Source organism: Cavia porcellus, unplaced genomic scaffold (genome assembly GCF_034190915.1).
Source record: "Cavia porcellus strain 051 isolate PalLab524CR breed Dunkin Hartley unplaced genomic scaffold, mCavPor4.1 scaffold_16, whole genome shotgun sequence".
Classification (NCBI taxonomy): domain Eukaryota; kingdom Metazoa; phylum Chordata; class Mammalia; order Rodentia; family Caviidae; genus Cavia; species Cavia porcellus.
In genome coordinates this window covers 39,118,633-39,228,093 of record NW_026947499.1, presented here as the reverse complement: position 1 = coordinate 39,228,093, position 109,461 = coordinate 39,118,633, and the positions used below count along the sequence as shown (strand labels likewise).

Genomic DNA, 109,461 nt, shown 5'->3' with positions numbered 1-109,461 from the left:
TGTTTGTGGGGGGAAACTGTTACGCAAATAAATGTAGTTAATTATAGATGGTGACAAATGAAAAGTTCAGATGGGCTGAGGCAGGATGACATGGGGAATGTGGGAAAGGCATGCCAGGCCCTGCTGGAGGGTTACTTAAGCCGGCACCTGAGACCTGAGCAGAAGGTGACATCAAGGGAACTGCAAGCCAGTGCTTCTGCACTGGGCAACTGGTTTGTTGCTAAGGGGCGGAGCCTGAATTTTATCCTCCTCACTGTGGGAAGCCTTAGAAAATTAGAGAAAAGCAAGAGAACAGTGAAGGAAAGTTTGAGAGGTTTTCAGGACCAAGAGGAAACAACTTTTAATTTTTATTCACTTTTGGTTGATGTAATGAGAGAATAGAGTAAGATTTGTTTTATTGGTACAGTTCCCACTGCATGTTAATTCCTGGCAGCGGGAGGTTTTCTGGGGAGTGTGACTGTCCCTCAGATGTTTGGAGATCCTGGGCATCCACAGTGCAAGTATGGCTGTGGTTCTCCTAGGCTGAGGGACTGGGATACAGGGGCATATTCTGGCAAAAACTGATTTTGTAGGTGTACCCCAGAGCCTGGTAGTGGCCCATCAGGACTGGAGGGCCTCAAGCCATTCAGAAGTGCCGGCTCTTCAAGGTGTAAATGGTTTGTGGTTCCACTGACTTAAAATTTTATACTCCCAAAACATCAGCCAAGCCTGTAACCAGGCCCTTTATTTGCAGGGTTCTCCGGGGGATTCTGGTGTGCAGGTTGTCCATCTCCCTTGAAGGGTCACTACACGGGTAAGCCTGCAAAGGGATTGTCCTTGAGGGTGACAGCAGCTGCTCCCCCGCGTGGCCTTCTGCATGTAATCTGCTCACGCGGTGCCAGTAGAGGGCACACAGCGAGAGAGCACCATTCTATCCCATTATTCCTGAGCTCAAACCAGTTCTCCCCACAGCAATGTGAAATGGGGTAGGACCTCTGTAACACCCTAGTAGGGCAGTACCTGGGCCTGTTCAAAAATCCAAAATCAGCAACAGAAATTACCTATACTCAACCCTTGTGGAGTCTGGTGAAAGAAACTTGGGCATCTGTGTTTTATGCTTCCCAGATAATTCAAGATAGCCCAGTTTGAGACTCACCAGTAGCCATACCACGGACAGTAAAGCAGTGTCTCTAAAAAATGGAAGTGGTTTTCATATTCTGGTAGTGGATATATTTGTGGTTCCTTTAACAATTTCAAAATAATAATTGTCTTAGTTCCTTTGGGTTGCTACAAAAATATAAACAACAAACATTTCTGAGTTCTGGAGGCAGGTTCTGTGTCTGGTAGAGGCCCATTTTCTGCTCAGGTGCTGTTTGTGTTGTCACACAGGGCACGTGTGAGGGACTTTCTGGGGTCTAATACTATTCAAGAGGGCCCACGTTCATGACTTAATCACTTCCCAAATTGGGAGGGACACAAATAGCAATAGTCTATAGCAATAATCTAATGGAAATACCCAGGCAAACATATGAGGATGGTCATTTAAATATTTCCAATAGCAAAAATAAATAGAAAAGGAAGCTTCTATTAGTAAACCACAGTTACATAAATTTTGGTAGATCCATACTGTGGAATAACACAGCTCTTAAGAATAATCAGGTCAACCTATATTTGCTGAAGTGGAAAGATGACCATGAGTTACTGTTAAGTAAACAAACGCAGATTACAAAAAAACATATATATATATATAGCATACTTTGCAAACTGTTAACAGTGGTTACCCCCTGGGTAGAGGACTGGGGATGGGTGGGCCGTGTGAGTGAAACAGTTAAGTTTTCCACTTTGAACTTTAGACCCTTCTGATAATGCTTACAATTTTTCTTTCTTTTTTGGTACCGGGAATTAAACACATGAACTCATACTTGCCAGGCAGGCTCTGTGCTGCTGAACTATATTGCTGGCCTGCTTACAGTTTACCTAATAAGCATGTTACTTGTCTTCATGAATGAAGGAAAATCAGAATCTCTTCTCCCATCCCTCTTTGAAGCTTCATGCTAACTTTCTAACCAGAGAAAAGTTTCCTAACCTTCAATTCCTATTCTGAACCGGGTAGACAGCATAGGAAATCAGCAATTGTGATGGAACTGTGTCTGTCTCTGTGCAGTGGCTTTCCTTCCTATCTTCCCACTAACTGTCCCCCTCCCACATGCTGTAGCCATGTGTCATTTAGATGCAGGCGATGGGTTAGCCGGTGGTGTGCCAGTTTCCACATGGTCATCACCCAAGCCTTGTTGAGATCTGTTCTTGGCTCACACACCATGTTGCTCACAGAACACGCAGCCCTGTATTAGCTGTTTTCCTTTCTCCTGTCACCAAAATGAGACTTTGTCATAGGACAAGGTATCGCTCACTTCTCCAGTCCATCGTCAGATCACTGTTCTATGCTCCCTCTTCCAGCAGGTTTGTTGAGCAGAACTGTTTGTTGGGGACCACCTAGGGCAAAGTGCCCAAATAACTCAGGGTGCACTTTTCTTTAGTTGCCATTTGATGACTTAAGGATGCATGACTTCCAAATGGAAAGCATCAAGGTTCCTCTGAGTCCCAGGCAAGGTCCAAGTTTTATGGTCTTGTTTTGATCCTGCAGCATTTTAACTATAAAATCCTGCCTGATTAGAGTTAATTGGGCAGGGCCAACCCCATCTGGTTGTGTTTGTACTATCCCCAGGGACAAAACATCCACTTACTGATTAACAATTAAAATAGTCTGCTATCAGTCGTATCTTTTCTGGGAAATATTTAATATTTACAGGTAGGAACTTATCTTTGACAGAAACATAATGTCGTTAGAATTATACGTGAGCTACACGTTGCCAGTCACAGAGCATCAAAAGGAATTACAAGATATTAAATACCTACTACATGCCACCTACTAAGTATAATCAGTACATGATTTATTTAATTCTGCTGGCAACCGTCTGAGTCAGAGAACTCCAGGCAAGCAGGAGAAAGGAGGGAAGCACATGGCTTCTGAAGCAAGATCTGTCTGCCTGAATCTCGGGCTGCTGCATCCCGGGTGGAACTTTCTCTGTCTTTGGATGTGAGGAAATTGTAACAGAACCCACTGTGGGGAGGACTGAGCAACCAACTGCATGAAGAGTTCTTTTTCTGGGGAAGCACTCTGTGTTTGCTATAATCACTTACATTTGCCAGATGGAGCTTAAGAGTGATGAAGTCACCCAGCTAAAGACTGGCAAAGCTGGGGCATTCTACAGCTGTGCCCCGACCACCAGGACAGTATACGGAAAACAGTGACTTGGAGAGTGACCTTGCAGTTCTGGGGACTTCATTCTAGCTGCTTTAGAAATGTGCGTTTCAGAGCTCACACAGATGCCAGCCAGTTCATTTCAACTTTCCAAGACTGATGGCTAGACTGACTGAAAATTCCTTGACTGTTTGACTGTCCCTGCCTTCAACCAATCATGTGTCAGTTGCATGTAATATACACACAAGTCCATCTTGTTGTTTTTTGTGTAACAGGATCTTGTGATATATTCCAGACTGGCCTTGAACTCACTGTGTAGCCCAGGCTGGCCTTGAACTCACAGTAGTCCTCCTGCCTTAGTCTTCTGAGGGCTGGGATTACAGGTGTGTACCACCATGCCCAACCATATGCTCATATTTGTCTAACCCTGATACATCTTTTATGATTTATCTTTTATGAATATCAAATTCTGGCTTACAAGCTATATAATTTGGGGCAGGTACTCCTGTTTCCTGTTTCAGCTTCCACATACAAAGATAGTACATATCTATAACCCAATACTCTGGGAGGCTGAAGCAGGAGGGCTGCAAGTTTAAGCCCTGACTGGGCAACTTAGCAAGTTAGCAAGGCCTTGATTCCAAACAAAACATCAAAAGAAATGAACCGAGGATATAGCTTAGTGTGATAGCCCTGCATGCAATCCCTGGTACCACACACACACACACACACGACCAGACAGAGCCGAGGATGTAGCCCAGTGAAAGAACTCTTACCCAGCATTTGTAAAGCCCTGGTTCCTTCCCCAGGACTTCCAATACAAACAAACAAACAGACAAAAAACCAAAAGTAAGCATACAAAATTGCACAGCATGTAGATTTGTTGTGAAAATTACAAAGCACCAATAAAACATTCTCGATACAATACAGATTCAAAATCATTTTCAGCTGGGCATAGTGGCATATGCCTATAATCCCAGCATGTGGGAGGTTGAGGCAGGATTTTGCTGTGACTTTGAGGTCAGCCTGGACTACATGGTGGGTTCAGGGCCACCCTGAACTACAGAGAGATCTGCTTCAAAACAATGTTTTTTCATTATTTATGTGTGATTATTTTAATAAATACATTTGTGCTGGGCATGGTGAGCACACCTATAACCGCAGTACTTGGGAGCATAAGACAGCAGGATTTCTCTCTCTCTCTCTCTCTCTCTCTCTCTCTCTCTCTCTTTCTCTCTCTCTCTCTCTCTCTCTCTCTCTCTCTCTTTCTCTCTCTCTCTCTGGTCTTGTCTTTTTGACACAAGGTCACACTAACGCAGTTCAGGCCAGTCTTGAACTCACTTTGTAGCCCATGTTGGTCTTGAACTTGCAATGAACTTTCTGCCTCAGTCTTCTAAGTGCTGGGATTACAGGCATGTGCCATCATGCCCAGCTAGGCAAGAGGATTTTAAGTTCAAGGCCAGCCTAGTTTACATAGGGATTTCAAGGTCACTGAACTGCATAGCAAGGCCCCTGTCTCACACACACACACACACATGCCTGCATGCACAAAAGGAATGGCAAATATTTCCTTCTAAGTCAGTTGTTTTTAAGATGTTGGTCTGAGCTGGAAGGAGCCTTACAAATATGTGTCCGAATTGTACATTTCATCAATGAGAAAAATAAGGATCCAGAGGGCTACTGCAACATCTGGGAACAGGCGGTTGCCACTCAGGCCCGAAGGGCCAGAAGGGTGGCTGATTTACACAGCTGCCCACTGAGTGTGTCTGCCTTCTCTGCATTGTTTTTGCCTCCTGGTTCATTCCCATAGGTCGTCAGCTTAGCATCTCTATGGGCAACAGGGAAAATCCGATTTGATTGCTTGGGGGTAAGGCCCAAGTATAGATTTTTATAAAAAGCTCTTTCGGGTGGTTGCTAAGTGCATCCTGTGTTGAGAATTTCTTCCCTGTGCACTGAATTTTGTGTTTTTCTTTTCTCACCACCCCGGTTATCACTTCCCTTGTCCAGGCCACAGACCCATTACTGTAATAGATTCCTGGTACTCTTCCAGCCTCCCTGATTTTTGTGGTGAGCTCTTGGTGAATATAGTGAGCATTCCTAACGTGTTCAGGGAAGACTCCCCTGCTGCACACATGTGCGGCTATGTCACCACCATGGAGGGCCCTGGAGGATCCAAGCCCTGCCTCCTTCTCTGACTTTGTCTCCAGCCTCATCTGGTCTTCTTTCCTCCAGACCTAGCAACACGAACTCAGGATCTGTGTGCCTTTATGCCTTTGTCTGCCTATGTTCTTACTCCTCTGTCTGCTGCTCAGTCAGCAGCCAGTTTCTGCTCAGCCTTGCAGGTGAACCTGGAAGGTCTGACCTGCACCCTGCCTGGCCTTTTGCATCGGCAGCACCCATACATGTCTGTTTCTTACACTGGGTGGTTGGGACTGTTTCTCTGCTGGAATGTGAGCTGAGGGTCAGGACCACACTGTGTCCATCATGGCATCTGTGTCACATGGTACATCCTTGATGAGCTTGATGAAATACCTGATTTTTAAGCCGGAGGCAATACATACAGGCAGAACGTTCCCCCAAGACATCCAGTAAGAGGGGTGTAAGAAGCTGGGCATGGTGGTGCACACTTATAATCCCAACACTCTGGGAGGCTGAGGCAGGAAAATTGAAAGTTCAAGCCCAGCCTGGGTAACCTAGCAATTTAGACTCTGTCATAAAGAAGAAAGAGGTAGGAATGTAGCTTAGTGGGAAGGTTCTAGGTTCAATAATCCCTTGTACAAAAAAAAAAAAGAAAAGAAAAAAATTATAGGGGCTAGGGATATAACTCAATGGCACAATGCCTACCTGGCAAGTATGAGGTCCTGAATTCGATTTCCAATACAAACAAAATAAAATATAATGCATGCTTAATAAATAATTGTCAAACAGTTATTTAACAAAGTAATTTCCAACCCAAAAAGTCCACTTCACTCTGACATTTCCATTATAAATAATTTTTTAATTTAAGAATACTGATTAACACAGGAAACATTTAATTCATGGAATTGTGCATATGGTCATCAGTTACATTGTGACATGTTAATTTCCTTATTGTTTATTGGCACTGTCAACAGAATACTGTAAACAAGATCACTTTGTGTGCATTAAGTCTGCAATGCTCCCTAGCTACGGTTTTCTACCATGAGCTTACAGATATAGATACAGATATAGGTAGGTATAGGTATATAGACATACTAATGTGCACAATTTTGCATGATTACTGAGTGCCAGTAAAAATTATAAAAAAACACCCATTTATAATAAAAGGGAGGATGTGCTAAGACTTGCTAGTGTTGGACCTTGTTTTCTATAAAAGTGACGACTTGCTAGAGACAGTTACTAACCTCTATGGTACTAATGGATGATGGGTTTACGTCCCGCAGAAGTTGTTGGCCACAGAAGCCCTTCCTCATGGGCTCTGCCCTAGACAGCAACCTGTCCACTGGGCTTCTTCCAGTGTCTTCTAAGTTGCTACAGTCTTGAGCTCTGCCAAAGTCCTTACCTTGAAATTCTTCTAGCTAAACCTCTAGCCCCCTAAAGAAGATGGCTCAGGGACTCACCATGCCTTAAGTACACAAGAGCGTGTTGTCAAATGGCTTAAAAAATTATGTTTCTTTTACAAGAAATAACTTCCCTTCTTAAGGAGTGAATAATCTAGAAATGATTTTCCAGATAAAATTATTTCATTCCTCTGTCATTGACCCAAGAGGAAAGAACAAAATATTGGAGCCACTCCCTCTACCGTTTCCAGCTGTGCCCTAGTTTAAAACCCTTTATGATGATCTGCATTTTTCGTGTTTGTTAAATAAGGTGTTGAACCTTGGGATATTGCCTGTGGAATCTGGCCCCCCAGTGTGAGGTACATGTCTTTGCTGTACTGTTCCCTTTCTGTAGTATTCTTCCTTGTCTTGGCTGCTTGGTGAACTCTTATTTGTTCTGCAAACCCTGCTCAAACATCATCTCCTCCTTGAAAGCTCCTCTGACCCTTAAGTGGATTGGGGTTCTCTCTCACTTACCTACTCTAACTGTTACTGTACTTGGCACTCTGATTTAATTATTGGTTTGAGAGTCTGTTGTTCCCAAAGGAATATGAGTCCCTCTTATTTCATAATGGGGCAGGTATTTCATGAAAGTTTGATGAGTGAGGGAAGACAGAATATAAATAGAGATGAGTGAAACCTTGCAGAGAAGGAGGTGTGGATCCTCACTTAGTCGGCAGTGCAGATGACCTCGAACATGGTAGAAATCCTTAGGAAAAGTGGCAGATGAGCTGCTGACCACAGGAATGCAAATCGAACCAGAATGCCTGTATCTGTCGTGTCTGTTAAACATGTCAATGTCTTCCATTTCTCAACCAAAAGAGGTTGGTGACTGAGTCTGAGTAACAGTGGAATCTAAGTCCTTGAATGATTAGTTATTAAAAGAGCGAAGTGCTGAATCAGGAATCTTGACATGCCCATTTTCCACAACATTCAGTCAAGGTACCAGGAGGCAAAGTGGCTTCCTTCTGGACAGAGAGCCAAGTCTGCCTACTAAATAATATCTTACAGCTGTAGGGCTGTCAACTGCTCTGTGTGGGAACATTTGAGGTCAGGTCAGTTCCAAGAACATCTCACCTCCAGCAGAGACACTGGACCCTCCATCACAGCATCTTTAAGCATTTTATTGTCATCCTGCTAATTCCCAGGCTCAGGCATCTTAAGAAAAATTCAGATTTCAGGGGCAAAGACAAGGAAACCACTTTAAACTGACAAGCTACCTTTCCATGTGCGGAGCTTTGGTGCCTTTAATTCATGGCACTTCCCTCAAGAGAAACTGAGTCCAGCAGTGGCCCCTTTAATGGAACGGTTCTTTTGAGAAGCAGAACCAAGATGATGAGCAAAAGCTGAAGTGAGCCTCCTAGGGTGGGGGACCAAAGTCAGACCCTGAGAGGATCTGGGGGACAGGATATAGTGGCTCTGCTGCCTGTGACCTTGGGCCTATGCTTCTGGGGTGACAGGCTTGTGCTACTGACCCTTTGGCTCAAGTGTGTCCCCTGGGCACTCAGCCTGCAGGTTCCTCCCACACTGATGTAGGCTGACATGTGTTGGAGGAGTGGAGGATGCTGAATAGGAGCCATACATGATGCCACCCAGAGCTCCTCCCAGGGCAGAGGCCCTCCAGGACAGAATTCACAGCTTAGAGAGACCTCCAGTTGGTCTGAGGGGTGGTCTTCCTCATCAGGAGGCCAGATGCCCCCTCCATTGCCCCAACCTCTTCATGTCCCCACATCGCTGTCTTCCTATGAGCCATTCAATCTCTCACTGAACCCTAGATAGGGGACTCGAAGCTTGGGGACTGGGTGACAAGGTGGGTGTGAAGTTGCTTCTATAGGGTGAGGGGAAGCCAGCATCTCTGATCACCAAACAGGGAATCTGGGATAAACTGGAACCCAAGAGTAATGGCCACCAGTCCTAGGAGTGGGTGAAACTCCTTTGACTGGCTCCCAAAGAGAATTGTTGGAGTTGGTCATGGGTGGGCAGAAATGTGTCCAGGACCCCTAGGGCCCTTCCCAAGACTATGTCCAGGGCTCAAGCAGACTTTCTGAGCTTCACCCAATGTATACCACTGGCTCTACAGGCAGAAAATTCAAAACCAGCCCTTCCTTTTCCCTCCCCCATAGCCACCAAAAAATCCCCTCCCCACAAATAACCTTTCCGTTTGTGCATTCACCTCTGATACTTTTAAGTGAAAACATGAATTAGGCAAACTAATCAATTTGACAACTGTTGAGATTCTCAAAGTACAGTGGAAATGGTTTCTTTACTTGAAGTCTGCTAAGATGTCATTGAAGATATTGAGAAACAGGTGAGCATGGTGATCCCTGAAGACCAATGTGGGACGGAAACGGATGGATTTGTCGCCACAGCCTCCCAATACCACACCTGGGGGAAAAGGCAGGAAGTATATGGCATGATCAGAAAACAGTGAATGTTTAAATTTTAATGAGCTGATTACAATAAAAGGTGCCATTAATACACCTCAAAATACCCCTCCTCACTTTAGACACACTTACTCTTGTTCTCTTTCTTTCTTTCTTTTGTCTTTTTGAGACAGGGTCTCACTATGCAATTCAGGCTGGCCTTGGGCTCACTTTGTAGCTCAGGCTAGTCTTGAACTTGCAATGATCCTCCTGCCTCAGCCTCTCAAGTGCTGGGATCATAGGTATGTGCCACCACACCCGGCAATTCTTGCCACTTTCTGAAGCAGTTCTGGAAGTCCTCTTTTGTAAATGTCCTTGGTTGTTTGTGCTGTCCTGGTTGCCTTGATGTCTTGAATCAATTTGAATCATTGACCTTTCTTGGTCATTTTGACTTTGGAGAAGAGTCAGAAGTTGCACAGTACCAGATCTGGTGAATAAGGTGGATAAGGATGCTTCATAATATTTTCATTTGACAGAAATTTCTATAAGCATGAACCGAATCAGGACATCAATGCAGACATGAAAGACATTTAGGAAAGAGGACTTCCAGACCTGCTTCAGAAAGTGGCAAGAATGATGGGAGAAGTGTGTTCTAAGGTAGAGGGGTAATTTTGAGGGGGATTGGTAGTAGTATGTCTTTCATTGAAATAATTTTAAAAATTTGAACACTCACTGTATTTTGTGATCATACAGTGTGTTGGGTGTTTGAGTTCCTAGGGCTGGCAGGGAGCGACACACACTGGCCACCTCCACCAACTGTCTTTCCACCAGGCTCCCACCTGACCTTCCTCCCATGCACCCATCTTTCACTTCTTTTCTCTCTCCCTTAGCCATCTCACGCAGCCTTCTCTTTTCCTCCCTCCCTCCTGACTTTGGATGCTCCCTCTTCTTCTCATGCACTAGGATGGATGATAGAGAAATCCTGAGGGAGTTGGGAGGACAAACAAGTGAGAAGTAGTAGGAAGTGGTGCTGAACTGTCACTCAGAGGGATAAATGCCACTATCCCCCCAGTATAGGGATTGAACCCAGGGCCTCTGCACTGCGCCACATTCCCAGCCCTTTCTTTTTATCTTGAGACAAGGTCTTACTGAGTCACTAAGGTGCCCAAGATGGGCTCGAAATTCCTCTTGGCTTAGCCTCCCAGAGTACTGCAATTACATGCATGCACCACCGTGCCTGGCTGATGTTGCTAATTTTTTTTTTTAATCCATATCGGGGATTGAACTCATGACCGGCTGCTTGCAAGGCAGGTGCTTATGCCACTGAGCTAAATCCCCAGCCCGATGTTGCTTATTTTAAAGGGAGACATTACCATCTGCAGCTTGGCCTATTTGTCTGGGTAGTTTAGCATCTTTGGGAGTTGGATCTCTCTCTCTCTCTCTCTCTCTCTCTCTCCCTTTCTCTCTCTCTCTTTTAAGATGGAACCCAGGGCCTCACCCATGTTAGAAAGTTATGCTTCTGAGTTGCACCCTGGCACTAATTTTTCTCATCTTAAAAAAAGAGCCTACTTATCCATGCCTTCAGGGCTGCTACAGGGACTGAAAAGAAGAAAAGATCTGCCTGATACAGAGCAGGAGCTCTGATCTCACCACAATATGCCCCATTTAAAACTCTTCGAGGGCCTCCTGTAGCTCTTGGGGTAAAGTCCAGAGACTTGGACCTGATGTGATCTAGGCCTAGAATCCCTCCCCAGCCTCACGCCCTCACTTGTGTCTATCCCTGGCTCCACTGGTCCAGTTCTCCCCCTTGGTTAGCTCCATCCTGCCTCAGAGGATTGCCCGTGCCCTTCCCTCTACCTCAGAATGCTTCTCTTCAACTAGTTGCTGTCCCAGCACCTGTCACGCCTTCAGGTCAAGTGCCACTTCCTCATGGAATCCTGCCCAGGCCTCCACATTTCCCCAGCTGTTCAGCTCTCTTTGCTTTTCTTCTTTCTGCTGAAATGCTTATTCATTGTTCCCTTCCTGCTGGCCTGGACTCCCTGCAGGTCTTCAGTGTGACCACTGGCAGTGCAGCTCACCTTCTCGGTGGATGCCTGCTGTGTGGTTTGAGTGGAGACAGAAATCCCCCAGGGGGTGGGCTGGAGCTCACTGGCAGAGCACTTGCCTAGGACATGCCAGGCCCTGGCTTCCATCCCAGCACCGCAAAAAAAAACCAAAAAGGAATCCCTCAGTAACTCCTTTCAAAAAAGAACAGTCAGCCTACGACTATAGGTATCTCATGGTTCCCCCAGTACCTAGCGATATTTTCTATCCACATCTACCTATGTTGGACATTGACAAGGCTTAGCTGGACACTCCCAGGTCCCCTTACCTTTGTTTCTGGCGATTAAGATGAGTTTATTCCGTATGGAATCATCTGGAGTATCGAAGGAACAAAAGGTGCCTCGTCCTCTTACCCTGCTGATGAACTGAGGGTACCGGGCCTGAAGCGGGAGAGACAAGGCTGGTGTCAAAGTCTGCCACCCAGGTTCAGCTGGGCTTGGTGACTGTCCTTCCTCAGATATGCCTGTGGTCCTGCTCAGGGGCTCTGCCCAAATCGGCAGGACCACGGTTGGGTTAAGAGCTCAGCTCCCTCTCCTGTAAATTGAAGCTCTAAGTGCTGTCACACAAATGAGCTGTCATGAGAGTCTGGTGGGACAAGGTTTCTGTGTAAAGCCTAAGCCCAGGGCCTAGCACTGGCAGGTGGTCCATAAACTTGAGCCATCTGTGTTATTCACTCTTCTAGGAAGGAGGTGGTGGTTCTGGAGGAAACGTTCTTGCCTTCACCCAAGGACGATGACTGGGAGATAGATCAGGTTGATTAGTCCTTTGCTACTCACTTCATTGGTTCAGCTGGAACCTTCCTTGAGTGTGGCCTTATTTGGAAATAGAAATTTTGTAGATCCAATGAGTTGGGTTGAGGACGAGGTATTACAGGGTGACTCTGGGCCCAGATCCAATGGCTGGTATCAGTGGATGGAAATTTAGACACAGAAACAATATGCACAGAGGGAAGAAGGACAAGTGATGGTAAAGGCAGAGACTGAACTGATGCTGCCACAAGCCAAAGAGTGTCCAGCAGGACCAGCAGCCACCAGGAGCTGGGAGAGATACACAGAACAGATTTTCCCCAGGAGCCTCCAGGAAACAGCCGTGCTGACACCTTGTGTTAGGCTTCTGGCCTCTGTAACTGTGAGAATGAGCTCTTGTTGAGAGTCACACTGTGGTTGTTACAGCAGCCCTAGGAGACTCATCAAGGCACCTGGACTAGAAGATGATGGTTTCTTCCCTGTCTCCCCTCCACTGTCCAGACCAGCGCTTGGGTTACCTTAAACTGTCTCAGGGTTCTGGGTGCAGGATCAGGGAGCAAGCCTTGTCTCGTGATAGTGCCTTGACCGAAACTGAAGACAAAGTTGTGTTCTGGTGGAGGCGGAGCCAGGCACTGGTTCTGATTAGGATTTGCTGTCCAAGCCCAAATCCTCACCCCGCAGGTGAAGAAGGGCCCATTTTAGTTTCTGCCTCAACCTCCCAGTGTGTTGAGATACTAGTGTGAGCCATCACACCAGGGTTACTTTCCTAATTTCAAGCTATTCTGATTGGAGGCTGTCAGGTAAAGTACAGGATGCCTATTTAAATGTGAATTCCAGATAAAAAATATTTTTAAAAAGTGTCTCTTAAGTGTTGCATGGAATATACTTACATTTTTAAAAAGTTAGTTGCTATTTCTTAAATTTAATTGCGCATTCTCTCTTGTCATTTGCTAAGTCTGAAAACCCTATTGGTGGTTCAGTGAAGACCCTGACTCTCCTCTGGAACCAACCTTGCACCTGTCTCCTGGATCTGGGACTTTTGAAATTTAAACTTAACTGTGGCTCTTGCCTCTTCTCCCTAATTGTGATAACTCTACAAGGATTAAAAGAGATAAGGCATTAATCCAATGTTTGAAATATAGCAAGTTCTCAGGCAATTTCAATTAATGGAAATTATTATTACTGTTATTTTCATCGTTAGATTCTTGACCATGTCAGAGAGGTGAACACTGGCAAAGGACACAGATTTTGAAGTCCACCAGATCCAGGTTTAAACTCATGTAGTGTGATGCACAAGCTGGCTAACTTTGGACATGCCTCCATGCCTCAGTTTCCTTATTTGCAAAAGAAGGGTAACGATAGTGGCTAGACCTGCAGCCTTACTGTTGGACTTAGTGGGAAAGTATATGGAGGTTCCTAGATAGGATTTGGCTCTCAGTTAATGAAGATGTTACCATTATTATCTGTCTTCCCTTCTCTGTCACCATCCTCATCACTATCCATGACCACTGTCATCGCCAGCAGCATCCTCACCCCTCAGTGGGGTTGTGCCCATGCCATTGTTGACAGGATGCTTCAAAATCCTAGGGGATAGGTACTTTAAGACCAGCCACCCAGAGAAAGTAATTTGTTTCCTGAAACTCCTAGGCTTTGCTGGCCAGTCTTAGAAATGCTGGTTCCCCGACAAACCAGCCAACAACTGGGGTTGGCCTCCCCCAGTTTAGGAGACCAGTATCTGTGTGTGTTAGACCCAAAGCTGTAATGCAGACCTACATCATCCAATGTGCTGGCCACATGTGGCTGCTGAAATGTGAAGTCAAAATCAAGAGTGCAGGGCTATGGATGTAGCTCAGCAGCATAAGCACCTGCTTTGCAAGCGTGTGGTCATGAGTTCGATCCCCGGTGCCAAAACAAAACAAAACAAAACAAAAACAAACAAACAAAAAAAACCAAAGTGCCCCATATGTATGAAATACATGTCCCCTAAAAGTGTCATATGCTTGGGGGAGGGTGCTTTTGGAAGGTGATTGGATCATGAGCATGCCATATTCATCAGTGGATTTGCATGTGGTTAGAAGGTGGGGCCTTGTTGGAAGTGGTGAGTCACTGGGGAACGTGCCTTTGGAGCGTGTATCTCCTTTCCCAGTGCTTCCCTGCTCTCTCCCTCTCTGCATCCTGGCGGCCATGAGACGAGCAGCTTTGCTTCACCACATCCTGCCATCATGATGTTTCTGCCTTAGGACCAGTGGCCATGAACTGATTCCTCATCCACTGGGAACCAAATTAAATTTCTCTTTCTATAAACTGTGGTTGTCAGATATTGTCTCTCAGAGAGAGGAAAGTGGATAATACACTGAATTTCAAAAGTTTGGTGTAAAAAATGAATACACAATATATCACTTATTTTCTGTGTTGATGTTATGGATTAAGAACTGGTGGTCGGGGCTGAGGATTTAGCTCAGTGGCATAAGCACCTGCCTTGCAAGCAGGCGGTCGTGAGTTCGATCCCTGGTACCAATAAAAATGAAAAAGACAAAAAAAAAAAAAAAAAGGAACTGGTGGTCAACTTAACGCCAGCTGGATTACATCAGCATGGCACTGAGCGAAGATGCTCCACCTGAGGAAGTTGCCAGCATAAATAGGTGGATAAGGAGAAGGAGGGTGTTAAGGCATTGAGGCGTTAATGCATTGTTGCACTGAGGCATTGTGGGTTCTCCTACAAGTTGCTGTTTGAGCCATTGGTTCTCCTGGAGAAGCTTTGGTCCTCACATTGAGCATTACTTCCTGGCTCCAGAGGGGAAGATGTGTGCCTCTTGGTCTCCAGGATGAACTCATCATGCTGGCTTCCTGGCATGTACCCACCTGTGCTTGTTAGAGGAGGAGCTTAGGGCCTCCTTGTCGTTGAGGATGGCTGTGGTGCCTTTCAGGACAGCCCTGGTCTTGTCAGGCTCGAGTGTAGAACCCTCATCCCACCAGCACAACTTCTTCACCCCTCTGGCATGGACTTTCTGACTTCTACCACTGACCTTTGGGTCTTCCCAGCACGGATCCGTAAAAGAGATTGGCGTGAGTCCTTCTTATGGGCACTGGACCTCCAGTGGGAGGCATTGTCATGAGCTCTGGGTTTTTATTTGGACTCCTGTGGGACTTTGCTGTGGAATTTAGGCCCTTGACTAAATATTCTATGTCTTTGGTGTTGTGGATAGATTTCCTGCATTTTCTTGTGTTAACTCCTCATGACCATTATAAAAATAATATTACAAACTCCATGTCCTGATTCTAATTGTTCTCTGTACAACCACTAACTACAACAGTTGACCTGTTGAAATTATATTTTGGACAAAATGGGCTAAGTAAAATATGTTATCAAAGCTAATTTTATCTCATTGCATTGGTTCTTCTGTCTGGCTACTAGAACATTTACAATGACATCTGTGGCCTGCAGGAGAACTTCAGAGTGGAATGGAGAAGGCAGCACACAGGAGGGAACTGCGGACCTGGGTTGGGGTACTGGCAGGGAGAGTCTCTGGGATGTTTCTCCAAGGAGGGTTGTCTGAACATGGTGTCAAAGACAAGTTTAAATATCACATGGCTTCTCTTGCACAAGCAGCTCAAGGTGTAAGTAAATTAGAGCAAAGTGAAAGACGATAGAAAACAGGGAGATCTTTTGCAAATGGGAAGGGAACCAAGAGATGGAAGGAGGAGGGGAAGGAAAAAGAATTAAGATGTGTTATAAACGTGTCCCAGCTCCTCATGCTGAATGTAATGTCTACTGCAAATGTGTACTAATAAAAATTAAACATTTTTGGGGATTTCGGGGAGAACATGGCAGATAGATAACAGCAGCTACAGAGGCTCTCTGAGACAGCCAGCTTAGATTGCAGGAATGGTGTGGAGAGTCCTAAGCAGGGGGAGATACACCCTGCTGATCCAGGAATGAACTGAGAGAAACCATAAGAAATAAGAAATAAGCTGAGAGAAACCAACTGGAAATGCAATCCCGGTGCTACGACTGGAACAGCTAATGTCTCAGTGTCAAAGCTAGAACCCGCGCCTCTGGAAACTGCGGCTTGAATTTCCTGCCACTGCTGCTACATCTGAATTGGCATGGCAGGGATAGAGACATGAAAGCTCTGAGAGGGGGAATTGGCAAACCGAATTGAGAGCAGAGCTGGCAGGGAGCCCTGCATTGACATGCAGTGAGTGAGAGGAATGGGGACCCTCCCATAGACTAGGAGGCTACAACAGAGGACATTCTGGGACCAGGCAGACTAGCCGGAACAGGACACTGCAGTGACTTTATTCACATATTCCCCTCTCAAGCGGGATTGGTGGGGAGCACTTGACCTGGGTGACACCAAGGACTAAGACCCAGTAGGCTAGCCCAAACCAGGTCCCTGCACCTGGCAGTGCACCCCAATGCAGTGAAGCCTTCAGCAGGCTGACTGACCTGAAGGGGCGGGCCCAGCATAGGCTGCCCAGGTCTGTGTCTCCCTAGTACACTGCAGTGGGCAGAAACACCTAGCTGGCGCAATTCAAACAAACTGTAACTAACAAAGAAAGAAACTGGGCCTCCTATATACACTTGTATGGAAGGAACAAAAAATATGAGAAGGGGAGGCAATAAGAAAGGGTCCTCAGTCCCCAATCCTGAGAACACTGATCCAAGAAAGGTAAATGCAAAGGAGAATGAGGACAGAAAACATGCAATATCAGGCATGACACCAATAGACATAAAGCAGTATCTCTGGGACCTCATAGATGAGTTCAAAAGCAAAGTACTTAACCAAGTAAAGCAAGATAAAAGTAGAAATGCTAAGTGCCTCCCAAGAAGAAACAGATGGTGGAATGGAAGAACAGAAAAAAGGGGAGAATTGTTTGATGGAGAAAATAGAGAAAACGTAGAATACATGAAGCAGGTTCAAAGAGATTACCAGGAAACTAAAAACTCTATTGAAAGCTGGCATAACAACTTGAAAGAAACTAAGGATAGATTATCTGAACTGGAGGACAGATTTGTAATGTGGGAGCATGAAAGGAAAAACTTCTTAAAAATAACAAGGAAACAAGCAGTAACAATACAAAGGCTAGAAGATAAGAGGATCTATAACTTAAGAATTAAGAATGTAAAGGAAGAAGCAGGGATACAAACAAATGAACTGCAAAGGCTATTCACAGAAATAATCAAGGAGAACTTTCCTAATATGGGAAAAGGTAAAGATACTCAGATCTATGAGGCATACAGGACCCCAGCCACCTACAACCCAAACAGAGCTACACCCAGACATATAATAATCAAAATTCCAGAAATCCAATATAAGAACAGAATATTAAAAGCTGTTAGAGACAAGAAACAGATCACTTACAAGGGAACACCCTTCAGAATTACAGCAGACTTCTTGGCACAAACCATCAAATCATGAAGAGTGTGGGGCAAAATAATTCAAACTTTAAAAGACAATAACCTCCAGCCAAGATTGATATATCCTGCACAACTGTCCCTAGAAATTAATGGAGAAACAAGGTGCTTCTAGGATAAAGAGGAACTAGGGGAATTTGCAACCACCAATTCAACTCTACAGAGAATACTGCAGGATAGTCTAAAAAAGGAAAATACCAAGATTCCAGAAATAGTGGCAGAGAGGCCACAATGAATGGAGCAGAAAGTGAAATGAAGAAGACAAACTGACAACTAATGACAGAAAAAGAGCTCAACAGAAATGAGGCAGAGAAGATCGGATGGTAGGAACAGCTATTTTGGAGAAAACAAGACATCATAATAGCTAGTGTTGATTTAATATCATCTTGTTTTGAAGTCCCATCAAGCTTTTGTCCTTCTGTCTCCATCAATCTTAACATGTTGTATCTTATTGGATTTTATTATATGTGATAATATAAATAAAAACTTTTATAGACAAGGAGATAATAAGAAACCATTGTTCATTTTCTGTTAGTTGGTTCTAAATACCTTGTAATACTGTCATTCTCTTGAATGGTTTTACATTGTCTTAATATGTTTGATGCTACAGTATATGAAGTTATACTCAAAGATTTCAAGGAAAGAAACACTATGGTAACTACTTTTATGTCGGGATATCTTGTAGTGAAACACAATTTTGCTTAAATGGTTATGTTCTGACCTGTGCTGTTTTTTTGTTATGTCCTCTTTTATCTCAACCTCCTTTTTTAATTATTTATTTTTTATTTTTATCTTTTTAATTAAGGGAAAAAATAAATAAAAATAGCAGGATATATTATAGTAACCCATTTTGATTTCCTATTAACTTGATTTGAAACCCTGTATTGCTCTCACCATCTTGTTTTGACTGATTTTCCTCTATTCTGTTTTGCTTGATAGTACCAAGTTCGAGAGTATAGGCAACAACTGTGAAGACAATAAGATTCACTATGATGCCCATTCTGGTTCGACTATTATCTTCTTTTGAAGATAAGTCCTGTAATGTCTCCAATGTTTTGGTTTGATTGGTATTGTTCCTTACTGTTTTGTTCAATTTTATTATAACTGATGATATAGGCAGTTCTTTTTAAGATAGCAAGAGGCATTATGGTAACCACTGTTGATCACCTTGTATTCTGTTTTTACATTATGTACTATGTCCATCCTTTTGATTTTACTGACTCTGTTTTGTTATGTCACATTTCGTTTTATTCTCTTCAAAAAAAAGTAATAAGAGCTGTGGGAGTAATAAAACCCAAAATGTGTAATTGTCATTGTAAAAAAGAGAGGAAAAGAAAGTGCTCTAAAGGATATAACTGCATGTATATTTAAGCCTATAAGATAGATAACCATATTACTGAGTTTTTGTTGGATCATTGAACAGAACTGTTTGCAGTCTCACTGTTTGAGTGTCTATTTTATATGCTTTAATTTTGTAACTTGAACAACTATTTCTAAGATGACAATATGTGATCTATTAACTAGTGATTTCCTACTGTTTATTTTTTTTTGAAATTCTGTATAACTTGTACCCTTTTTCTGTTTTTTTTCTTTTTCTCCTTAAATAAAATTAAAAAAAAAAAGAAAAAAACCCTAAACATTTGTTTTTAAAAAGCAAGGAGTGAAAACTGGGCCTTTGGCTGGGAGGGAGAAATGGGGAGGCTCTGCCTACAGAGGGCACAGCCTATGCCTGGAATCTGGGGACAGCACAGCCAATTCAGAATTTCGGGAACAGCAGGTGTAGGGCCTTGCTGAAACAAGTAGACACTGCCATGGGGGAGCTCTGAGGGACTGTGGGGTGTTCCTGGGGCCAGGGTGGGAGGCAGGAGGAGGGTACCTGGAGGTCCAGCAATCCTGTGAGCAGGACCTTCCCTGCATGGGCTGCGTTGTTCAGCAGGTCCTCACGTTTGATGACATTGATGACCTCAGCCAGCAGCAAGTTCTTTGATGGGTCCCCCAGCCAGGTGTTGAAGATTCGATAAGGCTGGAAGAGGCAGACAGTCGACAGGCTCACATGTTGTACCCCCTGGTGAATCCCCCTTCTCTCACTTGGAAATCTGAGAAATTAACGAGGGATCACCTGCTGAGAGGAAGGCAACATATATTATCTCTCTGATTTCTTCCAAGACAACCCAGTGAGTACATGCTACTGTGGGAAAGCAAATCACCACAGGGATCTGGGAAATCATGGCAACTGATCCCTGAACCTCAGTCAGGCATTGTCTAATGACAGGGCTGCGTTTCAGAGATGCATCCCTAGGCGATCTGTTACCCTGAAAACATCATAGCTTGTACAAACAGAGACTAAAGTGGTTAAGATGTTACGAGGCAATATAATCTCACAGAACCACCAGGATGCATACAGTCCCTTATTGACTGCAACCTCGATCTGCAGCATAGAGCTGCCCTATAATCCTCATCAAATAGAGCAGGAAGCTGAGGCTTAGACTGAATCACTGCAAACATGGCTCCTAGGTGATGGAGCTGGGCTTGGATTGCTGGGCGTTTGACTCTGAAATGAATTATTTACCCACCCATGAGTTATGAAGGGTGGTAATGTGGCCTACTAATGTACATGTCCCAACCTCCACCCTAGGGACACATGACTAGGAATTACTCAGATGTTAGGAAAGAGCATTTGTTTCTGGGAAGGCTGTTAAAGATAAGGGTTCACTTTGTCTTTCACACCTTTTGTCTTCCTCCTGCCTACAATTGTGTTGTAATGGCTGGTCATTCCAATAGCCATTCTTCGCTGTGAGATAATCCTGAAGGTAGAAACTACAAGTGGTGATCCATATGGTATGTTTAATGTTTAAGTTTTAAAAATGTATTACAGTGAAAGACACATCATCACTGCTGCTCCTCAAAATACACCCCCTCTCTTCCAGCACACACACCCTACTGTTACTGCTGCTTCCTGAAGCGGTTCTGAAGCCTTACAAATGTGAGTGACTTTACAAGGTATAATGCTTCTGGCAGGTGCCATCTGACAGAGAGGCAGGCTTGTAAAAATGTTACTGTGTGTCTTTGTCCACCTTTGTTCTCTTCTTTTCTTTTTAAATTTAAAAACCAAAGAAAGAAAAAAAATGATGATACAGAATTTCAAAACACAACCATCCACTTTTTTCACTGGACCTAGCAGCACCATGTGACTTCTGGCTCTTCCCAAAGTCAAAATGACCATAAAAGGTGAAGATTTTGAAGTGACTCAGAATACTGAGACAACCACAACATCACAACTAAAGACATTCATAAAAGAATTCCAGAACTGCTTCAGAAATGGCAAGGACGATGGGATAATTCTGTGCAAACTGAGGGGAAAGGTTTTGAGAGGGATTCCTTTTACTGTAATAGATTTTTAAAATTTTAAACATTCACTGTATATGCTGATCACTCCTTGTACCCGTGGGAATGATGAAAGGATTCTGGGCTGTGTGTGTGTGTGTGTGTGTACACAAATGGGGTCTTCACGTACACAAGTGGCACAGTGTAATAGTTAAGAACATGGGCTCTGGGCTTGAATGTTGGCTTTGTCAGTTACGGGCTGTGTGGCCTTAGACTAATTAGCTACTCTGTGCCTGATTCCCCATTAGTAGTAACGTGAAGTAAAAATAATACCTATCCTTCAGTCTGCAGGAGGAACTGCTACCTTAGTCTACACAGAGAGTGAACTCAAGAGGAGATTGACAGTGAGTAGCTATGAAGATGGACTTGGAGAGCGCTACAGTCATAAACATTGATTAAATCCGTAAGGACTGAGCTGTGCTAGGTGGCTGCTGGCTCTTCTTGTTGGGAACGGGCAGGGGGGAAGGACTCTGCCATAACTGTGGTCCACTCACAGCGTTGGGCCGGAACTCCTCCTTGTGGAAGAAGCCCCCTGTCATCATCTTCTTGCTGAAGCTCATCACGTCAGCTGGGTCGTCCAAGCCCCAGTGCTCGTGAGCCCAGAACTTGCCTGTGCACCCCCCGCCTGTCTGGACCTCATCCACCAGGAAGGCGCAGCCATGCTGGCAGAGAAGAGATGGAAGAGGAAGAGATAAACATCTATCAGAGGCCCGTGACCCATGGCCCCACTGCAACCAATACCAAATGCTAAGTTCAGCCTCCTCATTGCCATCTCCTGACAGTCAAACCTGTGTTCCTGGGCTATGCAAAAAACAGAAGGCACTTAAAGTAGAGCGGTTCCCACCAGAGCTGCATCCGAATGTGTCCTTAAACTGCTGAGCTGGAACATAACCACGTGGCTAATACTCTTAGCACCAAAGTGGAGCTTGGCTGCCCTGGGCACCAGCTGCCCAGCTCAACCTCTTCAGAATGAAACGGCCCAGCAGTGAAGAGGATCCTCATTTCCTTAACTTCAGCTTCTATCTTCTCTGTCTCACTGGGATATTAGTAACCCAAGTCCTGCAACCTATATTTGTGAACGTGCTGGTTTTAATGAGCTGATTGGATACACGTCCAACCCATACAAAGAGAAAAAATAAGGCTTTCCCAGAAACCTTTTAATTGAGAAAGTTCTGAACTAAAATAGGCATATTGGAAGCTGGTTTGTAAGAAGTTACAGGGGATTAAACCAGGGCCTTTGCGCTGAGTTATATCCCCAGCTCTATTTGTTTGTTTGTTCGCTTATTTTGAAACAGTCTTTCTAAGTCATTGTGTTGCTTAAATTAGGCTGGAATATGCAATCCTCCTGCCTCACCCTCCCAGAGTACTGGGATTACAGGTGTGTGCCACAACACACAGCCGCAATAAGGGATTAAAAATGAATTGCTGATATTGTCTCCACCTGAGCTTCTCTACCCTCTGTACACCTAGATGTTTGTGTGGGCCCCAAAGCAGAGCAGGGCTAATGTTTTGCTCTGGGAAACTAGCCCAGGAAGTCCTACCCCCATCCAGCCTTGCCCCATCCTCTAACCTTCCGGGCAATGTCTCTTAGCTTCCGGAAGAAGTCGTCTGATGCATGGTTGTCTCCGCCCTCAGACTGGATGGGCTCCACGACGATCCCAGCCACAGTCTTCTTCTTTTTCCGGTATTTTACAATCAGATCCTCCACCTGGATCCCAAAGGGGATATGACAATGGCTCACGGAGGCTCCTGAGTAGAGCCCATGAATGAGTATCTGGGGCTCCATGCTCTCCTTGAAACTATGTTGAAGCTGTGTGTTTGTGGCAGTTCCTATGGTGAGTGTGGCCCTCATTAGGAGCCCACGTGTGGCAGGGGTGCATCCTCCTTGAGACCAGTGCTAGCAGGAGGCTAGTCACTCGGCCTCCCAGAGACTCACTCTCCTGGTCAGTGGAGTAGGAATGCAGGAAGGTATCACTAGCTTTCCCAGCATGGAGCACTTAAGGCACAGGCCTCCCTGTCCCTTCCTCCTCCCAGGGAGCACTACCCATGTGCCCAGATACAGGTTTTCTCTGTCCTCTGGGCTCAGGCTCTGGCTGGTGAGGACAGGAGCAGGAATAGAGGTGGCGAGGTCAGTTACCTCCTCCAGGCAGCGGGCCTCCTCCTGCTGGTTGTCTTTCTCAAACTCCTCCAGCGGGTACTTCAGCCGTGGAAATGGTGCAATAGGCCAGTCGAAGGAAGGGATGTCGATCTTGTGAATTGCTTTGGAGTGCGTGGTCGCTAAGCAACCTGAATCCAGTAAGAGAAAAGCAGAGCTTGGCATGGGGCAGTGTTATGGATGGTCTTTGAAGAGGATGTGATGGGTATTTTAGCCACAGGCAGGCAATGCGCAGGAAGGCCTATGTTTGCAGGTTGCAAGCTCTTGCACCATCCTGAAGCTGAAGTAGAACCTGTGAACTGTGGAACGTGTGCTTATGTGTACATGTGTGTGAATATGTGTATGTAAATGTGCATGCTTTGTGACTTACCACAGGCTCTGAGGAAGAGAGGGGAGGGTTTGAATTCTGGCTTGGTCACTGAAAGGCCTTGAAAGTTCTTCCCCCTGCTGACCCTCAATCTCCATGTCTACAAAGTGAGGACAGTAGTCCCCCTGTGCAGGGAATTGTGTGGAATCGGTGGGACAATAGGTGTAAGTACCAACACCAGGCCCAGTGCAGGTGCTGCTACTGTTTCTGTGGTTATTACTCTAAATGCCACTGTGAACGTGTTGATCCCTCCTTACCCATGGTCCTTCCATGGAAAGCACCCATAAAGGAGAGGATGCTGTAGTCAGGGCATCCAGGGGCCTAGAACCAAGAAACATGAGCATCAGTGAGCATTGAGAGAACTGGGGGCACCTGGGGGAAGGCAGAAGAAGTCTATGAGAAGGACTGAGTCTTTCTTGGGCATAAGTTGCAATCTGAACCCCTGATGTCTGTATGTGGTCCATAGATATTTTGTTTTGGTCACACACTTAAAATTTTAAAAATTGTCACATTTAAAATCAAGGCATTGCATATAAATATGGGAGCTTCTGGCTTCCCATGGGTGCTACCCCATGTGGGCCGTGTTTCTCCTGTGGCAGCAGCAGGTAGCCTGGTGTTCACAAGGTGACTCTCCTCCCGGCTAGGCCTCTGTATATTCAGAACCTGCTCTGCAGCTTCTCCCAGAACCCTTACACTTAAGCTGCAGGGTGGCTCTGGTGTCCACAGCTCACAGGTGGACCCATCCTCAGGTGTGCACCCACCTCCCAGGTATCCAGAGCTAGGGGACTCAGCTGGGCACCTACCAGGAATGCCTGAGGAGTTTGGAAGAGACCTGCTGAGCCAGGTAGCAGAGGAAGGGAGGATACATCTTTCTCCCTTAGTTCAGGAAGGGCATGAGCCCAGCACACAGACCTTAACCACTTCCCAGCCAAAGAAAATGGCACAGCTGCCACTCCTTGTACTGCTTCTTGACCCTCCACCCAGCACAGTAATCCAAAAGTGCTTCCAGATCACTCAGGAGGCACTGCTCTGGGAGCTTCAGAGGCCTCCTCAGGCCAGGCTCTGGGAGCTGATGGTCAGGGATGTGGCAGGACAGTTTCTAGGCTGGCTTATCTCCACCGGATCCTTGAGATTGCTGGGGAAAACTTCAAGACCTCCTACCACAAGTTCCAGAATACCCTCTTATCTGTGTGTTGCCCACCTTCTGAGTAGTGGGGATGGAACCCAGGACCTTGTGCATGCTAGGCAAGTGCTCTACCGCTGAAGTAAAGCCCTCACTCCTATCACCTCTCCCTCCTTTCCCCTTTTCCTCTCTCTTTATTTCTTTCCTTCCTTCCTTCTTCTTTTTCTTCTCTCTCTCTCTCATTTGTCTGACTCCCAAGAAGAGTTTAATTAAAGAATAGCTTGGGAATTACAAGATCCCGGTAAGCATAGCATTGGTTTTAAAATACACACAGGAAACTGAAGTGTCTTTTGCTCTCTCTCCGGAGGCCTCACAGCTCAGATTCTTCAGCAGTTGCTGCTCCTGTTTCCCACCTGTTTTTCAGACCTCTCCTCTTAGCTCCTCATCCTCTCTGCCTCCCTGGCAAGCCTGTCTGCCCTTAAGGCCTCAGCCAGTCTCTTCCTGGCTTTCTTCACTTTATGAATCTGTCCCTGGACGTCTGTAAATTTGAAAAGCTCGTATAGGATCATCTCTTTCCAAATTGGAGACTGGCTGGACAAGTGTGCAAAGTCTGTGTACCAGGTTGGCCCAGGGATCTACTTTGATTTCCTAAATTCGTTATTTTAAAGGGATTCGCAAAAATCCAATTGGCTTAAAATTCTCCTTCCCTGCCTTAGGGCAGGAGTCCCTGCAGTCTCCAACTTGCACTGAGTTGCTTGGCTTTTCCTGCTTCTCGTCTTGTGGACCACACCTGCCAGGATGGGCAGTGCTCTGGTCTCTGGCCTCAGGAAGAGGCCACTGGTGAGTTTCACAGGGAGTACAGAGCCCGCATCAGCTCTCCACTACCTTGGAGGCATGGACTTGTCATTTCTTCTGTAAATTCTGAGGTGTCATACTTGTTTTGAACTTTTCCACCAAAGGCTGACTTGGAAATGAGTTTGCTGCCCATTCCCCATGGTCACTGCATTTGTCTTGCTGGCTCTGCTCCTAGGAGGCAGGTCGGCTGTGGCTTGCTAGAAAAGGCCTTGTTTCTTCATTACAAATGTAACATAGATACATATCACCATGCATATTTGGACAAAATGAAGAATTAGATGTAAAAATGTTGACGGACTTGGCTGTACATGAATATCAAGTAAGTAAAGACAAGGAAAGAGGTAGAATTAGGTCCACTTAAAAAAAAAAGCCAAGAAAAAGGAGTAAAAGCTTTTCTGGGTTATTCAAATATGGAGAGAAGTATGGATATATTTGCAAGCAGAAAGTGGGGTTAGGAAAATGTGTATTTTAAGAAAACATGAGAAAAACCAAGCCAAAACAACCAGTTTCACCACCCAGGGTCATGCCATTGTAAATGTGTTAGCAAGATTTCTTCTGGTAATTTCCTGTATATTTACTTACATGTTTGAGGGCATATCATCCATACAATTTACATTGCACTTTTTTTAAACCAAATTATAGTATGTATGTTCCAGTCAAGAGAAAACTTTTGCTATTATTTTTGCTGAAGAGCACTGTGCATGTCAGCAGTGGGTAATCAGGTGCAGTGTGCCTTGATATTCCTATGTGTGTTTCTTTTTTTCCTAAAGTTTCAGATGCTTCTGTCTAAACTGTCACGGGATTCCATGCACAAAGAAAAGCCTGCTCTGCTAAGCTGAGTGGGAGCCAGTGATTCTACTCACTCCGATTCCTGGCAGCCCCACCAGCCACCTCTGAGCCCCAACAGTGGCCTCCTTGGTGTCTCTGGGTACTGCCTGGGTTTCATTTGGAATTCCTACATTTAATTCATCTTTCTTTATTTCTGGATAGGGATATAGGTGGCATACCTTCTAGTTGATTTGGGTTATTCTGTATAGTAAGTCCCCGATTTATGAACACTTGAGTTGTAAACATTCACAGGAATGCTGCTTTGTTGGAATTGAACAAGACTCCTTCATAACCTAGGACTCACTGTAGATCTCATTAATACTCTCCTTAAACCTGTCCAAGTCATGCCTTTGTTCTGGGAAATTGCTGAAGGCGATCAGGAAGTGCTGTGCTCAGCCGCACCTTCATGGGGTGGAAATGCTTGAGGACCCCTCCTAACTGAGAAAGTCAGGGTTAGTCAACCACAGTCAGCTGCAGGAGGCCGCAGCTTCCCCAAATGAACAAGGTAAGAGGCCCAGCTCACCTTACCTGGTTAACCATGCAGGTCTCCAGCTCTTCTTTTGAGAACCCTCTTTGCCCTCTTTCTTTGCTCTGGCAAAACAGAACAGAACAAAATCTGAGAGGCTGGGGGTAGATGGGATGTTGACTTTCTAACCAAACCTGTTTGGTTTAGTGGGGATACTTAGTGCTTTCTCAAGAGGTGATCTCATGTCTGCATGGAAGTATAAAACTGTTCACTGTGCTTTCAACAACAACAAAAACAATAACTAAATAGATGAATAATACACTGCATTTTGATGCATTAAGATTCTATCAGGGGGGCTGGGAATTTAGCTCAGCAGCATAAGCACCTGCCTTGCAAGCAGGTGGTCGTGAGTTCGATTCCTGGTACTGATAAAAAAAAAAAAGATTCTATCAGCAACAACTAAGCTCTGTTGAGATGGTACTTGTTTTGCTGGTAAGTACTTTGGGTAAGTTTGATGTCAACCTTGCACTGCCCTCTGTACCATATTACTACTACTAGATGCTGGGGAAGCTGCAGTCAGGTCCTTGTTGGATTTGACCGTGGGCACTAAGTCTAATGCTCCAGCCTGTCGCCATGAACTGTCAGATGGGTGCACCTGTAGCCAAATGAGACCATGTACTCTGTACCACAAGCCTTACCCGGTACCACATGAAGATGGTCTTGAAGGCATTTTCATTGGAGCAGGAGCCACAGGCCATAGTGACAAGCTGGGACATCCCTTTGGGGGCCACCTGCCATGAAGGAGCCAGGAGTGAGCCCAGGCCCATTTGACCCCCACTTTTCCTCCTGGAAGTTATGCTCCCAGGGTCCTCCCATCCCCCATCTAGGAGCCACAGTCAAGGGAAGGAGGGAGCCAAGGAAATCCTGGAAACAGCCAGATGCAAAGGGTGGCTTTAAGCTAGTGTAGTGCTGGAAGAGAAGCCCAGGGAGGCCTCGAGGCCAGCAGAGAGCAAAGAGAGGCAAAAACCCACATTTGCACACAAAATCTCCTTTTCTGCAAGAGGAAAATGAAAAATATTCTTTATGAAAAAATAAAATAAAGCCCAGCTGTGTTACTACATATCTCGATAACATCTCTTCAAACATTCCGGAAGGCTGAGGCATTTTCAAGCCCAGGCTGGGCAACTCAGTGACTTCGTGAGATTCTGTCTCAAAATAAGGGCTGGGTATGTAGGTCAGTGTAAAGGCCTTGGGTTCAATCTCCAGTTTAAAAAACAAACAAACAAACAAACAAGCCAAAAAAAAAGTTAAAGAAAAACAAACTAGTCCAGAGAGCAAGATTTGAGCAGCAGTACCTTCTCGTTCATGGCCACAGAATGCAATCCTTTGCTTCCCTGGCTGCCCACCTCTGAGGACAGTGCAGCTGGAAAGTGGAAGCAGGCCTGCAACAGGACAGGGCTGTCCCCGGACTCACCGACAGCAAGGACTCCCGGAGCTTGTCCACGAAGTTCTCTGGAGGCAGGATCCCCAGGGCCGGTCTGTTGATGAAGGTGCTCTGCAAAAGGCCAGCAGAAAAACAGTGACTCCCCCTGCTGCCCCCAGGTCCCCGTTCACCTTGCGCCTCTTCACAGATGACAAGCTCTGAGTGGCACTGCAGACTGAGGGTGTTCCATTGGTGTTAAGAATGAGATTTTTCCTCTCTAGCAGAGAAATTCACTAGGATTGTTCTGGAGTTAGAGAAAGTGTCAACAATCTTAGCTGCAAAATTGTACAGTGCTTAATGTAAAATGCTTCCATTGAGGGAAACTGCGAAGGGTATGAGAGACCTCTTTTTGTATATTTCTTGCATCTTATTGCAAATTTATAATTTAGAAAACCCCATCAGAATAGCCAAAATATGAATACTGACAGATATTACCCAGGATGTGGAGAATTTGTAACTCTCATTCTGGACCATTCTCTGGTGGGAAGGTAAAATGGGGTAGCTACTCTAGAAGGCAGAGTGCCAGCTCCTATAATGCTGAGTATGCACCCATCCTGTTACCTGGCAACTTACTCCAAGGTGTTCTCACAAGTGAAACAAAGGCATAGTCCACACAGGGCTGTGTACATAAACATTTATGGTGGTTTTGATTCTCATTTGCCAAAAACTGGAAATAGCTCAATGTCCCTTCTACTGTGGGTGGGGTGAACAACCTATGGTCCATTCACACAGTGAAATATGACTCTGCAATGTAAAAGAACAATCCACCAATATACAGGATTACATGGAAGAATTTTGCAGTCAGGATGTGAGCAAAAGAAGTCAGAAGCCAACAGTGATAGTGTGTATGGTTCCTTCGATATGGTCTTCCATGGAACAGGCAAAACTGAGAACAAAAAACAGGTCATGGTTGCCTGGGCTAAAGCACAGCTGACTACAAGGGCACAAGAGGAATGTATGGAGCAATGAGCTATTCTGTATGGATTTAAAAAACTGAGATGAAATCACCTAACATAAAATGCATCCTTCTAAGTTTCTCAGTGTACAGTAAGGGCATCCACACTGTGGTGCAGCCATCCCCACCATCCATTGCCAGGACGCTTCTATCCTCCAAAACCATAATTCCTCCCATTGAACTTCGATTCCCTGTCTCCCTTCTCCCTTAACCATTATTGTTTTGTTTTATGAATACAAGGGACCTACATGGAATCCCTCACTATTTGTTCTGTTCAACTGGCTTATTTCAAGCACAAAATCCTGAAAGTTCATCTGTATGGTAGCCTGAGTCCGAACTTCCTTCTTCTGGATGGCTGATAGCTGTCATGTGGGTGGACCACATTCGTATATCCATTCTTCACCCTTTGTGTATCCATTCACCAACTGATGGACCGTGAGCTGCTGGCACTGATTGGCTGTTGCAAAGATGCTGCTGTAGACATGCACATGCAGATCCATCTGGGTGTTGAGGGTGATTGTACAAAACAGCATTTGTATACTGTACACTGAATTGTACCTTAGCTTTTTAAACAATGAAGGAAAAAAAAAGAAGCATTATGAGGCTGGATAGCTTAGAAATTTTTAAGTAGAATAGGGAATGGTCATGGAGCTGGCTAAATTATCAGACAGGACTGAGTGTGAAAAAAAAGCCATACTAGAAAATGTTAAGCTTGAGTCAGGATGGTGGTAACCTGTAACTCCGGCACTTGGGAGGCTCAGGCAATAGGATCGTGATTTTGAGAACATTGATGAAGGTGCTCTGCAAAAGGCCAGCAGAAAAAGAACTTGTCCCAAAATTTTTTTGTAAAAAAGAAGAGAGAAATACAGAGGTGTATAAACTTTAAAATTCTAGCCCCAAAATATATTAAAACAAGTTCTGGCTGGAGGACAGTCCTACATCCCAGATGCTGCATTCTTCACCTGCTGTCTCTAATAGCCAGGTTTGGTTGCTAGCTGTCCACCTGACAAGATGAGGCACCTGGAAGGGCTGCTGTCCCACTTGTCACCATAGAAGGTTGCTGCCGTGTCATCTGGTACTTCCCTTAAAAGTGTGGAAGAAGAAATATAGGCTAGCAATGACCAACCCTGGAAGGCCACCAACTGCAGAAGTTTCCACCAGGTGGGTCGTTTGTGTGTGTTAAGAGGCATAGTTTATGCTCTGATCCGGCTGTCTTGTCACCCTGCTCCAAGTCTGTCCTGCCTAATTGATCTAGCTGAATTTCTACCCAGCCTCAATCCTGCTCATCTTTGAAAATGGCATTCCTGCAGGCCAGAAAGTGTCCCTCTCCAGGTAGGCTGGATTGAGCATGGCCACCAGAGAGACCACCACACAACCTCTACTTTCATTATATAATTCACATTCAGTGGGTAGGTTCTGTTGACTTTATGGGAAAATTTGATTTGGTTCTCATCCAATTCTGTTTGCTGTGAGAATCATGGAAAGAATTAAATTCGTGAACCAAGGTACCCACTGTACTCCCACCTGTGTGCTAAATAACACCCCTGTCCTCTCTAGCACCAGGGCAGTTGGTGATGACAACTAGAAAGAACCATGAAAAAGCAGAGAGAGGTACAAAGCAAATCCCAGGAAAAGATACAATTCCTCCCTTTCTTAGTCTATTCCTCCTCTCATTTCTTTTGCTCTATGCCTATAATCCTCTGACCCTCACAGAGTTGAGAGGTTGATTTGCAAGCTTATCTCCCACTTCACTTCTCCTATTCTTGGCCAGGAATTAGTATCTGGGTTCAATCATCGCTTGGGCTTGCTAATGGCTCCGCAATTCCAAGAGAGAAAAAAGCCCATTTTGGAACAAGGAACTGACAACAATCTCATGCTGGGATTTCTCTAAAGAAATGATTTCAAATGTAGGCGAAAGTGGTGTATTTACTCTTCAGGCAGCACTGTTTATAACACCCAGAAGGAGGAACAGTGTCAACCTAGCATCAGGTTAGTGCACATTGACTCGAGGTGCTGGTACATGGCTGGTCACATTTAGGAAAAGTTATAGTCACATGGGATGATTTAGATTACAGAGATATGTCCTTGAACTCTTTATTGAATCCCCTTATGCAAGCACTGTGTCGTATTTCTGGACAGCAGAGCATGTTCATTCACAGGATTTGGGTTCCCATTCCAGAGCCCATTTTGGGTGTGCAAAGGGCTAGATTAGGAGTTACAGCTGTTAAGTCCCTTAAAATTAATGAACCTCAACTACTTTACCTTTAAATTGAGCAGATTGTGGCCTGTCCTTCTGACTCACAGGGGTGCCAGGAGTGCCCCAGGAGGTAGCGTTTTTCTATGTAGGGACCTCAGATCAGTCAGGGATTGGCATTCCTCCAGACTCAGAGAGGGAACAGACAGCCAGACTATCTTGGGAATCCACTATCTGACCAACTGTGGCCAGGGGCTTTACAAATCCTTAGGACAGCTTGGTCACACTCACTGATCAGAAAACTAGCGTATTGTGTTCGAGGACAGAGATGTATCAGATTTAGTGGCAAAATGTGTCAAGCCAGTGAATTCAGAATAGTTTAGTTACACAAGAAAGAAGAGGTTAGGGCTGCACAGGGGCAGGGGTCACTCTTGGGACCCAAGAAGGGAGGTGAACCAGGGACACAGCCAGAAGTTGACCAGAAGCCGGAGGACCCATTTGGGCTGGTGGTGGGAGCTGCTTGGATGCTAAGGGCAGACATCTGCCAGTGTAGGATGAGCAGCTAGTCCTGAGGGTTGCCACAGGGAGGGCTGCACCAGGATGAACAGTGAGGTCATGAAGAAGTGGGTTTGGGTTATAAAAATGGATCATATCTTCAAGGCAGTGTGGTACCTTGGGTCAGATCCTACAACACAACTCAAAAGACAATACTGGGAAGACAGTAAAATCCAAATAAAAATCTGCCTATGTCGCTAACCAGTGTAATTTGTAAATCCAGTTCTGACAAATGTACCTTGGTGGGGTGAGATGTAACCAGCATGGGAGCTGGGAAAGACAGATAGGAACTAGCTTAAAATCTAATAAAAGTATTCCAAAGCCAGACGTTTGGTTATACAAAGGGAGGGTAGTGCTGTGATATGTATACTTCTTGGGTCTCTCTCTCTCTCTCTCTCTCTCTCTCTCTCTCTCTCTCTCTCTCCTTTCTCTCTCCTTCTCTGACACTGTAAGAAGCTCAGTGGGTATCTAAAGAGCAGCATCACCATTTGGCAGAGTCTCAAGGACATGCAGGTCCCAGAGGTAATTCTCTTAGTGGCTTTGGGTCTTGGCTTGGGCCTCTAGAAATTGGGGTAGATTTGCCTCTCTGCTGCTTTTTCTCCTCTGTGACCACTCAAGTGTATCTAGGAGAAGTGATGAGGGAAATGAACCCCCTTCCATTGTAGAGTTGGAAAAGTGAGGAGCATGTGACAGGAAAGAGCAGATCCAGGCTGGGTTCAGATGCCACTCCGTCACACCCTCCCAGCAGGTTCCCCTAGAAAGATGAATGCCAACAACCCTGGAGACCTGGGCTGGCCAGCTGGGGCCTTTGAGGAGCATCCTCACTCTAAGCTGACCATGGGACTCCTAAGAAACAGGATGCACCACCAGAACAGGGTGGAGGCAAACTGCCACTCTGGGCTGCAGGGAAGAGGCTTCCAAAGGAGGACAGGCAGGCTGGTAGCTTGACTGCCTATCTGGGCCTGGGAAAGATGTGGGGGTGGTGTTCTTGTTCAACAAAGCATGACACCAGAAACAGAAGCTATCTAGGACATCGGGTCACAGAATCAAATGAGGACAGATTTCTAGAAACTTCACTGTCAGCCCATTAGTCTTAAAATACAGCATGAAGAGAATGGGCTTGGTTTAAGTGGTTATGCAATTTTGGGCTAATTACCTAACCTCTCTGAACTTCAAGGTCATCGTCTGCCAAAATGGGGACGTCCCTGGCTTGTAAGGAGGTAGGAGATGAGATGGATACAGAGAAGGCCTAGAAGTCACAGGTGGGTATCTATCTTACCTGGTCAGGCCTTTATCCTATGTCCATTCTAGAGGCAAGAAAGTCAGATTGCAGCTGTCATACACTGCAATGTGACCTTGCATACATGGTGCCACATAATTTTTTCTAAGAGTAGGAAAATTTATTGGAGAATAGGAATAGGGAATAGGAATAGCTCCTGGGAGACAGGAGGTCCTGAATGGGTTGCCTGGTGCCTGTAATTCTTGCACAGCTGGTGGACAATTAACAGCATGGCCTGGTAATAGAAGAAATACCAGTTGGAAACCCGGTATTCGATTTGGGGGACCTGATTTCATTTGTGCAGTCACATGAAGTCATTATGGTGAATTTTCACAGTGGTGCTGTGACAGGTTCCTTCTCAGGACTTACAGCCTGGCGGGAAACTGCCCTCGAGGGGTGGAGCACCAGAACCCCCACCTGAGGGTGTCTCCAGCCAAGGAGTGTCAGCCGGCAGCACGCAGCCTGATGCTCAGTGTGCCTGTGTTTTAACACTTTTCTAACACAAGGTTAGGGTCTCTTCTCACCAAGCCCCAAAGCAGTCTTCTGCAGAACAGCTCACACTTACCATGGAGGCTGTGATCTCACCACCACAGCCCTAGCCAAGAACCATGCCCAGTGCACAGCCAGTATTCAGCCAATTACTAGTAATAGAACAAGTGTCAAGAAATGAGGCTGGTAGCTCAGCAGCACAGCGCCTGCCTGGCAAGCTTGAGGTCTTAAATCCAGTTCCTGGTTCAAAAAAGAAAAGACGGAAAGCAAGAAAGAAAGGCTGGGGCTGGCGTGTGGCTCAGAGACAGAGCATTTTCCTAGCATGTGGGAAGTCCTGGATTCCACCACCAGTGAAAAACCGAAGCAAAACAAAATGACTGAAGAAGAAAGCAGAAGGCAGATTAGTAAAGGCTTTGCAGTGAAGCAGAAGAGCTTCCTAAAGGCAGTGGACTTGGGTTCCATGCACTGTGGGGAGGCTTGGGGGACAGCTGGGCTGGGAGGAGACCACCAGGTGAGTCAGGAGCTGCAGGGGGCTGCAGAGAGGCTGCTACCAGAGACTCAAGAGGGAGAGGTGAGGAGCAGGACCAGCCCTCAGCTGGGTGAGGGGTGGAATGTGGCTGGGCCTGCAGCAGCCTGTGGCAGGACCTTCCTGAAATCAGAATCCCTAGGCCTCCACGTCATGTGTTACTGGGAAGATTCTGCCTCTGCAGGCAGTTGACACTGCAAATTTGTTTGACATGTTTGTTGACACAGTTTTTCAGCACCAACTGCCAAGGCATCTGGGATTCTTATGATGTTTCTGAACAAAGCTTGACTTTGAATGTAAACATCTATGGAGCCTCTGGGGAAAAGCCCTCATCAGACCCCTTTCAGAGGCCCCAATTTCCTCTCCAGTGACCCAGCACCTGTCAACTAATTGGAGGCAAGAATGTTCCCCAGGCCCCCTGGGAAGAGCACGCTGTTTTATAAGGAGGAAACAGTGGTTCTTTCTAGTGATCTTCAATTCTGTCGATTAAAAGGAAGACTATTTTGAGGATGAGGACTTGTTTCCTTTCCAGGACTGGATGCTTGATCCCTTTTGCCTTTCTTAGACCTGTTTTTGGAAATCAGGCTCCTTGTCCTGTGTGCACTAGGATGCCCCTCTCTGAGTCAATTAAAGGCCCACAAAGACACCCATTGAGGATTTGGAGCAACTGGACCACCCTCCCTCCTGTCCCTGCACTGCTGGTGGGAGCGGAAATCAAGATCGGCTTGGAGAATCAGCAGGGTTTGCTGAAGCTCAGCAGGGACACATGCCAAGGCCCGCGATCTGCGCTTAGCTTTGTGTCCTGCACACACATTCACATACTCCCCAGGAGACACATGCTTGATCATGGCAGCCGTTTTTGTAAAAGCCCCAAAGAGGAAACCACCCACGTGCCCATCAGCAGCAGGAAAGATGCACTGATTGCAGTACATTCACACAACGGGACCCCGTAAAGCCACCAGTTAGTGGGCCACACGAGACTGTGAGGATGAATCACACAGCTGTGACTTGTTTTGTTTCTCTTCTTCTATTGGAATGCTAGGGACTGAACCAGGTACCTTGTGCATGCTAGACAATCGCTGTATTGCTGGAACTACACCACAGCCCTTTTTATCTTATTTTGAAATAGGGTCCTGCTAAGTTGCTAAGTTACTTGGGCTGGGCTCAAATCTGTGATTCTCCTGCCTCAGCCTCCTGAGCAGCTACCAACAGAAATGTGTACCACTATTCCTGATTTCAGACGTGAAATAAGCCAGCTAAGACAGAATACACACTGTGTATTCCATTTATGCAGAGACAAACAGCAGGAGAAACCCACCCATCAGGTAGCTATCTAATTGGGAGCTACTTCTTTGTGCCTCAGTTGTCCCACTGGTAAAATAGGGTTAACAATAGCACTTGCTTCACAGATAATATTACAGCTATAAGGAGCTGAACAGTGTTTAGTACATATGTTTTTCTTCATAAGCTTTACTAATTATTATCACTACTGTACGCCTATACAATGCCTGCCTTACTCTGTAGCACTTAGTATGGCTGCATTCTTGGCTTATGTGTGTGGTTAACTGACTGCCCCCATGGGAACAGGGAGCACTGTTTGGTCCCTAAGGCATTCCAAATGTCTAGAGCATAGTATGAGCTTGATACCTTTTGTGGAATGATGAATGAATGAATGAACGAATGAGTTATTTCTACGGGCTGCTCAGTGATTCCATGAATGACCGAGAAACATTGGTCTTTGTGTAATGGGGAGACATACCACATTCTGAGGCTGCTGGACCAGTTTTGCCAGGGCAGGATGGCTATAACCTGGGGAGAAGAGGGTGCATTAGAGAGAGCATCACAGTCAGGGGTTCCTCACATCCCCTTCCTTCCCTGCCCTATCCCTCCCAACTCTGAAATTCTCTCCTTTTATACTTTGTGGACACAAAGAGATTCCTGGGTCCTGACCCTGTCTTACAATCTCTCCGCAGACAGCCCAGAAATCTGCAGCCAGTGCCTTAGGGGATCTGGTGCTTGTTCAGGCTGAACCTGCCAGACTAGACAAACACAAGAGGAGGTGAAGGTGAAGTCAAAGCATATTTCAAGACAGAGCTAGCAGTGGATCAACAGGTCAGTCTGAAGAGCTATGGATTTCCTCCTGCTTTCCTGCCAGGACTCATTGGCTGGGGCAGAGCTCAATGAATGTTTGCTGTTTATCTGGGGACTATATAATGCTACCTGCATCTGTCAACAGCGTGTCTCATCCTATGTTTATTCCTAGGGTCCCACTGCATTTACTGTCCAGACAAGGCTGACATCACATGTCAAAGCTTAGCATATGCTTTGATCCAGCAATTCCTCTTCTGCGAGTTTGTCCCACAGATGTGTCTAAAGACCTACATACACAGATCTTAGCTGTGACGCTGTAATAGTCTAGACTTGAAAGCAACCTAACATCCATCAATAGCAGATCAGGGAAATAAACTATGATTCATCCCTATGACGCATGCCTTCTAATGTGACTATGCAGCTGTGACAAAGAATGAGAGATTTATCTATGCTGAGTTAGAATGATCTCTAGAATCTACGGCTATGTGAAAACGGAAAGAGATGAGATACAGAAGTGCTTATATATACACTGACTATCTTGCTACAAGAAAACAACAATAATGCTTGCTTTGGGAAAAGAATGGGAGTAGGGATCAGACTTGGGAAAAAGACTAACCCCCTTTAATTAAAATTTAAAAACAAAATTTTCCAACCTGAGGACTGAGGCCAGATGCAACTTTATCCCTGAGTTATGCCTCTAGCCCTTTATGGTCTTTTATTTTGAGACAAAGTCTTGCCAAGTTGCCCAGGCTGACCTTGAACTTGAAGTTCTCCTGCCTCAGCATCCTAGAATACTAATATTAGAGGAGTATGCCACCATGCCTAATTTAAAAACAAGATTTAGAAAAAGTTAATCCATATGGGTTACTCTGTGGTCATGTTGGGTTCAAGCAAGTTAATTTCAATCTTCCAGAACATTCTGAAGATGTGTTCTATGATTCTACTGCATGGTGACTTCCCAGGAGTCAAGCTGCTCTGTATCTTGGAAAGCTGCTTCATAAGCTGCTGAATGTTTTTCAGGGACCTGTGGCCCTTGCCAAGAAGCCCAGCAAAAGGGAGTCTCAGGGAGCCTTAGGTTCACCGTACTTATGGAGGTCTTGCTGGACTCTTCTTAGAGCTGCATCAGAATGGATGGTGACTCTGGAAGGAGGAGGAGGGAGGTACCCAGACCTGGTCCTGACAGCTATGGGACTTTGGTGCCTATTTTGGATGCTGAGCAGGCCAAAGAGGACAAGAAAACGGAAGCTGTGCTCCCTGGTCTGGCTCTCTGTTCCATCCAGGGCGTGGCTTTGTGCTCTGTGAACACACCTGTCTGCATGTCTAACTTTCACCACATTGCTAGTCTCAGGTGCCCTTTCTTGCCTTTCTGAGTATCTGGATTTTTCTCTTGCCAAAATGCCCTGAGGAGGCCCCTATTTCAGAGAAGCCTTTTACCAAGATCCACAGCCTCCCTCCCTCTCTTCCCCCACCCTGCCATGTCTGCCTCTTCCCTGCTTCCCTTCTACCATGCATGGCCTGAATGTGACACATCGTATCAATAGAATCAAAGACAAAATCATGTGATCATCTCACCAGATGCACAAAAGGCATTTGATAAGACCCAATATAATTTCATGATAAAAACCCAAAACCAAACCAAACAGAAAACGAGTCCCAAACCCCACAGTAAACTAGGAATTGAAAAGCACTCTCGAAGCCTGCTTAAAACCTTACAGCTAACTTAGTGCTTGGTGGAAGACCAATGCTTTCTCCCCAAGATCAAAAACAAGGCAAGGACATCCTCTCCTGTAACTTCTGTTCCTCATCATATTAGAGGTTCCAGTCAGGCAGATTAGATAAAAAACAGAAACACAAAGTATTTAGATTGGAAAGAAAGAAGCAAAGCTATCTCTGCTTATAGATCTTACAAAGAGGAAATCCTAAGGAATTCACTAAGAAACAATCATTGCATACAAAGGAGGTTAGTAAGTGTGTGGGATGCAAGATCAGTGCACAAAAATCAATTGTACTTCTATAAAATTGTAATGAGTGACCCCAAAACAAAATGAAGATGTCCCGCCTGGCCTTGTAATTTAACTTGTCTGCCCCTTCCCTCGGAGTGGTGCTTCTTTAGTGCTGGATGAATGACATAAACTATAGCTTCGTCTGGTTCAGTCATTTTGAGAAACATTCTCAGCAACTTCAGTCTTTACATAGTTAAACTTCCAGATACAGGAAGAGAAGCAAAACACGTATAACTAATGAGATTATAACTCCTATTTATTGAGCACTAGGTGCCGGGCTCTGTCAAATGCTTAGTATGCTTGCTTTTATTTCATCTTCCCAGCATCCCAGCGGCAGGTTTCACTAGCTCAAAGGGCTGATGAAAATGAGGAGACACAGAGCAGAGAGGTGACGTACAGGCCGGGCTTCTCTGTCTCAGAGACAGGCTCTGGGCCCAGGACACTGTGGCTCCAGTGTATGCAGCGGCCTCTCAGTCCTCCCTCTTTATGACAGAACCCGTTTATCAAGCATCTAGGATGTACAGGGGTTTCTGTTCCTTACTGCCAATCCTTAGAGTAGTCCTACCGGAAGCCATGTTTTTAGGAGGAGGGAGGCACTGAGGCTGGAGATGAGATCGTAAGACTCCCCACATGTTCAGCCTCATGCATTTTTGTTGAATGAGTGATGTAGAGATCCAGTGAGGAGGGCAAGAACTCAAAACTATCACATGTGAGAAAAGACTCATGGATGAATCGTGGAGCAGGAAGTAGACTTTGGAGGAAAAGAATCACTCCTGCCTGAAAGTATCAGTGTTTTAATCACACATGCCTCTATGGTCTGAATCTTTTTACCCCCTAGACTCCTGTGCTGACATCCTAGCTCCCAGGGTGAGGGTTAGGATGGTACTAGGAGGTACAACCTTTGGGAGGTGATTAGATCAGAGGAGTGATGCCTTCCAGGGGGGCCCCAGCTTGCCACTGTGTTAGGGCACATCGAGGAAGCATCATTTATGAACCAGAAATCCAGACCTTGCCAGACACTGGATCTACTGGATCTGCTGGTGCCTTGACCTGGAATCTCCAGCTTCCAAAATGGTGGCAAATAGATCTTGGTGTTTAAAAGGTACCAATCTATGTCATTTTGGCATAGCATCCCCAGAGGACCAAGACCTTGTACCTGTTTGCTCTCACCCTGTTTACTTTCTAAGTAGAATACAAGTTCTTTGAAAGGAGACTTTGTATCACTGTAACCTTCATAGCTTTGTAGCTCCTGTCCAAGGATCTGAGGCTCAGGCCTGTTCTCTGTCATAACCGAAGACTAGCAAGTTAGACAGTTCAGACTCAGTATGACCCAGGAGAGGCTTTCTCCCAGGTAGAGTCTAGAAAAGAGACAGGGAAGCTTTGAGAGTTCGTTCTGCTGCAGAGGATGGGCAGTGGGGATGTTGGAGGAGAGTCCACTTCCTCCAGCTCCTTCCCTGCACTTCAACTAGACTTGCTTACCACTGGAGGATGGAACACTCTCTGGGTTTTTTCCAACTGTTTTTGGCCAGAGAGCTTCGTGTTCTGTCGCCTTATCAGGCTGCCTGGGTGTTTATGGCTTTTCTGCCTCAGCAGATAAGGTAAATCTCATTAAGCCACAAACGGGGCTTGTTTTAGTGGCTCCTCAAGGAGCAAGAGAGGACAGTAGAGCCAGTCCCTCTGGTGGAGGAAATCCCACCATGGGTTCCATGCTGCAGGTTGCCTCCTCCCCCTCAACGCCCCAACCGCAGGGCAGAAGTTCAAGAGGCTGCTCGATAGAAATGAGCTGAGTGGACAGAGTCATGGATTCATGTCCCTAGGCTCTCTGTGCCCATTCAGCTGCACTTTTCACTTTTCACCTGAAACCTGGCAAAGACATACACAGCGAGGATGTTGAAAGACCGTTATAGGGCTGTTATGGTCATTGAATGCAGAAACATCAAGATACTTAGCACCATTCCAGGTATACAAGAAGCTGTTTGTTAGCTAAAAATATTTCAAGCTAGGCATGCACATGTCGTCTCGGTTGCTAGGGAAACTGAGGCAGGAAGACTACAAGCTTCAGGGTAGCTCAGGCAACTTAACAAGACCTTGTCTAAAGAAAAAATGTGTGAAATAAAAAGGTCTAAGGAGAGGCTCAGTGAGAGGCCATGGGTTCAATGCCCAGTACCCATCTCCCTGACAGAAAAATGAAAAACCAAAACCCAAACATTCCCAAGATCACAGATATGGGATAAAAAGCAGCATGAAAGAAGATTCTAAGAACTTTAGCCCAAAGGAACTGTAGTCTTTTACCAAATGCTGCAAGTCTGATCCTCTTCTCCACCCACATGATGGCTGGGACTGAACTGAAGGAGCCCTGGTGTGGTCCCAGTGCCACAACTAAGAGATGGAGCCAGGATTTGAACCCAGGAAACTTCCATCCCTTCCACTGTAGCATGAAGGGGAGATGAGGATTTCTAACTCTTTGTTTCTAAAGTGCCTGCAAAGACCGAGCCACCTTTGAATGATGAACCTCCTTAAAGAATGAGTCACCTGCTTAGTCTCTGATCACATCTTAATGACAAATAAATAGCTTTGAGGAAATGGGCTGGGAGGCAAAGGAGAGGGGCACCTCTGAGGCTGGGTCTCAGGGAAACTGCCCTACACTGCTGAGAAGCAGGGGGCTGCTGCACATGCAAAGTGCAGGACGTCCCCTCTCCTCCGTGGCAGACAAGCAGCCCCATCTGCAAAAGGACCTGCTTTGCCATGCACAGGCCAAAGCCAGTAAACACAGCCGGGAGTCCATCAACCATCTAAGCAGCAAACAACAGCTCCTGCATTTCCAAATTAGCCCTGTCTATCCCATCATCTGCACTGCATCGCTTTCTGTGGCTGGGAGTGAGCCTGGGAGGCAGATGCTGTTGGCATTCCACTGAGGTCACTTCTGCCGGGCAGGTTACCCATCTCCCAGCTGCTGTGTGTGTTGGCCAGTAACGGCTCCAGCTGCCTCCTCTTCCAGAAAATTGCCCTTCCTGCATGGAAGCCACTTTGCCAGTAGATGACACTGGCCCTTCCCTCTGGCATCTGATGGGTAATGGTGGCCTAGTACACGGGCACCACAAGGCCCTTGCTGCAGTTCAATTCTCCAGAGTCCTTGTGGGATCAAGCTGGGGACAGTCTCCAGCAGAACCCTCATTCTTTCTGGTTGTCATCCTACCCTTTCTCTTCCCTCCTTTCTCCTGACTGTTCCTCTTCAATCGACAATTTGTACAAGAATCCTGCTGCAGGCTTTTCTTCTGGAAACCCAGCCTCATACACTACATTGTGGACATTGTGATCACATGGACCTGGGTTCAAAATGAACTGTGATTCCTCTACATGCTACTCAACCTCTCGGGGCTCTCTTTACCTACCTGCAACATTGGGGTACAATCATATACCCACCCTGTAAGGAGCAAATGAAAAGATGTGTCCTATGACTAATAATACACTCTAGCCATCATGGTACCAGGGATCAGTTATAGATGACAATGTTTCCACAGATGGGGGAAGTGGTGGTGCTGGACAGTTTTTACATTATTTCTCAAAAGGAGCAGACAAGCAAGATCCCTTGCTTATGCAGTTCATAGTTGTATTGCTCCTGTGAGACTCTCATGCCACTGCTGATCTGACAGGAGGTGAACTCAGGTGGTAAAGTGATGCAGGAATGGCTGTAGACACAGATGAAGCTTCGTTCACCTCCTACTGTGTGGTCCATGGCCCAGGGGGTGGAGGCTCCTGCTCTATACCATATTGCTCTGTCTTGTGACTTTGAGGGAGATGTGTGGCAACATATAGGGATGTGCTATTTCGGGGGGTGTCTAAAGCCTGATGGGAGGGAGAAAGGGGGAGGGAGAGAAAGAAAGAGAGAATATGACTCTGGAACCAGCTTTCCAGCTCTTACCTATGGGGACAGAGGAGATCTGGGAGTAAAGATCCAGCATTCGGTTACCGTCCACATCGACTAGGTAGTTGCCTCGGCTCTCTTCATAGTTGCAGAAAAAATGTACCGCTTCTGCATTCTTAGGGAAAGAAAGACTGACTCAGGTTCACTGCGACTCTGGCTGCTCGGTCCATTAGGAATAAGCTCTAGTTGGTGGAGCAAACCATGCCCTGCCCTTGCAGCGGACTCGTGGGAGTCACTGTAGGTGCTAGCAACATGATAGTTCTCGCTCTGGGAATAACTCTACAGGTAGCTCACTATACGGCAGTCCATTAAGGTGTGGTTTTGTATTTTATAAGCTTTTTTGTATATGCTACATACATTGCAAAGCTTGAGATGTAAGTAAGTAGATTCTGGTAAGTTGAGAGATATGTTGCAAGTCTTTGAGCTAAGGAAACCAGAAAAAATAGTAATTATTAAAGAAATGAAGATGCTACCTTAGAAAATATTCACTTAATGCACAAAAATCCTAACAAAGAAAACCCAAAATAGAGGAGCAAAAAATATATGACAGGGAGAATAAAAAATAAAACTGGAGACATAAATTCAATTGTATCAATAATAGTATTAGTGGAACCAATGAAACAAACTATTAAAAAGCCAGAGATTGGGGGCTGGGGATTTAGCTCAGCGGCATAAGCACCTGCCTTGCAAGCAGGCACTTGTGAGTTCGATCCCTGGTACAATAAAAAAATAAAAAAACAAAAAAACCCCAGAGATTGATAAACTGAATAAAAATAATCAAGTATATAGTATTTATAAGGAGACACACCACTTTAGATTCAATAACACAAATAGGTCAAAAGTAAAATGATGGGGAAAAGGTATGGTAGTGGACATCTGTAATCTCAGCTCTCAAATCTCAGGCATTTGAGTCTGGCCTGCCATTGGGGGAGAAATAAAGAAAGAAAGAAAGAAATAAGGAAAGAATAAAAGAAAGAAAGAGGATAGAAAAAGGTATTTGATACACACATCTTCATAGGAAAGCTAGAAGGGCTTATTCTAGTACCAGAATAAACTAAACAGCAGCAACAACAACAACAAAATAAAAAGAAACACTTTGTAATGATAAAGTATAATCCACTAAGAAGATATAATAATTATAAACATATTTCTTTCTTTCCCTTGGAATCAGGAGTCAAACTCAGGATCTTGCGCTTGCCTGGCAGGCGTTGAACTGCTGAGCTATATTACTGGTCCCTAAACATATTTCCAACTAATGAATGAGCATCTAATGAGGAAAAAATGGAATCGAAGGGGGAAAAAGCTGTACCTTAATAGTCTGTGACTTTGGTACTGATATGCAGTAATGGACAGGAAAGTAAGCAAAAGATTAGTGAGGAAATAGAAGATTGAACAGCACTTCAAATGCAACGATCTAACAAGCACCTGCAGAATACTCCACCCAACAACAGCAGGTCTCACACTCTTCTGAAGTACAGACAGAACGTTTCCCAGGGTGGCCCGGATGGCAGATCATAAACGAGGGCTCAATAAATTAGAGAGGATTGAAGCCACACAAAATGTTTTCCAATCACAATGCAATGAAACTAGAAGCAGTTACAGAGAGAAACTTGGGAAATTCACAAAACCATGGAAATTGAACAACACATAGGCTAGTGCTAGGCCAAAGAAGAAATCACGGGAAATTACCGAAGAGATTTCGAACAAAATTAAACTGTGTGTTTTTTAAAGGGTCAGCATGGTGACTTTCCTTCAGCTAAAATGTAATAAAGAAGCGACAGAATAAGTGTTCTCATCCCACTCACCTGAATCACATTCAGCTGTTTCATTAATTCCTGCAGGCAAGAAAAGCAAAACCATTATGGCTGTGACACACTCTGGCCAAAACAGCTAGAAGATCTTCCATGCTTCCCCAGCTCTTTGAACTTTTCTTTCTCTCTTGCTAATACTTTGATAATTTGCTAGTCAATAATAATTTAAATATTTTAAAATTACTTAATATAAATAATTGGCAGTAAAATATCACATGGTTAAATTACAACAGACACACTGAAGATTTAGATACTTGGAAGATAATACACACACACACACACACACACACACACACATATATTGAAACAGGGTCTTGCTATGTAGTTCAGGATAGCCTTGAACTCACAGCGACCCTCCTGCCTCAGCCTCCTGAGTGCTGGGATTATAGGAGAATCCCACCATGCCCTGCCAGATATATATTTAATAAAAGAAATCAAGATGAAAGTGTTTATCTAGTGTGTATTAAAAATATGGGTTCACTTTTTATTTTTAAAAGAGGATTTTTAGCTGGGTGTGGTAGTTTACCCCTGCCAACCCAACACTCAGGAGGCTGAAGCAGGAGGATCACCATGAGTTTGAGGTAAGGAACTCATAGTGAGTTCAAGGCCAGCCTTGACTGTACTATGAGATCCTGTCTCAAAAAATAAAACGAAACAAAAAAAGGCTTTCACTCCTCATTAGAAGTAGAAAGTACAATCAACTGAAAATATAATTTGCATATCAAAGAACCATTTTAAATTGCAATCCAAACATTCTATAAACTGTAATTCTATACAATAACTGAGAATTAGGCACTCTTTGGTTTGTTATCATAAAAAATTCCACTCCAAAAATAACTCAACATAAAATACACCTTAGTGATTAGTGTTATAAGATTATATATTTCCACACAAAAATATAAAATGCTGTTAATGACAAGGGTATGAAAAGTTCTTTCAGTGTTTCACTGCTATTAAATTATGACCTATCTGTACATAGAAATGTGCAGGAAATGTGCAGGAAACAAGTCTTTTTGTTAGAAAAATGCTATCTAAAGCACCTCATCATTTACAGTAGTGTAATGGTTACTGAATTTACAAACTAGTTACAATGACAAAAGGAGTAGCTTTTTAAAATTTAATTTCATTGGTATAATGATCAAATTCACCATAGAGAATTTGTACCTGTACATGCTATAACTTGTTAAAAAAAAAAAAGAAACTGAATAAAATCTGCAAAATGAAGCAGGTCTGGTGGTATACATCGGTAATCCCAGTTACTCAGGAGGCTGAGATAGAAAGATCACAGATTCAAGGTCAACCTGGGCCACTGAAAAATAAAAAGGGGTCAGGGATATAACTCAGTAGTAGAGTATCCCTGGGTTTGACTCCCAGTACCAGGAAAAAAAAAAAAAAAAAACTGCAAAAACTAAAACAAAACAATTTGAATTAAGAAGGTTTGTATTATCCTTTTGTCGGGAACAGAATGGCCTCCTTTATCAGATTCATCCCTTTACCCTTCAAGATCAAAGTCAAGCCATCTGATATCCAGGCCCTGTTTTGCAGAGTCCTGTTCTTCCATGCTGGGAGGATGTTCTGCCCCAGCACTGGCTGTGCACTTGCACTGGCTGGCAGAGTGAGGTGGAGGTGTGGGAGCCAGTGTGGAGCCCAGGCCTCCAAGAACCTATGGCATGGTGAGAAAGAGCCATTCTGCCTGCTGGAGGCCAAGAGACCGATGCAGAACAGCCAGGTCACTGCAGTGATCCGAAGCAGTGACAGCCAGCTGTTCCCAAGGCGTGCAGATGAATCCAGCAGGGCTGCCCCAGCCCCTAGCGAGCCCTAAATGCAGGGCAAGCGGGAGGATGAGTGCTGGGAAGCTCTGGGATGCAACATTATTGTGACAACAGATAAGGACACAACCCTTGAAGCCTTCCCTCCCTCTTCTGCAGAATGGCCTAGTTGGTTTTAGTACTTCATCTCTAGTAGCAAACCCTTGGAAAGTAGCTCACAACACCAGTTCCTGAGCTCGGCGGTGACCATACAGGTATGCTCAACTTACCCGAGACCTAGGACCTGGGACTTCTGTCTTCATCAGAGGCCCGTCATAGTCAAAGTCTACATCGACTTTGGCAGCAGCTTGACTGATGTGTCTGGAGCCTGTGGTAAATGAAGACTGTGAGAAGCCCTAGAACAGGCACAATTCTAGCAGACACCCTAACAGATACCCTAAGTCCCTAACGAGGAGGTACAGGACCTCAGTCTTGTTCTGGCCAAATGGCCCTAGAGCCCTGAATCTGGGCAGATCTGGATGCTACAATGATCTGACAGATTTTTTTTTTTTTTTGGTACCGGGAATCAAACTCATGACCGCGTGCTTGCAAGGCAGGTACTTATGCTGCTGAGCTAACTCCCTGGCCCAACACTACAGATTTGCCTAATAAGGAAAGCTAGTGTCATGAAGTTACAGACAGACAGCATGCTCCTCTGCCAGTGGAATGAGGAAAAGTCAATGCTGGCCGCCCGGTCCTTCCAACTGAGTGCTTTTTATTTCTAAGGATTCATTTTAAGAAAACAATGGGGCCGACATACAGAGATGTAGGTAACAAAAATTCATCAAGGTATTGTCCATAACAACAAAGGGAAACAACCTACATGTCTAATGTTGGAGGGAAGTTAAGCAAAACATGACATAGCCAACTGTTTCATGCATGTTATTTGCCCATTTAGGACGGATAACAGCATCTTTAGACTCTGTCAGGTGTCAGTGTACCTGTCCCTGCTAGAATCCCAACCTTGACAATTGAAATCAGCTAGGAAGGTTGCCAGGCCTGGTGGTGTATGCCTGTAATCCTAGCTCCTCAGGAGGGTGAGGCGGGAAAATCACTTTGAGGCCAGGAGTTCAAGACCAGCCTCAGCAACATAGTGAGATGCTGCCTCAAAAACAAAAACTCTATGACTCCACTAATTTATAGGTGAGAACCACTGATTTATAGAACAAGGTTCAATGTGATTTTGATTTTTGCAGTACTGGGAATTGAACCAAGGGTCTTTGCCCTGAGGTACATCCCTGCCTCCCTCCAATGTTATTTTGAGACAGGATCTTGGTAAGTCACTAAGTTTCCCAGGCTGGCTCCAACTTTTGTTTCTCCATCCTCAGCCTCCCACAATGCTGGGATTATAGATGTTTGCCACAATACCCAGCTCATGTTTTTGATATAAACATTCTGAAACTAAGAAACATGTCTGTATTTCTTTAGGTACCAAGATGACCAGGGGGCAGGTGATGGAACAGAGAACCTTTTGGGGCTGACCAGTCGATTCCAAAGAGTCCTGCATAAAATAGGGATGTATATCTGATATCCATAGCTCTTCATGGGTGCAGATCTCTCTCCTTTCCAATACAAACCGGAAGTCAGGACTTTGAAATTAGCTAGAAGCCACCTAGCTCTCACTGCTTCCTGGTTCAAGATGTGACTATCTTCACAGACCAAGCTCCTGAGTCTTCTCTAAAGCCTGTGCCGTGTTTGGATTCTCAGTGTCCAAAACTGTGAGTCAAGTAATCCCTTTCACTTCATGAGTAGCCTGTGTCTCACTAACACACGTGACATTTAAGTACAATGTAGGAATGTGGACCAGGTGCTGGGGTTTTATTTAGGGAAACACTGGAGAAATCTCAGTAGAAGTCTGGAGTTTGGGGAACTGCCATTGACTAAGTCAGGATCTTGTTTTTGTTATTTTTTGAGACAGGGTCTCACTATGTAGTTAAGGCTGGATTTGAACTCACTATATAGGCTGAACTAGAACTCACAGTGATCCTCCTGTCTCAGCCTCTGCAGGGCTGGGATTACAGGCATGCACCACCACACCCAGCTCAGATTCTCGTTTTGATGGACACATCCATGAGATATATGATGTTAACAATTGTAAATTGTGCTAGCCTGGGGTTTAGCTGCATCTTCCCAACTTGGTACCAGGTCTAGAGAAACACCTTATCTCTCCAATAGTAACTTCTACTGTTCTCCTTTTCATTCCAGAGATAAACCTCCCACTCCCTTTTTGCAGTGGGCTGAGCCATTTCCAATCCCAAGATTCCACAACCACCCAAGCATCCACCCCCATCCCCAAGTAAATCTTTCTATCTCTTGTTTTATGCGAGCAAATGCTTCTTCAAATTAGCAGTTAATGTCATTTTGCCCACCTCCCAAACTCCTCCCCCAGCCAAAACTGAAAAAGTAGCCCTACTTCTTTGTTCTCCTTTGAGAGCCTCTGTGTCCCCTGCCCTGTGAAGTTCTCCAATGCCCACATTAAAAGTCTCCTTCCTATCTCTCTCATTTTCTCTGCACCGCTTCAGATTGTGTGCCAAAAATACCCAATCAAACACCAGGGGAGACTGGAAGAGGGCCATGCAGGGTCTCTCAGTACCATATTTGCAACTTCTCTAAACATTGAAATTATTTCAAAATATTCTAAAATAAAGCCTGCCAATCCTCTCACTCCTGCTCTTTACCTTACACAGGATATAAACTCTGGTGTTCAGCACACAGGGCAGGGACACAGGAACAGCTTGTCTTCAGAAGACGGGCTGGACCAGAAGAGGACACCACAAGGAGCACCGGGAAGAGACTGGTGCCCACTGGTCTTTCTGAACCTACTTCATGGCCAGCCAGTGTGAAGGCTGTTTCTGCCTCTGTAGGAGGCCAGTCTCTGTGTGTCCAAAGGGAGGCTCCTATTGGTGGCTGGCTGTCTTTCCCATGACAGGCAGAGAAGAATGGAAGCATCTGAGAGAGGCAATGGAGAAAAAGGAGCTGGTGGCTAGGTAGGCAGGAAGGGGAGGGCAAGGGAGCGAGGGTGGCACATTGCTAGGACGATGCCTCCTGACCCATGCCTTTAAAGCACATGTGGGCTGTAGGTCAGTTACAGATGCTCCTTGAATTATGATGGGGTCACATCTCAACAAACTTATCATGAACCAAAAGCATTGGAGGTGGAAAGTGCACTTAACTTACCTAATTTGCCTGCTAAGATGTGGATGCGCATCCCCCAAAGGCCCGTGTGGTAAAGGTGGGGACTCCAGGGTGGTGGCACTGGGAGGTGGTAGAAACTTAAAAGGTAAGGCTTTATGGGAGATCTTAGGTTATTGGGGGTCTAAAAGGGACTGTGTGACCCCCTCTCGGTCTTGTCTCCTCTCCTCTCCTTTCTTCCCTTTCATCCCTCCTTCCTGGCTTGAGAAGTGACCACTGACCTCTCCTACCCTTCATGGATCCCACAGAAGTCAGATCAGTGTTCTTCCCCTGCCATCTCGGACCGGGAACCTCCAAAGTTGTGAGCTAAATAAAGCTGTCTTTGCTTCTTAAGTTGCCTATTTCAGGTATTTTGTTGTAGTAATGCAGAGCTGACTAATACACTACCAACCATTATAGCATTCCTTACCTATCTTCAATGTGCTCAGAACACTGAACTCAGCCTGCATTTGGGTAACATTCCCTAACACAAAGTTGACTTTTTGACCAGGTGTTGACTGTCTCCTATAATTTATTGAACCTGGTCCTGACGGTGATGGCTGAATGCTACTCTCTATGCACACACACAGCCGAGCTCTGAACACCATCGAAGCTCTGAACACACGATTGAAGCTCTGAACTGAAATTAATGGCTGGATGATGGGGTTGTCATGGAAACTGGTCATCACTTGCTGTCCAGGAACTGTGGCTTGCTGCTGCCCCTGCCTAGCATTATATCAGTATTGTGCCATGCTAAGCCAAAAAGCACATGAAGGTTTGAAATTCAAAGTACAGTTTCTACTGAATGTGTAGTGCTTTGACTCCATCAGAAAATCAACAAAATCACAAGCCAAAGCATGCACTTTTCTTTTTCTTTGGTAGCACCCCAGTTAGGTGCTCCTCACCCCATGGCCTGAGCCCTTCTGGGTGTGGAGAGGGGCTCCTGCTTGCATCATTTCCTTTCTTGCTCGGGAATTGTCTTCCTGTGGACAGGAGCTAATGGCAGAGATGGGAGATGGAAAGGGGTCGATGGAAATGGTTTTATTGAGGGTCAGGAAGTAGCATCCAGAAGCCCTGGCTGCTATGTCCCTTTATCCCCAACAACTCTCCAGCCCAGGAGTCTCTGATCTGTACCGTATCTCCATTAGAACCAGGTCTGGCCAAGAATTCTTGCCTAGGGCTTACCAGACACAAGCAGGAGGTGGGGGTGCCAGGAGGAGCAGGCCAGTCGCCGGGGGAGCAACAGGAAAGCCATGATCCCTCACTTGCTGCCACCCTAAAAGAGAACACAAACCCAGAGTTAGCTCACCTCTGTGGATCATGTACTTCACCCCAGTGTCTCCTCCCTCATGGAGAAGTTCTTCCCACATCAAATCTTTTGTTCTTGCAGTTACTTCTTTGTTTCTGAGACAGGGTCTTACCATGTAGTCCACATTGACTGTGAACTTGCTGTACAGCTCAGGTTGCCTTTCAACTTACAACCTCATGCTTCAGCCTCTCAAGTATTGGTATTATTAGTGTGCACCATCTGGCTGAATATTTTACTCCTTTTTTTGGCCTAGCTTGAGATTGAATCTCGGGACCTTGCCTTGACTGCCCCTTGTTATTTATTTATTTATATTTTGAGAAAGGGTCTCACTAAGTTGCCAAGTTGCTCAGGATGGGATCGAACAATCTTCTCGCTTCGGCTTCCTAGAGGGTTGGTATTATAGGTGTGCACAAACATGCCCAACTCTACTCACTTTGCTCAAAGTGAATGTTGCACTGAATGTACACTTAAAGTCACATGCTTTCTCATTTGATCTTTATCACACTCCTAAGTAAGATGATTCTAGATGGGCAAACAGACAGAGTGGGTGGATTTGGCTTGAGATTGTTCTCTAGGGAAGAAAATGCCCAGGAGGATGAATATATGAGGGCCAGTGAATTTACTAAAATCAGAATAAGAAAAGACAAGAGTTTATTCAGATCAGAATACCCTGTAAGAGAGTGGGAAAAGGGCTGAGTTAGTATGTGCAACTGTCTCAGAGGTGCATTTTCTAGGATATCTTGTTCCTTGTTAATCTCCCAGGAACACCTACATTGTGCTCAAAGTTATATTAAAGTTACAATTTGTCAAGCTCATTTACTCCTGATTCATAGAAAAGGCTCTTTCTCGCTGAGTGGAATGAATGGGTTTTATATCAAAGATTTATTTTTATCTTATCCTGGTTTTGATCAGTGTTAGTACCTTATGACTCCTCAGTACACTCAGGGCTCGACTGTCCAGGGGCGGTTTTGCTGGTGAAGGTTTTAACCCTTCGGTGCCAATGGATAAACACCACATTGACAAGGCTGTGCTTTGCCAGCTGAGAAGATCCAGACAGGGAAAACTTCACAGCAAACATCCTGATGATCATTTGATACAGCAAGCTGGGAGTTCCCTCTGGTCACTGGGCTGTCTGGGGTCCTGGGCATTCAAGGGAGCACTTGGGAACCCATTTTGGGGAAGGCATGGCTTCAGCATAACCAACCATCCAGTCTGCCTGGGATGAAGAGGTTCTTTGGATGCGAGACTTTTCATTTTAAAACCAAGACAGTCATGGGCAAATTGGGATGGTCACCCTATTCCAGATATTACTAGGGCATAGCTTAGTTATGGCTACTCCCCAGTGGCACTGCTGAACCTGCTGGGGCAAACCCAACTCCCTTCTGGGAATGCAGAGCCTTTGTAAGAAAGTCCAGAGACTCCTTAACTTGTTCGTACCAGATGGAGTGAATTTCTGTTGCTTCCAAAGTTCCAGCTAATGCCATGGTGAGAATATCTGATCAGCCCCCAATCTTGGCCACATATGGGGAGTAACAAAGTCTGTTCCACTCTGCACTGTAGACTGAGCAAAGCTCTGCAGGAAAACTGAAGATAAAGACTTCTGGGACAGCAGATGTTTCCACTACAATGTCTCCTCTCCCTCTCCCAGTGGAGGATCGGATCGCAGAACCAGCTGTGCAGTGTACTAGAGAGACCTCATCTACCTGCTTTCTCTTGGGGAGAAGGGGGCTGTAGGATGACGTTGCTGGGGAGATGCTCTGAAGGGTGTGTTATCTTCCTCAGGCTGCCCAGGTGTCCAGCAGGCAGGGAATCTCCCCATCTCTGATGAAGGACAAGGATGTCCAGAAGAGGGATGCAGTGGGCTTGGTCATAGGATTGCTGGGGACTCTCACCTCAAAGACCTTTACTTGTTGTACTACATCAGTCAATCAGTTAATCTAGATGTACACACAGGGTTTAAGGAGTAAAAATGATGTAGCACAGAGAACAACTTTTATTGCTTTTCTCCAGAAAGATTTCTTTTTGGGAAAGGATGGGCTAAGAAAATGTGAACATGAATTAACCCAAAAAATCATACTCCTTTCTTCACAAGTCAATGGATTTAAAAAATCTATTCTGGCATATCTCACTCAATGGCAGCCTTTAATCTAGTGCAGAGTACGCAGGAAGAGCAGTCACTGCCTCTGATTTAAAACGATTTGTCTCAAACAGACTCAATTTCCATTAGGTGTGTCTGAAAACTCAAAAGTCGTGGAGAGTTTGGACATTAGTGCTTGAATATTCTGCATATTCTGCAGAAGTGAAACCATTCCTACACACTGGTTTTTTTTTTGGGGGGGGGTTGAGACAGGGACTCACTATCAAGTTCAGGCTGGCACTTGCTACGATCCTCCTGCCTCACCCTCCTGAGTGCTGGGAATATAAGCAAGAGGCACCATGCCCAGCCCCTCACGTTTTCAATTACACAGTGTTGCCTCAGAATCTCAGTGACATTGAAAGTTTGGTGACCTGCAGTTGAAATCAGCCTTATAACAAAACATTATCCCCACCAAACATGAATTCTTCACATAATGTATCTCAAATCATTAGAAGAGTTAATGGCGTTCATTTACTTTCTCCTGCTAATTCAATCAACAAAAGTTAATCAGACATCTGTGATAGGCAAGGCAGGGTATCACTTAGATACAGGAGAAAGGAAGACAGATAAAACACTGCTGTCTTTCTGAAGTTCACAATTCAATAGCAGAGGATTATGATGGGAGGAAAATGGGAGAATTTAATGTACTAGGCTGCTTTATCCACCCTGTCATTAAATTCTTAAAATAACCCTGCAAGATAAGTATATATAAAAGTCCCCAGTTCACTGTCAACAATGACTTCTTTTGAAGACAGAATAGAACCATGTCTATTCGGCTGGCAGGGGCAAGGTGCTAAGGAGAGAGATTTATTCTAGTCAGACTTGTAATGCCAGGGAGCTGTCATCTGAAACCACACTGTCCAAGTTCAAGAGATGACGGATCTCAAAGAAGGAGAGGCCCGGCACGAGTGAATGCTCAGAATAAGATGATGTGGGGCGGTTAATTAAGATCCTGGTGCAGTGAAGTGTTGAGGACACAAGGTCATAAGGGGCCGCAGGGAAGAGTGATCCCCCAGTGATAATGCCCAGTCTGACCTCTGCGGGGGACCCCTCTGAGGCCTCTCAAGGGCATGTCTTTGAGATGCCAACTGTACTGAAAGCTCCTGAGACAGGCTTGTTGGAGAGCACTGGCTATAGGGAGAGCTGATGGGGAGGAAGAAACAGGCATGAGCTTCTCAACCCTCAGTGGTGGCACAGCCTTTGAGGGTGATGGGTTCCCTAAAACATGAAACACAAAATTGTCCTGTAACACAGTACTTGCCCCAAAGACCTGAGAGCAGGGACTCAAACAAATACATGGACCACACATTCACAGCAACACTACTCACAGCCACCAAACAGTGAATAGACATGATCTAAATGTCCACTAGAGGAGGAACGGGTATACACACACATCCAGCATCACCACCCACAGAGAGGGATGGAGTGCCAGCACGCGTGGCACTGTGGACGGTCACCATGCTAAGAGAAGGAATGTGCACGTAAAAGGCCACATGTTACATGATTTCATTGATATGAAACTTCAAGAGAGGTAAATCCAAAGAGAGGGTTTAGGAGGAGAAGAGAAAGAGGGGAGGAGAAAGAGGGCAGGGAAGGGAGGGAGAGGGAGACAGAGGAGAATAAGGAGAAGGAGGAGAAGGAGAAAAAGGGGAGAGGGAGAGAAAGAAAAAGAGAGACAGAGAGAGAGAGACAGAGATTATATGCTGGCAGCAGCTGGAGGAAGCTGAAATAGGGAATGATAACTTAATGGGTGTGGGGTCTCTGGGGTGAGGAAAAGTTTCAGAACTAGATAGTGGTGATGGCTGCAAAGATTGTGACTGTACTAAAAGGTATTCAACCATCCTCTTAAAATTGTTGATGGTTGGGTTGGGGATTTAGCTCAGTGGCATAAACACATAATCGTCTGCCTTGTAAGCGCACCATTGTGAATTTGATCCCTGGTACCGATAAAAAAAAATTGTTGATGGTTAATTTTGCTATACTTACTTCAATAAAAATAAAAAGGGGATTTATGGAGTCAGCCTCTGCTTTTATAGAAGAGAGAGAGGACTGAGAAGGGCATATAGAGTAAACACTTCTGGTCATACAGGTCTGTGACCGTGGGCAAGTTCTACCACGGCCCTCGTTTGTCTCAGAAATCAAAGATGCACACCTGCGCTTCATAGGAAAGCTTCCTCATGGTGAGATGTGGGTGATGGACCAGACGGCTCTGCAGGCCTTCTGAAGCACCTGCCAAGTGGGCCGAGAACTGGTAACACGTTACGGGTGCCTGCTCCCATCCAGTGGTGGCATTTGTGTCGCTCTGTTAGTTCCACCAGGTCCTGTGCAAGTTACTCCACCTTGGATTTGTACATCTGGAGAAAAGGAGTGTGGGTAACCAGCAGGAGATGGGGTTTTGGCATTGCTTTCAGAGCACTGTGGCCAAGAAAAGCCTGGAGAAATCTCAAAAACTGAAAGAAAAGCAGGGTGTGGTAAACACTCTTTTTTTTTTTTTTTTTTTTTTATCAGTACCAGGGATTGAACTCACGACTGCCTGCTTACAAGGCAGGCACGTATGCCGCTGAGCTAAATTCCCAGCCCCTGACCTCTAAAACCCTAGCTCTCTTTCCATACCTCAGTTCCTAACACAGAACCTCTGTCTGTAATTTTTCTTCTCATTTTTGTGAAGTAAATTTTATTTTTTAAATAAATTTGCTTTTTAAACTTCACAGTATGTGCAGCGGTGGTGGCGCCTATTTGTAACCTCAGCACTTGGAGGTAGAGACAGGAGGATTGCTGTAAGTTCAAGGTCAGCCTGAACTACGCAGTGAGACCCTGTTTCAAAAAAACTAAACAAACAAAACAACCCCCTCAAACTCAAAACAAAACCACCCCCAAAGCCAACTTAAGAGTACTTTCTTAAAACTCTTTCTAAATGCTGACCCCTCTTTTATTTGTTGCAATAAGGGTGACTGGGAAAAGAATATAAAACTCAAACTGGACATTCAGGTGAAAGCAGGACACTGCTGACCACCCACACCCTGGGCCTCAGGCCTGGCCCACGGGACATACAGATACAGGACAGATGTTACAGGCAGACTGGCCTCAACTAGAGACTCTTGCTGTGACGTGACCAGAACCAAAAGAAAAATTGAAATCAGTTAATACATTAAACAGAGTAAGGATAATCAATGGACATGACGAACCAAGGTAGGTTTTGTTTCAGGCATCTGGTGGGTCTATTTCTCACTGTGTGTCTCTAACAAGACAAATCACGAACCTGGTCTAACCAGATAGTGAGTTTTTCAGTTGCCTCCACCTCTCCCGATTCCTTTCTCTTTAATTAAAATGCTAATTAGTTCTCTTGCTTCCTCTTATCTGCCTTGTACTTTGGGAGACAGGGGTGGGGTGGGAGGGCCAAGAGGCGGAGTTCAATGTTTAAATCAATAGAGAGGAATTCAGGTGAAAGGGGAAGAGAACCCTTCGGCTGTTCACCAGAGGGAGGGTAAACGCAGCAGAGGTATCCGCTGCCTGCCGTCTATTGCTTCTCTACTACATGCAAGGCTCCTTCCACATGTGAGTTCAGTCACTTGCAGGATCCATCCTGGATGCCCGGCTCAGCAACTTAACAGGGTCTGAGAGTCCACAGACCAGGGGTCTGCTGCCCTGGCCACCCCGACCACTGCCCCTTCCCCAGTTTACACCTGGGCCAGCACCCCCCGCCCCCAGACCAATAAACCCGTGTCTTAACGGTCTGATTTGGGGATTGCAGTGGCTTTGGAGGTGAATAGAGAACTACTCTTAACTGCCATAAGGAATGGTGGTAGAGCTGGCACATGACCACAAGTCTGCATGACTGACCCACAAGTCTCCTGAAGTGGGGGTTTCCAACCTTGAAAATCAAACATCTTAGATATGTGAGGAGGGACATTACGGTATCTACTTGGAGAGGTGGTATCCAGGGTCTGGATATCAAACCAGCCTCTTTCTTCTTCTGTTCCATTGCTTCCATCCAGCACCTTCCAAATCCTTGCATCATTCCAAAGACCACTCCCTCAGACTAGCCATCCTTGACCTTTTCATCTTTCTGCTGTGTGACTTCAGGCATGCTAAAGAACTTCTCTGTGATTGTTTCCTCCTCTATAAAATGGAGATAATAACAGATAACCTGCTTTACAGACTAGAGGATGAAGTGAGACCTGGGATTTGGGTTTCTCCTGTATTCCCAGCCCCAGAACAATGCTTGGCTGCAAACAATCACTGAATAAACAGTGACAAAGGCTTGACAAATGTCTTACGAGGATGGCGTCTGACTCGTGTTTCTATTGTGTTGATTCTGTGAGCATGAAATCTTTGCATGCACTATTGGTTAGAAATGGACTCCTAAACTCTTTGGGGCCCCAAGCATGCTATCTGTTATTCTCCTATCTAGGCCTGAGACAAACTACTGGCAGGGTCTCAGGACATTCCTTTCTCGTGGGCAGCCCCAGCTGCCAGCTTTTGTGTAGACTCAGTGGAACACAATGGCATACTCAGCCAAGTGCACCTCCATTGTTAAGGCCAGGAGTTGCCATGGCAACCAATAACCCGGAGCCCTTGGCCTTTGCTGATGGCTAACAGAGGCCCATTCATGCGACTGTGACAGATGGCTTTGGACCAGTGGCTTTATCTCAGATTTGGCTTTCTTCCAACCAGATCCAACAACCTTTCCTGGCTTTCTCCACAATACCAGTCTCAGGCCACCCTCCCTGCACACATGATGACTTCTCATGCCCTTTTTTTGGGGTGGGGGAGTCACACAGTCATCAGTGACTGGTGTAAGGAGAGAGAATTCTCTTCCTGGAAATGGATATGTGTGGGCACACAAGAAACACTGAAAGACGCAACTAAGAAAGTAACAGGATCCAGAAATTGGGCCCAAACTACAGCCAGACAATAAATTACATGGTGACCCATGGCAAACTGCCTTTTTGCTCAGGGTCTTAGTTTCCTCATCTGCAAGATGGGAAGAATGCAAAGTACCAGTGAGATAATGAGGCACTCAATTTGGGAAGGGCCAACTGGACATGGTCCACTGCAGGCCATTTCTCAGGTTCTAAGGGCTCTTTGGCCTCAGGGGAAGGCACTTTCTCAAAGGCTCATAGGCCTGGGGAGGTTGGTTTGCACATGCAGTGGCCTTGTGTTGAGCCTGAATGTTCAGGCTCCATAGAAATTCGAAGTCGGATTGCCTCAGCCTCTCTTATCCACATGATCCTGTCTCCTAGTTTTCCTGGCCAAGATTTCCATCAGCAAGACTCATATAAATCAAAATCAGGTGTTCAGCTAGCATTAGCATATTGCTACCTATAGGCAGGTAGTTATCCAGCCTGCCCAAACAGCAAAGAGAAAACAGACCAGGTGAGGCATCAAATGTAAGCCTTCGGAATGTGAGAGACACAGAGCCTTTGTGCCGGGCTAGGATGGATGCAGGAGGAAACACCCACAGATGAATGATCTAGTTTTGGATTTTGTACCCTACAAAGAAGCAGTGAAGAAATAGAGTCTGGATTAGAAAGGGTGCTTGTGCTAATGGTAAAGAAGCTTCCCTGGCCAAAGTCACAGAAGGTTCTGCTTCAGTTCCTTAAAAAACGTTCACCGAGCACCTATGCTGAATGCCAGCAAGCCCAGGGTGAGAAGGGACAGGCCCTGCTCTGTTCTCTGGGCCTTGTGTTCAGTGGAGAGGATCACAAACAAAGAAGGTCAACGTGATTGGAGCAGACACAGTTTTCATGCAGAGAGGAAGGATGCCAAGAACTGCTAGATATGCACATATCACAAATACAGATACATACAACAAAGGAAACACTGATTTCCTTCAAGGACTGCATGGCTTGTGACTTGGATATACTTTGTTAGTGCCTGGAGTCATAATTTCTGCCCAAGAGTACTTCCACATACCCCTAGGAATACCTTTTTTTTTTATGGTGCTAGGGATGGAACCCAAGGCCTTGCACATTCAAGGCAAGAATTCTACCAGAGACACATTCCCAGTCCTTCCCCTGGGCTATCTTAACTCTGTAACTCAAACAATCTTTCATGAAAGTGCATGGATATCTGCTAAGGTTTTACAGATAGATGTGTAGGCACCAAGGATTCATAACCATCCAGTCTTATCCCAGAAGACAGACGCTCTTATTCCCATTTTTCAGGTGAGGAGATAGGCTTAGAGAGATTTTGCTGCTCACACAAGATCACAGCTGGAAATAGAGGAGCTGGGACAGACGGAAGGATGTCTGAGTCTCAAGCATGAGCTGGGTATATTATCAGGTTGGCAAGTCCAGTCCTCATCCAAAAACATCACCAGACAACTCAGACCAGCAAGGTCTGAGAAGTGGCTGGATCTGCAGTGCGTGGTGCTGGAATTAAAGGTGTGTGATTACTAAATCAGTCTACTGACTGGTTTGGCATAGTTCAGGCTAGCATTAAAGGTGGGAACGCTACATGCCCTAGGACAGGTAGTCTTCATAAAGATAAGGGACAGAAAGAAGGCTAATGTGTTCTCCACTGCCTGTCTGCCATGGTCTCTTTCCTATGTGATGCCCCTTTGCCATGGCACACTGCCTTGGAGCCAGCTAACCATGGCCTGAAACCTCTACAAACTGAGCCAAATAAAACTTTCCTCCTTTAACTGTGGGTGTTGGGTATTTTTTTCAGCACTGAGAGAAGTAACTAAGCCTGGTCCTATGCAATGACTGGATAACTACCTCCTTCCTCCAAGTGAACAGTGACTCTGTGCTGTGCTGTGGTCATGGGAAGGAGGCCTAGGCAGACCTGTGGTCACAGTGCTGCAGTGCTTGGCTGCACCCCGAGTCCACAGCCTGCTAAGACCGGTGCAGCCTCGGAACAGGATAAGACCCATGCTGCTCTAGCATGTCTGCTGCAGAGGCCTCTCCATGGCCTGAGACCACTGCAGCTATCTGGAAGTGATGAGGGCTAGAATAGAAGCTCATTCCCTGGGGCCAAGCTTTTCCCCTGGGGTCAGAGAGAATCCACAGGCTCTGTCCATGGACACTTGCCTGGAGACAAAGGTTGTAGGGTTTCACATTGGTAGGCCCAGCACTGAGTCCCCAGGCAAAGTCAGATGTTTACCCTCATGCCCTAACTGCAACGGGTGGAGTCTTTCTTCACACTGTGCTGACCTTGGGGAAGGGGTGATCGAGGTCATTCCCTACCTGTCAAGTAGGTCCCAAGACTTAGTCCAAGGGCACCTTCCAGGAGGTTGGGATAATGGAACTCCAATCAGCACTGGGTGTCACCAGGATGGGACAGTCACTGGGTCCCAAGTCTAACACTTGGACTTAGTTCCCTCTTCTTCCTCCCCCAAGTTGGAGGGCCTTCTCTCCATGCTGTGTTGTTTAGAGCTGAGAAAGGGCTGACATGAGTGATCTCTCCTGCCTTCCTTCTTCCATGCATCTCTTCTTATTACTGTGTTTTAACCACAGCCACATGCTGTGGTTGCTGGTTTGGTTTCCTTAGCTTATGAAAAGGTAGTTTCTCGTGTGAGTAGCTGTTACATTGATGTTTCTGTATGTGTGTGTGGGGATGATTGCTGGAGAATCTTATTCTTCTGGCATACCAGTCTGCTTCTCCCTACCCCTTTGCTTCTGGTGTGGCCATCAGAGCAGTCAATCAAATGTCACTGGCCAAACATTCAGGCTTTCTGGATGGTACTCATGTATTGGTTTAGAAGATTTTCATGCCTGGATTTGCCTCCCCATCTGGCAGTTTATTTTTATGAGACGTAAGACAATCAATCCACTTATAGAGTGCTTGGAGCCTTCCCATATGATGCCAGAGGGCAGATGGCTAGAGCTGCTAAGAGTGTGACCCACAGGCCTTGTAACCTGTTTAGCTCTGGCTGGTTTAGTGAAAGGAGTGGAGCCTGAAGGGGTAAAAAGGCACCAAAACAGTCACTGAGACATGAAGCTGTCTGGAGAAGAAGGCTGGGCACAGGATGCTTCTGATATCCGTGTCCAAGGCCAAAAGAGTGTTCCTTTTGCCCTCCTCCTTTACAAATGCTTCTCTCATGCTGTGTTCATAGAGAGCTGGACATCCAGAACAAAGGAAATCGGGGCAGAATTTATGCTGGCTGGCATCTTCCGTGGGAAGGGGTCAACCCATCAATGTGTCCCAACCTACCCCAGTTCCTTGGCGCTCAGCAGGAAGCCTTCTCCACCTTCATTTTGAGAAAAATGTCTCCATCTTAAGACTTAGGGATACTTCTATGAGAAAATAAGCAATCTCTAAAATGAGATATATACAAAATCCTTAGCCATCTACTAGGTGGACAGAAGGTTGCGGGACCAGCTTGAGGCCCTTCATTACATCACATTATTGTTTTGTACAGCAACACTATCATAGCTATTGTCTTGCTTGGACATCTTTTGGCTCGCAGAAACCCCTGGGATAAAGCCCAGGCCTTGGTTGGTCACATAGTACCCCCTACTCTCTCAGCTTCATCTCCTGCCTGAACAGCATATTCTCTTCCTTTTTCTTGCTTGTGTGATCTGTTTAGATATCCTTTTTGCCCCTAAAACTGTTGACTTGCCTTGTACCTTTTCCTGGGGAACCTCTAGTCATCTTCCCCAGAAAGCCCTTCTAGCTCTCAATTCAGAGCTAGATACGACTCATTTATATTTCTCTAGTAAGCTATTATTTTAATTTTTTGCTACAAAAACTTTCCTACACATAGGGTTGTTGAATGATCTTGGCTATGCTTGGCTTCAATAATTATTAATATTTGGCACATGTAGGTTGTCTATAAGCTTATACACCACAGTTTGCCTGTAATGTGTTCTCATCGCTACCTCTTCCTATAGCCTGGGAACTCCATTCATTCATTCATTGGTTCATTTATTCATTCATTGTTAGGCCCTAACACTTGTTGACCACCTACTGCCTGAAGAGATAACATGAAGTCCTAAGGATATAAGTAGACTGGTAGATAGCAAAACCCCTAATTCCATTCTGCTCCATTCCTTTCCATTCTAGTCCATTCTATTCCATTCCAGAGACAGATCACAAATAAGTAAGCACACGAGGTAATTCCACAACAGGATGACAGTTGTCAGCATGTGACAGTGAGGGACTGATCCATCTCAGCACCCCTGGAATCCAGCACCACATCACACTCACGAGAAGGCTCAATAAATGTCAGTCTGTGGAACTGAGGGCTCAGACCACAGTTCCACCACAGTGGTCTTGGTGTTGTGGTCATGTGGCAGGCAGGAGTCCTTTCCTTTCCAGTCCCTTGGAGGGGGTCAAGATGATTGCTGAGGATCTCCCCCTCTGCCTGCCTGCACAGGATGGCTGACACCGCTCCCTTCCACGCTCTGCTCTCAGCTTGAGAATGTGTGAACATCTGGCCGGGGTGAATTTATGAATACCTAGTATCTGGGTTCTTCCTTGATAGCTCGAAGAAGCTAATAATGTCAAGGAAAGAAAAGAAAATCAAACATAATGTGCTGGGTTTCAGCCCTCTGGGGGAGATGCTAATACACTTGTGCATTTATACAACTGCTAAATATGTGTGTGTTTTCTTGGAGGTGTTCCTAGAACACCTGGGGTGGTTCTCAATCCTGGAGGCTGAATAGAAGCTCTGGGGAGAAGTTGTACCTTGGGGCAGGGGAGGGAGGTGCTCAGCTTGGGTGCATGGTGTTGCACCCAGTGAGGTTGCCCTTTCAGAGGCTGGTTCAGGAAACCCAAGGCCAGCTCTGGAAAGCACATGGCTGACCTGGGTGTGGTGACACATCTCTGTAATCGCAGCACTCTGGGAAGTAGAGGCAGAAGGATCAGATGAGAGGCTACTCTGAGCAACCTCTGTTTCAAAATAAAAATATTTATTAAAAAAGTGCTAGAGATGGAGCTCACCATGAAAGCCTTGGGTTCACTCTCCAGTGCAGCATAATAAACAAGGAAGGAAGGAGGAAGGAGAGAAGGAAGGAAGGAAGGAAGGAAGGAAGGAAGGAAGGAAGAGCATGTATGCCTGGAGGGCACTGATTGCTCCAACCCATGTTCCCCGGGACTATTAGAAAGGTGCCTGACAATAGTAGGTGCTCAATAAATACTTGTTGGATTCCATAGCACAGTTCTAGCCTACATTTTGTTAGTCACAGAAATTAGAACCAAAGTGCTGTCTTTAAATCATGCCCATCAGATTAGCATGGGGTTTCTCATCCTTTTTCTCATTATCACTTCTCTCTGGATTCTTCTTTAGTCAAATCCTTCCATGAACTTTTAATTCCACAATACACTTCCTGTGTATTGGTCTGCGTATTATATATCACTTGATACATGAAGAGTCTGACTTCTGTGCTTCCCCAGAAGTCTGATCCCACTGCAAACAGAGGGATTCAGGGTTCATTTGCCAGTGGCTACTTCAAGCATTGGCTCAGTTTCATCTTGTTCCATCTTATATGGTAGGTGCATCCTCATTGCACAGATGAGACTGGGGTTCAGAGAGGGTAAATGACTTCTCCTAGGTCACTCAGCTTGTCCGTGGAAGAGACAGACTAAATGTCTAGTCTTTGAGACTCTAAAGCTAGCACTGTTCTGCTTCTCTGCACAGAGGTTAAGTAACATGCCTGGAAAGAGGTGGCTGGGGACTTTGAAGTCCTAATTTAGTCCTAAAAATGCTGCCTGGTAAGCATTTTTAATCCACCAGACACACCTTCTGCATGTGCAAATAAGTCAGTGTTTCAGCGCATCTCAAGATGCGTGCACTCATGTAATCCAAGCACTTTGGGGAGCTGGTGTATAAGAATTGGAAGTTCAGGCCCTGGTTGAGTGACTTAGCAGGTCTCTGTCTCCAAATAAAAACTTTTAAAAAGGGCTGGGGTTGTGTCAAAGCTCTGGGTTCAGTCTCAGTTCTGCAAAAGGAAAGGATGGGAAACATGGCACCAGGAAGAGTTGCCTGGTGGATTGTTTGGGAAACTCAGGACAGACCAGAGCCCCAGGGCTGGAGTGCAACCAACCTCACCCAGAAACTAACCCTCCAGGTTATTACCTACAGGCCTGGTTGGGGTCATGTTGAAGTCACAGAGATTAGTAGGTCCAAGGCAGGAATGCCCAACAGAAATAATGCAAGCCACATTGTAATTTTACATTAGAAAAGTAAAAACAGTCACAATCAATTTTAATAATGTATGTGATTTAACCTAATGCTTTTAAAAATAGAATAATTTCAACACATAGTAAACATAATAAAATTATATATTGCATTCTTCTCATACTATTTATTCAAGATCACATAGCACATCTCTGTTAGAACCCACCCTATCTCAAGGGGTCTACCCACCACAATGAGGGCTACTGCACCAGACCAGGCAAACTGATATATCATATTGGGGTTGGCACATGGAACACTCTATTTGATCTGCTGGGTTGCATGGGCCTGCTTAGATCCATCGAAGCAATACTGTGGCAACAAACAGTTCCATCTAAGTGGGCCCAGCATACAGCGAATACAAGAGGACTGGCTGCAAGATTGGTGGTACCCAGTATGAAAAGTGGATACCCCAGGTCCCTTGCCAAAGATGACTAAGACTGTTTAACACTCGGGGAGGTGAGGCAGGAGGATTGTAAGTTTGCATTCAGCCTGGACTACATTATGAGTTCAAGCTTGGCCTGGACTACATGATGAGACTCTGTCCCAAGCAAGCAAGCAACCAACCAACCAACCAAGACAACAAGCAAAGAAACAAAGAATTTCAAGTCAGTGACAGTGGATCAATAAACCAAATTTGAGGGTTTTCTGAATTTGGGGTCCCATGTGATCACACAGGTTGCAAACCCATGAAGCTGCCCTTGGGGACAGAAGATTCACTAGGTTTACCCATTACTGGCCAAGCAGGGGCGCTGTGGTTATAATAACAGCAGTAAGTATAGTAAGGGTCACAAAGCCATAGCAGCAACAACACAGTTATGGGCACTTACTTTGGACCAAACTCTGTTCTGAATCCTTTACCTAAAAAGTACCATGCTTAAATTTTCAGAACTCTTCAAAGTTGACACAGTTTTTATCCACTCTTACAAGAGAGAGAGAGAGAGGAGAGAGAGAGAGAGAGAGAGAGAGAGAGAGAGAGAGAGAGAGAGAGAGACAGACAGACAGAGAGAGAATCGGAAGAAAGCAGAGAGAAAGAGGTGATGTCACATAGCCAATAGGTTGCTATACCATGAAACAAACCCAGACCATCTCTCATCCAGTGCTATTAAACTCTACAATGTGGCACTGAGCCAAAGTCAGGGACACTCAGACTTGAGTGCTTCTCGTGGCAGTGTAAGACTGTTCATTTCAATAATTTCTCAAAAGCAGACATGGAGGAAAACAATGAATTTTGCCTTGGGCTTGAGTCTAGCTCTACCTCTTTGTTCTCTCAGCTGGAAAATGGGTGTTACCAGGCTCTCCTGGCTGCACAGAGCACGAACAGAAACAAAGTGTATAAGGACAAAGAGCACCCTGCGCATGTAGCCGGCACTCAAGCCTACAGAAAAGTCCCAAGCATGGTTCAGCAGCCACTGCCATCCCAGAACCACCAGGCAGCACAGTTGCAAGTACTCAGTTTTTCTGTCTGTCTGTCTGTGCCCTGCACTATTTGAGAGTTAGGCAGAGCCATTACAATGTTTCACTCCAGCACCATGTATGAATAAAGACATTTTCCTATACAACTTCAGCATACAAAGTAGTTCACTTTTATGAAATGTATCATTGATAAAACACTACTAGAGACAGCTTTGTAGCACATAATGCCAGTACTAGGGAGGCTGAGGTAGGAAGATCAAGAACTGAGGAACAATCTGAGCTACCGAGTGAGACTCTGAAAAAAAAAAAAAAATAAAGGCCAAGCTAACAAAGACACTATTATTTAGTGTATAGCCTATATTCAAATTTCTTCACTTGTTCCCCGAATGACATTTGTTGTTAATTTGTGTGAGTGTAGCTGTGTCCCAGCCCATGCAGACTTTTGCCTCAGTATCACACATTGCACTTGGGTCTCTGGCTCTTACAAACTTGCTTAACCCTGAACCATTCATTTCTCAGCCGCTTGTCTTTGAGGACATTTTAGAATCTAGGCCAGTGGCTTCGCATGTATTTTGTCTCTAATACATCCCTTGAAGTTCCTGAAAATAAGCGGAGGCTCATGGGTAAATGTGGGGAAAGAGGTCTGTAGGATGCACAGTGCCAGAGGTCCGTGGTGTTTGGTATTAGTTGAATGTGGACGGAGGTTAACGATTTCCTGGAAGCAACAAGGGCAAATGTTTAAAGAAGGACAGACCTCAGCCAGGTGCTTGTCATTCCAGCACTCTGGGAGATCAAGGCAGGAGAATTGAGTTTGAGTTCACATTGGGCAATTTAGAGATGAGAGCCTATCTTAAAAAAAAAAAAAAAAGCCTGGTGATGTAGCTTAGTATGTAGGTCCTGGGTTTAATCCCCATATCCCACCCCCAAGATGGACCTCTGCACAGGTGCCATGATAGACAGAGGCCAGGGCAGAAGTAAGATGGCATTCTGAAGGGAAGGCAAGTGGCAGCAATGGCCCTGAGGGTGGCTGCTCCCACTGGACTGGGCTGCTCCAGTCGGAGATGCTTCCTGACTCCAGTAACCATGTAGGCTCTGCCCTCTGCTCCAGCGTGTCTGGGGCAGTGCCCATGCCAGTCAGCATTCACCCACAGTGACTGGCTGCCAAGTGTCCCCAGAACACAGAGGCAGACCAAACACGATGCCTTTCTTTCCAGGGGTGACCTGGCTGCCAGCTCACACATACCCCTAGCAGGATTTAAAAGAGCAAGCTGCCTGGATTCTCACATCTTGCCTGCAAATGAAATTCCATTTACTAAAGTTGTTTTCTTGTGGTTACCTCTTGGGGTATGGGCTGCTTCTCAAAATGAACTTCTAATAGATCATAAGATTTGGGGGAGCTGCTCTCCAAAGCTGCCTCCGACCCTTTCTTCGCAACAGCCTGCCAGGTTGTCAATTGAGATTCTCCTGCAAACTCCTCCTGAAATGCCCGCAGACAGCCCCCCTGCCCCCAGTTTCAAGGAGAAAGGAATGTGTGTGCAGTTTCAACCCTGAGAATGAAAGGGAAGGATTTATTTTGGGGCTTGAGTAAAAATGCCTTCTCAAGGTGACCCTCACTTCATTTCTGGGGACCAGAAAGGTATAGATAGCATTTTTATAAACCATCTGGTAAAAGCAAATTCCTTTATCTATCATTTTTATATCCATCTTTATTTTGTTCCCATTTTAAAGGGCTCAGCTTGCTGGGCTCTCTACACAGCATCCTTGAAATATCTGTCTTGCATGTTTGTGTGCTCTTTATGCAAAAATTCATGCATAAATGTGCTTGCACAAAGTATATGGGCACGTGCTTATACACATAGTTGCACACACCAATATCACACTGAGACACACCTCCCTATACCAGTGGACACACACACACACACACACACACACACACACACAGGTGTACACTCACTTGCCTGTAGCCAGGGTCCTGCAGCCAGCCCAGCTCTCCTGCTTAACACGCGTCCTCTATGCCATCCTGCAGAGCCCCAGGGATGCAGCTGGCTGGGCTCATCCTCAAAGATGCTGCCGTGCACCAGCTCCTGCCTCAAGAGGCTGGTCCTGACTTCCAAGCGGGCCCCAGAACATGGGCTCAGGTATAGGAGAAAAAATAGGGCCCCTCACAAGCAAAGCAGGTTTGGGAAAAGGCCGGGGCTCAGCTGGTGCTCAGCAAGTTAGTGAGGGAAAGGGATGGACAGGCACCGTGGAGGAGGAGGGAAGAGAGCGAGAGACTGAAGATGGCTTCAGAAAGAGGGCTTTCCACACAGAAATGGAAAGATACACCCAGAGACAAAGAGGAACAGAGACCTCAAAAGGAGACAAAAGAGGGAAAACAGAACACAGTTTAAATTATTTTTTTTTTTTTAAAGATACTTTAAGCCCACTTGGGCTTAAACCACAGTGATAGGTCACATGAACTTAGACCTCCTGGATAGCCTCCCCCCCACCCTCTCTGCTTCCAGGGGTCTCCTCCTAGATTTTCCTTTAACAGATTTAGGAAGCCCTGGAGGAACACGCAGCAGCAAGCCTGAATGGTTTCCTCAGGACTCAGCCAGGCAGGGGCTCTGAAGGATGCCCAGTCATCTTCAAGACCTCTGGGGCAAAAGGGTTGCTCTGCTCTAAGATCCCCCGTAACCCCCTTTCAGGGGTACGGAGTGACCTTGGGGACCAATTATTTTCCTACTTACAGCCTAAGCTTGGGGTCAATGCCTGTGCTGGAGGAACCCACAAGAGGAAGTGGAAATGCTCACAGGATAGAGGGGAGGGGGTGGCGCAGAGCTTTTGGTCACGTGCTGCTCATCAGTTGCCATGACGACAACAAAAGGGGTGGAGGCATCCAGACTCGAGTCTGCAGGAGAGATGTGTTGGTTCTAAATCACAGCCCTGACAGTGCTTCAGTTGAGCCATTACGCTGTTGCCTGGGCAACCAATGAGATCAAATCGCGGAGGAAATCTATAATTATTACAAGGCAGATACTGGCATATTCAGCTCAGTAATTGGCACAGTAGGGCTGTTTAACCTGAACTCTGGCAGGGGAATACATTGACCCCTGGCCCCCAAATCTGGGGAGGATAGTCCAAAGGAGACTTTTCAGGTGTGTCTGTTGATGTTACCTGATGTTACCTAAATATTAGGTGGGACCACATGAAATTGCCCATAATTACCACTGAAAATATCCCACACGAATTTCTTATGAAAATTTCTGCTGTATAGTAAAGCTGAGAGAATTTTACTGTGAACGTGTGTACCTACCACATAGCTTTTACCACATTATTATACTTACTTTACTGCATATTCACGCCTGCTTTTTTACTCATTAAAAATCCTCTCTACTTCTGATACATTTCAAAGTAAACTGCAGGCATTAGCGTTCTTCCCCTAAAATACTGTAGCCTGCGTGAAATCAAGGATTTTTATCATTTTAAATAACAAAATGGAAATTTTATATGGTTTAATATAAATAGAATAAAATCTAGTTTTCTGTCTGTGAGTCTCTCTGTGCATTCATCCATCCATCTTTTTCTGCTTCCACTCACCCATCTATCTTCTCATTTATTTATTCTTTTATCCACCTACCAATTCACAAATCTTTCCATCTATCCCTCCACCCATCCACTCATCCACCATTTCTGCAAGAGCTCGTGCATACTCATGGTTTCCACAAATGATTCAACATCCTCCAGTTTTTCTCTCTGGTCCAGGAGATAGTTCTATCAGGATAGAATATATCCAGCTCAATAATGTTCCAAGCTAAAGTCACTGCCTGTCTTTTACTATCACTATTGCCCATTTTAGTTCAGTCTCTCATGAAACACAACCACTGTGTACCCAACTGTTCACACCAGAACCTGGGGGAGTCCTTGATTCTTCCTTCCCATCCTTTTCTCTCCCCAACATGGCTTGAGATTTACCTCCACATTAGCTCTGGGTTCCATCCTCTCTTTTCTTTCTCTTGCACCAGTTCAGGTATCCCTCATCTCGTCCCTGGACAGCTCCCTAGTCTCTTGACTGGTTTCTCAGCTCCCTTCCAACCCTCTCTCCACACTGACTTCTTACCATGAGATACCTGGCCATGATGATGGCATGGGGAAACTTCACTTGCCACTTCATACACTCCCGATGGGAAGGCTAAACTGATACATGTATCTTAGAGAGCAATTTATCAAAATCTATTCAATCCCAATGGACAAACCATTTTTCTCCAGCATAATTCTACTTGAAGGAATAGCCAATGTCCATCAGTAGGAAGTGGCTTAGTAAGTACTGGTACACTCATGATATCAAATAATGCACATAATAAATATAAAGAATGAGCACTTAGTAAGCAACGGTTGAATAATACAGCAAAATTTTAAATTAAAACATTTATTACAGTAAAAGACCCACTGGCATCGTGGCTGCTTGATGTCCTCAGTCAATTCAAAACATTAACCTTTCGTTGTCATTTTGACTTTGGGGAAGAGCCAGAAGTTGCACAGTGTTAGAGCCAATGAATGTTTTCACAAGCTACCTTCCTACTGGATGGCAGTCAACAGCAGCATTCAAAGCCACTGCAAAAGAAGACTTTCAGAACTGCTGCAGAAAGTGGTAAGAACGATGGGACAAGTTATATTTAAAATGAGGGGGATCATTTTGAGGGAGTTAATGGCAATATGTCTTTTATTGTAATATGTTTTAAAAATTTAAACATTTACCGTGTAGTCTGAGGATGTTATATATGTACTGATATGGGAAGGTCTGTAACATATTAATTTAAAGCAAATTGCAAATGTGGGATGAAATGTCTCCCATGACCCTAGCTTCTCCTTATATTCAGGTGTTACACTGGTTTGGAATGTAAGCAGATGCTAATGTGTCCAGGGGAGATGCTTAGGAATCCTCTTCCTGCCCTTCAGGTCTTCTTGGTGCATGTGTGAAGGGGTAACATCATTCTGGTAGCTCCGTCAGGAAAAGTTGGCCCTGTGGGTTGCTGGGTTGTCCTTAAATACCTCTTGCTCTTGGACCATTGTGGAAACCAGAAATGAACACAGAAATGCCCCTCGAAGCCTTGGAACATGTCGAGGGCTGACAGAAGGTCTGTTGTTAGCTCCTATCAGACCTTGTGGAGCTCCTGAGCCTGTTCCCTCAGCTCTAGGGAGCTGCCCATTCTTCCTAAGGTGTTCCAAAGGTCAAATCCAGCGCAAACAGTGCGCAAAAGTCTATCTTGCTAAACACATCAGAATTATTGGTATTTACTTATCTCCAAGATCTACTCAGCTCACTTCTGAATACAAAATGATCCTAACACACGTAACAAAAGCTATAACCTTCCTTTGTTTCAGTACTTATTTTATGCCCAGGATTGAGCACTTTGTGTGTCTGATATTATCTAAGCCCTAAAACAATTCTTTTGTGGCAGAAATTTTTGCTCCTCCCTTTTACAGATACTAGCAGAGGTACAACAAGCTTAGCAAGGTTGAATGACTCCTTCGATAACATGCAGGAATTGGCACTACCCCATCAGACCCCCAGTCTCTCTGAGCGGAAAGTTCATGCCTTTCCCATTGCTTAGTCGTCTTCTTCATCCTCCTTCTCTTTTTTTTCATTTTTTATTAGTACATGTTTGCAGTTCATAATGTTTATATTCTTTGTGTGAAGTTGGCACCTGTACACAACACATTTAATCCCTTTACTCATCTCCTTTCCCTCCCTTTCCTCCTCCTCCTTCCATCTCTTGACCGCCTTTTGAGAAAGAATTTCCCTCTGACTTTCTGCTGTCTACCTTTTATTTTGCTCTTTATTTATTATTTGGGTTTCTCATACAAGAAAAACCATGCACTACTTGAGCCTGTGTGCCTGTTTATATTATGGTTTCAAGGTGCATCTATTTATCTACAAATGATTCAAGTTTATCTTTCTTCATATCAGAATAGTACTTCATTGTGTATAAATACCACATTTTCTGTGTCCATTCATCTGCTAAGAGACACATAGGCTGCTCCCAAGATCTAGCTACTATGAATTGTGCTGTAGTGCATTCTCACTACAGTATGATTTTAACTCTTTCAGGAAGATCCCTAGAAGGGCAATAGCTGGGTCTGGACCAGTGCTGTTGATGACAGACATAAATACAAACCATAGTATGATTTAAAAATTTCTGGTCACTTTAAAAAAGAAAAGAAATAGGTAAAATTCATGTTAATTATATATATATCTTATCTCACCTTTGTTCAAAGTATTATCACTTCAATATGTAATCAGTATAAAATGAATTAATGAGATGGGCATGGTGATAAATGGCTGTAATTCCCAGCTACTTGAGAAGCTGAGATTATAGAACAGAAAGTTTGAATTTAGCCTGGGAAACTTAAAAATAACTAGGGATCTATCCTCAGCAAAAAGGAAGGAAGGCTAGGGAGGGTAGAGCTCATTGGTAGAGTGCTTGCTTAAAATGCATGCAGCAGGTGCTGGGGATTTAGCTCAGTAGCATAAGCGCCTGCCTTGCAAGCAGGCAGTCCCGAGTTCGATCCCTGGTACCGATAAAAAAAAGAAAAAAATGCGTGAGGCCCTGGGTTCAATTCTCAGAATTGGGGTGTGTGTGTGTGAACTTACTAAATGGAACTTTTATATTCCTTTTGGCAAACCAAGTCTTTCAAACCAGATGTGCATTTTATGTGTATGAAACAACTTAATTTAGACAAACCACATTTCGTTGCTCAATATTTGTGTTTCATTGGAGAATACAGCTCAGTACACCTCAAGCAAGTCTGACCCTTAATGAGCACCTGATATTTAGTCTCATGGCCTTGTAAAGCAGGTGCTCTTACAAGCGACAGAGAACAGAGATGAAGTTCAGGTAGGACAGGACCATGCCTGACATTCGAAGGCTAACTTGAGAAGCTGGAGTTGAAATCAAGACTCATTCACAGATCTGCTCTGGCTTCTGGTTGTCAAGTTGTTGAACAGTCTGTGGTGGCATGTAAGTCACATGTGCCCATACAAACCAAGCTCCCGAGATAGCATGATTTATAGTACTTCATTTTAAACAGTCTAACAATACATAAAAACATTTAAGGGTCGGCTTAGAAGTATGCAGCGAGCTCTGGACTTCTCACAGAGGTGAGACCTTGAGAACTGGTAATAATTCCCTCCTCAGAGAGCCTTCCTTGGAGTTCAGGTTCCCACCCTCTCAGAGGAGCTGCTCCTGGAACACGAAGCTGCCTTCATTCTTTCCTGGAACGCATGGTGAGAAGGCCTTTGAGCCCAGCAGTTTCCTCCCACTCAGGCCAAGTCTGACCCCTCATCTTAATGACACTGTGTAATACTGGCTATGTTCTTGTGGGGGCTGGAATGGTGGTGCTGATTTCATGATTTTTTTCTAGGTTGGTCTTGGATCATTATAAAATTTGGGCACCTGGGCTGGCCACTGTCCCTAACTTCTGTTAGGTTGCACAGGAGCTATGTATGTCCAGACAGCTTTCTTGGTCCCACTGTGTGACTGCTTCCTTAGATACATATGCTGTTCTCTCTTGGCTCTTGCAGACTGGCATACAACTAAACTGTACTTTAATTCTGACTTCTTGAATGTGATCAGAACTGTTTGTTCATCAAGCTTGAGGATGAAACTAGGGGAGAGAGGAAGAAAGAGGGCTCTAATCTGCCTCTAAAGTGTCTATAATTCATCAGCTTGTCTTACTTTTTCCATCATCTCCTCCAAGGTACCATAATCACTGGTCATCATTCAGTGGGACTTCTGCAGGCCCAGAGTCACCCTCCTGATTCCACACCCTTAGCCTATCACTTCTCAGCTCAGAGTAGGCTCCCACACTCTGATGAGGTCTCTGAGACAGTGTCTAAGCCATGCTTGCCTGCCTCTCTCCCCTAACTCATGTGATGGTTCTCTTCCCATCTCGGTCTCTGAATCATGGATGCAGAAGAGCTCTGTGGCCTCAGGGCCTTTGTACTGGCCATTCATGCTGTCTGGCCTGCTTCTCTCATTTCTTGGCCAACTTGTGTGCATTATCCAGGTTGCAAGTATTCCATGTTATTTCTTCAGAGAAGCTCTTTTTTAACCTTTCTTACAGAAACACGATTATACGGCTATAATTTCAGATAGTTCCTCACATAAGTCTTTGTTTTCATTTCTTGTAGTTTGCATTTGCATATTATTTGTTCAAGTGTCTTTCTAATGAACGGCTTTCGTGCTGGTCTTTCCCCTCCCAGAGTGTACTGCACAGTGCCGGCATAGGGTGGCACATGCAGAAGTTGTTCAGTGAATTCTCAGTATTCTCATTTTGCAGGGGTGCAGGGGATGAAGGCTCAGATCACATCATGTAACAGTGTCACTTGCCGTAGGGGCCATGAAATCTGCTACTGTCTCTCCCTTCTCCCTCTCCCTCTCATACTTTCCCTGTCTCCCTTGTGTTAGGGAAAGCACCTGGGCTTCTGCACTGGCTTACATTTCCAGCCTGTTTTATTTATTTATTTATCTATTTATTTAACTTTGAGACTGTGCGTTGCTCAGTTGCACAGATTGGGTTCACACTTGTGACCATCCTTCCTCAGTCTTCCATACTGCTGGAGTGATAGGTGGCCACACCCAGCTTCTTCTAACTGCTTTGTAAAACTGAGGTTGTGTGTTAGATACGAAGTCAACCAACCAACTGCCAGGAATCACGCTATCTGCATAACTGGTCTCAAGCTGAGGAGTCAGAACACCTTCCCTGGATCCCTGTCCAAGCAGATACTTCTGGGAATACCTGTACCTAAACTTTTTGGAAAACAACATAGCCATAAAGAAGAAGGAAATATGAAATATTTTAGGTTCTATTAACCCCAACTCTAGAAATTTAGCTCATGCAAATGACCCTAAATGAAGAAATGGTTCTATGCCCCAAGATGTCCTGTGCAGTGTAATTTAGAAGAGTGGACAGCCAAAAACAGTGCAATCAATGCGATGGCACTGGACTGCTCAAGAAAACTGCAGAATAAAAATTTGATTAGACTTGCATTTACTGAGAACTATGTAAAAAGACAGGAACATTATTTCTGAAGCTATATAGTGAGAGGGAAAAACCCATAAAATTTTATATACAGTCTATATACAAAACTGTATAAAGGCACAAAAATAAGACCATAACCCAAGACATGATAAAGGAAGGATGTAAAGAAACATTCTGTTTAACATTGACCCTGGATAAAAGGTTATAGTAAGTGACAGGCTACTATGTCTTCCTGTTTGTGGTTTCTGATTCTTTATTAAATGTCTTGTAAGATTAATTTTATCAAATGTTTGTGGCTAGTGGTAGGAGGAGCTTTTCTAGGTTCTCAAACAATACACAGAGTGTAACCATAACATGGCACCAGGAAATGCCAGTGGATGGCACCTGAATATGTCTAGACATTTAATTACAGTAAAGCCACTCCTGAGTAACTTGACATGGCATTAACATAGAGTCCCAGAGGTACTAAATATTGATCTGTGTTTGGTTTAATTGCTGAAGGTGTGGAAAGAGGAGTCGAGCCTCCAAATGGAGTATGAAAAGGACATTAGTTTTCTGGCATTGAACCAGATCAAACTGACTTTCAATTCCCCGATAGAAACACTTAAAAGTTGAAAGTAGGTCAGCACAATGAATGCATTTGTAGCACAAAGTGAAACATCTTGACTCATCTGAAGACAACAGAGGATCTAGAAAGCTTGGAGTTAAGAAGTCTAGGATTCTTAGAAGAACAGGAATGAAGGTGGTCTTGGAGGAGGCATGCTCTGGGATTCAGTTCTAGTCACTGACTTGATTTTGTCAATGAAGTTTTACAGTAACATAGTTGCCTTCACTCACAATGGTTGCTTTCCTGCTACCACAGCAATTTAAATGGTTGGAGGAAAAACCATGTGATCCATAAGGCCGAAAATATTTAGCATCTGGTGCTTTACAGAAAAAGCCTGTTGACCCTAGCAACACACCAAGTGCACATTTCTCCAAAGCCTGGATTATTTTCTATGTATTTATCAACATTAATAAAACTTTCCCTTGAATTTACCTTGCTTTTCTTTGTCTTTTTTTTTTAATTGGTACTGGGGATTGAACTCACGACCACACACTTGTAAGGCAAGTGCCACTGAGCTAAATCCCCAGCCCCTTACCTTGCTTTTTAAGGCTGGAGTTCAGTGGCAGAGCACTAGCCTAGCATCCGTGAAGTTTTGGGTTTAACCTCTAGTACTCCAAAGAAAATAGGAAGAAAGATATTTTCTTGCTTTTTAATAGCAATGCACTTAAGTGGAAACTTATAGCACATTGTGTCCAGAAAGCCACTCTCATTTCTTCCGTAGTCTGTAAAAACTCTACAAGGTGCAGTGGGCTGTACTCCCCAATTCCACCTGGACTTTGGGGATTGTACAAGGCTCGTGAGCCACACAGCTTGCTGTGGGTGCTCTCTTGTGTGTCATACCTTGTCTCAGTCACTTTCTCATCACTAGGATACAATAACCAACACCCTCAAGTTAGAGGAGGTTTATTTTGATTCAGCCCATGATTCGCAGGCTCACATGCAGAAATGCATGCAGGAAGGGCCTGCAAGGGAGGAAAGATACTGTGTCACAGTGGCTGGGAAGCAGAGTGAAAGGAGCCAGTGAGGGAGACTGCTGTGGTTAACTGTGTCAACTTGAGAAGCTTAGCAGCTTAACTGTTAGCTCAGCAATTCTATATCATAGGGTGTAGAGGACCTGCCCAGGGTGACTGACTGCACTTTAGAGTATATAGGACCTACCTAGGGAAGCATGTTGTCTGTATGGTATAAAAGGGAAACAAAGGATGAATTTGCTTCTGTTCTTTGGAGGAGCTCCAGTCTTCGCCTTCAGCTTGGGCATCCTCCCGGCTTTTAGAGTAGACTGTTTGGCTACTGCTCTGGATCCTTCAGTCTTCTGATTCAGAATCTCTAACCTTCTTTTGTAGATCTACTGGCCCCCTGATACGGACTTGCATGGGACACTGCAGTGAACACCAGACATTGTACTGGATTCTTCAATCTCCAATGTGCAGACACCCCTGCACCCTTCCTCATCCAACTCTGTGGCTGACCATCACAAGCCAACCTTACAATTTCTTATATATTTGTATATCTCATGTTATATATGTTTCTCTAGTAAAACACTGACTGGTATTTTCCAATGCATGAGGCTTATTGAGGCCCTTTAAATCTAGGTAAACCATAACATATCTAATCCTAAGGCTCCCCCTTAAAAAGAGATCCATAATATGGCCGTATCCACCTCCACCATCATTCCTCAGGTCTAAGTGCCAGGTTTTCCTCACACCCCCTGCACCTGCAGTCTGTATGCCTTCAACACAGGAGCCAGAGTGATCTTTTGCCAAACTTGGGTCACTTTTTTCCTCCCTCCAGTCAAAGTCCTAAAGTGGTCCGTATCACAGGGTGAAAGCCAAACCCACCAGAGGGGTCTCTGAGGTCCTGCATGACTCCTCTCTCTTTACCTTTGGCCTCAGGTCTCCTACATCAACCACTGCCTGAAAATATTACACAAAAACTTTTAGGTAAACAACTCTTCAGTTCTCAGTTACAGTGTTTTGAGTCTCACGATGAGATCCTACAGTGTCCCACTCTGTCCCACCCAGTCCTGAATTATCCCTTTGTCCAGCTGTGCATGTTACCTACTCCCATCTCGGTTACTAGATCAGCTGTCCAATGTCACTGTGCTCGGGTTCAAGTAAACCCTTATTTGACTTAATGGCCCATAATTGCAGGGGCAGTGATGCAGAGAAGGCTCCAGGGCAGAGCACACTCTGAGGCCATGAGGCTGTGCTGCAGTAGGGTCTGATATTATCCACAGTTCCAGACTCTCCCTGGGGGTGTTTCAATGTGCCCCTTGCAGAGAAGCTGGGCAGGACTATGGTATTTCCATAAGTGTCAGATGTGACAGCATGCAGTGACTATTAATATATATATATATATATATATGTGTATATATATATATATATATATATATATTTGGAGACATGCTCTTGCTGTATTTCAGGCTGGCCTTGAACTCACCAGATGGCCCAGGTGGCCTCACACTGGCAGTCATCCTTCTGTCTACACCTCCTGAGTGCTGGGTTTAAGGCATGTGCCACCACACCCAGCTAATATTTTAGTCTCATAAAAATGAAAAGCGAGGCACAGGAGACAAAGTCCAGAGTCACTGTGGATTCCACACCTTCCACCTGAGGTCTCTCCTACCTTCCTAAGAGCAGAAGGCGGTTCAGCCCTTCAGGGACTGATCCAGAGCCTGTGATCTCTGCCAGTACATGTGCCTCTGAGTGACAGGGCCAGTGCCTGGTAAATAGTGAGGCCATCCCAAGGGTGAGCTCTTCCACTGATGATGTTTGTGCTGTTCTCTCCAGAACTGGGTGAGATGTCTGCTGTGTGCTCACCTGGCACCGTGTGTGCTTCCTCTGTGGCCCTTTCTATGGTTTCCACTCAAAGAATCCATCATGGGTTTTCATACACTGTCCAGGGAGATGCTTCAAACCACAGTATCTGCTGTGTGATTCCATTCATATGAGGGTCAAACACAGGCAGAACTCCTCTGTGGGGCAAGAGGTGCGTGACAGTGACTCGTGGGGACATATGGGAACTTTCTGGGAATGGCTCTATAACATGGGTCAGGGGCGGTCATGGGGCTGTTTTTATCGGTAAAATATCACAGGCAAAGTCTCCTCCTCTTTCCCTGAAGGTGAGGCCCCTCTCTCTGAACTTGGAGAGCTTCTTTAGTCCTTCTCATTAAAAACATGCCAAAGGCTTTTGATTGCAAACAGAATAAACCCAGTCTTTTAACTAGAACCTCAAGTGCTCTGCCACACCCTGCCTGGAACGAGCTTTCCCAAGTCTTCATGTCCAAACTCATGTCTTCAGGAACACCCTTCTGAGTCCCCAGAGAGTAGACCCACAAGAGTAGCCCGCTACTCTACTTCCCTCACTTTTTCTCCTTGTGTGATGCTTGAGTTTCTTTGGCCAGCATGCAAGCTCCTCGCCTCCCCTGCTCACCTGTTAACCGGAGGATGGGGGAGGAAAGCAGGCCAGTTACTGAATGTTCTCCCAGCTCAATGCAGTCACCCAAGGAAGGAGAGCAGCTGGGTGACTCTCCAGGAGGAAGCGCTAAAATCAGCACGTGATGACTCAGTCTGAGGAGCCTCCGGCACAGGATCAGTTCAGATAGAGTCCTCCAACACCAAGCTTCTCAGGTCTGTCCCCCAGAGCACCTGGCTGCAGGGAACATTTCTGGTCACCCCCAAAGTGGTCCCCATTATGACTTGTGTCTAGAGGCTGCCCCCAAAGCCTCATGCTATCACAGATGGGGCTTTTTCACAGACGGGTGTATCTATGGGATACATGGGATTGATTCATGGCACAATGATTAGGATTGAGAGTGCTTGGGATTAAGGGTGGGTGACCTCTAAATCAGTCTGCTGATTGGTTTGACACCACCCTAATCTCAGTAGCCTGGATACAATATAAGGGACAGAAAGTGGCTTGTTTTGTCCTTTACTTGCTTTGCTATCTTCTTAGATAATGCCACAGATGTTTGTCCTTTGTGATGCCTATCTGCCATGCCATCCTGCTTGGAGTCAGTTGATTACGGCCTAAAACCTCTACAGATTGTAAGCTAAATAGACCTTTCCTTCTTTAACTCTGGTGTCAGTATTTTATCTCAGCAGTGAGAAAAGGAACTAAGACAATCCCTTGAGCCAGGCATCTGGAGACAGAGAAGGAGAAGAGCTGATTGGAACTCAAGGACAGCACGCATATCGCTGTTCCACAAACTTAAGAGTGCCTGAGGAGAGGGCAGCCTCCTGCTCTGCGAGTATCCTACAGCGTGGTGCTGGCCCTTTCTCATGCCTGTTGTGTGCCCACTATTGTGCTGAGTCCTGGGCAGAGGAGAATGCAGCCATGGAGCCTGAATTAAAGAAGAAATGGGGACCCAAGGCCATGGGAAGCAGGGTGAACCCAGACCTGGTTCACGACTCAGCCTTGCCTTCTACTGTGGCCACAGTCTTGCAGAAGTTGCAAAAAGGGAAAGATCTGACCAGAAGGCAGACTGCAGCTCAGTAGCTAAGATAGTTCACTGCTTCGCACAACATTGTGCCTGAGGCTAGATACATCTTGTCTAGGAAAGATTTCTAGCATTAGGCCAAGGGACTTGGTTAAGGTGTGATTGGCTTAGAGATTCCTAGTGGACCAAAGTTCTGAGATTCTGTGCACCGTTTGGTTGTTCCCTTCCTTGGGTTAGCCGTGCTGTCCTAAAGGATTACAGGAGGTTAAGCTGGCATCCTGGGGACAAACTGCTCTGTACAATTGTCCCCAATAATAGCTGTGCTGGCTCTCTACAGTCTATTAAGTACTAGTTGATTGGAGACTTAGCATCAATTCGTCACAGGGAAAATGTCTTCCTATTTAGCAGACGAGAAAAGGAAGGCAAAGAGAGCCGAAGGGCAGTTGGGGGCGGGGTGCAGCTTTGCCCACTCTCATGCTGTGCTGCTTTGCAGAGATCACTGATGTTCTTAAACATCTTACAACGCAATAACAGGGCCTTGTGGAAGGTGGGCCACTGAGGGCCCGAGAATGCTGAGCAACACTTTGCTGTTTTTGCAGCAAGAGAGTGGCAGTCAGGATTTGAACATAGGCCTCTCTGGATGCCTTGTTTTTCTGCAGAATCATAAGCCCAAGTGCTTAGGGGTGATTCAGCAGAGGTGAAGAAAAGCAATCTTTACAATTATTTGGCTCCCGTAGAAAAGTAAAACTGTTGTGAGGCACCAGCCTCTTATCACAACCACTACAGACCTTCAGCTTCTCATTCCCGTCTTCTGACAAATCTCGGAGGAGCGATCCTCGCTCCCACAATGCCAGCTCAAGTGAGGAGACATCTTGCAGACTCAGCAGCTTTCCCCCCAAACCATGTGACATCGACATGATGCTCATTCTCAAAGGATACCCATAGACAAAGCCAGGACTGTTCATCTCAGACTCAAGGAGACCTGGAATAAAGAACTGGGCTCACGGGAAGACAGGTACCAGTCAGACTAGGGCAGATACCGGGGCTCTTAGGGAACAGCAGCCAAGGGACAGCGACTGAGGGGTTAGGCTTCCTATTGGATTTCTCTCTCCTGCTGCTTCCTTCCCTGCCCATAAACTCCTGCTGGGATGTAGACAACAACAAAAATAAGACTCAATGAAGACAAACAGTTTGTCTGATGAACTCATGCCAGGAACTAGGACTTGACTGCTAGAGTGCCCACTGTGTGCCTTGACAACCAAGATCTCCCAATCTATTCTGGAAGGCATTTTATGCCCATTTTCCACATAAGGAAATGGAAGCTCAGAGTCCTGTGACTTAACTGACAAATCCAAGAAGGCATCCACTAACTTACTCTATGCTAGGAGATCATAATTGAAGGCATGTAAGTAGACATTTATTCTAATGATAATGTTTTTATTTTAATGTACATTAAGAAAAGAAGAAGAAAAAGAACCCAAAGACCCATGTGTGCCCAGATATAGCTGGTTAGGAGGAAGCTCAGTAGAGTGGGTCAATTTAATCTAAAGAAATAATGAGCACTAAGATTAATACTCCAGTCACCAAAGCAGTCAACCCATGTCAGGCCTCCCTGAGTGCTTCCCAGGTGCCCCTGCATTCAGCCCTCACAGTGACCTTGAGGTCCACATGGCTGCTACCCTCACTTTGCAGATGAGGCACATGGAGCCGATCCACTCGTTTCCCTGGCTGGGAAGTAGACAAGCTAAGACTCGAACCTGTAAATGTGGGCCTAGATGGTGCCCAGTGAAGACAAAACTCTGGAATGTGTTCTGAGGACATAAGTGAACTTCATGCAGGGGACTTGCTGGATGGCATCTGACATTCCCTCCAAGCCACATGGTTCCAAACGCTACCTTCACCAGCCCACTGAGCTGTTTTCAGGGTTGTCATAACACATCCTTACTCTGACATGCTCAAGTTTCAGATGCTTCTCTGAGAATGCCCTATCCAAGTGCTCCCCTCTTGCATATCTTGTTACTGAGGGTTGCTGGCCTCTACCTTGGTGGACTTGAGGACTTGTATCCTCAAGCTCTGACTTGCCCTGAGATGGTGCAACCTTTGGGTTTTCACCTGCTCCCCTGTGAGACCAGCAAATGTTTAAAAATATGCAAAGTAACCAGGCATGTGGTGCATGTCTGTAATCTCGCATCTCTGGGAGGTTTAGGCAGGAGGATTGCAAGATCAAGCTCATCCTGGGCATCTCTGTGATTTAGTAAGATCATGTCTCCAAACAAATAAACAAACAAAAAACAAACAAAGGGCTCAAGATGTAGCTCAGTGCAGTGGCCCCAAATTCAATCCTCACTATCATAAAAACAAACACAAAAACAAAAACAATTTCATAACATATGAGGGGGGACCTAGGGATGTAGCTCAGTAGTATAGTATGTACCTGATACGCACAGGGCCCTCGGTTGGGTCCCCAGGACCACGAGAAAAACCCCTAAAACAAACTCTAAAGGAAACATACAAGGTGAATGCACATAAAACTGAGTGAATCTAGGAGAGACCTGCATATTATATAGGTGTCAACTTCCTGGTTGTGACAGGGTACTACCTAAGGTGAGCAAGATAGTATCATTGTGGGGTCCGATGGACATGTAGGGTCTCTGCGTTACTTCTTATAACTATGTGGGAATTGATAGTGATTTCAAAACAAGTTTAGTTAAAATAAAGATGAAGTAAAACAAATACCCACAAGGAAATTCAGAATCTAATGCACACCAAACCTTCCCAAAAACTCTGAAAATGTTTATCTAAGTAATGCAGCCACATACTCATTCCATAAACAGACCACATGCTCACTTTATGCCAGATCCACGATGATACTGGGGACATAGAAAGGACACAGACTCCTTGCAACTTTAAGAGACTGTCAGTCTAATGTCAGTGACAGAGAAAGGATCGGGAGAATAACAGAATGGTGAACCCATGTGAGAAGGAAGTGGGAACAGGGGCAACAGCTCCCTAAAGAGAGGTGGGAACCCAAGAGGGTTTCCTCTGGGAGGACAGGGACTTCCCCAAGGCCAGCAGGAGCTGCCTCTCTGGACTGAAGGATGGCCTCAGAGCAACTCCCTCCTCTTGTCTTGCCTCGCCTTGCCTCCTCTCCTCTTCCTTCTCCTTCCTTTCCCTGCCCCTGCTGCAGATGGAACCCAGGGCCTTGAACATGGCACCCAAACCCTCTATAATGAGCTATATGCCAGCCTTGCCCTTGAATAATTCGAATCAGGCAAGATGGGAATTGCAGCTCATGTGATCTTGGGGTTAAGTGATTTCACTGCTCTGTGCCTCCGTTTCCTGGTTTGTAAATGCTGATGAGAACAACAGTCCCCTAGAGGACTGCTGAGGGAGGTAAAGGATAATATGTGGACAGCACTAGGAACAGAAGCCAGTCCATGGACCACTTGGGCCCTTTGACACCCTTTTAAAAGCAAAGCCATGCACAGCCTCTGACTCATTTATGAAGCTTTGGGTTGGGGACAGGGCCTGGCGGGGCAGCCTGTCAACTCAGCTGAGGCTTTGCAGGGGCTTTCATGGCATCCAGGTAGAGGTGTATGCCCTGGTTCACAACCTTCTCCAGGTTAAAAATTACCAGTCTGGAGGACATTCAGCACCAATCTACTGTCACCTGCCAAACACCTTCAGATCTTTCAGAGGCCTGAGCTAAGCAAATCTCTCTTTGAGTACATGTTCAGAAACAGTCATTCAACTGGGCAGGAAGCAAAACTGTTACACAAAGCAGAGGTCACAAGGACTGCATGTTTGTTCTGTCTCCCAAGATAGATATGCAGATAGCTCACTGGGACAGAGGAAGCGACCTTCGGCATCACACATCCAGCAGCAATGGTGTGGGTTTATAAACATGCCCCAGTCCCAGAAGAAGGAACAGCACACCATGGCAACCTCTAAGAGTTTCATGCCCTTGTGGTGGGAAGAGGCTCCTCATAACCCCTCAACATGCCAGGAAAGAATCTGCGACATCTGCAATGCTTTGGAATGCAGGTTCCAAGAACCAAATGTTCTCAATGCACCTGCCTCATTTTTTTAAACTGGTGACGACGAGGGTAGAATCCAGGGCCTTGCATATGTTAGATGAGTGCTGTTCCACTAAGCTGTGTACCCAGCCCTGCTTACTGACAAACACCCTGGCCTTACTGACACTACAGACTCTAGCATGGAGTCTGGTCCTGAAATCCATTTTACAAATGAGGGCACTGAGCTCTAGGGAGAGAGAAGGCATCAGACTCCTGGCCACAGAGGGAGCCAAGGGCACACCTGGTCTCCACAAACAGGATGTTTTCCTTGATTCCAAAGGTCTAAGAAAGAGATCCCACCCCAAGCCCACAACAGGGATTGTACAGCGGTGAGTCTGATCAGTGGTCGCGAATGCTCTGAGTTGTGGTCAGGTAGTTGCTGCAGAAAAGGTGCACTCGGCCACAAGGATCTCCAGGTGGCTCAGCTTCAGAAAAAAACAGAAGAGCAGGACCCGAGACCAGAGCTGCTGCCCTGCAGGTGGGCAGAGGGATGGCCAAGAACTCTGGGAGGGCACTGTTCAGCCAGTCTCCCGTCCCCACCTCAGGACCACCTTTTCCCATTCTGTCCTGGGGCCTCTTGACCAATCCCATTGAGGGAGCATCTTGCCTCCTTGCCAAGTCGGTAGCATTGGGACCTCCAGGCCCTGCCCACTCCCAAGCCTGGACAGGAAGCAAGGACTGAGTCCTCAAAATTCCCCAAGGATGATGAGGTGGACTTTGCGCCCCACACCCCGACTGTGGGGCTTACAAGGTACTTTAAGACTTTCTCTACATTCCGCTGCCTTTATTACACATTTTTGACTTTTTTAACCCTACATGTTCATTTGCCATGGCAGCTGGTCCTCTCCAACTCTGCTATGATCAATGTAGCAAAAGACGTTATTGCTCCCATTGACGGATGAGTATCTTGAGACCAGAGAGGGCAGTAAGTGGCTCCAGAGGTGTCCCTATGGCTTGGGGCTGGTCCCAAGGTTTGGAATCTATAAGCTTAGTTTTCTTTTTGTTGTTTTTGAGACAGGGTCTCACCTCTGAACTCACTGTGTAGTTCAGGCTGGACGTGAGCTCATTGAGATCCTCCTGTCTCAGTTTCCTTCCTGCTGGGATTATAGGTGTACACCAGCCTGCTCAGCCCAGACTAGCTTTTTTGTTAGAAGTATTATTCTAGCCAGGGACTTAGCTCAGTGGCCTAAGTGCTTGCCTGGCAAGTGTGAGGTTGTGAGATTGATTCTCGGTACAAAAAAAAAAAAAAAAAAAAGAAAAGAAAAAAGAAAAAAGAAAAGGAATATTACTCTAATGAGACCCTGGGCAAGCCACTCAGCCCTTCTGAACCTCCATTTCCAAAATCTGGTCAGTCTTGCCTCATCATAGCAATAAGAAGTGCAAATACACATAATACCCTTAAAACAGCCATTCCCGAAAGCTCAGCAAATATGAGCTGTCAGTGTTTAAGGGTCATTTTTATTATGATGAAACACTGTGCAGGGTCCCCAGAATGTTTCCTCTTACTCACCTTAGATTTCCCTGCCCACTCAGCTCTAAGTCCTCCCCAGCGCCTGCCCCTAGGTCAGGACGTCCATGCTCTTTGTGCGTGGCTCTCTTTTGAGCCCTGCTTTTGGCTCTTTGGAGGATGCTGCCTTTGGGGTCAGGGCAGCGTGCCAGGCATGCAAATCCACACGCAGGCAGTAATTTGTACAAACGCTCCTTGGTGTGCTCATTTCCAGCCTGTCCCCAGAACAGCACTTAGGCTTCGAAGCCAGCAGAGAGCTATTTACAGCTCTGGACAAGGAGAAGGGAGGCAGGCTTTGTTCCCACATAGGAACAGCCCAGTCCAGGGGGTGCCTTGTGCTTTTGGTTGGTGTTTGGCCAACCTTGCCCTGTAGGAGCTTTGAGGCATTAAAATCTTTTGCTGAAAGGCCAGTTACCTGCCCCCGGAAACCTCCTTGTCTCACAGAATCTGGCTCAATAGTAGGAGAAGGTGATTATTCACTATTCAGCTTCCAGAAGGATCTTTTTCAAGTACTAATAAAATCATATTATCACCGAGCGTAAGACCCTGCTGTGGTTCCCTGTGGGCGTCTGGGACTAGGTCCGCTGGCTGGCCATGATCCTGCCTTTCCTGTAGCTCTTTTCTCCTTCTTCTCTGCCTTGTTTCACCAAAGGCCTCCTCATCCTCCAAACACTGGTCTTACAAGAAGAAAAAAAATAGTGCTAATGGAAAACTATGCAGTGCCTCTGTATAACACCAATTTGGGTTACCTGATTTTAGCCATGTTTGTGATATTTAAGCTATTTTTTAAAAATGTCTTTGTAAGTTGTAGAAAACTGGTTAACAAGCAAATTTTGCCTAGGCCGACCATTTTGCTTCTATTTGGAATCTACATCAACATTTTTTTATTCCTTAGATGTGTGTGCTTTATATGGATTTTTCTTAGAGCGGACTGTAAGATCTGCTTAATAAAAATCCATGTTTGTTTTTGATTTGTAGGAGTTATAATTTTATTCTTTTTTCTCTGAAATTTTCTTATAACAATTTTCTATCTGCTCAGAATACCTTTCTCATCTCTTATCTCTTCTTTTTTCCTATTTTATTTTTTTATTTTGCTTTTTGAAACATAGTTTCACTATGCAGTTTAGGTTGACCTCAGACTCACTTTGTGGCACAGGCTGGCCTCAAACTCATGGTGGTCCTTTAGATTCAGCATCCTGAGTGTTAGAATTATAGGTGTGTACCACCATACTTGGCCACATTTTCCTTCTGTAAAGAAAAAGTCTACCTGTGTTGCTCAGGCTGACCTCAAACTTGTGATTCTTTTGCTTTAACCTCCTGTGTGGCTGGGATAACGGGTTCGTGCCACCATGCCTGGCCAACTACTTTGCTGAAATTTCTTTTTGAAATTTCTTTCCCAGCATCCCCAGGGTCAGGGACAGGTACCTGTTTCCACATGGAGCTTGAATCTCAGCCTGTTCTTCTGACTTTTCTATGTACTCATCTCACTCTGGGAGGTTAACTGTCTTGGAGACTGCATCCCATGGTCCTTCCAGGTACAAGTAGCTGGGGCATTGCCCCCCCCCCCCCCCCCGACAGCCCTAATAGTATAGAAAATGCATGGATCATGCAACAAATACTTGCAACCATTAGGAAGCACAGATCTTTGACGGCTACATCTGCCCCCTACTGATAAACTACTGAGAAGGAGGCCTTGTTTTCCTTGTCTATCACTATTTTCTAGAGAACAGTGCTTGGCATCTAAGTGAAGCACTTGCTGAATAAATGAAAGAATACAACTCCGGATCTTGTTTTACACCCATTTTTAAGTAGTTATCCTCCATTACTCTGCTTTCGGAGAATAAAGCCAGCGGCTTTGGAATGCCACCCTCCCACTCTTGCCTTGCAAGCATGGTTGCTGTGGTATGGCGACTGCTCCTTAGGGAACAGATGCCAAGCTCGTCTCTACTTCATGGGCGTCATGTGACCTTGAGCAAGGCAGTGCCCTTTTGGGTCTCTTTTCATGTAAGTAAGGCAAGATCAGCCAGACATTCTACCAGATAAAGCAGCCAGGCAAATGTACGGATGGTCAGTGATGCCTCAGTGATGCTCCAGCCTTGGTCCATTCCCATGTAAGAGGCGCTTTGCACACAGTTCATCAGTGGGGTTAGAAGAGCTCAGCTCCAAGTGTGAGGGACATAGAGATGGCCTGGGCTGGGCTTTCTCAGACTTTCACATGCACACGTCAATCACCCCAAAATATTGATAAAATACAGTCATATTCTGTAGGACTAGTAGGGCCCAAGAGTCTGCATTTCTGACCAGCTCCCAGATAATGTCTCACACTTTAATCAGCAAGATTCTACAATACAGTGGGTCCTACACCAAGACATTCGTGTGTGTGTGTGTGTGTGTGTGTGTGTGTGTGTGTGTTTGTTTGTTACTGGAGATTGAGTTCAAGACCTTCACAGTGAGCTATATCACAAGGCTATCAATTTTTTATTTTGAGACAGGGTCTCATTAAGTTGTTAAGTTTCTCAGGCTAGACTTGAACTTGCCATCTCTTGGCTCAGCCTCTTAGAGTGCTGGGATTACAGTTGAGTGCCATCGCACACTCTGAAAAAACTTTAAAGGCACTTGAGGGACAGATTTCCAGCATCTTACTCGTTGTCCAAGGCAATATATATTAGTACCTAAAGGAAATATGCCAGCCGTTAAAGCTAGGGGTACCTCTGAGAATGGAGAGGTTGTTGGGGAAAGGGGATGATTCCAAAGAAAATGGAAACAGAATTTGGCGTATTCTGCCAGGCTGGTGATTCTACTAAAGACAAATTCTAATAAGTGGGCTCATCAATTTGTGTTTTAACACAGCCTCAAAGGAACTATGATGCTAAAGTTTGGGAACTACTATGCTGAGCAGGGAAAGATGTAGAAATCCTATTTGCAAAGACAATGTTTCATTTTCTCCAGTAGAATTCAGGTACATGTTGAGACCTTAAAAATTGGATTCACCCACTCATTCACCAAGTTATCCAGTCGACATACACCCACTCACTGAAACATCAACAGCTGTGTCCTGAACACTTACTATATACGCAGTTAGGTTCAAGATCTGACTGACACTGTGGATATGAACTCCTCTTTCATCTTGAAACCAGTGATTCTCAGCCAGGCGCAATTCTGTACTCCAAGGGACATTTGGCAATGCCTGGAGATATTTTTCATTGCCACAATTTGGAGGGAGGAGTACTTTTGGCACCTAGTGAATGGAGGTCAAATATGCTCTTAAACATCAGATAAAACACAGGACAACCCCCTCATCCTGTCTTGCACAGAAGTGGGGCTTTCAAAAGGTGTCACATCATGGGGGTGCTATAGTCAGGAATTCATTCACCCGTGAGTTTACAGTTGAATGTGCAGGTAGGAGCTGGCCCCTGGTGCATGTCTTTGAGGCTATTTCTCTCACTGGCTGTCTTTCTCTCTGCTTTCAGGTGCCATGAGCTGGCCCAGTTTTCTTCATGGTCCCCTTCATTTATGGTATTTCTATCTTGGAGCAAGCAAATCATAGACTAAAACCTCTGAAACTGTGAGCCAAAATAAACCTTTTATCTTTTAAGCTGTGTATGTCAGGTTACAGTGATGAAAAGCTGACCAATGCAAGTATTGAGGCTGAAAAACTGCTTTAGACAGTGAGTTCCTCAAGGGCATGAACTGTGTTGTAGTCATCTTGGTATTCTAAGGTCATAAGGCAGTACCTGACATTATGATCTTTCTCTCTCAGATCTCCAGAGTGCTGGGATATAGGCATGCATCACTGGTGTTTCCTTTTGGGGTGTGCAAAAGTTTAAATGGATGAAGAAATGGTGACACAAAAATCCACTTAGGTAAGTGAAGAACGCTAACAAGTCCACTGCAGAAAACAAACAGCCTAATTCTAAAATGATCAAAGACCCTGAACAGCTATTTTTCCAAAGAAGATATACAAATGGCCAGCAAGTACCATGAAAGGACGCACACCATTATTAGTTGTTTGGAAAATGCAAATCAAAATGTCAGCGGGATACCACTTCACATTTGCTACAAAGGCTGTAATAATGAAGCAGAAAGAAATACATGTTGGCGAGGCTATGGAAAAAACAGAACCTTATACAGTCAGTGGGAATGTAAAGGTGTGTTGCTACTGTGGAAAACAGGCAGTTCTTTCCTTTCTCCCAGATTGGGAGATAAACCCCAGGCCTTGGCACTGAATTACATCCCCAGTCATTTTAATTTTTTTTCTTTCTTTCTTTCTTTTTTTTTTTTTGAGACAATGTCTCACCAAGTTGCTCAGATGGTACTAGAACTTATGATGCTCCTGTCTCCACTGGGATCACAAGCATATGCCACTGTGCTTGGCTAGGTGTTTTCTTTTGGAGTAATGAAACTGGGTTGCAACTCCATAGTGGGGATGGGTAGACAATGGTGTAAATGCAAAATGTCTTGGAAGTATACATTTTAAAATGACTAAAATGGTCAATTTTATGTAATATATGTTTTCCAACACAAAATATATTTACACATTCAATAAATGCTCCTTAATTGTCTGCTATGTACAGGAACTATGCTGCACATTTCGGGCATGGGGAAAATGAGGCAGTTGTGATTCCTATTTGTCATGGAATCAGGAGATGGGAGAATATCCAGCACTAGTGATGGACCCAAGGAAGCCAGGACATGGGTAGAGAGAGCTCAGAGCAGGAGAAATGTTGTTCCTGGCTCAGGGCAGCGAGGAGGGTCATGGAAAATTTCCTGCAAAAGATGAACCCTGAGGTAGCTTTTAAGGAGGACACTTGGTGCTCAGAAAGTCAATTTTATTGAGGGAGTATGTAAATAGATGCCACATCCCACCATGCTGTCCCTGCAAGAGTCTAATGCACTTATTGTGCAGAGAGGAAGCAAGGCTGGTTAGGCAGGAAGGAGGAGGCAGCAGAGCCCAGTCCTCGGAGCCTCCCCCAGGCTTTCTGCTGAGAACTCCTGCCAGGCCAGCGCAGTGTTGGGCACACAGGAGGCTGGTGCTATCCATCCAGCCCTGAGTGGTCTTGCAGGCCTCAGGCTCCCCAGCTGTCACTTACAAGGTTTTGTCTTCTGCCTCCTGGCAGGGAGAGGAGTGAAGGGTGGGGACACAGGAGGACAAGAGGCTAGGGCTCACACTAATTGAGTAAGCCTTTATGTCATGGGTTCCACTTGATCTCTGTCATAACCCAGTGAGGCGGGCTCTGCCAGTATCCTTCCTCCTCCTTCCTTTGCTTGTTCAGTCCCTCTGTAAAGATGATGAGTTGAGCCTGAGGGGCGGGCCTGGCCTGCGTCAGGTCCTCACACTGAAGGCAGGCCGGTTCAGCTCAGGGGAGTCTAACACGAAAGCCCACCTCCCTGGGGGGAAGGACGGAGGCTCAGGCTTTAGAGAGGTGATGTGGCCTCCACCTCACGGCTGTTGGGCTCACGACTCTGCAATGGTGACTGATGGTATGAGAAGGCCCTATCACCTCTTGGGGCTTGCTTCACTCACTTCAAGGCAAGGGATGCTGGCTGGACATCCCTTTCCCTCTTCCTTCCTCTTGAATATATTCATCTAAACATGTGTCCCCTTCCCTTGATCCCACTTCCCTAATCACCCATTTTCATGTGTTAATCATCTATCTTTTTTCAAAACATGAGATCATACTGTGCACAATGATTCTGTGATTTTGTCATTTTTCACTACATTATATGCTTCAGAAACCTTTCCTACCAGAAATTTAGGTCTACCTCGCTCTTGTAAGAAGAGTTCCTTTCCTTGGAGAGTGCAACTCTCCAAGGAATACAACTCCTTGCCATATTGAGGTGAGAAGGCCGTGCAGCATTACATCTGCATGTGCGAGCACGTCCATAGCAGATTCCTCGAATGGGGCTTTAAACGGCTGTGCACAGTTTAAGTTTCGAGAAAGATTGCCCAATAACTTTCTGAAGAAGGCTCCAGAGCTAGGTGTGTGGGTTCTAAAACTGCTTCCAGTCTGAAGGATTCTTTGGTTTTTTTTTTTTGCTGAAGGATTCTTTGACCTCTAGCAAGGAAAAGGGTAATCCCTAGACTAGTCTTTTAACCTTTGTGAGTCTTGGTTTGCTCATCAAACCAAGGAGGAGAAACCTAGGGTAATAGATACAATAGTGTTCTGCAAATATAGTATTCTGCTTAACTTTGAGGTGCTAAAACTATCATTAGCATCAGAAGGGTTAATAGCTGGGTACCCCCGATCCCCATCAGGCAGAAACCTAAGTGAGGAGCTAGTACAACTTGAAGGAGTTGGCTTAGATCACACCCCATTTGTGAACAAGGTCATATATTAGACCAATGGTTCTCAATGGGGAGGGAGGAAGAGGATTTTGTTCCCTAGGACAGATGTAGTCACATCAAGAGATATTTTTTCTATCAACCGAGGGGATAGCATTGCCATCTGGTGTGCACAGAAGATGAAACAGATCCTACAGTGCACAGACAGCCCTTTGTAACCGAGAATGATCCAACCCAAAATGTTTACAGGGCAGAGACCTGGACCTATCTCTTTTATATGCCCTCCCTCTACAGAGCTCATTCAATGATAAGAAACTGAGGCTCAGAGAAGTGATCACTTGCCCAAGGTTCCACAGGCACAGTAGCCAAGGGTGGACTCTCAGCTCCATGTGACTTTAGGGTCTGGGTCTATACTGTGTGCTACACTGTCTCTCTGGGAAGACTCCCCTTGTCTCCAAAAGCTAGTGTTTGCTCACTGCCTTCGCCCTGGCTGATCATCTACAGCACAGTTCACAAGTTTACTTGGAAACATAGCTGCTCCCATATCACCAGCATAAAGATTTTATGACTTTGCACTTGAAATCATTACCATTATTTCTACTTATTAGCTCTGTGCTACATTTTGCAAGGATTAGTTCATTTTATACCCAAGAAGTAACAGAAAGGTTAAAAATTTCTCCAAGATCACACACCAAGTAGCAGATTTGGGCTCTGAACTTTCAGCTTGAATTTGACTCCCGGCTCTCGGCTGAAGCATGAGAGCAGCCATTTGACTGGGAGTTGGGCAGAAGGGAAGTGAGAACAGCTGCTACCCTAGATGCCTGCATTTGTAGGAACCTGGTTGCTGCTGCCCAGCTGGGGGTTCTAGAGTTAAAGTTTCTCCATCTATTTCTCCATCTGCTGTCCCAGGAAACGATGCAGGGCTCTGAGCAGGGATGACTACTGCAGAGAACTGGGAGCCAGGAACAACAGAGAGAGATCAGAAAGGGAGGGATATGCCTTCCTCGGGGCCTGTCCAAAGTTCCTGGAGCAAAGCTGGCTGTGTACGAGGCTGCAGTGCACTGTGACTGACTACTGATTGCATCTGCTACACGGGTCAAGCCTGGATTCCAGAGTGGGCGCCATAAAAGATCACACTGGGTGAGCAGCAGCAAGCAGACACCCACAAATGGATGGATTCTAGCAGGTACAGGCTGGGGGCAGTGCTGAGTCCCAAGTGTGTCTCTTCAGAGCTGCATGACTTTCACAGAGCCTCGGAGCTTCCTTGGACAAGTGGGACATGGTGACCAGCTGTTTCCATTGTAAATATGAAGACTGGAGCACATGTAGGGGGCCTTGGCACCCCAAGGACCCTTGCAAGAACTGTGACCAATTTTGTCACTCACTGGCTAGGTGACCTTGAACAAGTCTCTTCCCTCTTTATGCCTCTTTGTTTAACTGTCCAAAGAACAGGTAGGATCTTTAACCTAGAAGCTTGTTTAGGTCTTAAAACTTTAGACTAGGCCATTGGCCTCTCCCTAGGAATGACCTGTTTGGCCCCCAGGGGATACATGTCTCCATGCCATGCCACAGTGCCCAGTGCCAAAGAACAAGGCAAAACTCTCTGCCAACCTCTCTCCTGTCCACACCCCTCCCTAACCTGACCCACCAATTGCCCTCTCTGGTCACAGCATCCTGACCTGTATTCCAGTATCATAAAGCAGCAAAGCCAACACCATCTACAGCTCACTGGCTAGGCCCAGGAACATCCATCTCTCTTGGCCAAGTGCCCAGGGAATTCCACCAGGCAATGCCCACAGGAACTCAGGTGGGGGCAACACCAGGGAGCAAATGGGGGCCCTCTTGGAAGAGGGCCTGCAGCCCTTTCCTGCCTTCTCCAGGAAGAGGAGGCGAAGGGTGGGCCACCTCAGGGCAAGTTGCCCTGAACACAGCCCTGTGTGTGTGTAGGCAGGGTTGGGGGAGTCTTAGATGGCTGAGCTGCCTGAAGCCACTTTTGTGGACAGAGTTTGAAGATTCCTCTAGGTCCAAGATCACAGTTTTCAGGGGCTTCTTACTAAACTTCCCCCTGTTCCCATTTCTGGTCAGCACAGGTGAGGAAAGTGAGGTGGAATTGCTTGATGTGGGAATTATTAGGCAGGGTAGCCAGGTGTTGGAGCAGTGTGGAGTAAGATGGGGGGGGGGATGGGATTGCAAAGTGCGGGTATGGGGTGAGAGTGGGTGATGTGGGTGAAAGGATTAGGCCAAGAAGAGGACCTGTCAGGGATAGGTGGTCAGACTCTTGTCCAGTTCCTGAGAGTAAAAGTCTCTTACTGCAGGAAAAGTGGGAAGCCCCAAGATGCCTCTAGGGTGGCAGGTGGGAAGCAACCCACCTCTCCTATAAGAGGGGACAGTCGCTAGCAGGGTAGGAGGGGATGTATCATTCCCAGAGTCCACTCTCTGAGGTGAGGATGCAGGGAGGTCGGTATGGGCTTGGAAGGTGACTTGCAGTCTCTGCCTTGAGATGTCCTTGTCTTATGGAGGGGCTGGTTTCCCAGCACTTCACTCTGCATAGCTGACAGGGAGGGGACACTTATCTGCGAGCTGAGAAGATCCTAATCTTTATGAAACGGATGAGAGGAAGTCAAGAGATCCACAGTTAAGTTTGGGGGCGGGTGGCTGGGGGCAGAGGCATCGGTCTGTAAATGGATTACGGGTGTCTAGGAAGCTAGCGAGGCAGGACCCCACTTTGAGGGAGCACATTCTATGTCAAGGTGTAAATTAGGAAGAGAACTACCTCTAGAGCTGTGGCCAGAAGGAAGGGCCCTTTTCTGAGTGAAACCAGAGCTATTTTGCAGTCTGGGAGGTGGAAGACCCTTTCTTTTGCGGGCAGGATGGAGGGCCCAGTTTCTGGGAGAACAGGATGCCCCGTTTTTTGCTCTTTGGGAGCAGGGCAGAAGTACCGCATCTTGGAACCCTCGGAAGCTCCCACCCCACGCGACTCTGCGCCTCGCCATACCTCCAAGCTCCGGCTCCGATCTGCAGGCTCCGCCGATCCGGCTCCGACTTGCAGGATCCGCGCCCTGCGCTTGAGCTAAGCCCGGTGTCTGCTTTGCTTCCCCCAGCGACTCGTCAGGCTTCCAGACTCCGCGAGTCGTCCCGACCAATCAGCACCGCCGGCGCTAGCCCTCGCTCGAGCCGCAGCCAATGAGATTGCCCGCCACGGGCCACCGCCCCCGGGGAGGGGGGGAAGGTGGGGCGGGGGCAGAGTCCGGTTGCAGCGGGTGGTGGACCCGGGGGGCGCAGGCGGGAGGCACCGGGGTCCTGGAGGAGGGACCGCGAGGGCCGCAAGGAAGACTGGGCCTGGGAAAACACAGTCATCAAGTGGAAGTGGTGCTCCCGTCACTAAGGGCGCGCGTTGGTGGTGGCGGCAGCGGGGCCTCGGATAGGTTGATTTCGCCTGCATCTTGATTACAACACCCCCAACCCCAATTCCCTGGTTCAAACTCTCCAGGCTGCAGACCGGTATAGCTTCCCATTCCCAGCCGGCGCCTCGAATCCGGTCTCCAGAACCCCAGGGTCAGACTCAGAAAGGCTCTATAGAAAGCCGATGGAGAGGGAGCATGTGCCCTCCTCTAGTGCCGGGGCTCAGGGCCCTGTCCATCAGCCCTGCCAACTGCCTGTTACTTATCAATGCCTAGCGCATCCGCATGGAAGACAAATAGTTTGCCAAGAACATTGGAGTAGGAGTTCCTTCTGCAGGACCTAGGGCAGGCCCCTCAGCCTTCCTGACCCTCAAAGGTAAATGGGGACAGTAGTGATTGATGGGTAAAAATGAGGCCCTAGAAGTGATGAAGATGTTTTTATATAACTAAAAATATCAGGTGAAAATTATTACTAAAGTGTGAATGACTGGAAGCTTCTAAAAGAATTTGAAGAGAAGGCAATTATTTAGTGCTAAAATCAAAATTAAAAAAAAATACTCATTTGAACAACATAGTACCAAGGGTCCATAATGAATGGTAAATGAACATGCTTGCTAGACTTTAAGAAGGCCAAGCCAAAGTGCAACTTGGTTTTTTGCACTCGACCCTATTACCAGTAACTAGTTCCTTGAACTCTGAAATCTTGCTGAGCCCAAGGTCCCTTCCTGCTGCTCAGGAATCCAGGCCACCTTATTTCTGATCGGATAAGGATTGCGGTCCTAGGAATAACAGAATTAGAATAAGCAAGTAGACAAATTAAAAACCTCACCAAACAGCCACCTCCCAGCATTCAAAGAAACAATAAATAGGAATAACTTAAACAGATGGAAAGCATAACATGACCCCTGTCCTGCTGAAACTAAGACCTTTCCTGACCTCTGGTGTATTAATCCTGTCACTTTGCCTGAAGAACTTTATGGGGCCTATGTTGTCAATCTAGCAATTTTTTCTTAAAACCTGAACCATGCAGATAATACTCTTGACTTCCCAAGACCCATTGCCCCTCAGTCAGGTGGTAGCAAACACAAGAGAAAATACTATGTTAAAGAAAGGCAAGTTAAAATAGACATGTAAAATTTTACCCACCAGTGGTCTTACTGATACTATAATTACTATTTGTGTATGCTTCAAGGAATCATACAATTTCGTTATTGCTGGTGGTAGATGATCATAACTTTCTGGAGAAAGATGCTGGCATCCTATAAAAGGTCTTAAAAATTAGTTTCTCCTTTGATCTAGCAATCCAACATTTGAGGATTTACCCTAAGACAATGGAGGATACAAAGGTTTACCAATAAATCTTGCTGTTATTTTGTTTGTCAAAGCCGGAAACTGGAGACAGAAACAGGGACTTGGAAGGGAAATCCATTACATGAAATTGAAGAGTAAACATTTGAAAATTGAGTGGTCCAGAAATGTTATTTCAACAAGTTAAGAGAAGACAGATATTTGCAAAACCTGTATTTGGTGTTGGTCTATTTTTTGTTACATCTATATAAATTGTTATAAGTGGATCAGTGCTATTTAGTAGAGCTTCTAGTGATGGTGGAAACATTCTGTATCTGCTTTTATGATGTCTAACAGGGTAGCCAGACACTAGCCACATAGGGGCACTGACACTTGAAATAGTCAACTAAGGAAGTGATTTCTTTCTTACTTGTATCTAATTTTAATAGCCATATGTGGAGTGGGTATCTTTTGGACAGTAAAGCTAGACAAAGTAAAGCAAAAGTATATGCCCATTAATCGAAGTAGTTATCTCTGTGTATTGAACTTATCAGTGATTCTAATTTTGCCAGCCACTAATTTCTAGTTATTTTACTGTAAATAGATAATAGTCTTGCACACAAAAAATTATTTAAAATGCAAATAAAACACAAATCTAAGCCAAATGTTGACAAAGTACAGCTAATGGTCCAAGCAGCCCATGAGCCATCTGTTTTTTTTTTTATGACCCAAGAGCTAAGAATGCATTTTACATCCTAAATAGTTGGAGAAAAAGCTTTAAATGCCAAAAAAAAAAAAAAAAAAAAAAAAGAAATTCAAATTTCATGTGTACCAATAAAGTTTTATCAGAACCCAGTCATGTGCATTTGTTTCTGTGTCCTGTATGATACTACAGTGGCAGAGTTGTATAGCTGTCAGCTTATCAGGCCTTTTCAGAAAAAGTTTGCCTCCTCTAGATATAAGACCATCAAAGGAAGAAAAGTGAATGGTCCTCTCACTGACCCATTCATTCATTCACTCAGCTATATACTGAGTACTAACTGTGAACTGGCACTCCTAAGGCAGTGAAGGAGGCCAAGGGGGGGCGGGCGTGAGAGGAGTGTTTACAGCCAGGTGCCTTGTAAGATGATTCTCAAGTAGCTTCATTGAAACACTTGTGAAGAAAACTGTGGCAGGTGTGGAGAGCCCTCTGCACATTATCTGTCTTGCATTTTCCACAGTCTTGTAGTTTTCTCATGAAGGTTCTGGGCAGCAAGTGTCTTACAAGAGATGTTGAGTGTTTTCCAGAGGGTTCTGAGGCCCAGGATGAAGCTCATGCTCTGTGCCTGTAATGAAGCCTCTTCCACAAGGGCAGATCTGGCCGGCAGGATGCCCACTGCATACCCTGCAGAGAGAGAGAGACACGAGGATGGAGGGAGTAGGGTAGGAGGCTGGAGGGTGCTGGCAATCTGAACAGGAAAGGTCCTTAGGGATTAGCAGCCCATTGAACAGAAGAGAAAACTAAGGCCTGGTGGGGAGGAAGAACTCACAACGTTTTACTCCTCAGGTCTGTACTTCACATAGCTTCAGTTTAAAAAGGATATCATTGAGGATACTTGGCTGTAGCTAGAAAGGGGACCAGCTTTTATACCTACTGATTGCCCTGTGACATCGTACAGGACATTTTCTGCCTCTTTAAGTATCTGTGTTCTTATTAAAGTATCTACCACAATTTTCAGATGGAAAAAAATGAAATTGAACCATTCACACTGTATAGCAAAAATTAAGTCACAGTGGACCAAAGCCTTAAATATAAGACCTACAACTGTAAAACTTTTAGGAGAAAAACAGTTAAATCTTCATGACTTTGAAATTGGCAAAGATTTCATAAATTTGACACCAAAAGTACAAGCAACAGAAAAAAATTGATAAACTGGAATTCATTGAAATTAAAATATATTAAAATGTATTATATATTGAAGAACAGATGAAGAATGGAAAGGAAATCCATAGACTGGAAGACAATGCTCACAAATCATAACTGGTAAGTTCTTTATATGAGACTTTATATGCAAAAAGACAACCCAGTCCAAAAATGGAGAAAGGACGTGAATAGACGTCTTTTCAAAGGTAAATGAATGGTCCAGAGGCACATGAAAAGGTCCTCAACAGTGCTACTCATTGGGGGAATACAAATAAAGACCACAATGAGATGTCACCTCATACTCAGATGGTCATAATCAATTGAATTGATTGATTGGTGTTGGCCACTCAGGAGGCCTAAGGGAGACTTTTGCAGGTGAGGTCCCAAGGTTAAAGAATTCTCATGTGGAAGTCACCAGCAGCAACAGGAAGCAGCATGGAGCAGAGCAGAAAGCCTGGGTGACAGCGAAGAGAGCCGCCCGCTTCTTTATTGTATAATTCTTATACAGGTTGCTATCCCGTATTTACATTCTTACATAGCGCATACCTGTTTGTCTGTGCTAAATCATGGTTACATAACTGCATCCCGCTGTGAACCTGTGCTACGTAAGCGGGCTCACAGCCTTAGGTGTCCTTATATGCCCCTGAGCTTTGAAGCAGTCTGAGTGGTTCCCCACGTTTGCATTCTGGGGACTGACCTAAGGGCTTTGATCATGAGCTACATCCTCAGCCACCTCTCAGTCTCTGTGTTCCTTCTATTTTTTTAAGTGGATAAGTTTGTACTTTTTATGGTTATTATATTTTATTTTTTTAAAATCAGATTGTATTGGTGCATTTTAGAGATACATAATGATCATGTTCATCATAGAGAATTTGTACCTGTACATGTTGTAATTTTTTTCCCATTCCCTTACCCACTCTTCAGACCCCTCCCTCCTTCCCCATTTACAAAAGTTTTGTTTCCATTTTTTCCTTTTCTCATTTTATTTGTTCCCTTTTCCCCCCTCTCGCCCTCCCTTGTTCTCCTTCCTATCTGAATATTTTATTCTTATTTCACAATCCCTATTATACATTTTGGTCTTTATTTTCACTTTTAGTTTCTCACACTAGAGAAACAATGCACTATTTACACATGTGTGTCCGGTTTGTTTCACTTAAGTTAAATGGACGCATCCTCAAGGTGCATCCACTTACCTAAAATGTCTCTAGCATATTCTTCTTTATGGCAGAGTAGTACTCCATTGTATAAAAAAACCCCACATCTTCTTTATCCATTCATCAGTTGGGCATTTGGGCCGTTCTCAAGATTACAAACTGTACTGCTATAAACACGGACGTGCATATATCATTGTGGTATGATGCTTTTGATTCTTTTGGGAAGATACTAAAAAGGAAAATAACTAGGTCAAATGGACCACCAGTCCTAGATTTTTGAGGACTCTCCACACTGAATTCTACAGTGGTTGCACAAGTCTATACTCCCACCAACAGTGAAAAAGTATACCTTTCCCCCCACATTCCTGTCAGCATTTGTTATTGGTTGATTTCTTGATAATAGCCACTTTTTCTAGGGTGAGATGGCATCTCAGCATTGTTTTAATTTGCATCTCTTGAACGACCAGTGATGCGGAACATTTTTTCATGTATTTATTAGCTGTTTGTATCTCTTCATCTGAGAAGTGTGTATTCATCTCAGATGCCCATTCATGGGTTAGGTCTTTAAATTCGGAGGGTCTGATTCTTTTGAATTCTTTCAATATTCCAGATAGCAATCCTTTGAGAAGCAGCTGAAAAAAATTTTTCCTACAGAGCCAGTCGTCTCTTCACTCTGTTCTCTTGCTGTGAAAAAGTTTTCTAATAAGAAGAGATCCCAGTGGTTGGTTCTTTGTGATTATTCCTGTGCAATCAGGGTTTTCATAAAGTCTTTGCCTACAGCAATATCTTCAAGAGTTCTACCTATTCTGTCTTCCAGCATATTTAATGATTTGTTTTAATATTTAGATCTTAGATCCATTTAGATTTTTGTTTAGTGCATGGTGAAAGATATGGATCTAGTTTTAAGCTTTGGCCTGTGAATAGCCAGTTTTCCCAATATCATTTATTAAAGAGGCTATCTTTCTTCCAGTGAATATGTTTGGTACCTTTGTCAAAAATAAGTAGGCTAAGTATGTCTGGAGTTGTCTCTGTATCTTCTAATCTGTCCCACTGATCTGCAGGTCTGTTTTTTGCCAGTAGAATGCTGTTTTCATCACTGTAGCTTTGTAGTGTAATTTCAGGTTTGGGATTGTGATGCCCACCTTCCTTTCCTTTGCTATGCTAGGTCTCTTCTGTTTTCAAATGAGTGTTACGATTCTCTAATTCTGTGAGATATGCTATCGGAATTTTGATCAGAATTGATTAAATCTGTACAACAAATCTGTACAGCAATCTTTTACTTTATTGGTTCTTCCTACCCAAGAGCAAGGGATATGCTTCCATTTTCTGATATCCTCTTCAATTTCCTTTTCCAGAGCACTGCAATTTTCAATGCAGAGGTCTTTTACTTCCTTCACTAGACTGATTCCTAGATATCTCATTTTTGGATGCTACTGTGAAAGGTGTTATTGCCTTTTTCTGATAAGATTGGCTAAGGGTTTGTTGATCTTATTGAATCTTTCAAAGAACCAACTCTTTGATTCATTGGTTCTATGTATTGTTTTCTTAGTCTTCAGTGTATTATTTTGTGCTCTAATCTTTATAATTTCCTCCCTCATATGAGCTTTGGGTTTGGCCTGTTCTTCTTTTTCTAGAGGTTTGAGGTTCAACATTAAGTTGTATATTTGGGCTTGCTCTGTTTTCTTGATGTGCATATTCACTGTTACAGATTTTCCTTGTAGGACAGCTTTCATTGTATCTTTTGAGTTCTGGCATTGTTGTATTGGTGTTATTATTTTCTTGTAGAAACTGTCTAATTTTTTCTTTAATTTCATCAGTGACCCTTTGGTTGTATAAGAGAATGTTATTTAATTTCTATGTACGTGGTTTGTTTTGACACTGACTTCCAATTTCATTGCACTATGATCTGATAATAAGCACAGGATAATTTCAATTCCTTTGCGTTTATTTAAACATGTTCTATGAGCTAGTGTGTGGTCTGTTTTGGAGAATGTCCCATGTGCAGCTGAAAAGAATGTGTATTCTGATGTTGTGGGATGGAACACTCTGTACATTTGCTCAACAGCTCGGTTCAGTTCTGATATTTCATTGTTGATTTTTTGTCTAGTCGATCTATTTGTGACAGTGGGGTATTGAGATCCCCCCGTATAATCATATTAGTGCTTATTTGATTTTTAATGTCTATTGTATTTGTTTTATATAGTCAGGTGCACTGGTATTTGTTGCATGCATGTTTATGATTGCTATCTCTTACTCTTGGGTTATTACTTTAGTCACTAGGATATAGTGACTTTCTTGGTCTCTCTTAATCTGTCTTGGCTTGAAATCTACTTTGTATGCAAATAAAATAGCTATTCCTGCTTCTTACCAGCTTCTTGTAGCATGGAATTTTGTTTTCACTGACTTTCAGTCTATAAATATTTTTGAATGTAAATGTATTTCTTGTATATAGCACATTGTTGGATCTTGCTTCTTGATCTATTCACCAATGTTTCTGTTGATTGGTTAATTGAGACCATTAATGCTGATGATTATAACAGATATGTATTGACTTGTCATGTTATTTTCCTGTTGTTGGTCCACACCCCGATCTGTTTAAATGATTGCTTTGCCTGGTGGATTCATTCTGTTGAGGTTGGTAGAGTTGTAGCCCTTGTTATCTCTTTATACAATGTCCTTCAGAACATCTTGGAGTGCTGGTTTGGTGATTATGAATTTCCTCAGGTATTCGTTGTTATGGAAATGTCATATCTTCATCAATTTTGAAAAATGACTTTTCAGGGTACATCAGTCTGGGTTGGAGGTTGTTTTCCTTTAGGACTGAAATGCTTTACTCCAAGCTTTCCTCGACTTGAGGTATTTTCCAACTATAGCTGGGTTTTGAGTTTTGAGTGTACTGCAAGATTCTACCTCTTCAATTTACTTGGGGATGAGAAGTTGCTGCCTGGATGGCCCAGTCCTTGGTTCTTTGGTACTGGCTCATAGTACTTTCTTGACCCTTAGGCAGTCTCAGTCTTGGTATACCAAAAGCAAAACTGATCACTTTGGATCAAGTGAAACAACTATCAGTAACAATAGCATCAAACACAGCCTAGAAAATGACAAACTGAGGTGATCATTAATTTTCTACCTTTAACCATATGAACTAGATTTGTGGTTATATAACAAAATCCCAAACAAACCAGAAACTTGCATGCAGTAAATAATTCCTCAATTTGCCAAATTTACTCTTAGGAGAAAAAATTTAAAAGGGGTTGGGGGAAAAATAGAGAAATAGAAGAAGAGGAAGTGATTAGAAGCAAGGCTGGAGGACAAAGGTGAATCACACAAACTTTAAGAAACTGCTGCAGAAGACAGGAGGGAAAGAGAGCAGGGAGAAATAAAAACAAGAATGGAATAGAACAGCTACCACAAAAAAAATTCACACTCGCATAAAAGCAAGAACACTCAATGAAGTAGAAAAAGAAAAATGGAAAATAAGAAAAGAGAGAGAGTGGGCAAAAAAAAAAAGTCCACTTCAAGATTTGTCTTTGCTGTCACTGGTAGACAACATGTGGAGACAGAGTCCAAATCCATGTTGATTTCTCCCAGCGAGGCAGAAGTAGCTTCATGGTAGGGTAGTGGATACTCCCAGCAAGCCTGCATCTCTGTTTCTCCTGAAGTTCAGGCTGACATCTGGCCGTGAGGCTGGGACCTGTTCAGCCTGCAGCAGTCGGCACACCTGCTGTGGGCTTGGACTCAGCGGGGAGCTGCTCATGGACCCAGCAGTTGTTCTGAGCTCTGAGCTCACTTGGCCCTCTCCAAGATGGCTCCTGGCCAACTGCCCTCTCCCGTGGTATACCCAAGCCCACTCCACGCATCAGCCAGGGTAGTCCACAGTGTCCGCTCCTCCATTGCACTGCTGCATCTCTCTGTAGAGGCCTCTGGGGCTGTCAGCCGTCACTGTGTGTCCACAGGTTTGGCCTGCCCCTCTCATGCAGTCCAATTCAGGAAGAAGTCACAGCCCGCCACTCCTTCTGCCTTGTTGAAGTTTCTCTATTTGCTTTCCTTGTGGGCATCATTTCTCATGCTAGATTCTTCCTGAGTCTAGAGAGCCCTGTTCCCTCCTTCTTTTTTTCCTCATGTTGCTGTATTCCAGAGTATGGACAGCAAATCTCAGAGAGCCTCTTTCTCTCCTGTTTACCACTCCCTGTCTTACCAGAAGCCCAATCTTTGTGTTCTTATCTGTAAACTGGATGAGCACAATAAAAAAAGTAGAAAATAGCAAGCACTGGTTGGGGTGTGGGGATTCTGGAACACTCATACATGTCTGGAGGTTGGTGGGGGGGGCGCCGAAATGGTAACATTATTATAAAAAGCAGGGAGAGTTCCTCAGTACTGACAACACCAATAAACATAGAATTGCCCTGAAATTCATCAAATCTGCTCCAAAGAGACACATCTAAAAGAACTGAAAGTTGATGTTCAAAAAACTTGTATATGAATATTCATAGTAGCACAATTCACAATGGCTCAAAGGTAGCTACAACCAAAATATCTATGTGATGACCAGACAAACAACTTGTGCTGTATTCCTGTAACAAAGTATTGTTTATCCACAAAAACAGTTGTTTTGATAATTGCTACAACAAGAATGACTCTCAAACTGTGCATGCCTGTCATCCCAGCACTTGGGAGGCTGGGGCAGGAGGATCATTGTGAGCTCAAAGCCAATCTGGGCTACATAAGTAAGTTCAAAGCCAGCTTGTACTACCTACTGAGATGCTATCACAAAAAAAAAAAAAAAAAGATGACTCTTGAAAAGTAACACTCCGTATGAAATATCCAGAGTAGATTAAAAAAAAGCAGAGTAGGGGTTTTCAAAGGATAGAAGTGATGGGGAATGGGAATAATGCTTAGTAGGTAAGGGTTTCCTTTTGGGCTGATGAGAAAGTTTGAAAATAGTGGCAATGATTATATAGTATTGTGCATAAACTAAGTGGAACTCAATTGTACACTGTAAAATTAATTATAATGGATAATTTCATGTTACATATATTTTACTACAATAAAAAGAAAACTACTTGGTATGGTGGGTCATTGGGTGGGTAAATGAGAGCAGCTTGTTCCTGTCCCTGGTGGGTATCACACGCTGGAAATTGTGGCTTTCTTTCTTTCTTTTTCTTTTTTGCCTTTTTGAGACAGAGTCTCACTATGCAGTTCAGGCTGGCCTTAAACTTACTTGGTAGCCCAGGCTGGCCTTGAACTCGCAGTGATTCTCTTGCCTCAGCCTCCCAAGTGCTGGGATCACAGGCGTGCGCCACCACACCCAGAGGCAGTCGTGGTTTGCACTGGCTTCATCAAGCTATCTGCTCAACTGTGGGAGGATGGCCAGACTCATTCACTTACTTGGTAACTTGTCACTCACTCATTCATCCTGTCAGCAAATACACATTTGGCATGTCCTGCGTGGCAACTGTCAATTGCTTATTGGTCCTAGGCATTGGGGATTTGAAATCCTTCCCCATAGAACTTCCATTCTTATTCTGGGAGGATCTATATATATATATGGAGCTAAGACAGGTGGCACATGCCTATGATTCTAGCACTCTAGGAGGCTGCTGAAGTAGAAGCTCAGGCAGGGCAATTTAGCAACTTGGCAAGACCTTGTCTCAAAACAAACCAAAAAAAAAAAAAAAAAAAAAAAAAGGACTAGTGATATAGCTCAGTTTGAAGGCCCTGAGTTAAATTCCCAGTACTCAAAAACAAAAACAAACCAAAATGCTAATTTCTGATAAGAAGGAATAACAAACAAGACTGTACCCAGGGTTTGGGCAGGTGTATTATTCGCGATGGTCTGGGGTCATCCGGAAGGATGTGGATCTTAGCTGAGGCCCGAGTGCTAAGAGGGAAACTTGTGTAGGGTTACTTGTGTTCATCCCCATGCATTTTACCTTGGCGCTGGGCTCCCAGCAGACCCCCGCACTACCTGTCACTCTCCTTATCTGAATGACCCAGTGAGACAGGCAGTGTGTGTAAGTGAGCTACGCCTCACAGAAACTGCCGGCCTCGGACTCGGCACAGATCTGCCATAGCCTTATCTGGTGAGCACTGTGATGCCTGGACCTTTAGAGCTGCCAGCAGTCCCCCCACCACACTGAAGTCCCCCCACAGCTCGGGAGACACTGAAATTGCCACCCCCATCGCCTGCAGGGCTTCCTGGGGACAGAAGATGCACAGGATGGCCTCTGACAATAGGTGATTATGCTGCTGGAAATGTCAGCAGTGCTGAGGTCAGGAGGCTGCTTTAGTCCATGTGTACGCAGTTCCTGGAATATGGAAGGAGCTCAACCCATCCTAAGTCCTCTTGCCACTGGAGGTGCCCTATTAACTCCAATTTTTCCAACACAGATGGTCCTTGACTTATGATTTTCCTTATAATTTTTCACTTTACAGTGGACCCACAGTGGGACACGTTCAGTGGAAACTGCTTTGAGTTTCACATTTCAGTATTATTTTTTGGCTAGCAGAGTGCAGTCCTGTTGTGATGCCTATCAGAGGCAGCAGTGTGCCACAGCTCCTGTGAGAAATGGATAACCTGCCACGTGGCAACCCCATCATCCAACCATCAGAGTTCAGGGCCTCCAACACTCTGCAGGCCTTGTGTGCTGCTGGCTGTGTGTGTTAATGGTGAGCAGTGTTCAGACATTCTGCTCATCTTCAGGACAGGATCTGGTGAATTACAGGGTGCAGTCAACACTGTGTCATGAAACTGGCTGTTTTTTGTTTTTGAGATAGGGTCTTGCTGTGTAATTCAGACTGGACTTGAACTCACTGTGTAGTCCAACCAGACCTCAAACTCATGGAGATCTTCCTGCTTCAGCCTCCCAGGCGCTGAGATTACAGGTCTGTGCCACAACACTTGACAAAATCAGCTTTGTGGAAGTGTTCTGAGCATGTGTCAGGTAGGCTAGGCTATCTATGGTGGTTGGTAGGGTTAGATACATTGTTTTCAAATTAATTTGCAACTTAACATGTATTGATTGGAATGTAACCCATCCTGAGCAGAGGCATATTTCTCCATGCCTAGCACATCTCAGGAGGTCAGGTGGACTGTGGCTTCCTTTCTCACTTCCACTGCTGGAGGACTGGTGATGTATGGGCAGGTAGAGTACTTGCCTGCCACATGTGAAGACCTGGATTTGATCTTTGAACCCTAGCACTGTAAAAAGAAAAAAACAATTATCATCTTCAGTGCTGGAGGAAATAACTTAAACTTCTATGTCCTTTCTGAGATATGCAAGGACCTTGTTTGTGACAGGGTTTGGCATACAGTAGGTGCTCTATTAGTGCTCAGCAATTTCACTGCCTAGATAACAGCCACCTTTCCTAGGTCCCTCGGGAGCGGATCCTGGAGCTGGGGAGCTGTCCAGCAACTCTGTGCTGAAACTTCGCAGAGAAGGAGGAAACCTGCAAGGAGATGGAGCCAGGACTTCATAAGTCTGTGCTCACTTCTGTCATTCAATTATTAATCCTCTAGCTCATCCAATCCCTCATTCATTCATCCATTTATTTAGTCTTTTTCTTTCTTTCTTTCTTCCACTGAGACTGAACCCAGTGCCTTCACCCTGACTACATTCCTCTCTCCTTTAAACACTATTTTTTTCTGAGACAGCCATACAAAGCTGCCCTGGATGAGCTTGAACTTGTGATCCTCCTGCCTCAGCCTCCCAAAGTGCTGGGATTACAGGCTATCACCACTGTGCCTGGCCAGTCTGTCACACTTAACAACTCTGACACCCTGCTATGTGCAGGCACCAGGTTATTAAAGCACGTGTTCCATGGGTGTCTCCATCTGGCCAGACAGCCACTAAGGGACAAGACTTAGATCCAACCCACCTGCTAATGCTTGCTGTTTAGCACAGCACCAGACACACAGCAGGGCTCAGGATGTGTTCGATTAAGCTGAAGCAAATTAGGGGAAAGAGGTTTTTTTCTTTTGTGAACTCAGCATGCCATGAAAATCCAGGATTTGTGGGAAATGAACACTTTAAAATGCTTTGTCTGAAGGACAAGCCTTCATGAAAACAGATCTTGATGGCCCTGGAAGTTCAGACATGGAGCACATGCCGATGCTCAGTCTCTTGCTAAGTTCAGAGGTATCAAGTTTTGCCCGGGCTCACAGAGGTGGCTCCTGTAGACTCCCCAGGCCTCAAGGCCCAGCACTGCCACTGCTCCCAGCTATGTGACTCTTGGAACCTCTGCCTTCTGGGCATATGGGGTTCATTCTCTGTGCTGGCTGCTGCGTAGATTCAGTGTGGTGCTCACACATGCACCTGGGCAAATCATATGTGTTCTGTGTAAGACCCAGCCCTCTGAGAAGGATGAGGCCCAACACTGAAGTCACTGGTGTTGAACATCGCCCACACCTCACTGTGACCTCTATAGGAGGTGACACCCTTCCCCCCATGATGCTTTCCTATGTGTGATCAAAGGATGTGGGACCCTGCTATCACCAGCCCCTCTTCTGAACTGGGGTGCCCATGACTCTAGGCTATGATGAGCACAGAGAGCTGGACCGGTTGTGCTGGGTGGACCAGCTGGAGCCTCTGCGATCTGCTTTAGGGGAGGGGATCTTAGGGGGGCTGGAGTGGAGTCTGTCTGGGTTCCTGTCTAGCGTTGCCACAGACAGACAGGCTCTGGGACATCTTCCTCAGGGACCCTCAGTTTTCTTTAATTTCAAACGAGCTAATGCTGTGATATGTGTCTGGTAATCAAACAGGTGATGACTGAACTTCCCACTGTTTTCCTGGGCACCTGACTCAGGCACGGGGCTGCCTGGGGTCTGGTGAGGACCCCTGGTATGAAGCGCCTCGAAGTCACGTGACCACACACAGATCACCCGAGCTAGGTAGTGCAGAAGAGCTTTATACATGCAGACTTTTTGCACTGAAGTGAGGAATGAGCAGAATGACTGTCACCCATTCTGATGGGTAGCAACAGGTTATGTTTGCTGTGCTGGGGACGGGTTGGTTGTCAGGAATGTGGTCCTGGAAGGAGAAGGTGATAGGAGTTGCCAAGCACCCTACAGTGCACAGGTCAGGCCCTGTGAGGAGTTACTCAGCCCAGCTGCACATCAACCCTGCTCCAGCCAAGCTCCTCTAATTTGGCAAATTAAGCCCCTCAAAAGCACAAACTCACTGCAGTATGTGATGGGCAGACTGGCCTTGACCTTTGACCCCTGTAAATCTCAGGTTCTTCATTGGAGGGATGGGCAGTAAGAAGGGTAGTGGTGAGGTTTAAGAGAGGGAAAGCAAGCGTCCTGCACTGGGCCGGAACCCACAGGGCTGTATAAACACCGCTAGGACAACAGGAGTGGGAGGACCCCCCACCCCATCTCTTGATGTTAGTTTTGAGCTCTTCCCCAGGTGGCTGCCCTCCCCCAGAACATCCAGGTGAGTGTTGTCATGGAAACCTCTCAGGGATAGCGCACTAAGAGCTTGACTGATTTTTTTTTCCTCCCCAAAATAACCCACCCTGTCAGTCAAGTAACACTTAGGCAAAGTGGTTAGACAAGGGGATTGTTTTACTGTCATTAACTCTTGAGCGAGGCACTTACTTGGGGGAATTTCCATCCCTCCTGACAGTGGCTGCTAATAAGAAATGCAATGGTGGATAATAATGTAACGATGATAACGACGCTGCTGACTACCATCTTTCCTCTCCACCGGCTGTGTGTTAGGTGCTTCCCACTCGGAAGTAAGCACCATTTTATAGGCCAGGGTGCTGTGCGCAGAGGGGCGAGTGTTGGGGCTGCTTTGAGTTCAGATGCCAGATGCCGTGTGCTAACTATTAAGCTTTCTGCTCTCCCACAGAATGCCAGAGGAAGGGAGTATGGGGAGAAAGCTCAGTTTCTCCTGTCCCTGGTCCCAGAACCCAGCCACCCGCTTCCTATTCTTCTCTTGGTGCACTCTGCAGCTGGAAACTCCACTCCCTGTCCATTCCTTTTGGAGTTTGGCTCCTTCCTGGTTTAACATCTTGACCCAAAGAAAGGCTCTTGCATGGCTCCAAAGCCTATCATTTCCTGAAGCCAAAGAAAGAAAGAATCAGGCTGTGAGCGCATCTTAGCCATGGAGGAGGCCAAGCCTTCCATCCACCAGGAGCATGTAGCAGTTCAGTCTCCACCTGCACACTCAGGATCTGCAGCAGAGAAGCAGCTCCCACCCTGGGCAGCTGATGTGGAAAGAGAATGGAGTCTCCCATGGAAAGCTGGACCTGGGTTTAGACCACACCCTGACTCCTTGTGAGGCCCGTGACCTTAGGTGGCCTACATAAACCTCTTTCCTGCCTTTAAAAAGGGCCCAGAGTTGTTATGTAGATAAACAAGATCAACAGTAAGACTTTAAAGACATGTGGGTTTGAACTGAAATAGGGTATGGGGTTTGTTGGGTGCTAATATGTATATGTGTATGTATGCTGTAGAACAGTTTAGAGTCCCCCTAGATTCGCTAGGGTCACACACTTTTGAGGGGCTGCCTATGGCCAAGGGGATCAAGCCCTGAATTCCTTCCAGCGGCCTCTCGACGTGGGTTCGTGAGGCTGGAGCGCCACCGTGTGGCGAGTTCCGAGGGAACCAGCAGGGACTTATGCCACCCAACGGAGCTGCTGCTCACCTCAGGCCCCATGGAGCTCGAGGAAAGAGAAAATGACCCCTAGGTGGGTTGGGAGAGGAAAGTCAGGAGCCGGCTTTGTGCCTCCGATCAGCACTGGCTGGCCAGAGAAGGACCTTGAGGGCTCCGAGCTGCGTCCGGGCCTCTGTCCCCTCAGCCCTTCCTGACAGTCCCCTACAGATTGCTCAGAGTTTCTCCCTGGCCTGTATCAACACCGCTAAGCTTATTCTCAA

At 45.2% G+C, this 109,461-nt stretch overlaps 1 protein-coding gene across 4 annotated transcripts; it reads right to left on the bottom strand.

Annotated features, from left to right (window-relative positions):
* Positions 1–6,215: 6,215 nt before the first annotated feature.
* Positions 6,216–93,991, bottom strand: Abat (4-aminobutyrate aminotransferase). 4 transcript variants are annotated; one of them, XM_063226491.1, is made up of 17 exons: positions 67,629–67,706; positions 66,858–67,248; positions 50,101–50,191; positions 45,975–46,072; positions 43,931–43,960; positions 42,123–42,240; positions 35,866–35,915; positions 28,100–28,180; positions 27,324–27,416; positions 26,688–26,750; positions 23,611–23,674; positions 22,969–23,117; positions 22,402–22,539; positions 21,326–21,493; positions 19,324–19,470; positions 11,551–11,662; positions 6,216–9,201 (listed from the first exon to the last, which is right to left on the bottom strand). In XM_063226491.1, exons 3-17 carry the CDS (start codon positions 50,168–50,170, stop codon positions 9,080–9,082), a joined length of 1,503 nt encoding a protein of 500 aa, XP_063082561.1. In that variant the 5' UTR covers positions 50,171–50,191; positions 66,858–67,248; positions 67,629–67,706; the 3' UTR covers positions 6,216–9,079. The 4 variants fall into 4 exon arrangements, with proteins under 4 accessions (XP_063082561.1, XP_003477790.1, XP_005007545.1 ...); XM_003477742.5 differs by lacking the exons at positions 66,858–67,248; positions 67,629–67,706 and adding an exon at positions 93,830–93,991; XM_005007488.4 differs by having other exon boundaries at positions 66,854–67,666.
* Between the last annotated feature and the right edge of the window lie 15,470 nt (positions 93,992–109,461).

Bases quoted from the DNA above. Each gene is read 5' to 3' on its own strand.
- Abat (XM_003477742.5), bottom strand. From the start codon at position 50,170: ATGGCTTTCCTGTTGCTCCCCCGGCGACTGGCCTGCTCCTCCTGGCAC. The intron at 42,241-43,930 runs GTGAGTGGGATG...TCTTTCCCTAAG, and splicing joins AACAGCTGAATGTGATTCAG to AATGCAGAAGCGGTACATTT. The intron at 27,417-28,099 runs GTGAGTCCGGGG...CCTTCATGGCAG, and splicing joins TCCGGGAGTCCTTGCTGTCG to GTGGCCCCCAAAGGGATGTC.